Consider the following 141635-nt stretch of genomic DNA (forward strand, 5'->3'; position numbering starts at 1 on the left):
ATGTCATTTATACCATCCTTAGTCTTTATCTTAGACCTTACCCAATCAACAATGCTGTTACCATCCCCAAACTCAGCATCGACTGACCTTTTACCACTTATAATCTCCATTAACACCACCCCGTAACTATAAATGTCACTCTTCTCGTCAACTTGTAGTGTGTATGCATACTCTGCGCAAAGGAGAGAAGAAAGCAATACATCAGCCACCCAAATCAATCCAAAACACTAAAGAAATCATGCCTAGTGCATCAAGAAGTCAAAAACTGCAATGAATGAAAGGATCTCAAAGAATTTCTTTGTGGGGTCCAACTGTATATGGTAAATCCACCCCCCCCCCAAAAAAAAAAAAAAGAGAGAGAGTGGAGGGTTCACGCGCAAAAGTGAGTGCGCCATGCACTTAAAGGTTTCAAACAGTTCCAAGTTCGCGGCGCCAATAGAAGGAATGACGCCGCCCAGCCCCGCCACAGCACTCTGTACTGTAGTACTATCCACTCCTCCTCTTGCAATTGCAAAATCAAATATGGATGGATGTCTTTCATACCGCAATAATCAAGAAAATAACACCACAGAATAGTGTTTTTCTTTTTTAATGTGGCATTATCTTCAATTTGCGTGTTCTGTTTCAAGATTTGACACCCCCATATCTTAGATGGACCAACAAAACGAACTAAACAGAGAAAGACAAAAGGTCTCCTAGAACTTTAAACGTAACCAGCTTCTGTCCAGTACTGTTTGCAAACAAGCCAGACTTGGACTCTTAAGTAAACAAAAGCAAGCAAGCAATATTAATTATTACGTTGAAGATCACCATTCTCCTGGAAAGAAAACAGAGTTTCTATACTTTCCGTCCAACTCGTGAATCTAGTACCCTTGCGACGCATTTGTCTTTACTCTTTTGTTTTCTTTGTTATCCCAACATCACTTAATTAAGTTGTTTATGGCAACGAAGTAAAGGGAGAGAGCAGCTGCAGTGCCGAACAACAGGGTCTAAATTCTTACAGAAACTGACTATTAACAATTAAATTCCAAGATCTTGATATAAGGATCCGTTCCCTTGTTTTATGTTTCTCTCAGAAATGAAATGCATTTGACACTAACAAATTCCAAACTAGCATAAATTGTACCATCAAATAAAATAGAGAGGAACAGAGACAGGACCATACCTGGTGCAATGTAGCCATAAGAACCAGCAATGACAGACATGGACTCATCACTTTGGATCAACTTTGCCACCCCAAAATCTGCCACTCTAGCCTCCATCTCACCGTCCAATAATATATTACTAGGCTTAAGATCACGGTGCACAATCACAGGATCACAATCATGATGCAAATAACAAATCCCCTGTGCCACACCCAGTGCAATCTTGTACCTCGTAAACCAATCAGCCACCAAATTCGCTCCCTTGTTCTTCCCATGCAACAAATCCTCTAAATTCCCGTTTGGCATGTACTCGTACAGCAGCATTGTGCACTCCCTGTTGCTGCAACATCCCAACAATCTCACTATGTTCCTATGCCTCACATTACCTAAAACTTCCACCTCAGCTAACACCCCTCTCCTCCGTCTGATATTCTCCTTGTGCTTACCCCACAACTTTTTCACTGCTATGATCTCGCCACCTGGCATTTCGGCCTTGTAGACCGTCCCCGTTGACCCCATCCCTAAAATCTTATCAGACATTGATAGACACTCAAGCACATCATCAGCCGTGAAATTCAACCGTTGAAAGGCGGTTAATTTCCACGGTCCGATCTCTCGATCATCACTATATCTACGGCTGTAATTCGCATGGAAACACCTAGTCCCAGCCACTAGCAGAAACAGGCCAATACCAAAAGCAGCTGCCATAATCCACACTATAGCCCCAGCAGTCCTTTTGGGCTGCTGTTTATGGCGGACCTCCATTTCTCCGGCCCCCAGTGTATCCGCAGCGCACGGCTTCGGCAGAACCCCACCGCATAAGCCTAGATTGCCAGAAAAGGAGGAGGGATGCAAATTTGGGAAAATTGTACCGGACGCAGGGATTGGACCCGTTAACGAATTATAGGACACATTAAAGCTCTCCAAAGTCGAGCAATTAGCAAAATTTGAAGGAATGGAACCGGTGAGTAAATTACGGGACAAATCGACATCAGCGATGGCAGGAAGTGTAGAAATCTCCCACGGAATAATACCAGTAAGAGAATTGCTGCTTAAATCAAGTGAAAGAAGCCTCCCACAATGACCAATATTCCATGGAATGCTGCCATCTAACAAATTCTCTTGCAATTCTAGCTTGTACAGATTGCTGCATCCGATGAAATCTGGTATTTTGCTCTTGAGCTTGCATGAGCTGGCGGAAAAAATCCGAAGATTCGGCGCGCTCCAAATGTTGTTCGGTAAAGCAGTGTGGAAGTAGTTTCCAGAAATGTTCAAGAATTGAAGCTCTTGGGAATTGCCTAGATCATCAGGAATTTCACCTGTGAAGTTATTCTTGCTTAAATCCACGAAGGAAAGATTAGACAAGAGGCCGAATCCGTAAGGGATAGAGCCGTTGAGTTGGTTGTCTTGGATTCGGAACCTGTATAAAGAGGTGCAGTTTGCTAGAGAATCTGGTAAATTACCAAAAAATTTGTTGGAGAACAGAATGAGCTTGTAAAGCTTGTTTCCTTGGCACATATTTGGAGGAATTGGGCCTGAGAGCGAGTTGTTTGAGACGTCGACCCACAGTAGATTCCCATTGGAACCAAGGTTTTGCGGGAGGATTCCCGTTAGGTTGTTGTTCCAGAGAGCTAACGTGTCAAGATATGGTAACTCGCCAATTCCCGGTGGTATCTCGCCGGTGAGTTCATTTTTCAGCAAACTCAACCTGGTTAGCTCTTTCAAGGAAGATAATCCCTCTGGAATTGTTCCTGAAAGCTGATTATCGGATAAGTCAAGTGCTTTCAGAGCTTTCAAATTGGTGTAGCTCACCGGAATTTCACCAGTAAACTGGTTCTTGAAAAGGAGTAAGTTCTCGAGTTTGGTAAGATTTCCGAGTTGTAGTGGGAGATTGCCTGATAGATTACACTGTGAGATATCTAGGTACTGGAGATTAGTCAACAATGCAAATTCTTCTGGTACATTGCCTGATAGGAGTTCATTGTAGCCAAGCTCCAGGTGCTCGAGCTGGATCAAGAATCCTAAATCGGGTGGCAATGGTCCTTCCAGTTCATTTCCAGCTAAGTCCAGGTACTTCAATTTCAGGAAGCTTCCATAACTCCTTGGAATTTCTCCCTTGAAGTAGCTTCCACCAAGGTTGAGCTCCTCCAAGAAGCGCAGCTTGGCAAATTCTTTAGGCAATGGACCTGTAAAGCTGTTGCTGTAGGCATTGAAGACTCTCAAAAACTTGAGCTTGGAAATCCCAGGTGGGAATTCTGAATTGAAGTTGTTGTGGCTGATGTCAAGAATCCTGAGGTCACTTAGTTCAAATATGAGAGGTGAAAGAAGCCCATCAAATGCATTCCCACTCAAATTGAGGTGAACTAAGCTGGTTAAGTATCTAATTTCAGCTGGAATAACACCAGAAAGATTGCGGTGGGAGAGATCAAGTGATGTGATTTGAGAAGTTGTTGGGTTGCACTTGACGCCAGACCATGAACACCAAACTGGGTCTTGGATTGAAGCCTTGGACAAGTTCCAGTCATGGAAAGTGTTGAGAGGGTCTTTGAGGGAGGTCTTTATGGAGAGAAGAGAGTGGAGAGGGAGAGGGGGAGTCGAAGCAGAGAAAACTAGAAGAGAAGTTTTGAACAGGTAGAAGAAGAAGGAGAATGTAACTAGAAAGGAAAGAAAAGGAAGTTTCATGGTTGTGGGGAAGTGAGAAATCTGGTTGAGAGAAGTGTGGAGTCAAGAGAGGTAGATTTAAGGGAAGGAAGGTTTTGATAGAGAGAGATGATTATGCTTTTTGAGAGTGCTGGCTGCAGAGGGTGTTTCATCATGATTGTTTTGCTGAGCTTCAGTGGGTTTTCTTGGTGCCAAATGCCGATGGTGGGTGGGTAAATGAAAAAAAAGAAAAAGAAAAAAAGAGAAATAGGGAAACTACTTGCTACTGTAACTATCTGATTATGATACGTAGCTCCCTTACTCCTTACTTCCATTTCTATCTTTTATCTCTCTTTGATTTCTTCTTCTCACCTCACCTGTTCTTGTGAAATACCTGTATTTTTCCTCGTATACTTTCGGTTTTCTTGGATTTCTTTTTCTTTTCTTTTGTTCCCCCCTTTCATGATTCCGTGTTCCCTTTTTCTTTGCTTAATAATGTGATCAAAATTATGAGTCACTGTTACAATCGTCCCTCTCAGGATCCAAGAAAGTCATTTCAATCTCCCACCCTATTCTTCTCAAATCAAAACTATTAACCATCCGCTCTTCCCTACTTGGGGTTTCCACAAGTAAGGTGACTCGAGCCTTCTGTTGTGTAATATAATTCTAGGCAGGGATGTTTAGAAAAAACCATTTAAGTATGTATAATTCTCTTGCTGTATGTATACTGGATGCACGACCAAGGTACATGCTTGTGGCTTGTCACCTGTCAGAAATTGTCTTTTATTACCCTCACATTTTGGGATTGCAAGTCTTCAACAGAACTTGGCGGGGACGTTTCAAACTCTTTGAATTGCCCATAATGTCCATTAATTTAATAAAATAAAGTGGTGGCGGTCCAACATTCCGGTCATTAATTAAGCTTTGCACAGCATCAAGGATACTAAAACGGTGGTTGCTCTTTTTTGCTGGTTTTTTGACTTTGCTTAAGGCTTTACCATGATGACTATTTATTAACTTGCTTTGTATCATTAATGTTGCTGCAGTATTTCCCATGATAACGACAAGGCTCCAAGCAGAATCATCCATCCTCCAACTTTTCAGTATTTTAATTTATTTTTCAATACCTCCATCCAACATCTTTTTACGCTGGTGTTCATAACTGGCTGGGCATTTTCTAAAATTAATGTGCTGTCAATTGATCAACTGATCTTTTATTGATTACGAGATTGTGTGGATTTAAGCACAAGATTTGTCTTTTGCTAGAAACGAGCCTGCTTGGAGGTGCATGGGGCTGCCATACAATGATAGCTCCGCTTGGAAAGGGCCAGGAAGCTGCCTGCAGCTGGCGATATGATGATAATTCAAACCATACAATTAGTGTAATTAAGGATATATTTAAGATAATTAACGCTTGTGCCTTCCCATTTACATAATCTTAATTAGTCTAATGATCAAGCGTGGATTTAATTATCTCTGCTGGAAGAAATCAGCAATGATAATTAGCGATCATATATATTTAGTTAGGTTCTCTCGACAGCAATGATAACTTGGGGTAAATTGGCTTAGAAGTGAATGAACAAGCATCTTCCTCTGTCGCCTTGTAAGTGCAATAATCAGATGACCAGTACTGCATTGAACAAGGTGATCATGAACTGAGGGTTTTTTATTTTTTTTAAAAAAAAACCCCGGTAATTTTTATATTTATTTGAAAATGTAATGGAGATTTTTTTTAATTATTTTAAATTTGATAATGTATTAACATAATATTTTATTCTTATTTTTAAAAGATATTTTTAATATCAGAATATCAAAACTACAAAAAAATTAATTTTAAATAAAAATAAAGTTGAATAATATTACCAAACATTCCCTTGAAAAAAAGAAATAAAAAACCAACCACCATTAGATTTTAAAAGAAGTACAAGCAATGCTCTCGTCGGCCAACAGAAGAAGTATCTTTTTCCCAGCAAACTGTAAAATATTTTATGTTTGATTTATGAGATATTGTAAAAAAAACTATGGATAATGGAGAAACAGATTGAACAATCGGAAATAAAGAAGTAAAAAAAAAAAAAAAAAAACAGAACTAAAGTGTTTTTGCAGTCTTTTACACAAGGAATAAACCGTACGTCTCGTCCAGTCCCTTTTCTGAGGGCATTATAGAAATCCTGCATTTTCTATGACTTTGTTATGCGCCTGCTTCTGTGTATACCGCGTGCTAGACATTTCATGGGCCTCAACAAATTTCATGGTATTAAAGTGTGACTACCAATATTTATTTAATAATAAATAAATAAAAGAGAGAAAAAATAAGAGTGCACAAATAAGAGCAAAAATAGATAGAAACGTTCCTCCACCAAAAAAGAAGTATAAAATTATAGTAAAACTTGAATTATAGTAGTATAAATTTGTCTCTTTTTGTACATTAAGATTGCTGTTTTCTTCTATAATTTTGATAAGAATATTATATTCAAATGAACTTTTTGAGAAAAATAAACTATACCAACTCAACGAGAATAGAATTAATCGAGTCATCTCAATAAATATGACACCATAGCTTTTCGTCCATGAACCCTACCACCATCCCTAGAAGGGAGAAGAAACTTGCTAGAATTGATTGGATCAGAAACAATTATAGTTAGCCAGATATATATATATAGTTTTGATAATGCCATTGTTTAGGACCTTGAGGTACAGAAGTCAACACTCTGAGCATCATCATGAATTAAAACAAATACTCAACGAGATGGTCATGTCTGTAAGAGGACACAAATACCCATTAATTAAAAAGAGCGTGCATTAGCGAGGACGTTAATTGTATCTTCTTCCTTTCCCCCCCTTCTCTTCAAGTTGCAGAGAACAGCAGTGGAGACTGGAGGGTATGGTAATGGGAAGGTGGGGTCCAGAGGTGCTTTTGTCTCCTTCAAACCCTTCATTCGAAACAGGAAAAATTGTATGCATATACATGTGAGATAGATAGTATTGTTGTTGTTTTATTGTTATTAATAGATCAATTTATACGTATCTCGATTAATTATATATGTTTAAAAGTTAATGGTTATATAAATCTTTAGTTGTTATTAAATTTATAAAACTTAAATTAATAACTTTTAAAAAATAAATCTAAATCTAATTAGCCGCGCTACACCCTTTGACTATATTGCTGCTGTTATTACAGAAGTAGGTGTTTGGTTTGGTTGTATGGACGCATGGATGGTGTCTGTGGGCTTGCATTGTGCAAATTGTGGAGTGTTGGTTTTAGGGTTGTCTCGCGTGACCCTACTGCACAAAAAAACATCCTTTGATGATGGAGATGGTGTAGATAGGGGTCCGAGGTGTCCCATGCCCACGCCTTCTTTTGTCTCAATTTCCGCCCTTAACGGTCGCTCTTTCTTCTCTCTGATTTTCTTTTTCTTTGGCGGTTTCGTCCCTTTCTTTTCAGCTCAAGACAAGAATATCTCACTGCCCCTTTTTTTTACTTTTTAATGTGTCTTATGATTATTATTGTTTTTCGTTTCAGAAGTAAAGGTGAAGGCACATCTATTTGTTTTTTATATTAACGTGGCTTCCAAGCCTATTTATATTAGGTGGTTTTTATGAAACTATATAAATTGTGTATAATCAACTCGTTATATTTAAAAACAAATTGACAATTTTCTTTTTAATGATGATTTCTCAAGAAACAAACAATCAAGATTATTAAAAAGCACTCAATGACATGTTTGGACGAGGAACAATCAATTATGAGCTACTATATATCATTACTTAGATACCGCTCGCGTTATGATATAGACTGGGTAAACTTTTTTAAAGAGTTTAAAACAATATAAGTGATGATAGTATTTTTAACGGAGTGCAAAAAAAAAAAACAAATGAAGTCAATAAATTCAGTTGATTTATTAGTAAATTTATTGTAGAAAAAAGCCAATGACGGTAAAAAAACAATGATTAATAAAAAAATAAATGTTTGTTAATATTATAAAAGGATATCATTTTAATATTTTAAAAATACCTAAATGATCTTATTCGATAACAAAGCAAAAATTAAATGAGAATGTGATAATAAAAAGGGAAATGAAAAAAAAAACCATGAACCTTAATTATCAGTAAATCAAACGTTGAAGGACAAATTAAAAAAATCTAATTTAAAAACTGATAAAAAAACTTGACTCGAGTTAGCATGCTGAATTTACGATTCGGTTATGAGATCGAGATAACCTCATACAAAAAAATTGAATAAAAAATAAAGGTCAACTCTCAAATAAATTAAATGATGAAAGACAAAACTAAAAAGAAAATAAATTAAAACAAGTAAAAAAACCAAGTCAACTCAAGCTAACTAGATTATCCTGTGACCTAGAATATGAGATCAGAATAATCTTATAGAAAACAAAACGAGAAAAAACATGAAGCTCAAGGTCTAATAAATTAACGTCGAAGAATAAAACTGAAAAAAAAATTAAAAAAAAAGATACAAACAAAAAACCATAGTCAAAGCAAGCTAATCTTTAAAACTCATGACTTGTTCATGAGATTAAAATTACACCATAGAAGACAATCATGAAAAAAATCATTAAGCAAAATTCTCAATCATCCTAAATTAAAAAAACAAGAAACAAAACAACTTATCAATCAAAATAATAACAATCAAATATGGTATAAAAATTAAATGAAATGAAATAATAAGGAACAAAATAAAAAAATAAAAACTACAATAAAAATAATGATGATCAAAATTAATATAAATACAAACTGACAGGACACATTTAATTTTTAAAAAGACATGTGAGTCCAAAGCGAGGAGAGACAAAAGAAGGAGGAGAAAAAATTGCATTAGAGCTCAATTGTTGTGTTGTTGTGTACACTTACCTTATCACTAAGAAGAGCACACCAAGACACTTTCAATGTCATTGCAAAAGGCAATGTTTGGTTGTTGGAAGACACCTCGTGCACCACCCAAATAACGAAGGCATCTCCCACTCACTGGCACATGTGTTACATGAGCCAACTATTTTTTTTTTTAATAGTATTTTATATTTATTAAGAAATCATATTGCCTCTTAATCAACTTGATTATAACTATATAAAAAAAACTACTTGAAAATACAAAAAAGTCTTTAGATGCTATTTTAAGAGTTTTGCTTTTAATGGTAATTTAATTATTATGTTGTGCATTAAAAAGTGAAAATTAAAAAAAAATCTAATTTTTAAATAAATAAATTTAATTCTAAAGAATAATTTAGTTATTTTAATGAGATTGAGTTGTCACATTCAAGAACCTATAAAAAACTGAATTAACTAGTTCAATAGTTTTGTCTAAGAAAAGTAAAATTATTATTTTATTGATCTAATTCATAGGATTTTATATCTGTCTTTCCAGTAAAACAGTTAACTCTTTTAAGTTTTTGTTGATACAGTAGCCTACAGCTTGTCGCTTTGAATATCTGACCTCTAAGGAAGCCAACGACCGATGCTACTGTTTAAATTAGGGTGTTGGAAAAAGAAAAAAAAAAAAAAAAAAGAGTTAGGGCGTTGGGAATAGCGAGTCTAGTTTAAAATGGAAAGGATTTCAATAATTTGATTTATCACATCGTTTGCCTTTTTTTAATACAAAATATATATATATATATATATATATATATATATATATAATAAATATATATACACATATATTAAAGACTAAACATTACATCCTAATTATTTTTGCGTTTCAAAAATATTTTTAAAAATATTAAAAAAAAATTATTTTTTTATTTATTTTAAATTAATATTTTTTTGATGTTTTCAAATTATTTTGATTTGCTGATATTAAAAATTAATTTTTAAAAATAAAAACATATTACTTTGATGCATTTCCGAGTAAAATCACTTTAAAAAATAACCACCACTATATTTTTAAACAGGCCAAATTAAAACAGGAACCAGAACAAAGATTAAATCAAGATCTAAAATGTGAATTTGCTAAATCTGATTAAAGATTAGTCATCTTGCAATAATAATTTAGAACATTCACAAATCTTCTCATTACTTTTGATATAATCAAGTAATTTAAACTTTATATAGTGCTGAGCATATATATATATATATATATATATATATATACCCTGTTAGGTATTGCCATTAGTGGGACTACCCCACCACCAAACAAAGTGGCCACCACCACCAAGCAAGTGGCAGCATCATTAGTGCCACTAATGGTGGCATGTTTTAAGGGAGTCTTGTCCCCTACATGTGCTGGAGAATGCCTATAAAGGAGGCTTATATTTGAGAGCAAGTTGAGTGTGAGAACGTGAGAATTGTAGAGAGTGGAAGAGAAAGAGAAGAGGAAGGGCTGCTGCCCATGGCAGCAGCCCTGCAGCTGCAAGGCAGCAAGAGAGATGGGAGTTGAGTGATGAGATCCTCCTCCATGTATTTATTGTATTCTTTCTCTACTCTAATAAAATGACTCTCTCCCGTGGATGTAGGCGGTTTTGCCGAACCACGTAAAATATTGTGTCTCAGTGTGCTTATCCCTCCATTGAGCAATTATCAGTACATCACCGGTCACCGGATTCCGCACAACAATTGGTATCAGAGCTAATGGTTTAAGTGGTGTTTGATTTTTTGCTCAAAAATGAAAGTTGTCAAAATTATGTTTTGACCATACCACTGTGTAGAAAAGGCCGAGACGAAGCCACTGGTGAAAACCGCGTCGAAATCGGACGCTGGAAATGGCCACACGCGCCGACGAAGAGACTGGCCACGCGCGCAGACGCGCGCCACGCGTCTTCTTCGCCCGAATGGGCTGGCCCGACCTGAATACCAGACGACCCGACCCACGTGGCTGACCCGGATAAGAATGACGTCATCATGACGTAATTTGTGACGTCAGCATGCACAGTAAGCATGGCCCATGATGACATCAGCATGACATAATGGTGACGTAAGCTAAGTGGGGCCCACTGCCACGTCAGCGCCGCGGAGCCGAGCCAGCGGAGCCGAGCCGAGCTAAAGGAGAGCCGAGCCGAGCCTCGAGCCGAGGGAAAGGATTCTGTGCAGCAGAGTCTACGTGCAACCGGATCTGATAGTGAATCTGAGCCGTTGATCAGGCCAGAATTGTTTTGATCAAATCTTAGCCGTCTGATGTGCGATTTGGATGATTCAAGACATGTTTCCAGCTAAGTTGATCATTCCGGATGCAATGGTACGGTCCGATCGTTGAGATTCGAGACCGAAAATGGCAGTGGTGAATTATTGAAGAGAGATTGCCCGATCAGGAGGCATCTGAAGGTCATCATGGTGGTCGATGAAGATGAAGAAGAAGAAGGTGCATATGTTTACCCAATTACATGTGCTGAACTGTTAAATGGGAAAATTTTAATGCCTTGATGGAAGGCAAAATTGGGACACTCAGGACACCCGAGATGTGGACGATTTGAGGTGTAGAGTGGAAATTGATGAAGACCAATCTTGACGAATCTAAACACTAGTAGTCTCGCTAGATGTTGAGAAATCATGTATTAAACCTGTATATCCCAGATCACTTGTAAAGGAAAGCCGCAACAAAGCTAGCAAATGGTTGTATATACGAAGAGACAGTACGATGGATAGATATGGCCTAAGAAGTTCTGTCTAGGAGATTGGGTTTTAAGCGGGACCGTTGTGACCCCTCCAATCTTTCCTGGGAACTTGCTTAGTGGAAGGATTATCCATACGGTACTATTTTCGTATATATAGCAGTTTGTAATGAAACGATTGAAGACTAGCAGGATGACGGCATAAGGGGAACAGTTGGGTTCCGTATGATCAAGGATCTGATGGAGTGGTGATTTCTCCAAAGAAGTTAGATTCGGTGACTGTGATTTCTCGAGGGGAGAATTGATGAAGACCCTGATAATGGAAGAGAAATACAGCAAGGGGATGAAGATTGGCACCCTATTTTGACTTGGCTAGGTGTTGCGACAGGATGAGCTGCTGTCAAACATAAACAAGGAATAGGGAGAAATCTGGAGAACAGAAATTGCACGAGGGCACACGAAGATTGTGCAGGAGTACCCGAGGGATCCAATGAGGTACTGTAATGAGACAACAGGTGCAAGGAGAAGAAGTGTTCCCAGATGAAGCTCAGAGCAGAGACTGTTAAAGTTTGTACAACAGGAAGTCTTTTATGCTCTTGATGAAGACAACAAGCGAAGACCTTTCCAATGCATGCAAGGATGGAAAGAGAGCTGTTGCAGAGGCACCTAATTGAGGGGGTGCGAACGCCTGTGATAAAAGGCGACCGCCTATGATGAAAGGCGTAGACACCAAAGAGAGTGGTGTAGGTGGAGCTGTCAAGCAGAAAGGCGTAGAAGCTCCAAACATAGAAATCGAGGTGGAGGATTGCGAGGAGTATACCGCAAGTTTCTCTTTCTATGTAATCAGTGGTAGTAATCTCTCCCAAGTCCACATGGTGGTAGAGAATCTTGAAGCCACTGGAGTCATCCCGATGAAGGAGGATGAGACCGCTCCAAGACGAGCGGAGACACCTCGGATGGAAGGTGTGAGGCCATGAAATGAGCCCAGTTCAGACCGCCGCATGACGACGAGCGGAGACACCTCGGATGGAAGGTGTGAGGGCCATGAAATGAGCCCAGTTCAGACCGCCGCATGACGACGAGCGGAGACACCTCAGGAGAAGGTGTGAGGGCCATGATAGGAGCCCCAGTTCAGAACGCCCCAGAGCCGATGTGATGGCTAGATATAAGTGGACAGATGGATAGCCAATGAAGTGGCTATGATGAGTATGAAGACAAATGCAGGATTGACTTTCATGGATATTGCCCCCATGCTAAAGATCAATGAGCTAGAAGACATTTGCCTTGGACAATAAGTGGATAACTTGTGGAGCATTAAGACGCGGCTGCTATGAAGGAGCAGAGGGCATGCGCAGGTTCAGGGAACGAGTTGACTCTTGTCAAGGTGGTGAGCTCGGTAATGGCATTGTAATACTCAGAGTATGGAGATAGATATGGATCAACCTTTAATGGGCTGCCCCCATGGTTAAAGGTGGAGAGCTACCTGGACTCTTACGACTAAGAGCGAGAGACTCATGGAGAAGTAAGGCGTGGTTCCTATGATGGAACAGAGGGCAGGCGCAACTCCTGGATGAGTAGACTCTTGGAAGAGTGGTGGGCTTGTGATCATATTGAGATACTCAAATAATGATTGTCGCACTTGGAATATCCGTTTGAGGGGGTGTTGTAAGCCTTGGTGTGAGGCTTGATAAATCATTCCGGACCGAGCATGGTTGATATGCTCGAAGGGGAATGTTCCCAGAGACAAGCGTTAACACTCTTCAGATGTGATGTGTGAGACCATCTGGTTGAAGTGATCCTTTGGTGTAAGCAAGGGTGTGCTTTGGTGACTCTAGTGATTGAAAGGTTTGGCGAGTACCTGTAAACTTGGCCACGGACGCTCTCGGAATGGTAAGCTTGGAAAAGCTGCAGAATGCAAGCTTGTGCTGATGAAGCAAGAGGACAATTGCCCACATAAATGGCAAAGGGGGTGATTGTTAGGTATTGCCATTAGTGGGACTACCCCACCACCAAACAAAGTGGCCACCACCACCAAGCAAGTGGCAGCATCATTAGTGCCACTAATGGTGGCATGTTTTAAGGGAGTCTTGTCCCCTACATGTGCTGGAGAATGCCTATAAAGGAGGCTTATATTTGAGAGCAAGTTGAGTGTGAGAACGTGAGAATTGTAGAGAGTGGAAGAGAAAGAGAAGAGGAAGGGCTGCTGCCCATGGCAGCAGCCCTGCAGCTGCAAGGCAGCAAGAGAGATGGGAGTTGAGTGATGAGATCCTCCTCCATGTATTTATTGTATTCTTTCTCTACTCTAATAAAATGACTCTCTCCCGTGGATGTAGGCGGTTTTGCCGAACCACGTAAAATATTGTGTCTCAGTGTGCTTATCCCTCCATTGAGCAATTATCAGTACATCACCGGTCACCGGATTCCGCACAACATACCCAAACAACCACTTGCTTTGACAAAGCATGCACTTAATTTATCTAAGGTTTGCATACACATCTTGCCATTCAATTGTGCATCAACGATGCACTGATCACATCTATATTGAGAATATATTCCGAGATTCTATTTCTGCTAGAGAAGAAGGGGTAAGAAAAGGGATTGCAGTGTGTTCAAGAAAATAGCATGAAGCAACTTAGACGTCGAAAGTAGAAGCTTTTATAGCGTGTAAAATAATCATTTCAATTCAAAAATTTAAATTTAAATTGCGAAATAATCTCAGCTCAAAATATGATTTATGGGGAAGATGCAAGGTGTCGACATTAGAGGCTAGCCATCCATGAATTTTGTGCCATAACCACAGAAATAACAGCTGCAAGACTTCACTTTTGGATCTCAGTTTTCCAAGAACACAGGATATATAGAAGCTGCTTGCTAGATCCTCAGGAAATTATCACTTTTATTTGTACAAGTGGTCCTAGAATGAATGAATGGATGAACAAACACTGGTCATCTGGACTTGTAAGCTGCCTTGTATCTCACATATCATGTAGTGGGATTCCTGGATGGCTTGTCTCGTAAAAGGGTAAAATTTGGTATAACCAACCAGACACTCACGCAATGCGGAATCTTGGAGATAAAACTTCCCAATTTATAAAGCAAGATAAACTACAAGGACCAAACTGCAAAGCCCGAACACAATCATCTTCTCTTGTAAGCTTGTGGCATGACTTGCCGTAAAGTTTGCACACCTCACTTTTTCCTGCATGCTATACATCAAAAAACAAAAAATATATATATCTTCTTTTATATTGCCACCTTGTTGGGCTGTGTGTACTTCAATGCTAGTGTTTTGAAGTACAATTTAATTGTGTTTTTTTAAAAAAAAATTGAATGTTTTTTTTTTAATTTTAAATTATTTTTATATTTTTTAAATTATTTAGATGTATTAATATTTAAAATAAATTTTAAAAAATATATATTATTTATAAATAAAATATACTTTGAAAAGTAACTTTCGTCGTCACAAACACCCCAGGAAATATATAGCCGGCTAGCAGCCTAATTCATTGTTTGACATCAATAATTGCAATGTACTATAGAGTATCCCAGCACACAAGATTCAGATGAGCAACATATATTCATTGGTTAAATTATTTTCTTGTATAAATGAAGAACACTCACAAAATTCATGCTTGAGGCATTACCTTTGCATGGTATTAGAGTTGTCAGTGAAATCCTCGCCAAAGTCCTTACAAGCTATATATATCATTAGTTAGACGACCCGTATGATGTCACGGGTCAATTTTTTTTATATAAAAAATATCAGAAAAACTAAGATATAAAAATGTTATGTCTTTCTGCAAAACTACACCAAAAAGTTTTGGGTTTGGCTCCAATGCCAAACCTAAGAATAATATTTATAATATTTATGATCCAAGTTTAAGTGGGTTTGATTACAATATCAGACCCAATAGCCTTAGATGTGGGTCTGACTGCAAGGTCGTATTATAAAAATATGATAATTAAATAGATTAAGTAAAAATAAAAATAAAACATAGAAAAAAAAACTAACATGAACAAAATAACTAATGAAGAAAAAAAATCTGAATTAATTGGGTTAACCCGTCAAACATTGGATTTGTGTCGTGAAAGTTTGATAACTAAATTGAAAAAAAAACATTGACGGGTTACCCAGAATTAACTGGGCTAACCGTTAAACCCGGGATCCATGTCATGAAAATTTGATAACTAAATAGAAAAAAAATTAATTAAAAAGGAAAAAAAAAAACAAAAACAAACAAAAGGCATTGGTTTTCACTATGGATTGTACTGTGCAGTCCACAGTAAAAAACATAAAAAAGGCAACAAAGCAAAAAAAAAAAAACTAATTGGGTTAAAAGAAAAAAAAAACTATAGGAAGAAAAAAAACTAATGAAAAAAAAGAAAAAAAATCTAAATTAACTGGGGTAACCCGTCAAACCTAAAATCCGTGTCATAAAAATTTGATAACTAAATAGAAAAGAATTTTAATATCAACAAACTAAATTAAAAAAAAAAAATTAAAAGGGAAAAACAAAGAAGAAAAAAACCTATACGGAGAAAAAAACTAATAAAAAAATAAAAAAAAAATCTGAATTAACTGGGCTAACCCGTCAAACATGAAATCCATGTCATGAAAGTCTTATAGCTAAATAGAAAAAAATTTAACATAAACAAGCCAAATTTTAAAAAAATAATAATTAAAAAGTAAAAAAAAAAACGAACGAACAAAAGGCATCAACTTTTTCACTATGGACTGCACTATGCAGTTCGGGGTCAAAGATATAAAAACAAAAAAAAAAAGAAAAAAAACTAAAGGCATCAGCCAATAACTAAATAGAAAAAAATTTAATATTAATGAACTAAATTTTTAAAAAATATTAATTAAAAAGAAAATGAAAAGAAGAAAAAACTAATGAAGAAAAGGAAAAAAAAAATCTAAATTAACATGTTTAATTAACCCATCAAACCTAGGATTCACGTCATGAAAGTTTGATAACTAAATAGAAAAACAAAATTGACGGGTAACCCATAATTAACTCGGTTAACCCGTGAAACCAGGTTAACCCTTCAAACTCGGGATATGTGTCATGAAAGTCTGATAACTAAATAGAAAGAAATTTAACATTAACAAACTAAACTAAATGAAAAAAATTAATTAAAAGCAAAAAAAAAAAAAGCAAAAAAAAAACTTCAGGTTACCTTGTCAAACTAGGTTAACTCGTTAAACCTGAAATTCGTGTTATAAAAGTCTGATAACTAAATAAAAAAATTAGTATTAACAAGAGAAAAAAAACAAAAAAAAAAATGGATGGGTTAACCCGCAAAACCAAGTTAACTCGTAAAACATGAGATATGTGTCATGAAAGTCTGATAACTAAATAAAAATAACTTTAACATTAACAAACTAAACTAAATGAAAAAAATTAATTAAAAAGAAAAAAACTTCGGGTTACCTTGTCAAACCAGGTTAACTCGTTAAACCCGAGATCCGTGTCATGAAAATCTGATAACTAAATCTAGAAAAAAAAATTAACATTAACAAAACAGAAAAAAATAAACGGGTTAACCTGTGAAACCTGAGATATATGTCATGAAAGTCTGATAACTAAATAAAAAGAAATTTAACATTAACAAACTAAATTAAATTAAAAAAAATTAATTAAGAAGAAAAAAAAAGCAAAAAAAAAATCAAGGTTAACTCGTGAAACCAAATTAACCTGTTAAACTCGAGATTAGTGTCATGAAAGTTTGATAACAAAATTAAAAAAAAAAATTAACATAAACAAACTAAATTAAAAAAAAAATAAACACAAAAAGAAAAAAAAAACTGAAAGGCATAGAAAAAACAATAATAAAAAAAAGAGACAGCTCAGTGTTTCACTGTGGACTGCCACAGTGAAACACTGAGCAATTTTAGCTTATTAGATAATGCTTGATTCTTTCACCAACCAGCTGCTTCTGCTTAATACGAAGGGGCACATGTTCACGATCAAACTCACTCCCACTAGTTTGTTTGGCAGTGTGATTGCAGTTATTTTCAAATATTTTTTTCATGCCAAAATACATGTTATTGATTTTTTTTATTTTTTAAAAATTATTTTTAATATCAACACATCAAAATGATTTGAAAATACTAAAAACATATTAATTTAAAGTTAATAAAACAATAAAAAAAAAATTAAAGTTTTTTAAAAAATGCTTTTAAAAACACAAAAATAAACAGGCCGCGTCCTAGTGTGGCATCGTCTGTCAAATTGTTCCTTTGCTTGAAAGTCAGGATTTAATATCGTGCTATCTTTATGGGATTTCTCCAGCACCTTCAGCTTAGATTCATCAGGTTGTTGATCTGTTTCTGAATCTTACTGAAGAAATGGCACACGCATGATCATATTATACTCAATCTTATTTATGCCTCTCTCACTAAGGAATGTATGGCTGGATTTGTCAAAGAATAAAAGGAGCAAATGAATAAGGAAAAGGAAGTTTTTTTTTAAAGAAATACATATTTTTTAATGAATTTAAATCATTAAAATTCTTGCCAATATTATTTTAATTACCTGAAGAAAAATGTCTATAAATAATTAAGACACATTTCATCAAAAAAGGGAAAAATAAGAAAATGAAGATTTTGACTAAAGAAATACATTTTTTATCTATTATTTTTGAATTTATTGTATTAATTAAATGTGTAATGTGTGTATCTTCTTTTCATTTCTTAATTAACAAATTAAATTCATAATATTAGAGTCTTGTTCTCTTACGTTAGAAACTAACGTGGGGACAATAACTAATATAGATTGAATTATGGATATTACGTTGATGATACGTATCTAAACACTTAGCAAATAGAATTTATAGAGATGAAAAGTTTTTAAAAACAAAAGCAGAATGACTAGTGATCAAAATACTTACACTTATAGAGACCCAAGATGATGTAATAGAAAGGTAAAGAAAGGAGATGGAGGGTTCCACAAGAGAATGATGAAAGAATTGAACATACTCGAGAATAAGATTGGTAAGACGATGAGAACTGGGTCCATTAGGGTGTCCCATGCTCGATTTTTCAAAAACAAATCTGTGTCTCGCCAGTACCCCTCGGTACTGTTCGACTTCAAAGTCACACCTCCCTCCCTCCCTCTCATGAGTCATGAATAATCCTCTTTTATTCTGTTCGCATTATAACTTATTATCTAATCTCTAAGTGGAGAACAAAATCATGATGGTTTGAAGGTGAGTTAAATGGGCATGTGAGAGACCGATTCTGATTAGGTCAAGACTTGAACGAACGTAGACTTAATAGCTCGACCAACTCAGTATTTTATCCTATCAAGACTGATATTCTTCAGATGAGAAACACTCTCCAATCACATCACTTTGGCCACTTTAATTATTTTCCAAAAGCACACTATATGTTCAGCACATGCAACTTTAACTTGGAGAAGAACATGAATATACCCACTTCAAATTTCCGTGTACCGTTGTTTAGAAACTACAAAAAATCAATTGATTGATTAATTGTTTTAATGGGTTTGATCCTATTTGATGCCATGCCATTTTAATTTTATAACAGTGTCGACTAGCAACAAAAACAAAAGCATACACTGGCGCCTGATGGTCCGACAGTTTGGTTGTTTATGATGAGAGCTTCAAAAAAAAAATGGAGCTTTTTTGGGGTGAATTTGAAAGGTAAAAGGGTTAAATTAAGAGATAATCCATGTGATCAAGAAACGATTGCAATAATCACACATTTGAAACCTTTAATTGTTGATGATCTTCATGGCTTAATCAAGAGGATTTAGCAAGATACAAAACAAGATAAATAATACCAAAAATAAAGGGTCCCAAGTCATCATTGCATGTCATGTTCTATCTTTTGGTGCTTGTTTAAAGAGAAAAATAAAGATGCTTTAGCATCAATATTCGAGAGGGCACCGTCACTTATCTTGAGACTTGAGAGTTTTATGCAATGAAATGAGAACAGACAACCGAATGATTTAGACCTTCTAAAAAGTAAATTAGATATTTAAGGGAAAAAGGAGAGGTAAAATAAGGAATTAAATGGGAAGATGGGCTTTGGGAACTTGTCCTTGTAGCTACAACTTTGAGTAAGAACTTGTCATTCTCCATTCTCTATCATGCATGCGATATCATATTTAATTAATTAAGGCAGCAAATTAACGAGAGTGTTTTAGGGACTCAAAATGATTCTTTTTATATATATTATTAAACATATACTACGTACTATATATCTTCTTCTTAATTCGATCGTGTGTTGAAGCCAGTGTTAAAATCAGCACTTGTAATAATTATAAGCTGCTACAGAAATGTAAATTGATATTGGTTATTTATGCTTCCCTTTTCTTTTTAATGGTCAGGGCGAGACATGCAAATCCAACAAAACCACGTAAATTTTCCAAGCTTTTGTACTTAACCAGAGCTCTGGGATTCGTGAACGACAACATGTTTCCGGGGAAGCCCTACTTTAAACAAGAATGTCTCTTGAAAGCTTCATCAATATCCATGGCAAGACACAAAAGAGAATAAAAGGTCCTAGAGGAAGGGTTCTTTTACGATCAACTTGCGCCCGCCCTCAGTCTTTGGAGTTCCCAAGCCTCGCAAAGTTTCTTCCTTTGAAAAACACAAGCTTGAAATAACTAATTCTACTATTTTATAAAGACCACTCAGTTTAGGTAAATACTAAATATATAGGTGCGCGCGCTCCAGGATTGCGGACTGAGTCAAATTTTTTTCTAACGTTAAAAAACATTTATCCAAATGATTATAAAATTTTTTAATGATCCAGAAAACCCTAAATCATTATGATCATAGTTTTTAGATTTAGTCTGGTCACCAGACAATATAGTTCTGGTTTTTGTTTGGGTTACCGGGTTTTGACCGAGTTGCTCAGGTCAATTATTTTCTTTTTTTTAAATCAAATCCCGGTTGTAACCCGGTCAAAAATTTAATTGCAACTCATTGACTTTTGCTTTTTTACTAAAACGATGTTTGCAACCCGTTGATTTTTGTTTTTTTCTAAAACGATGTCGTTTTAGAAAAAAATTAAAAGTCACAGGATTGCAACCGAGTTTTTGACTGGTCTTGCCAGGTCACACCGGGTTTTTTGTTTTCCTATTTTTTCTTTAAACCGGCCTAATTCCAGTCCCGAGTCGGGCTAGGCTTCAAAACTATGAATATAATTATATAAAATAACCAATGGCAATGGCTAATAAAAAAAAATAAATGCTTGTCAATTTTATGAAAAAATACCTTCTAATTATTCTTAAAAAAAATCTTAATTATCTTATTTGATAACAATATAAAATTGAATAAGAACATAATAACTCATATTGAAAAAAATAAGAAAATTTCAAAGCTCATTTATCAGCAAATTAAACATTAAAAAACAAATTGAGAAAAAAAAATCCAATTTTAAAAGGATGAAAAACCTTATTCGAGTCAGTATGCCAAATTCACGTCACAGTCATGAAATCAATATAACTTTTTACAAAAGAAATTGAATAAAACAATAAAGGTCAACTATTAAGAAAACTAAATGATAAAAAGCAAAATTAAAAAAAAATCAATTAAAAACAAACATTAAAAAAAAAATTCAAGTCAACCTTGATTAACTCGACTAACTCGGGATAATTTCATTGAAAAAAACAGAAAAAATCATGAAACTCAAGATCCAATAACCTAATGCTTATGCACGAAACCTGAGGCAATGAGAGAGAGAAAAAGAAGGAGAATGAAAATAATTTGTCGGAGCCACACCATTGGTTTTCTTTTAACATGCGCCCTATCATCTGGAAAAGCTCAATGTGACACTCCCAACACTATCATAGAAGTCAACGTTTGATCTTCAAGAAATGTCACACGTGCCTTTTAAATAGCACGGGTGTATCTAACACCTGCCAATTATTTTTTATTTATTAAAACATGAAATTTAACTTAAATCAACTTCATTATAGCTAAAATATACATTGAAAATACGAAGAAAACTCTGCTCAAAAAACATTGAAAGATTGATTTGTACCCGATTATTTGGATGAAGAGAATATCTTACCCTCAACAGTAAGATTAATAATTTTGTCTTGAAAATGTAAAATGATGATTATCGTGTCTAATCCGCAATGAAATCCTTGGTGGACGAGCGTAAGAAAGCCTTGGACGGAACTGCAAAAAGCCTTCGGTGGTCAAAATGGTGGTGGAGGCTGGAGTTCCTTAGTTTATTAGAGGCATGCAAGAGACAAAAAGGGCATCATCCATTATTGGAGCCATCTCTTGCCCCCTTTTCTTCTTCTTTTTTTCTTTCTCCTTACTCTTTCGATATATTAAGATGTTCGTGTAACTTGTATTCCCACTCCTTGACATGTTGCGAGTGGCATTCCCTCACCTCATGCCTGCTTTCTGAAGCAAACGACTTTGTAGTAATGCAATCCACCACCACCTCCCAAGCAAAACTCTCAAATTACCATCATTTTGTTTTAGAAGATAGGAGCAACTTTATACTCGTGGTTTCGGTGGATACTTGTCTAAACTCTAAACCTAGTCTCCTCCTTAATCATAATAAGTTCGTTTTTCTCCTCTTTATCTACCTTTTTCTTTCTCAAGCTTTCAAAGCTTATAATTACTGAGCACTGCTCCTGGAGTGACACTGGAGGACAACCCAACACGCCCGTGGGTGTCCTATGAATCATCAAATTGCACTTGTGGCCCTCTCTTCTATCCCTTTATTTTATTTTATTTTTTTATTTTTTTGCTCTCGATAAGACTGGCCTGTTCATTTGCCCAATTTCTCACCTACCAGAGAATTTGTTTTTTTTTTTTTTTTTTTGAGATTGACAGGTATCATGTGTCATGTTATATTTAGGTTGGTCCATCAAATAATATGGGGCATTTATGATGAACAAAGTTACTTTTGTAGATGAAAAAGGGGGGGCCATTGACTAGAACCATTATAGCGGGTTATCATGGCTGTTTAAACGTTTACCACCTTTTTCTACTAAAGTATGATGCTCGCACTTCTCATGTTTTCTTATCCAAAGGAAAATTGTTATCAGAGCACAAAAACAACACCTTAAACTTCGCAATGGAATGAGCAGACATCAGTCTACCGGTTGTCCATAGCAGAGCCTAATTGAAGAAGCTTAACGATGCAGTGTGTTGTTATTTTGAAAATGATCTTCATAAGACAACACTAGCAGCTCCACTGAATCGCGAAGTTCTTGCCCAAATTGAGGAGCAAGTGTGTTCCACTGTTCCCTTTTGGGTATCCAGTAATCCTGGTAAAAGGAGAACCTTTTTTCACTAGTTTGGCATTGGCTTAGATTCAAAAATCACAGCTATAAAGTCTGACAAGCATTGTGAAGGAGTGCCAAGAATAAACTAGCGTATGTTAGTGGGCATTCATAGTGCCATGTTGGAGACATTGCATTGTGCTGCCACTTGAGACCCTATATGACCTTGACATGAGGGGAGCAAGGGGAAGACAAAATTCAAGCAGAGGCAGCAGAAGCCAGAATAGGGGTCCTGAGCGCAAATTTCGCACCCACGACCCTGGCATACTTTCTCATCAAAGACAAAAGAAAAGAGATCCAAAATTAAAATCTAATGCAAATTGCAACCCTTCAAAAGTTGCACTTCAGAAAATTGTCTCAAGCGTTTCAACTTTCTTGCTAGTCAATTATGATGGTATTGAAAACAATGTTTTCAAAATTAGAAAAATGATGTTTTTTTAACTGGGGGGAGTAATGTTGTTAGTGATGACGCTAGCTTGTAAGTAACAAACCGCTATTGCAACATTATAACTTTGATTGTTAGTTACCTTGCTACTAATAATCCCACCGTAACATGGAATGGACTTCAGCAGAGTGTAATTCATCCTCACCCTTGTGTTTTTTGTGCTGCATTCAAAGGCCCTTCTTTGTTAATTATATACCCAAATGACAGCAGAGCAAATAGTAATTGATTAAATAATCTGAAAAATAAAATCTTACACTCACAAGCTGTTAGGACAGTTATTTATTCTTCAGTCCATGTGATCACGGAAACGGATAATTCTGTTGATGAAAGGTCTCTCGCGGCGGTAACTGTTAATGATAAATGAAAATAAAATTACAGGAAACTTTCCACATAAACATAAATAAATAAATAAAAGGAGCATAAGAAAAGTTAAAATGGCCAACTGAATTCGCACCTCGAAACTCAGTTCACGTGGCTATAGCATAAATTGAAATAAGAGACAAGAAGATACTTACATGATGAAAGACGAAATGCAGAAGCAAGTTAAGCCAATGGAGAAGTGGATTAAAAATGTTGGCCAGAAATTTTCGTGGTCCAGAAATAATTTCTCAGAGATGAGAGTAATTACACCAGAAAACAACAGAACTGTCCAACCTGAAGGTAAGCAGCTGGTAAAAGAAAACGCAGAAGAATCCTGCAGAGAGAAAAACACATATCCAGTATAAGGTTGATATAAGTACCCAAAAACACGGAAGAGATGCAGTATCAAAGCCATACCTGGAAGTAGTATTTGATGAATACGGCAGAGTATATAATCCTCAAGATCATATCTTCAGTACAGTCAAGAAACCAGCGACCCAAGGATTTAAATTTAATAAAGTATATACCACTGGTAATTGGTTAAATTTAGGAATCAAGGAAGAACATAAACTAGTCACAACTGAGTTCGATATCATCATGGAAAGCCCCTTCAAAGCCACTTACCCAACAGCTGAACAATATAGGTTGAAATTGGCAACCGAGACACTTTCAGAAGACAATATTGGTTGAAACAGTATCCTGGCTGCTTTTCAAAATTACTTCACCTTGAATGGAAGTTTATTCTCTCAACTGCAAAACATTAGAGGTCTTGTTTATGATAGCCTAACTTACCAAGCACTCTTAGTCAGAACCATGCTGCTTATATGTGGACACCCTAGGCGAAACACAGTTATGCCTAGATCTAAATTCCCATTATTCAACTTCTTTAACACTGGCACAACCAAACTGTTGAGCAATCCAGTGTCAAAGGGACATAGCAAATTCACGCAATCCTTCACCTTTGGTAACTATGAAAGCAATGGAACATCTATCAAAAAAGATTTACTCTTTTCTCTTTACTCGTTAGAACTATAGTTAGAAGTCTAGTTTCCAAAAGGCAACCATGACTTCCTCTAAACAAATGCATAATTACCAAATAAATCAAAATTCTGACAACAAATATGATCATGATAAGGCAAACAAGTGAAACAGTGTCAATTAATGGGCTTCAAATATTTTGTGTCAAACTCACCAAAACTCAGTCTCATGACCATGTACAATGTGTATAACATGCACATGGTGGGCATGCATGGGTGCCTGGTGAAATAATGGCTAATAAAAAAGCCTGCAACTTGAAAAGGATACTTAAGGAATTTGCCAGAATCAAGCCAACAGCACCAGCTGACTTTATCAGCAGGACATTCATCACTACATATATCAATGAGAACACAAGCAACGAATCATTTGAGCGCTTGAGTTGGCTCTCTGTTGCAACAGCATGTAGAAAAGCTTCAGAAGTTCCTGATGCAAAGTCAAATGATGGTCAACATTTTCATAACAGTGTATAAAAGCAAAGCTGAGAGATGCATTGTCTGTGGTAATCAAGTTGCTTGTTGAAATGTTCATAGATTCACAAGCAAATTATGTGTGCATTTGTGAAGCTTGCACTCCTGTCCAAATGCGTAGAAATGATGACACCAAGAACCTCTACTGATCTAGAAGTAAAATAATAACCATTAATCTCTTCATTTTTCTAACAATAAACTCTTGATTTACAAGTTGATCCAGCAAATTTCTACACGTAGTTGATAATAAAAAACCAGTGACCTGATTATGCCATGACATAGATTGTCTGTGCACTTTTTTTTCCAAAACATAATCAGGAATCAACAGGAGGCTAAAATGAGAAAGAATGACAGAAGGATTACAAAGAGCAGTTTGTTTGTGGTCAAATGAAAAATAATAGTTTATAGGAGTGATAATGGAAAAGGTTGTTACTAACCATTCATAGCCAAGACAAAGTGTGATAATGGAAAATGTTGTTACTAACCATTCATAGCCAAGACAATGACATAGAAGCAATAATACTGGAGGGCTGTCGATGCCTCTCCATCACTCCATTTACGGCCATACAACATTCTGATGAAAGAGTAGGAGTAACTAGGGCCAAATGTCATAAATACAACACCTGGACGATAAGAGAAAAGGAGTTGTGAAAATTGATGGATTGATCCTTTATCACCACCAAGCTCACAAACTTGGGACAGAAAGAATGTGCTGATTTTTCTGCAGTACTATAAATTTGAAAAAGTTTGTCATGACAATTTTCATAATATAAAAAGGGTAAACAGAAACTTGAAAACTATTTGACTAGGTGCATATAAAGACAAGAAATGAAGGGATGCACCAATTAACAAAACAAGCTTCAAAGCCTCTGATAGGCAGCTTCCCAGTTTCCTGCTTCTGTTTGGATCTTTTCCTGTCATGAGAAGGAGAAGCATTCAGCTGCTTATGGCAGAAAATGGAGATGTGCGTGACTTCAAATTGATGTTGAAATGCATATGCTGCATGTATTCAAATTGTAAGTCTCAGTCCAAAAGAAATGAAAGGAAAAGAATCTACAAATTCTTAACCATTCTGGCGAGTAAAGGAGATGATCACACACACTATTCTAGGGCAAATGCTTGACCACACCAGATAAGCTAGTGATGGTAGTGTTAGCCATAATTATAGTAGTCCGGACTAGAAATAAGTTATGAATTACCGAGTTTCAACTAATGCCTGGCCACCACAGTCAGTGGGGACAAGCAGTAAAAAAAACAACATTTCTTCTGGAACACTCAAATACAGAAGATGAAACAAAATCCTTTTCCACACCCTGCCCTTTCTGACCCCCAACTATCTGACTCAACAAAGTTTGTTGCTGTGCTTCTTAACTAAAAATAAATAAGTGGCTAGCTAACAGAATAGACTGCATTCAAATAGATAACAAAAATGATGAAACCCCAAAGCAAGAAAATGCAGAGCACATGAAGAGACTCGCACCATCAAAATAACAAAAGCAATTTTTTTCAAAATCAGAACATTAAGAAAACAAATGAGAGAAATAAACCTGATGCAGACCTGGCAAATGTAGCATATGAACTTTCCTCAAATGGAAGAAACACCAATCTGACAACTAAGCTCCCTGGATATGACAATTTAGCATTTATAACATACTATATCAATCAAATTATCTTCATCAAGGAAGCAAAATATTCAAATCACAGCCATTTTGGTTTATATAAACACTCAACGAGGCCAATAATATCTGATCCAGCCACATACCTAACTTGTCAACAAGTCCATATACAGCCTGGTTGTATGGGGTATCCAACCATACAAGAACAAATTTTTCCCCTTCTTGAAGGATAAGCTTTTGAAAGGATTGTAGAGTGAACAGAACACACATGCTAGAGAGCTGCTTGTCATAATCCATTATGGTTCCTAGTCTGTTGAAAGACATAGTGTTGACTAATATGTTAACAAAATAACTGTGAATCCCACATAATAGCTAAGGAACCTTGCCGTAAATTGATAACATGTTAATATGAGCAAATTGAAGACACTGTCAAGCTTGACAGGGTTAAAAAATAAACAAATCAAACAGGTTTCCATCGCACTATCAGCTTAAGCAATTTTTCCTTGCTTTGTTTTCTTTTAGACTGGAGGGACAGGGATGAAAATCAAATCATACTGAAGAAAGAAACTTTGTTCATACAAAGAAATCATACCTGAAAGGGAAAAGAACAGAACTTCTAAATGCACGGAAAAGAACAAAGTAACTCCAATATCCTAAGAACAAACAAGCTCCATATGCAGTTTGCGACAACGCAAAAACAATCCCCTTATCCTACGAGAATTAGAAACTTTCTGTCAAAGTTTTTTGTGAACAAGCCTATAGAGTTAGGCTCCACAAGTTTCAAGAAAACAAGCAAGAGTCTTGCCACTAGGAATTCAGATAGAGGAGATTACTTAGAAAAATAGATACGGGGACATGAATAAATACATTTATTCAACCTTTTTTTAATGATACAGTGCAACAAATTACCATTTTGTAGCCAGTTTTCAAGGAATTTATCTCAAATGTCCAAAAAAGAAAAAAGTGAGATAACCAAGTCCTAAACATAAGTTGAAGAAACATCTTGCATAAAATCCACCCAAAGACTTCCACAAGAAAAGAAGTAAAAAAAAAAAATCCAAGATGTTGGAGATGAGAAGAAATGGACGATTTCAGTTTAGAAAAAAAGGTGGAACGAGAAAATGAAGCATACTGATTAGCAGACAATATCCACCACATAGAGGAATAGATTCTCCCCAAAATCTTTTTATTAAGTGTGTCTAGGATTGTGGTGCAAGGTGCTTTTCAAAATAGCTTTTTGCTTGAAAATGCATCAAAATGAATTTTTTTTTCATATTTGTTTTTTTTATTTTTGACATCAGCACATCAAAACCATCAAAAAGCATTAAAAATATCAATTTAATGTTTTTTCAAGCTAAAAGAACTTTTGAAAAGCACCTAAAAGCATAAGTGGAAGTACTCCCAAACACACCTTTAAATCACCTAATACAAAAACATTGAAATGGTGAATCCATAAGATGCAATTAATACAAACATGCACGCTCATCAAACTTTCAGACTGGGATGTTGTTGATGCATATAGCATCATTTAACATCCTTGTTTGTCTCAAAAACAGATGGTGACACTTTATTTCTACCTGTAAAAGAATTCAAGTGCTTATCTACCACATGCCATTAGTAAGATTTACCACTTATAACTTTCAGGATGTTCATTGTCAGACAACACAAAAGAGCAACTGCCTTTTCAAATAAACTTTTACCATGCTGGTTTGCTTGACAATCAGGATGTACATTGTCAAACAACGCAAAAGTGTAGCTGCTGTTTCAACGATCAACCGCAGTTTGAGCAATAGCAAATTCTGAGAGACAATATACAAGGGTTCGGCCAAAAGCTCCAAAATACATGCACAGCCTGTGACATAAAGTGAGCTAACAATCATTTTTTTATGTAAATTGGAAAAGGATAATGCTGATGAGATAAAGTACATTCAATTGCAATAAAAGAAACAAGTTTACTATAAAGGGACTAGTAAGCTAGTAATTGATGCTATGTAATACACAAAGCGCATGGAGAAGCATGTGAAAGAGTCCCTTGGGTGGGAAGAGGAGAGACATGATATATACTTAGCTACAGCTAAGCATCATGAAGATCTGATAATGGATCATGAATGTTGAAACTAATGAAAACTAGTGATTTATCAATACATTAACAAAGTACAGGGCAGTGCATTTGGACAATTGATTCACATGTTTGTTTTTTTTTTTACTCTTATATTCCTCTCCTAAAATTTCATTCAACAAAGCCACTGCTTTCTCAAACTTGCTGTAAATTATGCAACTTTTGAGTAGTTCCCTGGCTTTCCTATGACCCATTTCTACTTCCAAAGTTACTAAAATGGAAGTCTCAATTGACAAGCTAAATAATGTTTAGGAAAAACATGTTCAGGAGGTTTAAAACTTTTTTGAGCTTGCTGCTGGCAATAAAGAATGATATGAGAAAACAGTTCAAAAAGAGAAAATCATGTTGCAACAACAGTAATGATCGAGGCAATTATAGCATCTTACCATTGATCAAGATAGCTTGTGCGTATGGATCAGAATAAGTTAATCCTTGCCACCAGAAAACAAATACACATGCTGAAATCGTAGTAACTACTCCAAGAGGGAGTGTCATCCAAGCTACTTTTAATAACTTTGCTGCATATTCCTCAGTTGAAGCACCATCACTGGAGCATATATATCACAGTTTTGCAATAAATCAGATAGAAGTTCAACTCTGAATCAAGGTTTGGCCTAAAAGAAACTGCCTTCATTCTAACTAATAAAAGGGTTTGACAATCATCTAAAACCGTGTAGGAGACTATGCGTAGGTTGCAGAATTCAACAATCTACTTCACGATTTAAGTATTTTTCTCACACTAGACGAAAATAAAACAGGAAATAAGCAAATGTAACTAAAGATGCGAACCATTTAATGTCGGCCCTCATGCAGGCTCGCCGGAATCCTTCTCGACTAAGAAACAACACACATGTCACAAAGAGATGAAATTGCACTGCATATAACTGCACAAACAAGATAATTTCATTTCAGATCACAAAACCCGTGAGGCGATTTTCAAAAACAAGAAATAAATACCGCATAGTCCTCGGCTGTAAGGTGTCTAACGATCCAGGAATTGAAAATAAAAGGGATTCCTCTTGACAAGAACTGAGTAGCTGATGAAGAAAACGAGAAACCCACATTATATTTTGACAAACAGAGCTATCTATCTATAGTTATGAAAAGAAAGAAAAAAGAGCACTGACCCAATAAGTACTTGAAAGTGTGAGAAAAACTGGCAACGTTGGCTGCTGCTTTTGACATATCAAAAGAATGGATGGTCTTTTGCAGGCTCTGATTTCTCCGGCAGCTGAGATTTGTTATTTCAGTTGGAACATAAAGAAACAAACTGGCTTTTCTGAGCGAGAAGGAAATAAAGGGTAAACTCATTCCGTACTACCCCAACCCAACTTGTTTTTTTGTGTATTTAGTAATACTGTGTAGGGTAATTTAAAAAATATATTTTTATTATTTTTTAAATTAAGACATTAAAATTTTAAAAATATTTAAAAAAATTAATTTGATGTTTTCTTTATGAAAAGTAATTGAAAAGGCTGAAGCAAGCACACAATAAGTCTTTTTTAAATTGTAAATAATTGATTTTTTAAAATAATTTTTTATAGTTTTGATATGTTAATATTAAAATTTTAAAAATATATATATATAATATTTTTTTAATAAATTTTAATTTAAAAATAATTTTACAAAAAAATTCATGCCACATGTTAATATATACACAAGTTAAAATCTAAACTTATTTATTTTTATGTTTTAAAAGTATTTTTTTAAAAAAATTAAATTTATTTATTTATTTATTTTAAATTTATATTTTTTATGTTTTCAAATAATTTTAATATACTAATATTAAAAATAAATTTTAAAAAAAAAATATATATTATGTTAATATATTTTTAAATAAAATTATTTTAAAAATAATTACCTTGTCAGAAAGAGTCATATAGGTTACATATGAAGTTAAATAATAGTTCGGAAGCCCAATTAATTAACTTTCACTCACTCACATTCATGCTTGTTCATAAACATGCAAATTAAATAAATAAATATTTTAATGTAATTTTTAATTAATGATATAATAATTAACAACAACCAAAATTCAATGCTAAAAACAGTGCACACCAAGACACAATGTATTAAGAATTGCAATGGTGCTTTTTATTTTTTTGATTCTTTCTAATTTAATATCTAGAATTGTTTTTCACCTAAATCCCGTGCCAAAAACATTATGTAATTCATTATGCCCAAAACACAATGCAATGTGAATTACAATATATATATATAAATATAATGCCCTTTATTGCATCAGTGCTTTTGTTATTATTATTATTTTCTCATTTGGTCACTCAATTTTTTAAAAAAAAATTCATTCATTGATGTTGTGTTCGAATAGAATATGGATTTGTGATTTGTTTTTATTTATTAACTATGAGATTATTGAGGTATTAAAAAATCATTTCAAAAATAGACGGATCTTGATTTTACAAAAGAAAATTCATTTTATTGCTTGCAAAAAAAAAAGAGTGAAGGGATTAATCAAACAAATTATGAAAGAATGCAGGGTTTCTACTGTGGTTACCATTTAAAAAGTCACTATTTTTTCTTTTTATTTGCTTTCGATGTTTATCTAATTTGGACACTGGGTTTTTTTTTTTTTTATGAATTCATGTTTTAACATTGCTCTCAATTGGGATTTAACTGGATTATTTGTTTTGATTTTTTTTTATTGGTTATTATAATGCCAAAATAACATCCTATTATTAGGTTTGATACTCAATTTTTATATATATATAAAAATCAATTTGAATGCTTGTGAAAAAAAAACTTTGGGGGGGACCAAGTTTATAATGAGGCAAGAATGCAAGGGTTAGTTTTATTGTTCAATTCGTGCTGCTTTCCAAAATATTTAGGCCAAAATCATTTTTAGTCCTTTAGTTTAACAAGTTAACATTTTGGTCTCAAATTTCATTCTCGTTACATTACAGTTCTTGTGCTTTAGTTTAACAGGTTAATGGAGAATTCATTAACCTTCAACGTATTTAGTGTTGGAAAAATCATTCTAAAAATAATTTCTAAAAAGCTTCTAACCTTCAATGACGTGCTCCATGTTGTTGACGACAAAATGAACTTGCTGTCTTCATCGTTGTTAAGCAAAAATAATTTTAAATTGATTTCTAAACGTGATAAATTTATACTCTCTAAACATAAAATGTTTTTAGGAAATGATATATAAGTGATGAATTTTTTAAAATAAATGTGATGAATATTATAACATAGATGATGATGATGCTGCTGCTTACCTACTTGAGTTTTGTGGTATGATAAGTTAGGTCATGTGAATTATAATTATATATAAAAATTAATAAGTCTTGATTTACTAACTATTATAATTTTTAAGAAAAAGCATAAATATAAAGTTTGTATAAAATTTTAAAATTCACAAAACTTCTTTTTAAATAATTGAAAATAGTAAATCTCTAACCTTAATTCCCTTTTATACTAATGATTTAAATTTTTATTAGTGGCGAAAAAAATATTATATTATATTATTTTTATAGATGGTTGATAATATATTATTATATTTATTGGCTTAGAAGTAAAGATGAGATACTTGAAATAATTCAACATTACAAAAATAAAATTAAAAATTAATTTAATAAAAAGATAAAAATAATAAATATAAATAATACGAAGAAGTATATTGGGGTGCATTCTATTCCTAAAAAAATATTACCTACCAATCTAACTATCGCTCCTGATTTATTTCAACAAAATGGCATTGTAAAATGTGATATATGATAATTGCCATGTCATCACTTATTTATCGACAGGCGGTCGATTTGTGTGATATATGCTGGTTTGGATAAGTCCATAGTAGCAATAATGACGTGACATTTGTTGTATTGAAGTAAAATATTTTTATGTCATTATAGACCTTATATGGTTTACAAGTTTCCAATACCCGACCTCACAAGTTTTCTTTCTATGCATATAAAAAAAATCATATCAGAGCTTTCAACTTATTATAATTACCAAACGTTTGGGAAATTCACTATAGCAATGAACTTCTTTTTTTTTTTTTTAATTTTAATCTTCCATGCTGAATTTTATGATCAATTTATCAAAATTTATTAAGATAAAAAAAATTAATAAAAGAGGATTATAATGTGAAACACTAAAAAACCTCATAGCCAACTTAAAATTTAGGAAAGACATTTATTTATTTTTATGTTTTAGTTTTTGGACTTGAGAGAAGAGAGTCAGAGTTGTTTAATTTCAGATAAGACGACTGATATTAATTTTGATTATTTAATAAGAAAAGTTTGATGGTGGTGATTTTGAATTATCAATCTTACATTAAAAAACTGATTAAGATGGGGATAGAAAGTTTTTGATTGGTTTGATTTTGTGCTTTTGTATATTTTTTTGGATTTTTAGATTGACTAATTGGTTTTTTTTTTTTATGTATTAAGGTGTTTAGTTAATGTTTGTAGTGAAAATAAATTGAGAATGAATTTTAGGATAGAAAAATATGCCATGATTTTTTGGTTACCACTATAGTCACTGAATTTTGGACAAGCCAACAACACATCATCTATCTTATTTTATTTTTTAAATAATAGAGGTGGATAATAAATCATCCGCCTCTTTAAAAAATAATAAAATAAAATAAATTAACCTAGACAAGAAAGCTTAGACTAGAAAGGCCTACACGGCTATGTTTTTTTAAAACTCAGGCATATTAAACCACTTATGCCTAGCTCGTATATACGGTCTATTTATTTTTTCAATTTATTATTCACCATTGTTTTTTAAAAAAAAATTATTAGTTTTTCTTCTTTAATTTTATCATTCAATTTTAAATTGGTTTTTATATTTTTTAACACATAAATAAATAAATAAAAATATGATTGAACCAAGTGAAGTTTATAAGTCATAAGTTTAAAATGGTTAATTTGAGTTGACCCAAGTAAATCCAATATATTATTGAGCCACCTAAAATAGGCTTGCATGCAAGGCTTTTTATTTTTTTATTTTTTGGATTTAGATTTAAATGTGAAAACTATTGTTCATTTTTTTATGGGAATTTTAACATTTTTTCCAATAATTATGTGTCTAGTATGAAGAAAAATTCATGAGTACTTATTTAACATAAAAATTATATTTTTTTATTAGATTACAAGTTTAAAAGGCTAACCTGAATTGATTTGAACCAATCTAATATATCTATAGGGCACCCAAACCATGCTCATGCGCCTAACCTTTCTTTTCTTTTTTTTTGCTTTTTTTATTTATTTTAGATTTAGACTTAAATGAACTATAAAAAAAAACTATAGTTTTTTATGGAAATTCTAATATATATATTTTTAATTATTATGTGTCTATTATGGGAAAAAAATCATGAATATTTATTTAACATAAAATTTATATTTTTTGTAGGCTTAAAGAAATAAAGATATTTTTATTATTTTTTGTGAGTACTATATTTTATATATAAATATTATATGAATCATGAATTTTACTTTTTCTTCGCTCCTATTATTTATCTATTTTTTTTTTTAAAATAAATCTTGATTATTCTATATGTGCACTGTAAAATTACTGAAGATGACATGTCAGATAATGAAAAGATTTAAACAGTAAGGATTGAAGGCAACATTGAAGAGACTCGAGGAACCAAAATGCAAAAAAAGAAAAGAAAAGCCTCGTAAGTATCAATCCCCATCCAAGCACTGTCTCCACTCTCCCCTCCATAAATACACTCACAAAAACTTCACAGAAACGCATACTAACTATACGACTCCTATAATGTTCGGTGGAAGCGGAGGAGGTAGCATGTTAAGGGTGGGTGGTCGGGCTGTTGCTAGGGCTGGTGCTACTAATTTCCAAGAACCTATCTCTACCAACACATCATCTTCTAACACTACTACTACTGGTGTTACTTCACCAAGGGCAACTAGAAAGCTCAATTCTCTTAATAATAATAATAATACTTCGAGTCTTTCTTCTTCTGGTTCTGTTTTGAGTGTTCCTATATCTGCTAATTCTGGTGGACCCATTTCTACCTGGTGGCCTTCTTTTACTGGTTCTTACTCTGATGATTATGAATGGGTTTCTGTTGCTGGAAGTGAAGACGAGAGGCTTGTTGGATTTAATGATGGTTTTGTTCTGGGTCCTGTTCCTTCCATGGATGAAGTTCACGATGCTGTCACTGCACTCACGCAGTGAGTTTCTTTTCTTGCTGTTTTAGTATGGTAACTGTGTTTTTGGTTTAATAGAAGCAAACATACGGTACTTTTCTTTATTCTAGTTTTTGTTATCCACCCATTTAATTTCTTGCTTTGGAAGAAACTACTGACTTCTAGTTATTGTGATTTTATTAGCATCCTTTTTTAAAAAATAAATTTTCTGTTGATGCGGTGGTTGGTGGGAGAAGAAAAAAGATGCTAAGTCCCAGCTGGAGAAATCCACACCTTGCGCGGCTCATGAGCGCGGTGGACTCCACAGTGGGCGATGCGCGGGCCGGATTTGTGCGGTCATGACTTAGCAGTTCCGGGGAAAATTGTTAGACAATTTGTAGACTATACCAATCAAAATTAATTAGTGCAGGTGACCGTATTAATGTGATTGGTTTGTCTCCATTACTCGGTCTGGGAGGATGCAGTTACAATTTGGGTACTATGTGTTTTGATAATTGATGTTTTGAGGGCTAAACAAGTTTTATTATTGGTGATAATTGATTGGTGGTGATGTGGCATTTGTCACAGTGATGGCGATAGGTTTTTATGACTGCCCCTGCTTACTTCAACAAATGAAGTTCCTTAAAACAGGTGTTAGAGATCAAGCATGATTGTCTCGAATTTAATATTACAATCGTTCTTCTTATGATGGGAATCATGGTGACGGTGATAATGATGTTTAGCTATAAAAATTAAGGTTACCTACTAGATTACTCTTTATATTTCCTAGCCAGAGAAACTTCTGAGAACCCAAGGAAGATTTGAAAGCAAACTTGGTCTATCTGAATTTTCTTGGGCAACTGTTTAAAAAAATTATTTGCACGTTTGTTCTTTAAATCCATGAGATGTGTCCAGAACAGTGCTATTATTTAATTCTCATCCTGTTTCATCTGCTTAACTTGACTTAAGTTTCCCCGCAAGTAAAATAAGATTTGGCTGCCATGCCTGCATATGTTTTGTTTGTGAGCTAAAGAGGTGGATTTTGCTGAGAGAAATGAGAATTAGGATCACTGTGAGTGTCAAAATGCAGAAACAAGAAGAGAGAAATGAAACAGTGCAAAAGGAATCATGTGTTCTATTATGCGAAGAAAATGCCATGCTGATGTGGTTTTATGATGCCAAATCAGAGGCAGCCTCATAATGTTGTTTACCGAGAACTTCCTTTTCCTAGTCCAAACCAAAGCAGCAGCCTGTACTCAGAAGTTACAGTATATTGGAGCTTTAGAAGATTAAATAGTTAATATAGTAGAAAAACATATTTTTATATGTGGTTGTGTGAATGTAGTTTTTTTGTGACTCTGCAAGATACCGTCTCAGCCCTTGTTTTTCTTGGTTGAACTTTGGATGCCCTATTTTCAGAAACTACCAAAACGATCTATGCTCTCAATTTCGTTTTACTTACTCAATTTAGTTTCTGGCTCCAAAATAAACCTATTATTTTTGCCTTTTTAGTCTTTTAATTGCTGTATAGATGAGAATATCTTGCATATCAGTTAAATGTTATCCTACTTCTAAAGGGAGAAAAAAAATCAACTTTAAATCTGTGCAAAATTGGTGTTTCCTTGATAGTTACAAATTGTATGTGTAAAGTGTTTTTTGGATTGTTATACTGCAGCGTATTTGATGCCCCCTTGTATTCCCAACTCATTAGAGATAAATTTGCATGCACTGTGGACAAGGATTTAGCAGATCAAATTTCAAGCCCAACCGTACTGAGCCAAGTTTCTTCAGTTGGATCAGATTTCGATTGGAAGGAGCCTTCTCCTGCTCTGTGTAATCAAAGAGCATTGCACTCTTATGGATCTCACACTGTTCATGAAGCTTTCCATTTGTTGCTGACAGAACCATCTGTTCAGGTGCCTAATGTTGCTGACAATTATATATCAGAAGCTTGCATGCATAAAACTTCCTTCTCATAAGCAAAAATCAACTTTGTGCACTTCAAGCGTGGTGCACAATAGTACACTTGCTGTACCAAGGAAAACGGAAACATGTTTATCCAGTCTAATGAAAACCCTTCTCTTTTTTCCTTTCCTTTTAAGAGAAGAAGTAATGGAAAAAGTGGTAGCATGTTGCTGGTTTTTAATCTTTTGGTATAGTTTGATCAACTACATCTATATTTTTAAGGATGCAACCTTTCTGTGCAGAAAATGGTTGTCTCGTTATCATCCGATAAAGCTGTTTGGGATGCTGTTTTGAATAATGCTGTTGTTCAAGAGCTGCGGGAAACCTTCTATGCAGGTCTGTAAGGGTTTCTGTAATATAGAACTTCAATGGTCATATATTCAATGTAACTGGTTAACAGGGTATGCATACTTTTATTGTGAAGCACTGCACTGCCCTGCATTTTGAAGTGGATCTCTGACTCTTGAATTTTTCATCACAGCTTCATGCCTGGGAATGATTTTTTTATATAATTCTAAGCAGGGAGGATAAGGAAAAACCAACACCTAAAATACTACTTCAACTTGGTCTATATTTGTAGTCCACATCACTATTTTAGCTTCAAAAAATAGCTGGCAGTGACCTAACGAGTTTAGGATTTCTGTCCAACGTATTTTAGATTTGTTTCATCTCTCACTAGAAGCCTGTCTTTGGAGGTTCAGGCGCCTGCCTTGTACATGAGATCTGCAAACACAACAAAACACGCAGAACAATTATGACATCCTTACGGAGCCACGTTCAAGATTATTAAAAGTAATGCTCCTGCGTGCAATATTGTATTTCATATTGTAATTTCCATGATATTTGCAGATGAAAACACTGATCCACGAACTTCTGAGAGCTCAGACGAGACTGGTGAGGAGACCAATCCAGCTTTGAATTTTGTGAAGTGGATATTTGACAACACAAGATCGAGGGTTGTGGAAGTGATCGAGACAGTAACAAAGCTGGTGAACGAGCTGTTTAAGCCACCAGCTGATGAGAAGACATCAGCAGGAGACAAGGATCCATTTGAGGACAAGCTGAGAAGCTCGTTCCTGCTTTCCATTATGGTCCTGCTGATCGTGGTTGTGACTCGAGTCCAGAAGGCTTGACCACCATAATTTGATGACGCGACAGGTAGTATTTCTCCCAGTGGTGACTTGTACTATGGAAGGTCCCGAATGGGTTGCCTAACTTGATTCCTTCAGCTCAAGGTATGCTCGCGGGCATGGCAGTGCATGTTATGTAATGAATTTTACAACTTGTTTGGCAAGAGGGTTGCTCTTGTGGACTAGAATTCTCTTGGCAGGTTGTATATATACAATTTGGTTTGTGAATGTTAAGCTGTTTTTGTTGAGCAATCCTAGCTTGTAAAGTAGGGTGGAGTTTCCAAATCCATGTTTATGTTTTCATTATTGGGGTCTATATATGGCTGCAATTTTTTTGAGCCAGATAAGATGATTTTGAAATCAGTTCATCTTTTATACAAACAATCCCCATTCGTTGACTTCATAGTTGACCCTCCAAATCCAACGGGGAAAGAAAACAGAGTTGCTAAACAAATAAATAATATCATGTTATGAATGTTTATTTATTTATTTTTCGTTCTTCATGCTCATTCATTATCTCTGAATTGATTTGAATTATACATCTTTTTTTTTAGCCTTTGAACTTATAAATATTAATGTTCATTAGACTATAAATAAAAATATTGTTGAGATAATGTAGTGGTGCTACTACATTTAAAAGATTATATAAAATAAGAATGCTCTCTGTGTTCTCCTAATCTCTATTGTTATATATTTATTTTATGTACTCTTTATTGAATATATTGTCTGCTTCTCGCTTTCATCTTAATCAAATTTGATTTGTGGATAAAAATAAAAGGTATGTTTATCTATTTAATTTATTTTTTCTAATCCTTCTAGTTATTTAAGTGAATCATGTTTTTTTTTTAAAAGAAATCATAACAAATTTATTCAATATTTGACCGAATGATTATTACGCATATAGTCAAAATAAGACAAAGGTTATGATTTTCTTACGACATCATATCTTCATGAAGAATTGAAAATTAAGTATCTTATAATCAAAGATCCCCTTATTTTTTAGCAAAACTTGAAAGAAAAATATGACTATCAAAGAACAAGTATTCTCCTAAAAGCTTGTTATAATTGAATTCATTTACGATCGTATGATTTTAAATCGGTAAGGGAATATAATTTTATAATGTTCAATATCAATTCTAAACTCAAATTATATAGAGATATGTTCGAAAAAAAACACCATTTACTTTTCATGCCTCGAATATGTTTTTGCAATAGCAATATAGAGAACAATGTTTTAAGAAATACTTTAAACTGATTTCATGTATCCTTGTGGCTGAATAAAATAATGAGTTTTTGATGAAAACTCGTGAATCACGATTGACTGGTTCAACTCCATTTCCTAAAATGAATGCTACAAGATATAATATTAAATATGATCGTGATTGTGGTCGTAGTAGAGACCATAGACATGGTCATGGGCAAAGAAAAATTAATTTTTGCAACTATAATGGTTATAATTCTAACAAATCTTCACAGAATGAGGAAAAACAAGAAAAGGGGAAGAATACATATAATGAAGATACCAAAAAGATAGAAAATATTTGTTATAGGTGTGGAATGAATGGATATTGGTCATGTACCTTTCTTATGACAAAACATCTTGTTGTTGTAAATCATTTTTCATTTAAAGGAATGAAGAAGGGCTTGGAAATAAAATTTGTTCACCCACATTTAGATAATTATGATATTTATCTTGACCCCTTAGATATGACACATCTTAATGTTCCTGATTTTTTTTAGCAAACTAATAAGAAAATTGATATTTCTAGTAATGATAATAATTAGTTAGTTAAATATAAAAAAACAAATATTATTTAAAATTGCTCGTTTTATCTTTAAGCTTATACTGCATAAGTATTAGTATAATTAAAGTCAATGTAATAATGAATTATAAGTTCAATAATGATGTGAAAAATTATAGAGAATTTTCATAAACATTCATTGAAAAACTAAAATATTCTTCAATTTAAAGAATTCTTGTGTGATGATTGTTCTCAAGGTAAACTAGTTATTAGATCATCACTAGCTAAAATTGAGATTGAATCCCTAAAAATTCCAAAACATATTTAAGATGATATTTATGAGTAATGAGTTCCTTCACCCACCATGCACCATGTAGACCATTTAGTTTTTTTAATCTCTATTGTTATATATTTATTTTATTTAATTTTTATTGAGTATATTGTTGTTTTTAAATATATTATTTTTTAATATATCACTCAATTTTTTTTTAAGGTAAGGAAAGACGCAAAATTGACCACTGTTAGATAAGTGTCAAGATAGAGAAACATGTTACCCCTATACAACCAACAATACAGACTGCTTTTATGATATCCCTACACAACCACCAACCGCAGACAAATTTCTAATATTGAATAATAGAAAAATTTGTCAAGAAGGATCCTGGCCTCCTCACCTGTTATCATTCAAATGACGTCGAGTTCAAAATAGATTGACTACCACATAGGTTATTCACCTTCTTGATTCTTAGAAACCAATACAGATTAGTAGTCCCATCAGGAGAAGTTTATTTTATCAATACCGATTGGATTTGAAGGGGGTAAAAAAGGTAAAAAAGACTAAAGAACTCAAACCCACTATTACATTAACAAATACACTGGTGAACACAGCAGAGTTCTGCAGCGACGCCTCCACTACATGGAAGAGTGTGGTGTCAAATTGCCGAGCAATTTGTTCACGCTCGGTTTCCCCCCTCCGCCCTGTACAGCTTGTTTCCGGTACCTTCATACTGGGTTGATATTTTGTCAATGCTTTACTTACAGTCCAAACAAGCTCGGGTTTCACCATAGGTCCAAACTTCCCTGGAACCCTCATTTTGCTATTTTTAAATTGTTTTGATACACTAGTATTAAAAATAAATCTTAAAAAATAAAAAATTTTCAAATAAAAATACTTCAAAAAATAATATTTATCACCATCTCAAACACCACCCCAGCACAACCGATTCGAAGAAGCAATCAGTCAAGAGAAAAACTTCACGCATTGGCAATGGAACACGAAAATAACCCACGACCCATGGAAAGCCAAGCAGCACACGTGGGATCCGACAACGAATCTACAGATAGTAGACGAGGCCCGCAAGCACCCTGCATCATATAATAGGGTGAAGGTGATGCATGCAGCGAGTGGCCCTACTTGTAATAAAGGGAAAATATAAACTCGAAGAACCAGAAACCATTAAATATTAATACAATTAGGAGTGACAGCTTACATTACAGAAAGTTCTATGACAGACTAACTAATTAGCATAACGTCCAATTCAGAAAATGGGGTTTGATCACAGAAATAACCCTCTTCTATCCCTAAAACATATATTAGGCGGTGACCACCAAATATCTGGCAGGTCCATGATGCCTGTGATAACTTCTTTTCAGCTCAAGGAACTAAATCCTGACCAACTTGCACACAACAAAGTTAGCACGTAAAATGAAATAGATCGGGAAAAAAAAATCATAACATCAAGGAATATAAACATCCTTGCCACAAGTCGTCCCTCAAAGAGCAAGCTATCACACCCATATTGTGTAGATCAGATCAAACGAAAGCCATACTAGGAATTTAAAAGCATCATATAATGATTGTAATATGAAACCAGGTGAAACTTAAATTTAACCATGCTTTAGAAGTCTGAATATGAGAATTGGAGTTAGCTTGAGCATCTGATAGATTCCTAGAAAATAACAATGTCCTAGACAGCGACACCATCCATACCAGTGAACATCTCTAAACCAGCAGACTGACATGATCTGTTTTACGACCAACAAAATCATTTGAAATATCTAGTTAAAGAAGAACATATGATCAGCAAATGATAAAAAATGAAGAAAAGGCAGTTATTCTTGGTTCAGAGAGAGACAGGGTGCGGAGGAAGGTAGTAACTAAGGGAGATGACATGTCAAGAGTGGGCCAGAAATATCTGCAGCTAGAAAATATAAGGTTATAAATAAATGGCAAACACAAAATTTAGCAAATGAAAGCAGATGCGCGCGCTATATATGAGGTAATATGTTGCCATACTGATCATATACAGGTAGCTGCCTACCCCATCCATGCCCAGTTAAAACGATTAGATGAAGGGCCACAATGCCATATTACTGCCAGAAATGAATATAGATGCCATGAAAACACGTGCCAGTGACCAGCAGTTGATGCAATTAAAAGTTGAATACATGCAAACACTGAACTCTTAAAGAGTTCTTCAACAATCAGGGTGATGGGTTCCGATGGTAAAACAGCTTAACTACAGAATAATTGAGTATTTTTTCCACAATTATATACCACATCTCTAGAACCTTCCTGCAACTAAAATCAGTCTCTCCACATCAATTTAGCTAAGCAAAACACCAATCCCCTAGCTAAAAAGGAGGATTCACCACAAAGTTTTATTTATTTATTTGGAATATGAGTACTTGTTAGGAAAGTTAAAGTTACTAGAAAGCTCCAATCTGCAAACTAAAATCTAGCTGGAGAAATCAGATGGGCAGCCTACATCTGTTCACTGCTCACCAGTTAATATAAAAAGAGTTACAGAAGCACATTCAGGAAGGGTGCAAATGGGTAAAGAAGAAATGACAGAAGTTTAGAAAGGTTTTCTGGTGTAAGAACATGTAGATTAAAAAAAGGTAAGAGTGGGCAGAAATTTAAGCTTTTAGAGAAGCAAAAAAAAGCTGAGCTAAAATGTTTTCTTAGGCTGAGATCCACCCAGTGACCAACAATACAAAATACCACCAACAGCACAATAATGCTTTCAAATCATCATGCAATACCTTTAAGCAAACTTTATCACTGCGATCCACTAGGTGCCCATTTGGGGCTGCAATCACAAAAGCATATGCTTGAAACACTACTACTTTTCAGACTGCAGCTCTAAATGGGCCCTAAACCACACTTCATCGACTCAGCTAAACAGAATACTGATAGCTCCCTTAATTCACATGAAAAGTTGACTCCATCAGGAGCCATATTCAACTACATCCTAAATCTGATAGCATGTATTTGATAAGAGTATCACTACCAAAATCCAGTACATGTTTGAGATCTGTTACCTGCCATGTAAAAGCTAGGAAGAGATATCAGAACAATCGTACAAGCAAACAGGAAAGAAAAGTTAATAAATGAACAAACACGTGAATTGAAAAGCTTCTTCCACATACCCAAAAGGCATTAATATTCTAAGACATGCCCACCTTCCTGAAATATAGGATGCACCAACCAGAGGACGCTTCAACAGCAAGGTTACAAGGATAACCTCAATTATCCTCGAAAGAAATGGTGAATAATAGCACAACAATAAAAAGTAACATTACAGCCAAGAGAGGGAATGGTTAAGCAAACCAAAGATAACCATATGTAACACAGAAATGTCAGTGAGTTCTTCCAGAAAATTCAATTAAGCTAATAAAAATAAAAGTTAGTGACGAGACATTAAATAGGAGGCAACAAACATCGATAAGAAAAAAAAAATCAGGTTCAATAAAGAAGACAAGAAATATAAATATTTATAAGCTTTCGGTGGCTTCTCCAAGATGTAGCTGTGTGAACTCGCTAACCCAAATCTCTGCAAATGTCATAACAGTACAGCAAGGTTAAAGATGTGAGTCCCAAACTTCCAACAAAGTCATGGCAAGAGGTAAGAAATCAGGTTGCGCCAATAAACATCAGTCCTGTAAAAATTATTCAATGGTGGCAAAAAAGGTCAAGTAATGTAAACAGATGGCAATAAAAGAAAATGTGTTGATAAGTGGACTTCATGGATTTTTTTCCAAGTGAGAATGAATCAAAAATATGGAGAAAAAAAATTATTTTATCATTCTTTAGTAAGTAAAAGAAAATCAGATTTAATAAAGAAAAATAAAAAAATAAATTAGAAGAGGTTGTTCCCAAGACAAATATGTGATATCTGTTAACAAAAAAATCCTCATGCAAACATCACATGTTCTACCACTGTGGCATGACAATGCTAAGAATATCATTCCAACGAAAGAGAATGGTTTGAATATCACAATGAACCAAATAGAAAATTAAATGCCAATCAAAAAGAAATTACAGATTATCTACAGCCTCGACTGCATTTAGAAGGGTAGCCTAACATACTGAAAAAGTTATAACCTCCTTCCTTTAAATCACCTTTGGATGTAAAAAAAGTCAAGTAAGAATCCAGAATGTGGAGGTGAAATGTAAAGCAAAAATTTCCACTGCCCCATGTCAACAGAAATGGGAATTTTACTAGTTACAATAACATCTTAACAGATTTAAGAGAACAAAAGGCCAATTTTTATGTTTTTTTTTTTTTTTTTTTTGGGGGGGGGGAATTTGATAGGTTTCCTGTTGCCTCCGGTCCTATAAAAGGGCTGGAAGTCCCATGTCTAGCTGTGTGCATGTCGAGTGCAAGATGCATACCATTGAAAATCCAAGAATTATAATGAATAACATGAAAGTGGATATGTTCATTACCTCAATTGGGAGTCCCTCGGAAAAGAGCCTCATTTCATCTCTGCCATAAACTTTTCATACTCTGCATCTGGACCATAGCTTGCCTTCTCTGCAGAAGAATGTGGAGGTGGCACAGTCAAGTTTGAGGCCCAAGGCACATTACCCATGCCCTGTGAATGGCCAGTTGTTGGTTGAGGAGCAGGAGGCGGAACTGCACTGTAGTAAGATGAATAACCCAAAGAAGTTGTTGAGTACGCAGGTTGGGCACCAGCCTGCCCATACACATTCGATGTTGCAGGCGGAGCAGATGTGCTGTTTTCAGATGGCACCCCTGGTGGATAGCTTTGTTGAGCCTCACTAGGCGTCACAGTCTGAGTTGGAGCACCCGGGGGAACTGGCTGAACCAGTGGAGGATATTGTACACCATAAGGAGGCATAGGCTGTCCAGGAATGGGAGGGTACATGGTTGACCCGGGAGGAGGTGGAGGAGGAGGAGGCGCATAAGGAGCATAAGGAGGAGGAACTGGTGATCCCCATGGAACCGGAGTTCCTGTATAATTAGCAGGAGCCCCTGTGTAGCTAGTGGGTGGACCATTCGGAAGGGGACCACCTGCTGTAAACTGCTGGGATTGATAGGCACCAAGTGGTTGAGTTGAAACAGGGTATGCAGGCATGGTTGATGCAGGGGGGCCTGGGGGGACGGTAGGCTGAGGTGGCTTACCAGCAACTCTCACAGCAATGGTTCGACCATCTATGCGGTAACCATTCATGCTTGCAATTGCATTATTGGCCATTTGAACATCACGATATTTCACAAAACCATAACCTTTACTCAATCCAGTGATCCGGTCCTTAATGACCTTGGCCATCACAATTTCACCGAAAGACGAAAACAAACCAATCAAACCATCGTCATCAAGATTAGGTGGCAAGTAACCAATATACAAATTTGTATCATCATATTCTTTAAGTTTAAGCCCGTTAGCTCCCAGTCCTGCTTGATTGGCACTACCAAGACCCCCGGTATTACTGCTAGCCCAAGGAGGATTGCTTCCAGAACCACTTGGCCCCAAAGCCAAGGTAGCGGTTTGCTTAGTTGCAGATTCTGGCATAGTCCCTCCTAATTCAGCCAAAAAGTTCTGATACTCATCATCCATTTTCTTCCCAGTTGTTCCCTTCATAGGACAATCAATGGTTGGATGTCCACCATCACCACAAATCTTACAAAGCACGTCACTCTTAAACGTTGTGGTACGTGAAGGACATGCATACTGCCTATGGCCCGGCTCACCACATAACCTACAATACTCCTCATCCCTAATCGTTCCATTCAAAGTAGCAAGTTCCCTAAGCTGCTGCCTCTTATGCTCGTTCAAAACTTCATCCACGGGTTGTAACAATTTCTCAACCATCCCTGCAGCAGCATCCAATGCCTCCTGTGTATCCGCCTCAACCAAAACATGCAAATCCTCATTCTCTGATGGATCTGGTTTCAAATCCCTCTTCTGCTGCAATCTCCCTTCCTTCACTGACCCTTTACCCCGAATCACAATCTTAGCACCTGTTTCCCTCTCCATTCTCTTCTGGGTATTCCCTCTCGGCCCAATAATCAAACCAATAAAATTGTAGCCGGGATACTCTTTCATAGGTATATAAAGCTTCTTTTGAAGCTTAGGGGGTCTATAATCTGCTGGCGGCTTAAAGGCTGGGTTTCTCTTAATAATCTGGGAAATAATCTCTTGTCTTTCTTTATTCAATCTCTCTCTTGCCCTGTACTCTCTAGTATTAATCCTAATTCCCATATTATCATAAATAGGTTCCGGTGAAGGTGACCTAGCTCCTTCAGGTCGATCATCAAGAGGCAAACCAGACTGCAACATCCTACTAATCTCTAATAGCCTAGCATTCAAAGCTTGAATCTCAGGATCAAATTCAATACCTCCAGTAAAGTCCTTCATAAAATCAGGCAGCTGAATCACCGGCTTCGGTTCATCATCAGCCCACCTCGATTTTCGCTTCCTCGTACCGCTACCCGAATCATTATTATTAGGATTACTACTACCACCCCCACCACCATCAGTACCAGAATCCGCCGGTGGGTCCCAACGACTGCGACGGCGGCGTCGACTGGTGGTTTCCTCTTCTCCACCGGAATAGTCTCTATCACCACTGTTAGTGTTGGCGACACCGTTCTCGGAAAGTAAAGGTTTGGGGATCTCAGGTTTTGGAGTGGTAGTTTGGAGGTTGTGGCCATTTTCAGGGGCAAGTTGAGGAGGATTTGAGATTAGGGCTTTGTCTGGGTTATGGGGATCAGGAAATTGGGGTTCTTCAGCTGGAGGAGGAGGAGGAGGTGGGGGGTTAGGGTAAACGGGGATGAAATCAAGGTTCTCCGGTGGTGGTGGTGGTGGTGGTGGTGGTGGATTGGATTGGTCTTGTAGGGTTTGGAAATGAGGGTTTGGGGTTTGATGCAGAGAGTCCATTTACTTTTTAGAGAGAGAGCACAAGCCACAGGGGTTTCACCAGGGAGGGAGAGCGCAGATGCGTAGTCAATAATTGTGGTTTCTGCTTTATGAGTACTCCAAGTCCCCTGCAGACACTGACTCTTAAGATTTTCTTTTATTGGATGGAATTTGATTTTTATTTTATGGCGGTTAGGTTTGGTGGCAGTGATTATGGGCTTGATCTATTTTGGGTTAGATGATAGTTGGGCTTCGAAGCAAGAAAAAGATCGCGTGGTAAAGCCCAATTGGCTAACCCTCCCCATTATATTATACATCAATTTATTAAAAATAAATCATGCTTGCAAACCGACCTAGCTGAGGGCCTGTGTGGTGCTGAAGGTCTTTGTGAAGAAAGAAAACGAAGACGAGGTTTTTGTGACCGTTGGATTCCAGGGTCCTAGCATTGATGATGTCATCAATCGAGAACTCTAGATTTATCTATAGTTGCTTCCAGTTTATTTTATTCAATGAGGATAAGAGCTGACTCTTCTTCTTCGGCATCAATCTTTCCCCCCACCACATGCTCCACCGTGGAGGATTACGTACAGTGATGTGTGTGTATATATATTGGATATGCAGAAACAATAAAAACCTTGGTTTATTGTCTGACTTGGCAATCCTGGAAAAAAAAATATCAGGCCATCATCAACAATATTTTGTTTTTTTTAAATATTGAAATATATTGGATTGTTTGAGTTAATTTAAATTTATAATTTAGATCATGAAAGAACAACAATCTTATATAAAATAAATTGAAATAAATAATAAGATACAATTATAAAATAACTTAATGTTAAAAGATAAAGTTAAAAGAAAATTCAATTAAAAAAAAATTTAAAAAAAAAAATTGAATGAATCAGCTCTGCCTGCTAAAACTATGATCTGAATTATTCATCACACTGGATTTAATCGACAAGACTTTTTTTATCAAATAAAAAAAACTTTTAAAATAACATTATGGGGCTAAAAAAGAATATGTTTTCTCAAGATAAATAATAAAGTTTTTTTTAAGTCAAGTAAAAATACATTTAAATAACAAATGATTATTTTTTTAGGAATTGAAAATGCAAAAAATAATAATTAACAATTAAGATTAACATGAGTAAACCTTAATTAATTTATTAAACTCGCGATTCAAGTAATGTATCCTTGCTAAATTTAATAATATTTTATTTTTTAAAATTATTCTTCATTTAGTTATACAACAATCATGTTGGTGTGTGATACTTTTTTTTATATATATATATAAAAAAATAAAATGATTGTTGAAAAAAAAAAAAAAAAACCTTTTTTAAGTTAAATAATACAAAATAAAATAATACCGGATATTTTTTATGAATCATTTTAAACTTTAAGGGGCTCAAAATATATTAAATAAATAAAATATTTTTTAAAAAAATTAGGCCACACGTCTAGATAAGCATGCCTTTTTTTATTTTCTAATATTTGAGGGTACATAACATATTATTTATTCTTTGTTATTTTAGAAAAGAAAAAAAAACGAGAGAAAGAAAGAAATGACATATTGTTTATACCCTAGATTTCAACTACCAAAGAGTTGTCAGGAAATTAAAGTAAGAGTATTTTATGCTATAAAATTAAATTTTCAACCTATTTTTTTTTAATCCAAAACACTTAAAATACATATCCTATAAATCTTGATTAAACTCATTTACATTATTAAATAACTCAATATACACTAAAAAAAACCCAAAATCAACTTGTATTAAAAAAAAAAATTAAGGTTAGATCTACCTTTTTAGGCCAAGAAAAGTAAAAGAACACACTAATTAACCTCCTCACAATAACACCAAAATCAATATTTTTTATGGCTAAAGTTAGTGTTTATTTATATTTTTATCACCAAAAATCAAAGACTCTATCTCCTTTCATACCATGAAATAAATTTTAAAAAAAAATGAAGTTGTGAACTAAAATTAAGTTTTCCTAAAAGGACCAAAAAGCTATATTATTAAAGTACAAAGACTAAAATGAACCTTTTATACTAATTATAAAAGCAATATCTATTTTCAATGCTTTTTCACTTTAATCCTCTAACTTTTAATTTAGGCATTGATTAACAAATCAAGAGCTATTGACCATCTATTCGAGCTCAAAGGGACTCAATCAAAGAGAAAAAAAAGTTTGAAGACCCAAAAAGAAAAAAAAAATCACTCAGTAAATTACGAGCGAGTCCCACAGCGTCCACAAGCTTTAATTTTTGTTATAGTTGTCACGAGAAAATGTATCCTGGAACTTCTCAAGTTCTTTGTCATTGGTTTTTTGAAAATTGTATTGTACCTATTTTTGGTAGAATTTATGTTTCAACCCTCATTCCATGATAAAACATAAAAATCCCAAGAAAAATAGCTATTTCTATATCACACAATTGACAATAAGATTCATTTCTTTTCCCACTGAAACAAGATCATATTCATGCCTGCAATGAGCAAGTTACCACACCTAGGCTTATTGAACATGGTGTGTGACGTTAAACGATCCTAACAAAGTGAATCTGTGCATTTACACTGTATAATAAACAACTATATGTCCATAAGATCACAAAGGATTCACAGTTATGCCGATCATACAAGGCATATGAGTGGATTGTTTATAGGATTTATGTGCAGCAACAAGTGTTGTGGAAGGGGTACAGGGCATTGTTTGCAAACACCCCAGAAGATATTTCTTGAATTTACTGGAGGTTCAGCCTGGCAAGAATAAACAAACATCATCTAAAAATTGTCACCAAATTCAATAAATAGACAATGTATAGATATCTAAATTAAAACATAGTAGACAGAACAAAGATGGTGTATCTAACTGCTTCATGATCATTCAGTGCAGAGAGTTCAAATAAAAAGTTATACAGGATGACTAAACCTTTGCACTGAAAGTTGCCAGGAATCCGGTAATACTTTATGACCATAGGCAGTAATACAACAAGAAAAAGAACAGCCGTAATGATAAATTTGATCAAGTCAAGAAGAAAAAAGTATAAGTCAAGGGCAATGCTGTTCGAGAGAAAAAAAGGCTTCTAAGGTGCACTTCAATGGAGGATCAAGGTGGTAAAGAACAAAAGAAAACAGCCCATCTGCTCAAATGATGCCAAGAAACCAAAGGTCTTTAATGAGTAAATCAATAATAAGATACGTTATTATTTCATTTGAAGACATGTTATCAATAATAGGACATCAACCAGGCCAATTGACATACTTTTTATAAGCTTTCTTTCATTTGATGAGCAGGAACGATAATGGCAAAGCAAAATGTTTGACTGTCACATATTACGAAGCATCACAATTACCACACCACCAACAGAAAAGGTTTTTTTTTTTTTTTGTTCAAAATTTTCAATGATGTTGGAACAATGATGAGAAAGGGGAAAGTTAATTATGGATAGTACCTCACATCAGCTGCTTGAGCTACCGAGATCAAAATCCATGGTGTAATCATATTCAATAGTTGGAATTACAGAGGCTACAAATTTCAAGAATAAGAAAAGGTACCTACAAAGTAAGAAATTGTAATTGTAAGATACACATAGACAACACAAAAATATAAGTGGGAGATTATAAAAGATGTACTGGCATGTACATCAATCATTATATTTATAAGAAAGAACTAGAAAATTTGAAACAAAGACAGGCAAATTGTAAGCTAGAACAAAATGCCATAAATCTAGCAATAAATTAGCTCTGAAAGAGAGAGCAATATACTACATTTCATACAATAGTTTTTTGGAGAAATTGTTGCTGTTATTTTACCTCTTCAGATTTTGATAGCAAAACACTTAAATGTTTCAATTACAGATCAGGCAATCAAATAGTATGAAGCGAGCAATGAGGTTCTCAGAAATCAAAATTAGCATATATCCCATTATAATAACTAATGCTTTAATGAGTATATATCAAGGATAGGGTTGTTGAGTGTGTATGTGTGTGTCTTTTGTATCCACCAAGTGTTGGTGATGCTTCAGATTTTGAAGGTAGAATCGCTATTTAGATTCCTTAACCATGAACTAATGTTGAAAAACATATAAACAAGTCATAATTGAGCAAATAAACTATTAATGCACCATAGATGTTGCACAATACTTCACAGATTTCATTGAATGTGACAGCAGGATAGGAGGCAGGACAGGATCAAGGTTAAATGATCCAGAGACGTCACATGTCTTATTGCTGGTAGATATTGCATACTAGGAGCTTTTTTAAAAGAAAAGAAAGTAACGAAGAAAAGCATATTTTCTGGTGATTGATGTCTAAGGGCTGAGTCTGTCATCAGCACTAGAAAATCACGTCAAACTTCCTTCTTATGAAAACACAATTATGTTATTAAAATACAAGTTGTTGGATCTTATTGCCATAGTTCATTTCTGAATTATCAAAGATATATACTGGAACCACAAATAATTGAACTGCCTTGGACAAGGATAGTTTAAACCAGCTAGATTGATGACTATCCTCACCTGAGTAAGAAACTAAGCTGGTTTACGTAGAGAACATTCATTTTTGTTATTAGGAAACTCACTAAACATTTGGATAAAACAATATGGGGTCCACTCAGACCTGTCTTTAAACCCCCAACCTAATTACTGAGCTGTTTTCATGGAAATAGTCAAGGACATACTTCCAATTATATGAACTGTATTGAATCTCATTATCCCCTTTGATGGTATCAGAGAAGAAACTCACTTGTCAACTTCTGGCTCAACTCCACGTGACATTAAAACATCAATAATTTTCTTCATGACAGCCCCATGTCGGCAAGGATGCACTGATGCATGCTTCCCAGGTAAGTGGGGGTGGTCTTCAATAGTTACCTGTGCGTGATCAAATTTACAAGGAAAAAAGATTATAAGAAGCAACACATGCATTAAAACTTCTCTATGAAATGACACTCACAAGGCCAATGTCAGGAGATATATCAGCACAAGCAGAAAAATGACCAATGAAAGAATTCTCAGTTTCCCAATTGACTTCAACTTGAGGGGGGGGGGAAATCAGAAGAGATACAGACAAATACAAAATGGTTCTGTAAAAACCGGCACGCTTAAATTGATGCAATTCTCAACAACCTTAAAATTCCACTGTGATGCAAGGTGGGTAGCATTACTTTTAAGAACTTTGATTTTGAGTGAGATCCTATGAAATCATTAAAAGTGGGCGTATTAAATAAACACACCCAATGTGCACAATATCAATTAGTAAACAGAATGACAAAATCTCAGCACCGTTTTGCGTGCATGATCCTGGCTAACATCTTCAAGTACAAGCTCCGGTTGCAAAAGCATCCTTGACTGCCATGTGAAAGAAGAAGACGGTCAACAAATGAGTTAAACTGCATAGATGATGTACAGAAACAAGTTCAATTCAATCCCATACAGCCTTGCCTGTAACCATGTTCAGATATCAATTTCACAGACTATAATAAATAGAAATCACAACCTTCATGTGCATTTTTATTGCACCAAAATATCTTTGTTTGGTAAAATATATTGTTCTTACACTTGTTTCCCAGCTGACAATACTGAAAAAGATTTGATAGAAAAGCAACAAACCTCATCATATCCAGTAAGCCATACACGAGGAGTTTGATAATATTTATCATACCTGCAGATACGAGATAAAATAAAATGTTATAATAGGCTAAAAACTGCAGCAAGTTTCAATCAAGGCATCTTTGCAAACATTATCAGTTTATTACATTGGTATTTAAAAGAAAGTGTGACGACTTCAGCTATGAGAACCGTAGCACAGATAAATCACATAGTTCAACAGAGCAAGAAAAATGTTCCAGAACTGTTCAAATACCCAAATTTAAGAAGTTTTCAATCAAAATTTATCTTACGTGATGCTGACATCATATGTTCGAGTGCGCAGAATGTTATCATCATCGGGCTCATGAGCCACGAGGTATGTAGTCTGAAGAGTTGCCTACATCAATTAAATTTACATAGACAATTATAAGAACTTTCAGCTTTCTATCTGGACAACAACAAGGGTGTGAAGAGCAGAAATAGCAAGTTACAGGATCTGATTCAATTAGATTGTCAGGGTCTTCAAAATCTGCCATGTCAGGAATATCTTCCTCCTCCCCTCCCCCAAAGTATGAAGGGTTAGTTTGGATAAGACTTTTTTTTGCACTGATTTCTAGAGCCTCCATTGAAGGCACATTCTCATCCTCATCACCTTTGGTTTCTAGAATAAAGGCAAATCATAAAGTCAGAACTCAGAAGACATCAGTAATTGATATCGAGCTCCAGTTAAAATGGTACCTTTAGGTTTCCCGTGAGTTGCCAGCCATCCATCATTATCTTCGTTATCAAGTAGAACTTCACCTCCAGCAGCTTCATATTCTTCTTCTACAGATGCAGCTCTTCGTAGACAAGGAACTAAGAACAAAGATTTGCATCAACAAACTACAATAAAGCAAACACTGCAAACTTATTCAAATAAACTGATGTGTGCGAATTGGCTAATTTTGCATCTTTCTGTACTTTCAAAACAATGTAAACCGCAATTTCCCTTGTTACTTTTCTTTCACTGAACAATAATTATTACAAGTCTATTCAGTTACTAATTGCCATATAAATGTCACAGCTTCGTAGATGCTGTTACGAAAAAAAAACATGGCTTAGAATGGTGACAATTACCGTTTCGAGTGATCAAAAACTGTTTCTCTGCAGGTAAGTATGACTTCCTCTTGCTCGGCTCTCCAGATTCCCTGTTAAAACCAAAATCAAAACCAAAACTAAACCATATAATAGAACAAAGCTCACTAATTTATGATCAACAACCACTCGAAGCGGAAAACCGAAGAATATAGCACAGATTTTTAGTCACTGGGAGCGCTGAATAACATAATAAATACGTGTTTAAAGTTTATTAACGCCAATTACAATAAAAAGCGGTGCTAATATTCGAAGATGGATGCTTTAATGGGGGGGTGTCAAGGAAGTAAATTACCAGGACCAAGTGGGGCATTTAGAGACGAGATTGTCACCAGCGAGAATGAATTCGCTGACACTAAGAACGCCTTTCTCTTTGAAGGCAGAAACAGTGCGCGGACCTGTGATTCTCTCTACTGTTCCTTTGAATGCTTCGTGAATCTTCTGTGATAGTACCATTTCTCTCAATTTTTTTATCGAACCTTGGGAATTGAAATCAAGCAAACCCTAGAAATTGCAGAGATAGAGGGGGTCCAGGCGTGTTTGTCAAGTTAACTTTGCGAGGATAGAGGTTATGGCTTTTAAAAAAATATATATATTTGACCCAAACTATGCTCTTAGTCCCTGAGATTCAAAACTTTTTCGGATTTAATCTCTCGTGGTACATTTTTTATGGTCCTGTAACTTTTTTTATTTTTTATGACCACCCCATTTCTTTTTGTTTGACTTATCCTTATCCTTGTGTGGTTTCTATTCCCCCTTCCTTTTTTCCTAGAAAGGAAGTTGCTAGAAAGAAATTCTAGTAAATTTTGGATTTGTTTGTTTGATGGAAAGTATTTTTTTTTAAAAAAATAAATTTTAAAAAAGTGAATTATTTTCTAATATTTGATAGTATAATGAAAAATAAGTTGAAAAATATTTTCCAGTGTTTGGTTATATCATGAAAAATGAGCTAGAAAATAACTTATTAATGTTTTATTTTTCTCAAGTTTATTAAAATAATAAAGAACAAATCTTACAAATTAAAAATTTGAATGAAAATGAAATTGAAAAAAAAAAATATAATTTCATAAATTATCTCAAATAAAATAAATAATAATCAAAATAATAGAGATCAAATCTAAAAAATGAAAGATGAAAGATGAAGTAATTAAAATAATAATAATTAACATTTCATAAATTATTTCAAATAAAATAAGTAACAATAAAAAATAAAGATCAAATTTGATAAATAAAAAATTTCAATAAAAAATAATAAGGGAAAAAAATAATAATTATAAAAATGAGGATCAAAGTTAATATAAAAATTAAATTTTAAGAGATGAAATTGAAAAATAAATATTCAAAACAATATATATATATATATATATATATATATATATATATATATATATATAACAATCAAAAGTTTGAGGATCAAATTTGATATAATCAGTAAATAATATAACATTTCTAAATTTTTCACAATTTCCGGAAAGTGTTTTCTGCTCATATTTTTCAAGAAAACACTTTTCTGGAAACCAAGCCAAATTTTTCTTTAATTAGAAAGTGTTTTTTGTTTACCAACTTTCTTAATGGCAAACAAACACAAAAAAATTTAGAAAATAATTTTCCAAAAACCACTTTCCGAGAAACAAACATAACCTCATTAATATTGTTTAATATTCAGGTAGTTGTTGTTTGTTTAGTTAACAGCAAAAAAAAAATTATTGGTTAGCTAAATGAATTACATTTGTTATATTGAATTTTATATATAATTGAGTTACAAATTTTATTTTTATAAAATCTAAAATAACATATTTTTTATTTATGAAGACTTATTACTATTATTATTTTTGCATGTAAAAACCCATCTCATAATAGTTTTAATTAAACATGTAGTTTTTAAAACTTAAAAAACAATAACTAAAATTATTTTTTAAATATCTATAAAAACTATCACAATATCAAATATATATTAAGTATTACCTATCTAGCAGCTAATTGGATAGAAATTTATTGTCTGTCTGGGAGTATGATTCTGATTATTTTTCAAAGTGTTTTTCATATTGAAATATATTAAAATGATATTTTTTTATTTTTTAAAAAATATTTTTGAGATCAGCATATTAAAACGATCTAAAATACAAAAAAAATATTATTATTTAACAAAAAAATTAATTTTTTTAGAAAAGCGGTTTGCATCGTGTTTTCAAACGGTGTATTAATCTCCCTATACAAAAAGTTGTTCTTTTCTAGCATATTTTTGTGTAATTTGCTTATATATTAAGATGAATCATTTCGAGTAACGTGTGTTCATGTAAAACAATCGAATTTTTGTATTTCTCTTACTTTATGGTCACGGATCGAAGATTTATTATTTTTAGAAGAAAAGGAGGAGGAGGCTTGGTTCGCCCTATTTTATATTTTAACTTTGATATTGGGATGAGTTATAAAATGTAGTTGCTTGAGACTCCTTTTCTTTCTTTCTTTCTTTTTTTTTTTATGTTTTTTGTATTTTTTTTAGTTTACATATTATGATACAACCCACTAGCTTTCAATATTTTGGATTTGTGTGTGAGTGCTACGTTCGTCCAAATAAAATTAGCAATGCATTATTCTCATCTCATGTCTTGAAGAATAGTTCTTTCTTGTAGAATACTATTTATTAGAATAATATATTTTTTTTAATTTTATTTTTCAACATTAAATTTATTGAGTTTTAGGCCACATGATTTTTTTAAAATTTATTTTTTATGAGATTATCCAAATATCATGACTTGAACACTGAATTTGATGAGTTAACTCAATTGACTCAAGTTTTTTTTTTATTTTTTAAATTGATTTTTTTATTTCAATTTCATTCTTCAACATTAACTTGATTAAAAATTAAGCTTAACTAAGTTGATTTAATTTTTTTTTCTTCTTCTAATTGATTTTGTTTTTCAATTTCATCCTCCAACATTGGATTGATTGAGAATTAGGCTTCGTAATTTATTTTGATTTGCTTTTTATGAGTTATCCCTATCTCTTGACTCTAATAATAGGTTTAGTAGATTAACTTAAATTGACTTGAATAATTTTTTTATGTTATTTTTTTAATCGATTTTTTTTTAATTTAATCATTGATCAACTCTAAATCGATTGAGAATTGAGCCTTATAATTTGTTTTAATTTGATTTCTATTGTGTTATCTTTGTCTAATGACTTGGGTCGCGGGTTTGGTAGGTTAACTCGGTTTATTTTTTTAGGTTTTTTTAATTGAATTTTTTTCAATTTATCATTCAACTCTGAGTTCATTAAAAATTGAGTTTCATAATTTATCTTGATTGCTTTCTACGGGGTTATCATTGTCTTATAGCTTATTATGTAGATTAACAGATTAAACCAAGTTGACTTGAATCGATTCAATATGCTTCTATTTTGATATTTGTAAATGCCATCCTAAATTTATAGCATAAGATAAAAAGACTTGTATAGAGTTCATTTTCGCTACTAAAGCAAATGTCTCATGATAATCAATGTCAAATTTTTAAGTGACGTGTTTTGCTTTTATTCTTGCTTTGAATTTCTTAATAGCTCCATCAAGTTTTTGTTTAACAACAAAGACCCATTCATATGCTTTTTTCCAAGTAGAAAGAGTGGTAAGCTTTTATGTGTAACTCCCAGGTAAATTTCTATATTTTGATATTTTTTTTTAAAAATGAAAAAAAGAAGAAGAAGATGAATAATTAAGTAAATAATAATAATAATAAAATAAATAATAATAATAATAATAATAATAATAGAAATAATAGAAATTAATGAAGTAGAAATTATTATCTAAGGAGGTTAATGTTAGACAATGATGAGTTTGAATACATCAAACTTTTGAGCCAAATGGTTTTAAAACAAAACACGAAAGTCCTTAAATGAAAAAAAAAGGGGGGGGGCTTGTAAATATATAAACAAGTGGGGAGCATAAAATTAGCCATGTTGGCAGGCCATGTTAGGGCTTGAAGAAGGAAGAAAAAAAAAGAAGAATTGAGTGAAAAAAATTTTTTCATTTCAAGTTAAAAAGAGCGGGCAAGGCTACAGGAACCATTCAGTAGATAGGTTCAGTTAGTTGGACACAAACATTAGGTAAAATTTTTTTCTTCTGAACTTTAGATATTAAAATTATCTCCTCGATCAATGAAATTTTATGCGACATGCTAGTAGATTTTTCCATGATAATTTATTCTATGAATGGATAGCTGGTGGGCCAGGTATCCTGGTATGGAACTAGTACCCTGTGAGACCAGTTATCCTAGTATGGGATTGATGCTGATGGTCCAATTGTACTAGGTTATATTTGGAGCTCTATAATGTGAACAAGTTTAGATTTTATATTATTGATCTGTGAATAATACTTAAAGATGATAGTAAATTTAAAAATGTTTGTGAGTAACCAACACACACACACACACACATTTGCATTAATATATAAATGCAAATGTAAATGCTCTAATTGACAATGATTATCTTTTAAATCATTGTGCATGTTCATCTCAATACCACGCATCTTAGTAGTTTTAGAGCTACTCCTATTACTAGTAAATCTTTTGGATATGTAAATTTTTTATAATAACATTACCTCCTATATATTTTGAAGTTCATAATGTTGTGTATATACGAACTTAAATGGACCAGCTTATTCAACTTGTACTTTGTTGTGTAAATATTTTCTAATTATAATGGTGATATATAAGCATGTAGTTAATATCATTTATTTAATAATAGTACTTAAAAGATTAAATATGATTGAAGGAAGTATATTAAATCTATAATCTATGGTTTTGTGTATAATGGTTAAGAAAATTATCTTTCTTTATTTTAGTTAAATGATTATTCTTTGCATTGATATGTTAGAGAATGTAAAATATTGTTGATTAAGAAATGTTCTAGTGTGTGTGTGTGTGTATCATGAATTCCAGATAAAATGCTTGAAACTTTGAGGGTGTTGCATTATATGTCATTCTTTGCCAACACATTCATTTTATCTACCATAGTTGTTTTTCAATTTAGATCACCTAAAGTTTCTTTCCAATTACAAGGAACTGATATAAAAGATTAAGACTAAAAACAAGAGACTTAGGAATAAATATGAGATATATACCAGAAATAGAAGATTATGACATTGAATCGAAGGTTGACTCTTGGCTTGGTAGAGTATGCAAAATATATTTATTTATTAGCTTCCTCCGAGAGTAAGTCAAAATCTTCTTTTTCCTATCTTTGAAGCTATTATATCTTTCTTTTCTTTCTTTACTTCTAGTCCTCGTCTCTTTCTCCTAATCTATAGAGCTATATTTTTCTCTTTCCCTTAACTTTCATCTTCTAAAATCAAGTTTATAAGTCCATGAAAGAGAAAGGATAAAGTCAGATCTTCAATCATACCATTTATACCACTCTCTTCCTAAAAAGATGACTTAGAGAAATAGGTCTTTCTTTTATAAAATGTCATATCGATACTAACAAATATTTTTGTGCTAGCAAGATGATAACATATATAACCTTTCTAAATGGTAGGTAAATACATATTTTAGAGCTTTAGGATCTAATTTTCCAATTGTTTGTCAATTATATAAAACAAAAAAAAATACACAACCAAACACTTTAAAATGAACAATAAAAGAGCAAACTCCTTATAGAAGTTCTACAGAAGATTTAAAGTCTAGAACTCTCAAGGTCATTCAATTGATAAGGTATGTTGTTGTGAGGATTGCATCGCCCTAATAGGATTTTGAAACATTCATTGTGAACATAAAAGATCTTGCAACTTCTAGAAGATATTGATTTTTCTGTTTAGCTACACCGTTCTAATTTGGTGTGTCTACACAACTTGTTTAATGGACAATACCATGATCAACAAGATAACTCTGAAAAGTTTCATCCATATATTTTGTATCATTATCATTTATCAAGACTTGTACTTTAGTATTGAATTGTATACACACCAATTTATGAAATTTTTGGAAATATAAGCACACTTCACTTTTATTATACATCAAGTAAATCCAAGTGGTGTGACTGTAACAATCAATGAAGGTGACAAACCATTAAAAACTAGACAATGAAATAATTTGACTAGAACCTTAAACATAATAATGAATAGTTATAAAAAGGTGTAATACTTCTTTTATTAATAAGTGAATATATAAAATGTGTGTGCTTTGTAAATTCACATACATCATATAATAAGCTTTTTATATTACATTATTTGAATAAAGTTGGAAAGATCTTATTTAAGGCTACGAAAGAAGGATACCTTAAACGATTATGCCACATGTATAACTATTTTTGAGCAATCATAGAAAAATAAATTTTTTGAGCATATTTAGCTATACTTATCCCAACCAGATGAACAAAATCCATATTTGGTAGATATAGGCCATTTTTCACTTTACCATAACCAATCACCTTCTTAGTCTTCAAGTCTTTAAAAACACAATAATTTAAGAAAAGAAAATAAGACCTTACAATTTAAATATTTAGTTATTTTATTAATAGACAACAAATTATTAAAAAACAAAAACATGAAGAACTGAAGACAAGGATAAGGTATGAGTGCATTGAACTAGACCTTTCGTGGAAACAAACCATAGAGAATCATAAGTTATAGAACTTTATTTTTACCCGTGGAAGGAAAATAAGATAAAAAAATATTTGAAAAATCTATTTGTATGATCATTTTGTCCTAAATCTATAACCTATAGCTCATAATCATCTATAATGAAAGTATTCAGAGTTGTGATATTTATAACCCCATAAGCAAAGTTTGATTAGGAATTAGAAGGAGGATCAGGCTTAGCCACCAGATGTTTAAAAGTTTTTAAACCCTTCTTAGAAATAGTAAAAGGACTTGAGTTTACCTAGAATTGCAATTTTAGTCCCCGCATATATATGAGCTTGTGATTGGCTAAGTCTAACCCTTTTCTCTCAATGTCTCCTCAAAGGATGTCCATGAAATTTCTAGTAGGTTTCTTTAGTGTGTTTAAAATGCCAATAATAATTTATTTTAATTTTTCCTTGTCTAATACTCCTTGATCTAAATCAAGTTTGTCCTTTGTTATTTCATTGAAAAGAGTGGACAACCATAATTGATCTTTGTGAAATTACAAGTTATAACATAACATTCCTCATACTTTTTTCATTTTGATCATGTGAGTATGCTTGCTTTAATGAAAGAAAAATATATTTACCTATAACTTAAGCTCTAATTTGATCAGACTCCATATTGAGTCTAACAAAGAAGTTATAAACTCATTCTTTTTCCATTAACTTTTGAAATCTAACTGTATCATTAGGACAATCAACTTAAAATCTTGATAGAAATCCAAATTCTTCCATAAATTGTTGGGTTCTGAAAAATATTAAGCTACGGTCATCTTATCTTGTTTGGTCTCATGCACCTTCTTACACGACTCATAAATGCATTATTACTAAGTTAAAAGCATGTTTGATTTAGAACACTTTTAAATTTTTTATGTAGAATCATGGAGCAGATAACCATGAGCAATAGAAGGCTGCATGAAATTAACAAGCCAAGACATAAGTAATGATTTTTCTTAATTTCATCGATTAAATGATACATGATTTATCACTAGCCTTACTTGTTCTCTCGTAATGTAACCATACAATTTTCAAGCTTTGATAAATAATAAGCATGAATGTGACCAATAAAGACAATCGGTTCCATACAGTTTAACATGACTTATTTAAAGTGAGGGATTATCATTAAGAGCTCTAACTCAACTTTTTGGTTACTTTTATTAATGATATTTTTCGAGTTTCCACCTGAACTTACTTCTACCATGTCTAAATTAATACAATTAAACCAAAATCAATCTTAGCTTTATAAGAGACTATCTGACTTTTTCTAATCCTTAAAAACAAAGGTAAACCTAGCTAAAAATATCTTAAAAAAACCCTAATTATCTTGATCAACTAGTCCCTAAAAACTAGAATACTAAAAAATAATTTGACCTTTTTATTAAACCATCTCTCTGCAAATCAACAAAGTAAATGCATTAATTTTTATTGAAACTATAAGGCTTTTGTTGTTGGATGAAAGAGCTTCCAAAAGTAAGAAAATAATATCAATTTACATGCTTATATTATGCTTACATAATGTGATCTCATCATTGTTAGTATAATACTGATTTTTGTTAGTGCTTTTAATAGTATGATATTACATTGGTTTTCATATATAAAAATAACTAAAAATAGAGGGGAAAAAAGAAAGAAAAGGAAAGAGATAAGAAAGGGAGGGAAGTTCGAGTGTGTTTGGTATTGTGATAAATTTTGTGGTTGTGTTTTTTAAAAAATAAATTTAGAAAAATAACTTTTAATTGTGGTTGGTTTGATTAAAATATGTATTTAGTTAAAACTATGGTTAAAGTTGTTGTTTAGCAAAAAACATATCTATAATATTTGATTAAAATTGTGGTTGAAATTAATTTTGATAATAAAATGACCTAAACAGACATGTATTAATACATTGTAAAAATAGTTATGCAAATTACAATAGTTGCTTTATTGTACCATTAGAATTGCTATAATTTCATTACGAACAAAACCCATATACAAAGGCCTTTGGTTTTCATAGGTTTGTGAACATAGAACCACATCGTTTAAAAAATCCACATGAATATAATTGGGAAGACGATCAAATTCTGCAAATGCCATATTTTTTGTGATTCCTTTTAATATAGTTATGGAGTGTCATGTATGCCATTATAATCTAAACTTGTATTTTATACGAAAAAAGAAAGCATATTCCACAAATTAGCCCCACCTTTCATTGCACTCCAAATATAGTTCTATCACACGGCATATTGAAAATTAAACATGATTGAAAATTTAAAAATGATAGAAACACTACTAGATGTAGACCCCACACACATATATAAAGAGTATATAAGTAATTATAAAAATACCAGATAATAAAGGAATTGTAATTCATAAACACAAAAGTTAAAAATGTGTGAATCTATCCTATTGAAATTTAAGCCCAAAAAAGAAGTTGCCTCGCCTAAAAACTTGTTGTTCAATTTTAGTTTTTTATATTTTAAAAATTTTTATTTTTTTTATTTGATTTAAATTAATATTTTTAAATTATTTTGATGTGTTGATGTTAAAAATAATTTTTTAAAAATAAAAAATATTATTTTAATATATTTTGAAATAAAAAACTTTTAAAAAGGTGACCGTGTATATATATATATATATATATATATATAAAATTAAAATAAAAACGTGAACGCAGCCGGCAGGCAGGACAGGACTTGCTCTGCCTATAAACCACCTACCTACTTCATATAACAACTGCTAACTACTTCCTTGAGCTTCCGTCTTCTCTACCTCTCCGCCTATCTCTCTCTCTCTCTACAAAAAATGGAGAATGATAACAATTATGGTGACTCATGGGACTCATGGGTAGACGAGGCACTTGCAAAGCTTCATTCTTTAAAACTACTTCGATCTTTAAGACCCATTAATCTTTCCCCTCAACCTTACAAAAACTGCGAGGATGATTATCAGGTGTTCGACGAAATGCAGCCTTGGGATCGTTCCTCGGTTGAAATCTCCATTTCAGAGCCCACCTTTCACAAGTGGCTCCTTGACATTCCCAGTGCAGGTATACTCTTCTTCATTTCTTAAAATTGTTATGCATTATTGGAGTGAAATAAAGACATGGTTGCTCTTCGAATTGTTAATAATCGTGCATTTCTTTTTAAATTTTATTCCTTGTTTTAGATTCTTGTCTCTCATTTCAGGAAAATGTGTATTCTAGTCTAATTTCAGTAATGAGGTTTACAGGAGACGAGGATATATGGAGCAATGGAGTCGCTGACAATAAAGAAGATAATGGACGGTTCAAGAAGCTACTTTTGTTCTCCGGAAATGATTACTTGGGCTTGAGTTCTCATCCCACTATTGCCAGGGCAGTTACAAAGGTACTTTTTTTTTTAAAAAAAAAAAACTTTTGCTATTTGTTTTTTCCCTGCTTCGAAGATATAATGATTTAATGCTATATCAGGCAGCACAAGAGCATGGAATGGGGCCCAGAGGTTCTGCTTTAATCTGTGGATATACAAATTACCACAGGTTACTTGAATCTTCCTTGGCGGACTTAAAGAAGAAAGAGGTATGAGCTTCAATGGCTTTAATGCCTTCTGTCAGTTCAGTGATTTACAATTGCTGTTATAAGACTATCCAACCACTTTATCGTTATGATTATTACATTATTGGTAAAAATAAGAATGGTTTATCAATATACGTTATATGAGAACAATTCTGGCATGATTAAATTGATCAATCGTTATACATTTCACTTACAGTTTCAGGTCATGGGATTTTCATCATGTCATGTAGATTTATAGGAAAGTAAGGAAGACAATGAAAAACTATTGTCAACGTATTCATTCATTCATTTATTATTTTCATCTTTTTTTTATCCCCTCGCATTTGGGAGGGAGGGGTATGTGTCACAGAGTAATATAAAATTATCTTAAGGCTCACCTAATAATTATCTTGGGGTCTCACCTAATAGCTTAAACTATTGTATTGAGATTATTTTTTTATATGGTATTCGAGCCTTGATTACTAAACGGTCACAAGCTCGAATCTCACCACTTTCATTCTCTCTTCTAATTAATAATAGAAGGTATTGTGGGCTTGTGCGAGTTTCAAGCTTAAATAACTTTCACTTAAGGAGGTGCATTAGATAATTATATAAATTATATCTTGGGCCTTACCTAACAGCGTTGTTAGGTGAGGCCCCAGGATAGTTTTATATTACTCTCTAATAGGGTGCTTGCCTAATCTTGTCACGTAATGAAAATCCATGAAACTCGGTTTGATTTCTAGGAAGCACAATACTTTGTGCTGTTAGGTGAAGTCTTTTATATATTACTCTCTAACAGGGTGCTTGCCTAATCTTGCCACTAATGAAAATCCATGAAACTCAGTTTGATTTCTAGGAAGCACAATGCTTTGTTTTAATACTCTTTTGAATGTTTGGGATATTCAACTGAAACACTGATGCATGCTTGTTCGTAATATATGCTAGGATTGTCTTCTTTGTCCTACAGGGTTCGCTGCCAATATGGCAGTAATGGTAGCTCTTGGAAACATTGTCTCTCTTTTAGCTGCAGATGCAAAACCTATGAAGGAGGATAGGATTGCTATCTTTTCTGATGCACTGAACCATGCTTCAATAATTGATGGTATTCGTCTTGCTGAACGACAACATACTGTTGATGTGTATGTTTATAGGCATTGTGATATGTCCCACCTTAGTTCATTGTTGTAGGTTCTTTACCTTTATCTACTCGTTTGGTGCTTTCCTTTGCATTGCATTTTTTCTTCACAGAGTTCATATCTGACTTTGTTTGTATTATTTTTTTCCATAGATCAAGTTGTGAGTTGAAGAAGAAAGTCGTTGTGACTGATAGGTTAGCATGCCATTCCAACTTCTAATCTTTTGCTGCAAGTGTTGGCTAATCACAAGCAACTATTATTTTGTTAAACAACCACAGATGCCCATTTTTCTTTTCTGACTCATATCCATTGTCAGTATGCTTGTTGCGTGTTTGAATTTTATTGCTATCCTATTTCTTTTATAGGACAGCATCCTTGATAAACTGCTGACAATTTTATCGCAGTATGTTTTTGAGTGCTTGTTGGTGTGGACAAGGTGGGTTTGAATGGTGTCTTTTCTGTTCTTATTACAGCTTATTTAGCATGGACGGAGACTTTGCACCAATGATTGAGCTTGTGAATTTACGCAAGAGGCATGGGTTTTTGTTAGTCATCGATGATGTAAGTTTTCATGAAGGCTGATGTATGTAAGAAGCTATTTCAAACTGTCTTGGATGCATGAATCTTGTCCAAGGGCTGAAGCTCTGAGATTTAACTTCTATGTTATGGATTGCAAACGTGAAATATAATAATCTTTTGTTAGAGAACGTAAAGTCTTTATCAAGAAAATAAAAATCTGCTGACAGTTTACTTTGATGCTACTAAATGCTATCAATAATGAAAGAATTAAACTTGTTTTTTCAGGCTCATGGAACTTTTGTCTGTGGGAAACATGGTGGGGGAGTGGCTGAGGAGTTCAATTGTGATAGGCAAGTTGACATATGCATTGGAACTCTGAGTAAGGCTGCTGGTTGCCATGGTGGATTTATAGCATGCAGGTACTAGTGGAGAGCAATGGTGATGCATCACTAAAATAACACTTGTTTCTCATTTCCCAAGAAAACGAAACCTTTCATCATATCTGTCTCTTGTTAAAATAGTCCTTAAACCTTTGAAAGAGGATACATTGAAGGACTATTTTGTGTTTTTGCTAACATTTGTTTAAATTAACAACTCTCATGTTCTACTTACCCTGTTGTTACCCTTTTGTCCTCTACTTTTAAAGTCTCCTTTAGGTTGCATTGCACGTGAAAGTAATTGATGAAGTTATGTCAATGCTATATGAACAGCAAAAAGTGGAAGCAACTCGTACAATCAAGAGGCCGCTCATTCATATTTTCAACTTCTGCACCAGTCCCTATTGTTGCTGCTGCCCACGGTAAACTTTAGTCTGTTGGCTCTTTTCTTTTCTTGTTTTTTTCCTTTTCTTTTTATATGGGACCTCTGACTGATTCCCAGTACCTAACATCATGCAATCTGGTTAATTTCCCACGTACAAGAACTTGCAGCTCGTGGGATTTCTGATGCCATTTTCTGCAGGCCATTCGTGTGCAGATTGCTCAGCCTTTGGTGGGGATACTAGTTATTCTTCATTTAATTAGGAAGTCTGCGACAAAAAACCTCGAAATTTCGTAGTTGCTTACAATTAGCGTAGAACTTAATTTTATCATGTCTTATAGCCTTTGCTTTCCTGGTAAAATACTTTCTGCTGTAACAACTTGTGTACAACCTGACAGCTGCTGTTATTGTTGGGAAAAAGGAAGGATGGCGTAGAAAGGCAATTTGGAACAGGGTGCAAGAGTTTCGGGCTCTTACTGGAATTCCCATAACGAGTCCCATAATTTCGCTTATTGTAGGGAGTGAAGAGAAAGCCCTCAAAGCCAGCCGGTTTCCTCTCTCTCTCTCTCAAAATGAATTCTCTCTTGCACATGCACAGACCTTGTGTGGCTGCTGCAACAGCTACTAACTACAATAATTTTGATGGATCAGGCACTTGCTGAAATCTGGTTTTCACGTGACTGCAATCAGGCCCCCGACTGTACCTCCCAACTCATGCAGGTTTTGTTGCATATTCATGATGACCCTCTTAATGTTCTTTTGTGCAAGGATACCTGTTCGGTTTTAGATGCACTTTCTATGTGGTTCCTTCGACGTAGTGCTCCTTTTCACCCAATTTCAGTGTCAGGGAATGCAATTTGATGCACACTTGCTCAAACTCTTATCAGAAAAGAAATATAGGTTGATGATGCTCGGCTCAAATATAAACTAGTGCCTTATAAAGCGCAAAATGCCTACACATGATGCATCTTTCATATTTCACACTCGAAGAGTTTGTGTTAGTCAGCAGTGGCCAGCTGTGCTATGATTTATATATACAAGAACTTATTTGTCACCTATGGTTCTACACTTGAACAGAGGAAGTTGACAGTAGAAGTCATTTATTTTAAGCAGACCAACAGATATCAGAAAGTTCTTCAAGATATTTCGAAACCTCAAGTTAGGTTCGATTTAAAAATTAATGTACTGTATCTGGGAGCTAAGAAAAATCAATGCCGTTAATCGTGGCAAGGTTTGAGTCAACATGTGGTTCCAACTTTGATGCCCTTGTGTTGTTACTTTTTCTATCCACCTGAATAAATCCTTTTTGATCCGATTATTTTCTTTTCAAAATCAGGTTACGAGTGACTTTGTGCGCAACACATACAACAGATGATTTGAAGAAACTGACAGCAGCACTATCCTGTTGCATCAACTTTCAAGACATCACTCTCTGTAACTCGAGAGGAACTGCTAGACTCTAGAAAGTATCCTAGACCATTGTTTCTGACCAAGGATGATTAAGCAAGAAGAGACTTACACCAAGGTGGCAAAGCAAATGAGCTGCTGACATACAACTTTGGTATGCATTGAGGATTAGGTCTTGTTAATAAGATTTACTGATTTTAGTCATCTCTGTATTTTTCTTCTGCGAGTCGGTGTAAGCATACGGTAATCTAACAGTGGCTTTTCTAGTTTCTACTATTCTTCCTGTACAATAATAGTACCAGTGATCACTGGACAGCACATTTGCTATGCCGATTAAAGACAGCCATTATATTCCAATCACAGTGAACTTCCAGATCCCAGAAAACCTTTAGCATGCATCAAAATGATCACAGGATTATTTATTTCTCCTTTCCGATAGATTATTTTAGTGTATACTAGTCAGTTGGGAGTAATTTTTTTTTTGTCAAATGAAAAAAATATATAGGTATTGCTAATGTATCTTCTAAAAAAATAAATTTTAAGTTTTTAACCATGAATTTTAAATTAGCTGTATATTGAATAATATTTTTATTTAATATTAAGATGGATGCATATTAATTGAATTTATCTTGATCAACCCATGTTGACATGTGAAATTTATAAGGATAATTAAAAAAAAAAAACAAATTATGAAGCTAAATTTTCAATTAACTCAATATTGAAAAATAAAATTAATAAAAAAATCCAAGTGAACTCAAGTCAAATAACTAAACTCACGATGTAAGAACTCCATGTTATCAAATTCAATAATTCTTTTTATTTCAAATATTATTTTTCATTTAATAGATTTATATGATAATAAAAAAACATGCTAATTTTGCATTAAACAAAAAAAAAAATAGCTCAAATATTGTGGCTTAACCCGTAAAATTTGTGATTTTGGTTATGGATTTAACTGGGTCTATATTTTTTTTTCATAAATATATATATTTAACCAAAATATAGATAAAAAAAAAAACAAAACAAAAAAAATAATAATAAAAAAACCTGGTCCATGACTAAGTACTCTAGACATTTGAAAGAAAGAACCAGGTGTATGGGACTTCAATCTTATGTTTTTTTATCCAGGCCTTTCTCTCTCTCGCCCTCCCTGCTCTTTGATTTTTTGAGTAAAAAAAGCAGAAAACATGTTTTTTTTTTTTTTGTCAAATGATATGTTATGAAAGAGTTAAAAAAATAATTTTAAGTTTATGATATAGAGAAAAAAAAATTAAAGAGGAGAGATATATTTTTATTATTATTTGCTTGTTTAAATGTGGCTTTTTTTTTTCCCTCCTAATTTTTATCCCTCTTCTAGTTACAACATAAATATCATAAAAAAAAAAAATTATAAAATTTCTTCAGGGCTCCTTACCTTGTTTTGATGGTTGGTTTGTGTTTATAATGATTTCCTTATAAACCCTAGGACATAGTTCGTGCTTTTAGTTGTCACTGGAATCCCCATTTTTTCATGAACCAATCACTTGTTGAAATCTGGTTATCGTTCTTAACCAATAAGGCCTCTATAATAGCTCCAGGTAGTACTGCATCAATATTAATCTCTTTATATTATTTTGTGTTAGCATATTTATTTTTATCAATTTCAGACGACTTTGGTTCATCTAAATAATAAAGATAGATTATGATATGAAGGGGGAATCACACCAAATTTTTGCAAAATTTTTATTTATTTTTAATTTCATCAAAATCACTATTAGCTATGGTGCCATGATTTGGTTTGACATCATACGCACATAGTTTTATCTCTTTTTCTTATTATTGATATGAGTTTTTTTTTATTAATATAGATATTCATAGTTTTGTATATACTTTAATTAATTTTATGAGTTTGAAATTAACGAAGCCTCAAATAACTATTATATTAGTAATTATTGGACTCAAATCTTAAATTATAGGAAAAATAAATTTTTTAATCTTAAATTCTTACCACTAACTATTTACTAGATGATTTTATACGTAGTTCTATCTTCCATGCCTTCGTAGTGTTATATTTCTTTACATATGCGTAACTTCTTTTTCATTTTTTTCTTTAAAATTAGGTTAAGAAATACCTCAAAACGAGTCACGTAACAAAAGAAGATGTGAAGAAATTGGTAGCTGCGACCATGCCTTAATAACTTCGAAGATATGAGTGGGTCTAGTTCAAATGGACTTACTACTTATAAACCTTTAAGTAAAATTAAGAGAAACTGCAATGACGATATACTCAGATGGGATTTTTTTTTTCTCAAGGCTTATGTTTGAGATATGAAAACTAACTAATTAAATAAAAATATATATGGCTAAATGGTCCTTGATGGAATATTAAAGACCTTCTAAACAACCATTAATCAAATTTTTAAAAGGGTTTTGATTTAGAGTCTTTTGGACTTTGATAAATAGAGGTCCAAAGAAATATCGGGACGAAAAAAAAGCGAGTGAGAATGACTTCAAAATATATATGAGACTTTAATTTCAAGAAAAAAGCAATGGAGCAAGCTAAAATTGACCACAAACATGCACAAATGGTGAGGAATGCAATGGAACAGAATCATTCCTAATATTATTTAGCGATAAAGATAACATCAGGGTAACCAAAGTATATCTTATTCAAAAATCGTATTGATTTTTACCTTTTTTTCTCTTTAGGCTAGAGCTCCTTGCGCGCATCTTGATGCCGTTTCTATCTGTATATATAGTAAGACAATGGAAGCAAAATGTAAAACACCAACTTAATTGTTTGTATTCTATCAGGGGCTTAACTAATTGTTTTAAATTTAACACTAACATATAGTAATTAGTTTAGCATGATAAACTAGCCGATATTGTTGCTGCTGCTGCTATTGTTGATATATAATGTTTAACCCCTTTTAGATTTGTGCTCCGCGGAAGGCTTAGAAGAAGCCAGAGCTAGCCAAGTCCCTACTTCCATTGACATGGAAGAAGATGCAATGGATGAGGCACAGGAGCATCCCATCTGCTGCTGCGGCTGCTCACAGTTCCTAATCATTCCTTTTCTTGGATCACCTTCCTCCCATTGGCCCATCCTCTCTTTCTTTGTGGGTCCCAACTGTGTTAAACGTACAGAACATGAAAAAGGAGTCAGCATAAATACCAAGTTTATATCACCTAAGTATGGGTGTGAACTGAAACTGGGATTTTATCAGTCAGCACACATACACTTGGCATGGCAATAGTGGTAGTCAAATCTTGAGCATGGGCATGGGAATGAGACCAACATAATAACCCATAATCATCAGTTTGATTGGTATCCAGTGGCTCATTAAGGTTGATGAGAGGGGTTTTGATAGTGTTGGTGATGGTAGCTAACCCATAATCATCAGTTTGATTGGTATCCAGTGGCTCATTAAGGTTGATGAGAGGGGTTTTGATAGTGTTGGTGATGGTAGTAGAAGTAGAAATGTTGCTCTTCTCATACTGGTTGTGAATCATTCGATCAAGGGGAGGAAAAGTAATTGGAGTTGTGGCAGCTGTGGATCGATAAATGGTGACAGGCCTTCTCTCAGCTGATGCCTTCACAGGGGAAGTATGGCGGGGTCCATGGGGAGTAAACAGAAGGTAAGATTGTTTTGGTGAAGTGGAGGACACAGAAGGAGGCGTGTGCACTGCAATGAGGTCTTGGAGTTGTACCGCACCCTGAGGATGAGGGGTTGAGGTAGTCATATCAGGCCACAGGAAACTTCCCTGGGGTTTGCATACCCTAAACCCACTTTTCAACCTTTCTATCTTTGCTGCCCTGTCCTCCGTTGGTGCTGCTGATTTAGTTGTTGGTGATGTGTTGCCTCCTGATGACTCACATTGTTCTTGTGCTGATTCCCCTAAAACCATTGCTTCTTTTTCCTGATGCATTACTTCCTTCCCCTTTCTTTCAGATCCAGCTGGTGTGGTTGATTCTGTTGATCCCATTAATAATGCTGGTCTTTCTGTTGATTCTGTTCTGTTAGATTTTTTCAATCTGGTTTTTAGCTTCTTCATTTCTTCCTGCGTTAATTAGACATTTCAATCATCATAACACCATGGTTCAATACATTATTAAATGCTACGACAATAAACATTGCCAAGCCTCCCCGTTGTACTGCAAGGACAAAACAATCACAAGTAACCAATTCATCCTAAAATCATTATTGATCATAACATTGATACGATAACCAATTCATCTAAAATCGTCATTAATCATAACATTGTTACGATATAAATGTTATCCAGACTAGAAAGGACTGGCAAGGACCACGAAAGTTCACCACCAAAACATTCATCATTTATGAAACTATTTTATTGTAGGATTTTCAGCTTTAAATTTAGCTATGCTAATTGCAAAAATCTAGTCTGGAACGAGCAATTTTCCCCGTAAACAGCTTCTCGAGTGGTTCCACGGCAATTTAACCATCAACTTATTATCAAGACTGGATACATACACCAGATAGTCAATTTATTACTATTATCTTTGAAAGATGTGGGTCATAATCATGTGCAGTCATTCAGGAATTTCTTATTTCAACAAATTTTACATGCATCTGTAGTACTCACAAATTCAAAACGTGGAAAGAATCATTCATATCAAATCTTACACACTTCAATCGAAAAGAACATGATAATTATTAAAGGGTAGATTTTCACGATTTCCTACCTCCATCCCACACAAAGAATGTGAAATTCCCATTATTTGTTCATCCATCTTTACCTTCTTATTCACCAAATCAATGTACATTTCCTGCAAAAATAATACACGGGTTGTCAACAGAAGAATTCGGTCGGTCAAAATCTAGTCAAACTTTCATGTTTATTACCTCCAGTGGAATTAATATGCAGCCATGCTCCATGTCCTGGCTTGTAGGAGAAGAATTTGGTACTGCCATAATGGCTAGTTCCTTCCCATATTTTCTGGACACCATCTCCCTGCACCAATAAGACAACAAATACGCGACAAATGGAATCATGAGCATGCATAACTCGCCCAACAGTAACGGAGAAAAACCGATGAGCAATACTTAGATCAGTAGTGCCGAGTACTAACAAACTAAAAGACCACAAAATTCAAAGTCCATGATCAATCCTAGTTAACAAAACAGAAGGACCAATTACCTTTTAACTTCATCAATTTCCTTTCGGAGCTCCTTGATCTCTCTAGCACAAACAGGATCCTGATTAGCATTATCACCAGGTTTCCACCCAGGTGGAGGAGTCCAATAAGGATCCTGCACACCAGCCTCTTTCCTAATATCAACCAAATTAGCCTTCTCCAGCCAGTACTCCATTGCCCCATCTGCATTATGCCTCCTTTTAAATCTCTCTTCACCTCCTGGAGCTACCTTCCCCGCCATATGCTTCAACAAATGGTCTAACAATCCAGTGTCCCCAATCAACTTCCGTGCTTCAGCTCTCAGTTCTGGCCTTAGAATTGGGTTTCGAAACACTGCATTTTGCTCTTTTATTACTTTCAACATGCTAACCTCAGCCATTTTATACCTTCTCGTAAATCAACCAACCAAATTAGTTACTAGCTAGATAGCTACATATAAACACTAATAAATAAATTGATATAAATCAAGCTACGAGTTTAATTTGTTAACAACTAAAAGCTATATTACCTCTCAGCCGACCATCTATCAATAAATTTTTTTATGACCTTGTTCTTCTTTTGCTTATAGACCGCAACCTGATTCTTCTTTTCACTTTTAGGCCTTTTCTTCTTCGGTGATGATTTGCCACCAGACCCACCTTGACCCTTCCTCTTACATAATTTCCTTTTAGCTTCTCTCGATTTATTTACTACTACTACCTTAACATCACCCTCCTCTTCTTCCTCTTCTTCTGTATCATCGCCACCATCACTGTGTTTCTCTTCTTCGCCTTTAACTACGACATTCGATACAGCCACAATTTCACGTTTATCCTCTACGTGTTTAGCCAAGAACCTGACCTGCCGGCGCTGACCCCACTTAGCCATACCGGTTCCCTTAAGCTCAGATATGAGAGACAATTTTCTTGCACCAACATTAACATTCGCACTTCTTCTAGGTGAGTCTGACACCTTTTGAGGTGAAACCGAAGGATTTTTAAGCACCCAGAAACTCCACGAGCTACTCTTGTCCGCAATTTCTTGAGAAGAGATTCTCCTGTAAAGAGCTTCTGCTGCAACTTCTGATCCTATCATGTACTTGTCATCGAATGCTGGCAGTTTCTTCCTCAAGTCTTTCTTTTTAGTATGTTCAGTCTCATTGAAGTAAGATTTTAGAGAATAGATGCTTGGAAACCTCAGAGAAACTCTCATTCTGATCCTTTCATTCACCTGAAATAATTAGTAAAAGTTTAACCCGGTTAATTAATAAATATTTAAGACAAAAAAGGGGGAAATGGAGTGGGTTTTAAAGAATGTTGATGATAAATTACCATGACAACCCGGATTTTGTGGAGTTGATCAGGGGATTTATGAGGCAACTTTGAGTGATCAAGTTCATAGAGAGAGCTTACTTTAATGTGCTCAGCTGGGTCTTCATAATTAAACATCGAAAACAAAGAATGTTCAGGGAATCCTTATTTTCATCACAAATATTTTAACGTTAAAAAAAGACATAGCTAGTAGGAGTACGTACGTAGTCGTGTGTAAACGCTACACGGATGTTGGTTAAAATTTAGATTTTTTTTAAATATTGATATAAAAAATAAATTTTTTAAAAATAAAAAATATATTAAAAAAAAGTTAAAAAGTAATGCTATTAATTTATAAACACCCTGGAAAAAAAAAAATCAAAAGAAAGGAGAGAGAAACAAGAGCCAGGTTAACTACAGAGGTAACGAGAGAATTTCTTTCTTATAGACAGGCGTCTGTCTGTACGTTACCAAATGGTGGCGGCGTTGTAGTGTTTGTATTTACTGGGTAGTGCAGGAATTGTCCGCCTAAAAAAGTCCTTTTAGCGGCGTCCTCGGGGTTCTGTTTCTGCCTTCTGCTTATGCACCCCATCATTTCCTGCGTTTTCATTTTCACAACAAATCTCACTGTCAAGTATTGCCCCTTCTCTTCTTCAACAATTTTCATTGCATATCATAATTACCACTCACACCATAACCAAATCTCACTGTTAAGTATTGCCCCTTCTTCTTTTTTTCCCCTTACTGTGTGCACAGGCCCCTCGTGTGTGTGATATATAGTGAATTGAATATATACTGTTACGTAGCATAATAATTCTGTGGTTTTTGTAATCATAATTTTACTTGGGCACGAAGGATTTATAAATTGTAAAGTGGGGATTGATTTGCAAAACAAACTGCAGGGGACTTATTTTTTCCTTTTTCTTTTTTCTTTTTTGGTTATTTTTGGGTACTTCGTAGGCCGTGTGATTGAATCAATAAACCTTTGATTTGAAAACTTTAGACTTCAATGGAGTTGACAGATAAGACAGCGCGTGTGATTTGGGAGAGAAATATAGTAGTAACAGTAATTCGTGAGTGCGAGAAAAAGAGAACAACTCACAGATGGGTCCATTACTGCAACATCAACCAGCTCCATCTTAGTGATCTTCTGCATTTACAGAAACCTTTTCAGCATCACAAGTTAATACTAGCCAGCATCTTTTCAGTTCATCAGCATGGACATAATTACAGAAAGGGAAAGATATATAATCATGCAAATCTTTTGAAGCAAATGTGTGCGTATAAAATCATGATCTGTGAAATTATATCTTTTTGGGTATTTGAAACAAATGAAGAGAAGGATTGATCAAAAGAGAAAGCAAGAGAGACAGGGAAGTTTTGGGGCAGAGAGTTTAAAGCCTGATAATTAATGCGTGTGCATTTATAGAAAGTGATTTTGAAAAAAGATTCAAACAGCGTACTCATACTTGCAGAATCTATTCTATTATTTGTAGGTAGAAATGAAAATGATTAAGAAGCGAAAGGGAATGAAAAATTAATGCCAAGTATTGATCAATGCGTGACCTTCAAAGTATATTGACTGGGGGGAAAAACACTACTGATAAAGATCAAGAAGCTTAGAAAGGAACGAGAGAGAGAAAAGGAAAGAAAAAAGAAGAAGCTGTGTGCTTAGTTACAACAAACATTGAGCATGCATTTAATTTCAATGAGAATGTTCCGGTTAATCCCAAGCAAACCAGAAGGAGTTGCAATTTGTCGTGAAAACTTTTAAACCATTAATTTTATTTTATTGTTCAGAAAACTCAGTTTCTGTTTACTTCTTTAAAAGAGAATGACCAGGTGCAGAAACACAGGCTGTTTGGATTCTCAGAAACCAGAGGAAAATAACACTATATCAAGAGGTTAATTTCTTGATTCGAAGTAACACGCCTTTCTTTCTCAGCATCCAAACACACAAATGCAGAATCGAAGTTCTGATTTCCTTTAAAAGTAGAAAACAAAGTAATCGACAGTGAGAATTTAGTCTATATCCTACACTACGGACATGCAAACAGGTCACTCCTTAAGATTTTTTATCCGATACCAGTACTGATTCAAAGAGCCAAAGAGCAATTAAGTCCACCAGCAATGCATGAAAATCAAGTTGAAAATGAAAAACAAAATGAGATATAAAGATGAGACCTTTACAGTAACCTTAAAGAAAACGCTGCTTGTGATTAATTGTTTGGAGAGAGCGGGAGAGAGAGCTAAGGAGGAAAATGCAGGGAGGGGGGGGATTTTTTATTTGTTTTTCTGTTCTGTTGTGAAATCAACAATGGTGTGGTGCAATTCTGCTATAGAGAGAGGGAAGATTGTAATGATTAGCACACGTGATGCACCTCACGTGACCTGGATTCTGGTCCCTCCCGGCCTAATCTCCTCTGCAGTAATCGTCTCCTATCTTACCGTTTTACCCCTCTCAAGTTCTGTTGATGGTGGATGGGACTAGGGAGAGTTGGAAGCTAAATAGTCTGTACGTTGAGCATAATTCCTGCAAGTAGCCAGTAACATGCAGCCAGGTCATAGCCTTTTTGTAACTTCCACGACGTGGCGGATGGTTACTTGTGAGGATTATAAGAGAGGATTGGAGACTGCCACATTGAAGACGGTGACCTCTTAGCTCCCGGCTGGAGAGAACGTAACTGTCAATATTATAATATTCTTTCTTCTGTAATCAAGTTTTACTGCTCACACCACACGAGAAGTAGAGGCCAGAGAGAGAGCCATATGCACGCACCAGAGTACACCAAAGAGGAATAGCCACGTGGCACCATAAAGTTTGGGGCCAAAAACCATACTGTGTTTAATATTTGTGAGAAGTGGAGTTTGAGCTGTTATTTTTAATAAAATATATTTTTATTTTTAAATATATTAAAATAATTTTTTTTATTTTAAAAAGTTATTTTTAATATTACCATATCAAAACTATATAAAAATATTTAAAAAAATTCAAAATTTATTTAATCTCCGTTCAGAACACAATGCCATATAAATCCTTAGTCACTTTGTAAGATATATTGAGCCGTAGGTTTGAAGAAGTGAAGTGAACAAATTAGAAATACATTGTATTGGTACGTCTTCAAAATCGTAAAACAATTAACCGAAGTATATGATAAGACTGGACGAAGGAGGTGGTGTGTCGTAAAATACAAGGAAATTGAATGTCCTATGAAAAATATTTTTTAAAATATTTTATATTATATGTATAGTTATATTTTATAAAACTGTTACATTTTTTATTTTATTTTTTATTATAAGTGGTTAACTAGTAATATGTTAAATAGTTTTTTTTAAAAAAATAAATTTTTAATAAGTGATTTTTTAATTTATTTTTCATGGCATAACTAAATATTATAAAGTATTTTTTAATTTATTTTTTATGATACTGTTAAATAGAAAAAATTAATTTACTTTTCATGAATTTATATTTTATAAAAACTACTTAAAAAAAAAAAAAACCTTTTCAACGACCAAACAATACCAAGATATTGATTCGTAACTTGATTTTAATTTTTAGATTTTTCAAGGCCACGTTTGAGCCTGTACTTGGGATTGAGTTTTCAAATAAGTTATGCTACATTTGACGACAAAATTTAAGTGACCAGAAAAAAAAAAATCAGAAGCAGTTATGGATTAACTGTATAACTATAAATCATAAAGATGAAAAATAAATGAATTTTAACAAATTTTATATGTATATCTTATTATAAAATAAATAATTTAAAAGTTCCATGATATTACAAATTTATCATTAATCGTTACGTCGATTTATACTAAATTTATTAACTTTGGTCTTGCTGTAAAACATTATTCAACTATAAATCCCGAGTAGTATTCGGTACAATAAATAATTCTTAACGAATTGAATAATTTAACGCAACTTTGTAATAATTGTTTTATGTCTGTATTATTATTGATTTTTTAAAAAACAAAATCTATAAAAATCATTACTCTTAAATAAATCTATGGTTTAAAATTAAACTATATGAAAATTATCTTGACATGATCTAATTACATTGATTGGTCCAAAAATAACTTTGAATAACTTATTACCTATCCCTAGTTTTAAATTAAACTCTATGAAAATTACCTTAATGTAATCTAGTTAAATTAATTGATCCAGAGATAACCGTAATGACCTTTAAAAAATATGACTTGACTTTAAAAATATTAATCAAAAATTATATTTCTTTTAATATTGAGACCGTGACATATTAAAACATGGACTCCTCCAGATTTACTAATTTTCTTGTTTTAAACTAATTTTTTACTTGATTGATATGATAATAAAAATAAATGTTTGTATAAATGAGCACTAACCAAATACAAAGATATTTGTTTGAGATTGCGATGATCTCATAAAAAAATAAATCAAAATAAATTATGAAGAAAATCAACTAAATGTTAAAGGATAAAAAATAATAATATATATAAAAAAAGCCAAAAAGGATTTAATTGAAAGGAAAAAAAAAGATGAGATTTTTTAAAAATAAAACTATTTGATATTATTATTAAATCAGAACCAACTAGATTAAAGCTTCTTACCCTGGCTCATTGTCTAACTCGAGTTTAAAATTAACATGCATGGGAGTTGACTCTACATAATCCAGTCAATCTAGCAAGTTTTAGGGCACCTGGATGATCGATAAAAACATGGTTTAACTTAAAAAAAATCAAAATGATATAATTTTTTTTTAATATTAAAACAATGACATATTAGACTGACTCAAACTTTGCGGGTTAACTCATAGAACCTGCAACCTAAATCATGGACTCCACTGAATTTAAAAATTTTATTTTTTTGAGAATCCTTTTATTTAATAATATGATAACAAAAATAGATGCTTGTGAAAATTGAGTACCAACTAAATATCAAGGTGTTTGTTTGAGACTACGATAATTTTATAAAAAATAAAATAAAATATGATCAATTCAAAATTAATAAAATAGTGAACGATAAAATTGATATAATAAAATCAAGAAGGTATTTTTAAAAAAAAGAAAAAAAGTTTATTTCTTTAAATGAAGGGCTTTACTATTCATATAAATAACAAAAACACCATAGTGTTCTCCACTTCTTCTATATAGAGTAACTAGTTTATCGCATGTGCCTTCACCGCGAGCTAGATCCAATTTTTTTGGAACATAAAAATTAATTTTTTAGATTGTTTAAAACTTCAAGGCATTGTTATTATACTTGGTACAATAGTTAAGACTTAAAAAAATCATGACCTTACTATTTGCTTGGCCTATGTTTTAAATTAAATTTTATAGGAGTTGTCTCTACATGACCTTATTCACTAAGTAAGTCTAAAGAAAAATCATCAAATAATAATAAAAAAAGAAGCAGGCCATGTTCATCCTAGTCAAACCACAAAACTCGCAACCCTGGTCATGGACTCCACCGAGTTGAATTAGTTTTTTTATTTTATAACATGAAAAAAAATATGAAAATTGATTCTTTGTGAACCCAATACTAAATCATGAAATTAACTAAAAACCCAATATTTAAAAAAAAAATCAAAAAACAAAAGGAGTGAAAAAAAGCCATAACCCGAGTTATAGACTCTACTAGGCTAAACTAATTTTTTTTATATTTTTTATAATATAATAAAAAAATAGAAAAACGAATTTATAATCAATCCAATATTAAATAATAAAATTAATAAAAATTTTAATATTAAAATATACGAAAAAAAAGAGTGAAAGAAGTAAAACAAAAAGGCAAATTAAAAAAAGATTTTTAAAAAATGTTTGTTCTTCATGATACGCTGGGTTGTTTAAAAAGTCCAAACACGTGGGCTAGACATAGGCTCGTGGACATAGGCACGTGATTTATTTAGTTTTTGCTTTCAATAAGAGTCGGGTGACAAGTCGTCCGCGTATACCTTGTCTTCTTTATGCCATGTTTTAACCCATTGTCGTTTCTTTAATTTAAATTTCAAGTTTCTAAGAGCCTTATACCTTTATTATATGCCATGCCCGTGCGATGTTGCAGGCTTATATGTTGTTGTAGGTTTGTGAAAAAAATAAATAAAAAATATAAAAAAAAAACTGCTGCAATTTACAATGTTTTCAAGAAAAAAACTAAAAAGCTAAATTTTTAACCATATTAATATTTTAAAAATAAAATCAACAAAGAAAATTTTTGAAAAAAATCATAACAAAAAAACCAATGTAGGGAAACACTGTAGCAATCTATAGTGTTTCATGAGAAAATCTACAGTTGTAATTCTTAACCAGCTCAATATTAAAAATAATAAAATCGATAAAGATAATTTTGAAAAAAAACTATAATAAAAAAAATAATGTGGGGGAACCAGGGAATACTGTAGCAATTCACAATGTTTTAAAGAAAAAAACTATGAAGCTAAATTCTCAACTACCTTAATATGAAAAAAAAATAAAATCGACAAAGATAATTCTGGAAAAAAAATCATAAAAAAGGAAAAAAAAACCATGTGGAAAACACTGTAGCAATTCACTGTGTTTTTAAAGAAAAAAAACTACAAAGCTAAATTTTCAACCAGTTTCTATATTATAAAAAAAATCAACAAAAACAAATATTATAAAAAAAAATCAACAAACACAATTATGAAAAAAAAACATAAAAAAACAAAGAAGACAACTTTGGAAAAAAAAAAGCAAAAAAACATGTGGAAAAATCTACAGTTGTAATTTTCGACCAGCTCAATATTAAAAACAATTCGACAAAGATAATTTTTAAAAAAAACATGTGGGGAAACACTATATCAAAACAAAAAAATATGGAGAAACATTGTAACAATCCACGGTTTTTTTTAAAAAAACTACGAAGTAAAATCGACAAAGATCATTTTGAAAAAAAAAATGAAGAAAAAAATTCATAAAAAAAAAAGCTATGTAGAGAAACATGGTAGTAATCCATAATATTTTACAGAAAAAAAACTACATAATTAAATTTTTCAACCAGTTTAATATTAAAAAAAAATTGATAAAGATAATTTTGAAAAAAAAATACAAAAAAAAAGAAAAAAAAGGAAGATAATCTTGGGAAAAAAAAACATGTAAAGTCTAAAAAAGGGAAAAAAAGCCAAAGAAAATGGGGGAATTTTTTTTTTTAAAAAAAAAACAAAATTTTTTTTTTAAAAAAGAAAGTATATGGCGTGAAGAAAGATAAAATACTTTTCTAAATTTGCTCGTTTGCTTTGATCACCTACCCAAGGAGGTTGCTCATCTTGCTTCCCTGTTTCACTCTTTCTTTTCCTCAAGTTTTTTTTATGCCTATGCATTTTGATGTATTGTTTACCATTAATGTTTGTGTAGCTCTTGCATCTTTTACACTTTCCTAAGGTCGCGTGATTTAACCTGAAATTAAGTAGGATACAAATTATATTATTTTAGACATTGACTATCTGTTTACACAATTTCTTTTACTGCCTAGCCATGTTAGTGGCATTCAAACCAGCACGTTCAGACAACCAGAATTCACCTTAAAGTTTGAATGCGCCATCCATGCCTGTCAGGAAACAACAACCCTTGACTTCATTGCAGACAAATGTAATTTTGTTTCGAGGTCCGTCGCCACCATGCTCCCAAGTTGAAAGGGCAAATTACTATTGGTAGTGACAAGCTCCATTCATGCTCAGGAAACAAAGTCATTCTACCTACTTCTTGAAATTGTGATCAATTTGTTGGCTTACTCTACAAATGTTTCTTTATTTATTCAAGTTTTGGGGTTGTTTGTTGACTCCTAAGATGTTCAACATGCTTGTGAATTCCTGTTTAGTGCACCCATTAAAAAACAATAACAATTTTCGTTTTACCAGTTCCAATCAATTCCTCGTCCTTTCACCTTTTCGACGGGTGTTTTTCCCAGCCTCCCCTGTAAAAAAATTGTTTAAAATGTCATACATACATACATACATACATATATACATACATACATATATACATATATATATATATATACATATATACATATATATATATATATATATATATTGTGCGTCTATATATACATGTTCATTTAATGGGATGTTGGTTGTTGTGTTGCATTCGTAACTGTCATGGGATTCTTTCACGTTTTTTGTTATTTTGTTATAATTACATCCCTCCTTTTCGATATATTTTTCATCCATGTGATGAGCATCCCTTTTTCTGCCTTGGATTTTGTTGCTGATAGGATGTCAGGGAGCTGGCTTTCCAGCACCATTTCATGCCTTTTCCCCACCAGTTTTTTTTTACCATTTTTTATGATGATAAAAATACTGAATTGTTTATGTTTTTGTATTTGAAAAACATTTTTGAAAAAAAAAATTTGTAAGTTTTTTAGTGTTTTAATATTGTTTTTACCTTTATATGTCAAAAATAATTTTTTTAAAATATTATTTTAATATATTTATAAATAAAAAAACACTTTAAAAAGTAATTATCACTGTAATACCAAACAAGCTGTACATCTTCTCCTACCTTGCATATTTATTTTTACAACATGTTTTTTCTAATTTTTTTTATTAATATGGATGTCCGGGTCAGCTTACACATACCTCGATTAATTTTATAAACCCTGAAATTAATAATCATGTAAGTTTACAGCAGCCCTAAAATTTTTGGAACTCTAACATATGACAGGAACCTAAAGTCATTCCCTTTTTATTTTTGTTCCAACTGGCATGCATTTAAACATCATACTTACCCTTCTTTATCTAAGATCTATTTAAGATTATGGTAGCAACTGTGGTTCAAAGTATTTTTCAATTAGAAATACATCAAAATAATAATTTTTTTAATTTTTAAAAAATTATATTTAATATCGACATATCAAAATAGTTAAAAAACACTAAAATATATTAATTTTAAATAAAACAATTTAATTTTTTTAAAACACAAGTTAAATCATGATCCTAAACATATTATTAGTAGCACGCCACTGAATTTAGGATCCCTTAAAGTTAGCTCCTATGTATTCCAATTGTATCCCTCATAAAACGGGTGCTCACGCAATGGCCTGTCCGCAGAAATAATGATTACACAACTTTCCTAACATTTGGGTTGCGCGCCATGCAAGCATCTGTCATTATTCTCAAGCAAACCTTTTAGAAGAACGGTCTCTCAGCTCCTATCCTTTTTTTTTTTTTTTTTTTTTTTTTTTTTTTGCACACAATGGAAGTTTCTACATTTTATCCGGGCAAGCCATGTTTCACTGTACATCTTTTTGCATGTCAAGGAAGCTTTGGGATTGCCTTTTTGTTTGCCAAATGCTATACAATGAAGTTGCATTTTACGCTTCTTTTCATTTTCCCCAAGGCAACACTAAAAAAAGATGACCTTTTTTTTTTATATCAAGAAGAAGTGATTGTTAAAAATGCAAGAAGTAATTACTAAAATGTTCTTGCAACTTTTTTTTCTCTCTCTCTAGATTTATCATTACAAAAACCAAAAGTTTGGCAGTGAAATAAATAGTGTGTTTTAAAATAAGATTTGATGGAGGAATGTGTCTCATTATTGATATTTGTTTTTTAAAAAGATTAAAGATGGGGTGTTATTTTGACATATTGTTATTGTTTGTTAAAGTATTTTTTATTTAAAAATTTATAAAAATAATATTTTTTTAAAATTAAGTTATTAAAATGATTTAAAAATACCAAATAAATATTAATTTAACAAAATAAATTTTTTTAAATATTTTAAAAAATATCTTTAAAATATAAAAATAAACAGTGCGTTAACGACATTAATAACAAGGACAAAATTTTCCCTCCTAACATGAACAACCCCCAAAGCTTTATCATTCCCACGTGGCTTCCCGTCAAACACTTTACACTACCCCAGAAATGCAGCCTGCAAATCAGTAAAGGAGGACATGTTCCTTCTCCTCTCTCTCCTTCTCTCTCTCTATCTTCTTTCAAAATTATGCGGTCAAGCCCCTCACTCACTCACTGAGACAAAACACTTCCTTAAAAAACCAGTCTCCCTCCCCATTCTCTCTCTGCAAGTAGTTACTTTGTCTCTTTCTCACATCTAATCTTAACTTTCATATGCAACTCACCTTTACTCAACCACATTGATAATAAATAAAAAACTGAACGTTATGTGATTCTCACTGTTTCTCTCTATTTAGATCTAACACTTTTAAAAGATTGAAACTTGACAAGAACCCATTTCATTTTTCTCTCTCAAGTTTAAGAACCCACTTCACCAAACACTCACTGGTCCTATAAATGCAATGCCCCTTATTGTCAGATCTGAAATGTTGAAGCTTTCAGGGGGCAGTGATGTAATTTGGGCATCGTTTTGTGTGGAGTGATATTCTGGAGAGATGGGATCCAGTGGAAGCAAGGCATATCGTGGTGGTGCCTCAGCATCATCATCAAGTGGAAGTGGAAGGAAGGGAAGATCTAAAGAGAGGAGCAAGGTTTTTCAGTCTGCTTGTTTGGGTTCTTCCTGTGGATCTCGTGATAGTACCAGCGGTGACCATGTCAGGCCCTCCATCATTGTTCCCTCTTCGGCTTCTTTGATCGTGTTATTTTTAGCTTTCTCAATTTTAATGCAGCTTAGTTCTTTTGTTCATTCACTCACTTATATGCACTTTCAATGGAAAATGTTTATTTTCTTTTCTTGAATTGTGGAAATTGTGCTTATGTATCCTTTCAGAACTTTTTTTCATATGGTATCATCATAATATTCATAAGAATGCCGTGAGAGTTTCTTTACTGTTTATGGGTTTTTGAAGGACTAAAATCGTTTTACCCATGCTTTTTTAGGTTTCTGATAATGGGAATAAAGAAAATTACGAAGGAAATGCTTCAGCTGCTAACCAGAATGAAATAGACTCGGAAGAGGTTAAAATTGAGTGTTATAGAAAGGTTAAAGTTGAGCAATCTGACGAAATGCCCTGTATATCATCTGATGTTGAGCTTGATGAATGGAATCAAGCAAGTATCACGAATACTTCCTCAAGAACAGGTAGCAGCTCTGCTCGAGCTGCTGCTCCTACGCAGTCATTGACCTCTCCAAGTCGGTTTCTTTCTCGCTTTAGTTTTATTCCTGGTAACGTGAGCTTTAGGCTGAGCAGAGCAGTCAGTTTAGGGTCATCAAGGGGATATCCCATTCATTCTACTAGTCTCAGAATGTTGGACAATGAAGACCAGATTCGCCGTCATCCACAGTCTGCCAGTGGTGCTGTTGATGGAAATGGACTTGAAACACATCAGAGTAGTGATTTATTTGCTACATCCATGGTTAATAGAACTGCTGCGCGTTGTCATGAACATACATCTGCTAGTTTGCAGTTGCATAGTCAAACACCTGATCTCATAGACAATATGCAAGAAAACCAGAATATTTTTCTCCATGCAGGAAGAGATGGCGGTGGAACTAGAGTGGGGGTTGATGGAAACTTACATTCTCCTAGAATATTCAATGATGTGGATGGGATTGGGACTAGACTTTCTGATAGGCGAATTGGAACACGAGAACCTGCTGATCGTAATGTTCGTTTTAGCCGAACCTTGAGTGTTGGAAGACTTCGTGATAGAGTTCTTCGTCGGTCATCACTATCTGACCTTACATTATGTCCCTTGCAACAAGAGAGAGAAATGAGAGATTCAAGCCATGGTAGCGGGAGACAGGCATTGGGTGGGCAGATGAGGGTGTCAGAATCTGAAGGGAATGCTCAAACCTCTCCAACTGCACCTGGTTATCCTCCATCTGGCATTTCTAGCTCACTGTTCGGCATTCGAGATAATGAGGTGGAAACCTCCCGATCAAGAGAAGCCAGGTATCATGACTTGCTAGAACATAGATCAAATTTCCTTGAACGGAGGAGAAGAATACGATCTCAGGTACATAAGTTCCCTACACTTGGTAGTTCTTGAAAGTTTCCATAGGATTTATTTTCATCCAATGAACACAGTGCACGTGGCTTATAATTTTTTATTTTGAACAATGGGTATTACATTTGTTGTCGAACAGTATGTGTTAAACTAGCGAATGCTTTCTACATGTAGAGCATGCCATTTGATGTTCTTGTTTGGGATTGATTTAGGTCAATGCCATTCCTGTTGCTGCTTATAAAATTAAAATTTCCTGCATCCTTACCTGCTGTTGGATCTCTTTTCTCCTGAAAACCAATAAAAGGAACCCATCTTTATTTGGGCTAAACCTCATGTCTCTTTCAGCCTTCTTCCCTTTGTGCTTTCCACCTTCTTGGTGCCTGAAATTACACAAATTACTCTCATAGTATATAATGGTTTAGGTTCGTGCTCTTCAGAGGTTGGGAAGCCGTTTTGAAAACCTGTCTGGACATGAGAGGTCTTGTATTTTATCTGGACAGCACAGAACAGGTCGCTGCACATGCCGTGTACGAGATGCCAACTTAAATGATGAAACAAGTGCCAGGGCTAGTATATCAAGAATTGTCATGTTAGCTGAAGCTCTATTTGAGGTAATTGGCTGTTAGCTTTGTGCTGTCTATACTCCAGTTTTTTTGTCTTTGGGTTTTTTTACCTTACTTTTTATATCTCTATAAGTTGAATCTTTTATACAACTTTAATCAGGTTCTGGATGAAATTCACCAGCAATCAGTTGTGTTGTCCTCTCGGCCTTCTATGTCCTCGCTTGGATCTGTACCCGCACCAAATGAAATAGTCGAATCATTGCCTGTTAAATTATATGCCAAGGCCCAGAAACATCAGAATGAGGAGACAGCCCAGTAAGTGGTTGTGTCTACTAATCAAATTTCTACTAATGAAATAGTGGAATCTTTGAATTTATTTTTCTGTCTAATACCTTCCATTATGCTATACTTGTCATCGCTTACCACAACCTTTATGATGTCAGCTGATTGCTTACTAAGATAGTAAACTGTGGTCAAATGCTTGCTTAGAGCCTGGTCATCTAACTGCAACCTTGCTTTTCTTTTATTAGTTCTCCGTGTCAAAACTTTTAAATTCCCATTTTTTGGAGGTGATTAAAGTTTTTGAGTTTGCCTAACCTGAAAAAAGACTAACAAATACAACAAGGTACACATATGTAGTTACATATGCAAGCAGCTCCAATGGAACCAGCTTATGATGCCCTGCATTAAATAGTTAAGCTGTTGACATTTTCAATGTACAGTTAGTTACCTTCATATTAAGTACCACTTAAAGCAGGCTTCAATAACATTTGTGATCTTTTCCTTCATTTTTTGGATAAAAAAAAGTGTCATGGTTTGTGTGAGACTTATTTTTTATTATCTGCAATCTTTTGTGTAAGTTTTTTAAGGTTTGTTCATGGTTATAAGGTTCACTGAGCAGTGTTTCTTCCTTTTATGTATTTTTGTTTATGTAATCTTGTTATTTGATAACCTTGTTGTATGCGTTTCTTATCCAAGTCAATGAAGTATGATTGGAATTTTAGTATTGCAGTTCTTATCTCTTTATCATGATTGCCTTTTACTTATGCTCCTTTCCCTTTTTGCCATTTAAATAACAGATGTTACATATGCCTTGTGGAATACGATGAAGGAGACAGCATGCGAGTGTTGCCTTGCCATCACGAGTTCCACAGAACATGTGTTGACAAGTGGCTTAAGGAGATTCACAGGTATTCTTTTTGAATCCCAAATCTGTAACTAGCCTATAAATACATGCATGTCTAAAATAAATTCATTTGCAGCGAAACTACAGTGCATGTTTATTCATGCTTAAAAGTTTTTAGGTAATGGAAATGACAGCTTTGCTGAAAATTTTGAGATAAACAAATTGGTATCTGCTATTGTATGTACGACTCACATTTTGGGTCACTGACTATTGATACTAATATAAGTTGATAGAACTGAATGAAGGTTGCACATTGTTGACTAGAATGTCAAGCACGATTATCAGACTTGCTCCAAAACTTCAGTTGTTGCAAGATCAGAGCAACTTTTCAGAACTCCCAGTGTATGTTCACACTGTCACATTGTTGTGGATCCATGTCTATTATAAGTGGGTTCCAAATGATCCAAGAGAGGGTGTACATGCACTGGAAGTACTATAAAATTCCTCATATCATAAGGCTCATCAAATCTGTATTTTCTGATCTTGTTCTTGTAGGATCACAAGAAATCTTAAAATGGATCTGGGCTTTTTTTTTTTTGGGTTCTGTCAGTTCTCTTTGTATCATTCAAATGTGCGGCAACAGATTTTTTGTTGGTATTTATTTATAGCAACCTTGAGGTTGGCTTGATTCTTTTCTTTGTTGGATTTTTTTTTCTTGAAAAAAATAAATCTAATGGCTTGCATGACCTGTATAATTGAGCAAATACTGTAAAATGTAAGAGAAAAATTCTTAAATAAAGTGACAGCATCAGATCATAGAAGTCCCAATTTTTAACCACCGGTTGTCCCCATGAGAACATTATCAATCCAAATTCAATGATTTGCACGTTAGCTGCTGGTATAATGTCAGATTGTTCTCTCCATTTGAATTTTGATGCTTTCTTGGTGGTCTATTATCTTTAACCTATACAGGTGATTTTTCAGATAGCTGCTGCTATCCCAGTTTTTAGTGTTTGCCTAACTTGTTAATGGTTTTGCAGGGTATGTCCGCTTTGTCGTGGTGATATTTGTAGATCTGATTCATTGCCTACAGAGAACTAAGGTGGCCGGTTTACAAGCAGCTACTTGATGACCGCAGGAACTCCTGCCATCACCAAGTTCTCCAGCATGACAAAAGTCTCAGAAGTTCAACCCATTTCTACCAGTACAGGAGATCTTTCTGTGATTTCAGTGGAAGATGATTGACATCAAATTCTGGTAGAAATGGACCGAACTACTTGCATTGGCAATCTCTTTGGTCAAAACCGTGGATTGAGGTTGGGTCAGCCGTATCTGGGGTGGAATATTCGTTCATTCCATTTTTTTCATTTGGCCTCGAAATTTAAACGATATATTAAGAAGAAAGGCCCTTTTGTCATATTAAATATCATTGTGTTTAATATCAGTCCAATTTTTATGGGTGCTTATTCTCACAGGGACCCAACAGGTAACGAGTTCTTTTGCTCTCCACCTTCTATTCTATAAATTTTGTTGATGCCAATATTTGATTCAATCAGATATCTTCTGCTTGAAGAGCATGGAACCAATGGATTTCCCCATTCCCATGTAAGACAGAAATGGATTGCTGGCAACAGAAATGGATTGTTCTCCACTTACCTCTCCTAGTTGAGGACGTATGTTGCTTGACCATGCATGTGTCTTTGTTAGTCTTAAGCTTCATGAGAACTGTTCCAGCAGTGAGTATGAGATACGTCCTTGATCATGCTGATTACTATGCCTAAAGGGAAGTTTTCCCTTCAAACTCAATCATAGACGCACAATTGTGATGGAAAATTAGAACAGGATGGTGATACCCAAAAGACAAGCAAAGAAAAAAGGTTTGAAGTGAAAAATCGGGGAAATAAAATGATAAAACAGCTAATTAGCCTGAGCATTGCTTGCTTTGGATGCCTAACTGTTGGAAGGGAGTCGTGAACCTCCCCAGCTATATAGTTGTAAGCTTCGACAATCATATGAGACAAAATTTAAATGGTATACAAGTCTTTCTAATTGCAGTTATGCCATTTCAAGTGCTCTATATCGCTTTATCGTCATTAACTTCTCTTTTTCTGTCTTCGTTGGCGTTTTCCCCGCTGTCATGTCCTCAAATATCGAATCTTGGTGCAAGAAAACACCATATCTCCAGTCTTGTCATTACCACATGTGTAGCAACACGTACTCTTTTGCCATGAAGCGAAAGCCAGAATTTAGAAAGATGTCCGTGCAGATTGCTTTAGACCAAGCCCTCCAAGCACTAAGCCAATCAACGACTAGGTTCCCACAACAGTCATGGCACCATGAGAACACTACATCTTCGACAGACTGTCTTGAGCTCTACCAGAACACCATAATAAGGCTTAGCTACACAATCAACAATTATGGTCAATATGGACACACAAATACGGCTCACAGCAACCCTAACAAATCTTGAGACCTGTAGGACTAGTTGTATTGAGCTTGATGTCAGAGACTATAGACCTATTCTGTCCATCAATGTCTTCAATTTAATCAATAATGCTGTAGCCGTCAACAAAGTTACGCTGAAGAAGACCACATACCATATCAATCGTCGAAAGAAATTAGAGGCTACTAATGTTGGATCTACTTCACTGCTGGCCAATCTTGTGGTGGCTAGAGATGGCTCTGGAGACTGTAAGAAAATTAAAAAGGCAGTGAATGTTGCATCAAAAAGATAAGATACAGACCGTTGTGATTTATGTAACAGCAGGAACTTACAAGGAGAAAGTTGTGATAGGACACAAGGGAAAGAATACTACAATGGTTGCTGTCTTCCAAAACTGCAGCATCTACTCAAGGATCACTCAGCACAAAACTAACACAATAACAGCACAAAGTCGCGTTAATCCAAACCAAACTTCAGTCATAGTAATTCATACCTCTCGAGTAATTGCAGCCCCGGACGAGAATCCGGTCAAAGATTCAGTAAGAACATTTCTCAGAAGGCCTTGGAGAAATTACTCGAGGACAGTTTTTCTTGAAACTTTCCTTGACAACTTAATTGATCCAGATGGTTGGTTAGCATGGAATAATGAGTCTGATCTTAGTACCCTTTTCTATGGCAAGTATGAGAATGAAGGTCCAGGTTCTTCAACTGAAAACAGAGTAAAATGGAGCGGATGCCATGTCATAAACAATTCATGTGAAGCTTCAGAATTTGCTGTTAGCAATTTCCTTGCAGGTGATTCTTTGTTGCCATCCACCGGGGTGCCTTATGATTCGTATCTTTGGATTTCATCAGAAACTCATCAGTAAAATTCAATGCTTATACTCAGTTGAATATAGAATCATGAAAGAAAGAACGAGTTGTTTCTCTACGTACTAATATTTTTGGATGTTGTTTCACTATAATTAATTGATTTTAACATTAATTAAGAATAATGCTATTATAACTTAAAGCTGCTAGAAGTAAATATATGCTGTAGCTGTTGTCCAAAATTCACAAATAGAGTAATGTTAGAAAAGTCAGCATATATGTCTAGTTTATAATTTGAATATAAGATCATGGAAAATTTGCAATTATAATAAAACATTAGCATGTTTACTAAGTAAATATATAAATTTGCTTGAAAAATTGAAATGCAATCCTAGTATACATACTAATTGTACTTAGATTTGTACATAAGAGAATGAAATTAACTCCTAACACGCATTCTAAGCATATATTTTGAAAACATACTTAAAAGAAAACAATAAAAGATATTGAAATACATATCATTTAATTGACCTATTTTTTTTAATAATTAATTTGTTATCTTTAAAACTTTATTACTCTTGGCTTGATGTGAAAATACAAACTTTAATAAACCTCTCAATATTCCAACAACTTCTAGTTTAGATGCACTATTAAACAAAGTTTAATGAACTCAAAAAGAAATATAGAGACAAATATTTCTCAACAAGAATAGATACTAAGCTCTAGATTAAAAGAAAACAAAAATAAAAAAATCAAGGCTTAAAATAGAGGAGTACAATTGAAAATTTAAGTGAAGAAGAGTGTAAGAAATTATGCAAAGTCCGTGAAGAAAATCCAACACCAAAACACTTTTCTTTAACCCCTTTTATAAATGAGTTTGGAATTAAAACTATTATAGAATTAATTTTGGTAATTACCAGAATAAATTCTTTTCATTATCAATTTTGATTAACCACCATAAAACTTGAATATTCTAGCTAAAAAAAATTATTTCTTGAGCTAAAAAAATTATTCAAGTTTAGAGATAACTCTTCTAGAAAAGAATTGATTGGATTCTTTGGGTTGGATTGGACAAAATAGTGGACAGAAAAAAAAATTCCTTATAGGTTGAAGAGTTATAAACTCAAATCTAAATTTATAATAGATTGGCAAAAAATAATATTTTTTAGCTTAAAAAAATTCCAAGCTCGAGCATGAGCTAAGTCGCTTGCATGGAGGTTTAAGCTCAAAGCTCACCTTACTTAGATCCTCTCCCATCTAAAAGTTTGGGACCTTTGGGTTTTTTTTGGAATTAATTTTAACTTTTCACATTTCCACTAAATAAACCATAAGCAAAGTTTATTTCTTTTCTATGTGAGATATAACTTTTAGAGGATTATGAGTTTCTCTAAAACATATCAATCAAGAATTCTTTAAAATTTTTCATTCATAATTTTTTAAATTGTATTAATGTTACATGTTAAAAAGCTTATTCAACAATATCTTGTTGGTGAGTTTAGCTTGTCTATTTGTTTGGGAATGGGAGACTAAGAATAATCTATGCTTCATCTTAAACCTTGAACACTCTCTTTCATCTTTATATTGTTGAATTGGGTGTCATTGAGCTCACATTAATGAGTACACGTGAAAGTCCAAATCTAGTCCAACACTAAGCCCACATTAAGCTCGGTTTGATTGCTTTTAAGCTTGGTTCAATCAAACAACTTAATTTTCTACTTGGATTACCTCTCTCTTCCCCCTCTCTAGTTTATTTTTATTAATATGGGCTGCCAACATGTCGAGAAGAATGTCATGATGTACAAACTATATCTTCACATATATATTTCACCTACATTCTTTCAAACACTACACTGATTTAGCCATTGAAGTATTTTTTTGCAAGTAAAATTCATGTTTCAAGCTCAAAGCCCAATATTATTCATGAAAAGAACCCAAATTCAAGCGGAGTTTTTTCTAGCTTTATCACCTAGAATGAGGAATTATTTGTGTTTTTTATACTAAAATTTCCATGATTTTTTTAAGTTACTATTTTAAACACTTGTACTATTTTTTTTCCATACATAACTTTGATTGCCATGTGCCCAATATGTCTATAAAGTATAAACCCCGGTACAATTATATATATATATAATAAAGCCAAAATAAAAGAGTTCAATGATTGAGTTTAATTTGAATAATATCAGATTCGAATTCAGCGTACGAAGCTCCAGAAGTTTCGTAGTATTTGGTTGAGAAAAAAGATCAAACTGCCACAAGTGAAACTGGTTATGTCGGCTTCCCCGACCCTAACTTTAACTACATAAATTTAGTTAAGAAGAAAAATCTTCTTCTGCTTCAAAATATTTCGAAAATAGCAGCAGGTCTTGGTTGCTGTCACTGTAGCATCCTCTCAGCCCAGTTTCAGAAAGCTTTGTCATAGCGGGCCGGGCTGCTGTAATTTTCTCCCCACGTAGAGCATCCAGTCAGCGCAACTATTCTTCCCAGGTGAAGAAAAGCTTCCATGATCAATGATCAGTCGCTCAACATGCTGCATTCTCCGTCTGTCATCTGATTAATTTGATTTTCTTTGTTTTGTCAGCTGTGTCGAACGTTGACACCATAGAAACCCCTTGGCCTGTTGCCGCTGCTAATGAACTGAACAAGAGGCGGCTCAAATCATAATTTTATGCAATGCCTTCAAAATTTCTTCGCCAATTGAGCATCCAAGGACTTGAAAGGGCCTGAAGTTTAATTTTAAATAAGAAAATCGTCAAATATACGAGGATTACGACTGATCTTTACAGGCACGAAGTCGGGTCGTCCTATTTATATGACCCAGAATATAATTGACCACTTCTCTCCTATAGGTCATGATTTGGCTACGAAATTGTTTCTTGTATATTTGTCACGGAATCGCAAGCCATGTTCAATGCATGAACTGTTTTTTTTAGCTAAGGAATCTGCGGTCAAAATGATGCTCCGGGAGGACTAATTTCTGTTAACGAAAAGAAGAACATGTGCTTAGCAATTATACCGACTAGCAAAAAACATCTAACTATGCTCTTAAAGCTTGGCTTGAGTGATAAATGAGCTTCCTCTCTATATATTCATCTTAAATTTCGAGTTCAAGAGGATGCCAGAGAAAAGTCTGGATTTAGAATTGCAGAACGTATATGACTCGCCGGAAAGCAATTAAAGAAGTGAATTATCTCCACAGGTGAGGAAATAGTCCAAAAACAACCGTTATACAAAGTAAAGAAACACCTAATTGCCTGAAACCTTAAATTCAGGGAGCTACAATATATCCAACAAGGCAAACCCTTCGGGAATGGAGAACAGAGGAGAGCCACACAAGGTTGTTTACAACTTCCTATTCTCCTGTACCCCTGTTTCTGTAGCCCCACATTCTCCCCTTCTCATGCCTCCCTCGATTAAATCGAAAATAATGGAGACAAAAGGCAATGTTGGTGGGGTTAACGATCTAGGTTTTTGTTTCATTTTTTGTTGGGTAGCAATAGTGACACTGCTCCCACCATAGAAGGAGCCGAGTTAGGACAAAAGGCGATTCTTTTTTTAACTGTGTTCTTCCGTTAATATTTTTAACTTGTGCTCGTATTTTTTATTTAAAAAAAAAAAAAAAAAAACAGTAGAGGTGGGCTACGAGCGGCATGCAATGATGGGCAGAGAGCGGCTAGGGATGCGACAAGAGACACATCCCTTCCGACCGGCGCTTTTCTTGGTCCTGGCATAGCGGGGGAGCCATGGACACCGTTTCTTGATAATCTGTGGTCTTCAATCCCATGAATTTGAAATTTAAATGGCGACATGATCCCTCATCAAAAGACATCATATCTTTTTTATTATTTCATAATACTAAAATGGAGCGGAAGCAAACAGAGTCACCAAGATTAGATGCATGCCCAGTGTATATTATCGGTCCAAAGTTCAAGATTTTCGAATTTTAAAATTCTTAGCTTGATCGCAAGATGGATCGGCAACATATCTGCATTCTTCTCTTAGGGCAATTATTTCATTTTTTTTATACTGGCACTGGCACTGGCACATATATAGATGCTCATCCTTATTCTTTCAAGCTGTGTTCGAAGAATTATGCTAGAAATAACACGCTTAAATTGTTTGATTCGTACAAATTCCTGCTGAATCGGATTTAAAAAAAAAAAAACAAAATGATGTGAATAATAAATGAATCCTCAACTCTACCTAAAACAACAGATCCGAGTTTCTTCCTGTAGTTTTGTTGCAATAAGAACTATAAGATAATAGCAGCTCCTGGCTGTGCTATGACGAGGTGATTGTTGAGTTACGGGAGACGCACAACATCAATCACGGCTAAGAACACCACCTAACATAAAGGGACCTCGTAACTTCATTAATGACAACTTAAGTAATCAAGTACATATAAAGGTTCGAGGGCTTGATTAGGTGAGTTGCGTTCCGAGAAATTTATATTGCTCGGAAAATAGTTTCGGGTTTTTTATTGGGTATTCCCTACCTCTACTTGAAAAAAAAAAAAGAGAGAGATTAAAATAGGATAGAGAAATATAATAAAGAATTTAAAAGGTATAGGTAAATTAAAACTGGCGTGAAGGGTTTTCCTTTTCTTTTCTTTTCATGATCATTTTTTAATAATTGGGTTAATTTAGCAGTAATTTGATATTTAATCAAATATAAAAAATAAAAATAAAAATAAAAATAAAAATAAAAAAGATATAAGTGTGTGTGACACATTTTTTAGTGCATGGAGGCATCTATACTTTTCGGATAATTCGAGCAGCGCTTCTCAACATCTAAAAAATGCTATTCTTTCATGTTGTTGGAAGCTTTGTCGTGTTTTTTTTATAGTGGTGCCGAGACTCTTTGGTGGTGGTAGCTCGGTTTGTTGTAAATAAATATTTTTTTTTCTCTTTCATCCCTTAAAATTACAACTTGACATTCTTTGTTGTTAATATTTTAATTTCAGTCCTTAATTAATATCTTGATCTGATCACTGGTTTTTCTAGGATAACTTGGGTTGACCTGTATCTTATTACTAGGGTTATAAGTTTTATCATGCTAATGTGGGTTGACCCATATTAATTTATTTATGTCATTTTTTACCAAGTTTTGTTATTTTGTATTTAATGAATTGGAAATTTAGTTACTTCATTTGTTTTTTTTTTAAAGTTATTTTTTCAGGTAACTTAGATTTTTTTATTTGGTTCATATATTTTTGTTTTTTATTTTTTATCGTCTAATTAAAATAAAACTAATTGAATGAGTTGCAATTTTTTTTTTTGAAACATATTTGAAGTATTTGAATAACATTTTTTTATGTAAAACAAATTAAGCCCGTAATGCAAGGCGGGTTTGCGGGTCCACAACTAGGTGGTTGCTATTTATTGGATAACAAAAAAAAGAAAAGAAACAGTAGTGGTAAATAAAAAAAAAAAAACAAAAATAACCCCCACAGATGGCATTCTATTATGAAGGTTAAACTATATTTTAGCTCCTGCTAAAGATTCAATAAAGCTTCACTTTGTTCCCTCGTAATTAAATTTCTCAATATCAATCCTACAGTTTTCCAAAATTTCAAAAGGCATTTGCTCACTCCATGCCTTCCCTAACTTTTTTTCTCCCAAAACCTCACATACCTAATAGTATTTCAAAAAAAATAAAAATAAATCCTTAAAGGTAAAATAGTTAAGAAAAAATAAAATCAAAGATTGGTTATGTCATTAGCCATTGTAAAAAAAAAAAAATCACCCTAAACCCTTCAAAACCTATAAATTTAGAGGGTGTTTGGGAGTGTGGTAGCGGTTGCTTTTCAAATAGCTTTTCGTGCCGAAAAGCATGTCAATAATATTTTTTTATTTTTTAAAAATTATTTTTGACATCAGCACATCAAAACGATCCAAAAAGTACAAACCGCACTCAATTTTAGCAAAAAAAAAAATTTTGAATTTTGGTGAAAAACCGGTTTGGCCGCAATGCCAAACGGGCTTTAATGTTAATAAACTTAGTTGAAGTAGAATTCTGAAGAATCAAAGGGAATTATAACCTAGATGGACATAATGGTACACAACTACACATGAAAAATAAAAAGTGTAATATATTCATTACATAAAAACTCTAATTTAAAAAATACTCTGAGATCTATTTTGAAAAGGAAAAGGAAAAGAATCATAATTAATAATTATTTATAAATTACATAAAAAATAAAATTATCAATTTAAATATTTGATTTTAAAAAGAAAACACAAATGAAAATATTTTAAAAAATTAAATACAAATAAAAAAATAAAAAATTTCCCTAGAAATCAAATCCTTGCCTAAGACACCGCTCATTGTCAATTAATGTTGCTGTTGTCGAAATCAGGGGATGGTAGTCGTAGGAAATTGCAATTTACAGGTCCCACTTATCGTCAATCAATCAATGAAGGACGCGTCTGGTCACTGGAGGAAGGAAAGGAGCTGCCTGGCTGCAGTGCAAAACTGCAGAGTAAAAAGTAGCCCTTTCTACCCCCCCCCCCCCCTTTCTCCCTCCCTCTCGTTACTATTTAATTAAATGCTTCAGTCTCCATTGTTCCTTACCATTTCCTTTCTCTACAAGAGAGTCCTGCCCTGCTTTTGAAGTCAAGAGTCACACAGTGATCGTTGCATGCCCTCCTGTTCTTGATTGGTTTCTTATAAATACTAGCATGTGCAACATCCTCGGTGGGTGCATATTTTAAGTGAAGTTGCTCTCATATTACTGTAATGCTACTCATATTTTCAAGAAAGAAGCCTCCCGTGGAACAAGCTCTGAAGAATTGCTTCTAGCTGCTCTCTTCCACAAGTATATTGCTCTTGAAACCTTCACAGAGGTACGTTTCTCTACCAACCCTTCACTTCTCTTTCATCTTCTCCCTTTCAAAGCCATTCGTTTTTGTGGTGGTAAAATCTTTAAGAATTCTTTTTTAATCCTTTTATATATCTACCTCGTCCTTTATTTTGTGGTGGCCTATCTTCTTGTTTCATCTAATGTATTGTTTTGTTCACAATCTGGGATTTTGAAGGAAACCTTTTTTTGCTCTTCTCTGGAGTTGGTTTTATATGTAAGAGCCAGAGGTATATAAAAAGTGCTTCTCAGATGGTAATCTGAAGATTTGAACTGAACCTTGATTTGGATTTGGATTTGGTGTTGGGTCTTTCGGTTTGCTATGCCCACTGACTTTTGGGACACTTTCTGTTTAAGATGCAACTGGTAACAGTGCAAGGAATCTATCTCAAGTCATACATGGCTGTTTGTCTTATTTTCTTCGACTTTTTGACTGCCAAACCAAAAAAGATTACATAATCATCGCTACTTTACTCTTCAAGCTCTATTGCATCCAGGATTCATTTAAAAGTTGAAACTTTTTATTTTTCTCCCTTTCCTTCTTTTGTTTTGTTTTGTTTTTTTATTTTAAGAAAACCTCATCATCCATTTTACTCTCTACCTAACAGTCCAGACACAACAACTGAGGCTTCGTTTTGTTTCTTGTGAAATAAAAGGAAGAAACAAAGAAGAGGAAAAAAAGGGAATCTTTGCTTTCTCTTCTCTTTTTTGAATTTCAAAACTGTTTTAGAAATTACAGTGCCAAAAGGCATACGCTAAACAAAAGTTGTCCAAGAAAAGAAAAGAGTTTACATATGTTTAAAACTAAAGACTGTAAAAACATCACTCATGCTATCAGCATAAATGAAAATTACATTTATTGCAATGAATTAATTAATTAGCATTTTCTTAAGAATTCCTATTTATACTTTCATTTTCCACCTCCCTAAGTTTTTTAATAAATCATAATCTAATCTAGTCTACGCATTGTAAAGATCGGGATCTATTGTTTATCTATTTATAAAAAGTAAAAGTCGGCATCTTCATAGTACTAGTTGATGAATGAAAGTGGGTCATTAAGCCCACTAAACACAATCACTTCTCTCGAGCACAAATGTCTGTGAAAATGTTACAGTATGAGTATGGTATTTGTTGTTTATTGATGCAGGGGTAGGGCCTTGTTTGAAGCTTTTTGGATTGGGTCCTTGATCATCTTGAGCACTTTTAAAAGGGTAGTTGATTTTGCATCCCGGCCAGCCAGAAAGGGAAGTTCAGTTTTATCCATAGGGATAAGAGAAAGAAAAGAAAAAAAAAGTTACAGCAAGAAGAAATGATGATCTTGAGAAGAAGGCTCGCTTGCTGCACCAGGGACAGAGAGATTAGCCTCGACTTTGATAAACAAGAGAGTAAGATATGCTTATTTTCTTCAGTAGTATTTTTAGCTGGTAACACTAGCAGTGCTTAAAAATTTGATTATCCTTGATCTGTGCACTTTTTTTTTTGTCATTTAAATCATGACGAACTTTAAGCTTAATTAGCTTCCACTTTTGTTTGTTATGCACGTTTGTGACATTACCCACCACATGGAGAGAAATACTTGAAAACAAAATAATATCAATCAAGAAGGCATAGACTTGGACCAGACTTGAAGAACATGGTTCGCGTTTTAGCTTAATGAATCAGTCAATGAGGCTGTTTATTTTGTTTCCTTTCTATGGTTATATTTTTGGGTTTTTGTTTTGGGTCTTTATTGTTGTCGATGATGGTTGGTATAAAATTTAAAATAAAGAGATACGGTTTTTATCAGAAATCCCATAAAGGTAGCAGACCCCACCAGTCCTTTACTTTAAAGCTTGATAGATCGATCGATGGCTTTCTACATGCGTCAATGGTGTTTCTATTTAATTTTGAGCAGAACATTTATGATGCCTGTAGAAGAGAAGTAATGCTCTTGTCCCTCGGTTAGAAGCAGATAACACGGTATACACGTTTCAAAAATTGATTTTCTCGACCATTACTATTACATTCTACCGTTGGATTTTCCTTTTTCTGTTTTAGTTTCACTAGAAAAAGAAACATAATCTGTGGCTAAAGAGTGGATTTCTTGGTATGAAGTGGGACCAGTTTAATGGTCCATATCATGTGCAAAACCACATGGGGGATTTTATCTCATAATTTGAACTTTTACTCTTTTAGGGTTTGTGTTCTTAACCTTTCTTGGGATGTCAAAGATGGTTTAGGAATATTGATTTTAAAGTGTACAATAATCATAGCCTCATAGGTATTGTAAAAAGAAGTGGGAAGATGAGATATCACTCTGTGCCTCTATGGGACTGGGATCGAACCAAATGTGCCGCTGCTTATTATTACAAGTATTACTGCTTTGATTGATACAAATTGTGGACCCTTAATAGGATACTCGTTTATGTGATTAGAACTGCCATCCCACCGAAGGAGACAATGAAGCAACTTGGTGGGGGACACGCCAATGTCCTTGTCTACTAGTCTACATCACTTTCTTGAAAAAATTGGTTTAATTTCTACTTGGATCTGCATCCACATGGGAATCCTCCTCCTCCTCCTCCTCCTCTTCTCTTTTCCCATGGTTTTTGAATATTTTTACATGTATGTGTCTTATGGTACATGGTATATTTTTGGATCTCCTGTGAACCCGGTCCACCAATCCTCCATATTTTGGTCTGCACCATGACAGGTAGCTATCAAGAGCGTGTCCTCTTATTCTTGATTTTTTGTTGAAAGAAAAGCAGTTTGGATCTAATTGTCCATTGGGGTCTCATTCAAATGATTTCTGTGAAATTTCCTTTTGCCGTGGTCCATGTAATGATAACATAGGAAGCTTCTGGCATCTTTATTGTCAGTAAAATTTGAAAAACCTAATTTAAGAAATGATGTCCTCATTTCCAATTACCATTCTTACAAAATCGTTTTAAGCTAAACTTGTTACAATATGAGATCAAGCCAAAAGTTCAATGTATTTTTTCTTTTTTCAGTATGGCATGCACAAGAGGTACACTCTTCTTGCCTGCTTCTTTTCTTAATGTATCATCCATATGTTCACATGTTTATGATGACAATTGTTATTGATGAACAAAATAGCAGTCTTTATAATGCTTAAAGCACATGCATTAACATATTATAATTCATTTGTGGTTCATTGATGAAAAGGTAAACATTATCAAGCATCAAGTACGGCCACCAAATCATGTAGCTGATACATTTCTTATTCATACCGACAAAGTTCTGACATGTGGCTGGTGGAGGCTGAACCCTTGACCTGTATCTAAGGGAAGACTAAAAATTAGGGATGGTAATCAATATAAAAAGCACTTGGATCTGCATGTGCTGAAACCTATATTGTCAGAAACAGAGACAAATTTGACAACTTACCTGCTACACTTTTATGCCTAGAATTCAAGGTTTATTGCTACTAGATCTTTAGTGGTTGAGAAACAGATATATGATTCATTTTTTTGGCATACCACTTGATTTTTAGCACAGCCACTTGTTTGGTATCGAGTGCAGCTAACAGTCACAAAATGTGGTTAGTTGTTAAGCCCTTTGAATTATGCCAAAATAAAAATGGAAGTAGCTTTGCAGAACTAGTAGCAGTATCAGAATTTCATGTGTGACTTCTGATAAGAGACTTGACTTTGGTTAAAGCCTGATATACAAATGTGTCACCATGATTTATTGAAGCCTTATTTGATTCTACTATGCCTTGAAGAAATGATCCAGATTTTTGATCTTAAGATTAATCTTGTAAATGGAATTTACTCGTGCTAAAAATTCTGGGCATTAATTACATGTTTGGATGTATAAAAATTCCCATGATGAGGCCTGTGCAATTTGTTTATTTCTGTAAAGTAGTAAAAAAATCTTAAAATAATGTTATCCTTTGTACCAAGGAATTCATATTTCAACAAGAGTTTACCTTTGAATTATTAGTTTTTGGGTGCATTATTAACATGTCCAAAACCAACAAGCTTGTGCAACCTGCCAAAAGTGTCGATCTTTTGTATGCTTCACTTAAGTTCTATGCTTTTCTTATTGATCCATGCATTTTAATGGAAAAACTATATTGTAACATGGATTTCAGGGATAATGACATATAATGGCCTTGAGAGTTGCATTATAAACAACCAGTCTTATGAAAACGAAAGCGGGACAAGTAGAGGAGAGGGTTGTGTAAGTGACTCCTTCGATGATGATGGTTGTTCAAGCTGTTCTTCCAGCAAAGATGCTTTTGGATCATTTTCATCTAAATGGTTGACAGTGAAGAAGGATGAACATGGTTTGAATGATTGGGAGCTTGCTGGAAGCCCTCAACATTTTTATGATAAAGAGAAACCGTGTTACTCCATTCAATATTCAGATGTGGAGACAATGAAAGAAAAATTTGCAAAACTGTTACTAGGTGAAGATATCACAGGAGGGCGTAGTGGCCTCAGCACAGCACTGGCATTATCTAATGCTATAACAAATCTTGCAGGTATAATGAATCTCCTTTTGTTCAACCATGAGCTAGTTATGCTTTGGTTGCTCTCTGTAATCCTTGTCATTTTATGAATTTTTTTTTCACATGATCCTGTTTCCCTATGACCAGTTAATGTTTAAGCATGCCATCTCTCTATGTGTTACAATTGTGATTGACTAATGTACTTTAATGGGAAATAAGAAGTTATGTTTGCATTAGGGAGATATATATGGAAAAATTGCAGATTAAAATGGGGATTTTATTCATTGAAGTCCTCAAATCATTGAAAAAAAGAAGAAGAAAGATGCAATAATGCTGTTTTATATTAACATAAAGTGTGAATGGATATAGTCTTAAGTTCTAGCACCAAAATTCACTTTATGATTTTTGGTTGAACTTAATCAGGCTTTGACTTTTGTCGAACTTTCCTAATTCTTGGATCATGTTTTGTGCATCATTTCTTTTTTTTATTAATTAACTCTTTAAATGCTTTAAATGTGTTGTAGCCACGGTTTTTGGGGAGCTTTGGAAATTGGAGCCATTGCCTGAAGAAAGAAAGACCAAATGGCAAAGAGAAATGGACTGGTTGCTTTCTCCTACAAACTACATGGTTGAGTTAGTACCTGCTAAGCAAAATTGTGCCAATGGCCGGATGCTAGAGGTATTCTTTGTCATTTTGGAACTTTGAAGAATAAAATAATGTTTTTTATTATCTGGTGAGATATATAATTATCCCTTGATATTGAAGCAGATAATGACACCAAAAGCCCGTGCAGACATCCATGTGAATCTTCCAGCACTTCAGAAGTTGGACTCTATGCTTATTGTAGGTGATCTCTTAATTCCTAAAATTGAGATTCATTTGCAGAGTTAATATTCATGCTAGTTGCATTGAATTTTCAATTTCTGACAGGACACACTAGATGCAATGGTGAATACTGAGTTTTGGTACTCAGAAGTAGGCAGCCGGGCAGAAGGAAGAACCAAGAGCGCAAAGCAGAGCAAGAGGTGGTGGCTCCCATTGCCACAAGTACCAACAACTGGGCTTTCTGACTCAGGAAGAAAGAAATTACTCAATCAGAGTAAGGTGGTGTATCAAGTATTCAAGGCTGCCAAATCTGTCAATGAAACTATTTTGCTTGAAATGCCTGTGCCGACTATTATCAAGGATGCACTACCAAAGGTAAAATTGGTCTATCTATTTCATAATAAGTGAAATTTAAGCTTGAAGAAACCTTCAGTTGGTGGAAAATGAAAAAAGATCCTATCCGAATTTAATTTCAGCTCATTTTAGCAGAAGAAAACCTGCTACTGTCAGTTTTGTCACTAAATCTGCTTATCCAGGCTTGTTATTTTTGGTTTTTTGATCATGCTATGAATGGCTTAGAAACATGAAGTAAAAGGAAACATGAGCATGTTCACGTGGGAATTCTGTTTTGAGCTAGCCAACCTTTGACACATACCTTGTTCAGGGATAGTTCAGGTTTTCCACTGTGACTGATGAAGTAAAAGGAAACATGAGCATGTTCACGTGGGAATTCTGTTTTGAGCTAGCCAACCTTTGACACATACCTTGTTCAGGGATAGTTCAGGTTTTCCACTGTGACTGATGAATTTGACAATACAATGGCAAATGAGAGAGTTGCAGATTTAGTTTTTGAATGCTGCCATCGTATTGGCATTTGCTCTAACTTCTGTTGCCCTTCTTACAGTCTGGAAAGGCAAACCTTGGTGAGGAACTGTACAAGGTGTTGACTGCAGATTCAAACACAGCTGAGGAAATGCTCAATTCTCTTGATTTAAAATCAGAACACAGTGCTCTTGAGGCTGTTAACAAGTTAGAAGCTGCCATATTTGCATGGAAAGAGAGAGTTACTGCACAAGTCAGTGGTAGATCTCCAGTTCGAACATCATGGTCCTTTGTTAAGGACCCAGTGTCAGAGTTTGACAAGATGGAGTCACTGTTGGACAGTGCGGAATCCCTTCTACAGCTGCTAAAGAGCAGATATCCAAGCCTTCCTCAAACATTTCTTGATTCTACAAAAGTCCAATATGGCAAGGTGAGCTCCATTTTAGACCTTTTGATTGGAAAAATCACTTTTTGGCTGGAAAAAAGTGTATGATTGTGGTTGCTATTTCTGTAGGACGTGGGACATGCAATCTTGGAAGCATATTCACGGGTTCTTGGAAACGTGGCATTCAGCATTCTGTCTAGGATAGCGGACGTTATGCAAGAAGATTCATTGACCAATCCTAGTTCTCCTGCGGCCACATGTTGCTTTCCAGGAATAAATTCATCAGGGTATGTGGAGACTCCAGGTCATGTGCTACATGTCCGACAGTCACTCATCATCGATGAGATGAATAACGTGGATGGAAAGTACCGCGAATCCAATGCCAGTCATATTTCTGATCAGGAACTCTCATACAGCGAAGCCAGAACAAGCTCGGCAATTGCAACACCAAGTCGAAGTCGAGTATGGTGCATTGGTGGAGATGCTTGTAGAAGTCTGTCCCCTACAAATTCTCCATAAAAAGAAGGAAGCTGTGGTATCTAAATGCAGGCTATTGTAAATGGTGTTGCTTGCTGTAAGGTTCACTGAGATAGTATGAGATGCTTGGTTCTGCCTGATGTATTAAAATCATTTAGTATATGAAGGAAATCAATCAAATATTGGTTTGGCTAATGTGAATTGGTATGAAAAGACAGCAGCATATTATACGGATGATCATAACAATTTAGTTCTACCTAAATCGATCAATCTTTTTGTATTTTTAGCATATTTAATGGTTCTTCCGACTTTCTAGGATTTATTATTATTGTTTAAAAAATGATGAACTGGTTATGCAATTAGAGAATTGTGTAATCAGTAAATGTTTGGACTTATTAGCTTGAATCCTGCAGGTACTATGTAGTCCTTGCCAATGTGGATTTCCACAGTACTGTGATTCTCAAAGATAGGAGAAGCTGTTGGGTGCCATCTGAGCACTCTGACTGAAACTGTACTTTCCAATTTAACATTGATTTAAAAAGATTCTCTAGGCGACAATCGATTTGGAAAAAATGCAAATTATGAGCTCGACCAAATCCTATGGTCCTCAAATGGACATCATAATTTGAAGTCTTAGTGTCTACCTGGTCGTCAATCCAGGCATAGAATACTGGGCAGTTTTTTCCATGTAGTTGTTTTTTGGGCGGCAGCCCTGTGTGGCACGTGCTCTATCCTGGTACGTAGCAGCATTGACAAGTTTAGAAATGCACAACGCTATTGACATCACACCCTCATATGATGGATAAATTATTATCATATGGGATTTAATTAGTAAATTCTTATCATAAACTTCTGCTATCAGCAGTGTTTGGATTTGAAATTTATGTTTATAAAAATAAGTTTCTATCTCCATCTACATTGCAGTCTGGATATCACGTTTTATTTTTTAACAAACATTCTGTCACTTGCAATCACCTCAGAGCATGGATTTGATGATTGTATGCTTCTTGTCACCTGTAACATGCATAGGCCGTTCCCCAGTAAATTTTGCCAACTCCTTTTGAAACCTATCCATAGCTTGCAATGGCAAAGACATTTGTATCAGAATCCCATCCTCTCCTGTGCTCTTTTTGAACCGCTCACAGAAACTCGTGTTTGGAGCTGCTTTAGCTACACCAGCGTACACAGGTTTTCCCCACCCAAAATCAAATTCTCTAAATGGGACACGCGATGAATCTGCGACTATGAAGTGCCCAGCTGTTGAATAATGAGGTCGTCCCTGGATTGTGCTCTATTGCAATTGTGCGACATTTCCATATACAAGCTATGAGTACCTCAAACGTGGAACTTGATTGAAGGTGAGAAGGAAGGTGTTTTCTAATGCAATCGACCTCTTGGAAGCCAAAGAAGAGGGATTTATCGATCAAGTCGGCGTGGGTGTCCATGGTTGCCTCGGTGCCAACAGTGGTGTCATACTCATGGTGTACGCATGTTACTCGAGGAGGATCTCGAGCATTTAAGATCTCTCGTTTCCACACAGGGCGATAAGATGGTTCATTGGCACCTCTTGCTATTTCTCAAATCGTGTTCAAGAAATAGAATATCCCAAGTGCATCATCAGTCATGGTGTGATTCACTCGTGTTGCAACGATGAATCCTCCACAGGCCAGTCTGCTCACCTATAACAACAACGATAATTGTTTTTTCAATGTTAATGATAATTATCTGACCATCTGATGAGCTGATTAATTTGTCTTTACGTTGATAACGTTGTCCTTTTATGCAGTACAAAACCCAAAAAACCTTCCAAGGATCCTCCCCATTTTTTTTATTACCAAATTGTTTAATAAATCAGATACTATATACTTAAACGATCTCCAAATCTAAGATTTAGATTAAAAGAAGCAAGTTTGGGATTTGAACTTGCAATCTTAATTTAAATGCGGTGTTACTAGCTACTCTAGTTGCATTCCCATTCAGAGAAATACTTCGAAAAAAAAAATGCTAATTATATGTACGTACTGACCTGAATCAGCATCAAAGGGCACCCGATGATACCTGATGAGCCAGGAACATCACAAAGAAAATGTTCAAGGTAAGGACAAGGTGGCTGAATTGCATCTCCAAGATGTTCAAGGGTGATGTCTGCATCAGCTTCAATAAACAAGACCCCAAATTCACGTGTACAATCCACCATAAGCTTCCTGCTATCCCCTTCCTTAAGCCTACCAGCTAATGGATAGTAATACACCAGTGCATGAGCTAGCGCATCTCTAATGACCTTCACAGGGTCAGGGTAAGGCTCATTTCCACCTTTCTTATTAGTATCACGAAAGAATGCTATAAAAGGCATATAGAAACGAAGGCCTTCCCTGATCATCTAAATCGGAGAGTTGTTTTACTTCACTTGGTGTTGGTTTTGCAGGCAGAATCAGACGAGGCTCTTGCTGTCGTCTCACCGGAAAGCTTACCTGAGAGGAAAGTCGGGCCATTTTCATGCATGCAGCACAGGACTAGCTTTGAAATTAAGACCAACGAAGTAAATAAAAATGTAATGAGAGAGGTGCTTAATTTGGCTACCAAGAGAGACGGCATAAATAGATACCCAAAGTCAGAAGAACAGAAATTTCTGCGTCTATATATTATTATTTTTTGACTATTTCCCTTCAAGTTTTGCTGCTACATAGCTAGCTATTGAATTCAAGAATTGTGCACCTATGCTCCTAAAATAAGCTTCGTTAATTTGAAGGGATATTTGCAGTACTAAAAGACTCCAACCAAGGAGAAAACAGTCGTACTTTTGGTGTTTATGTACACTTTGGTGTGTAAGGATAATGTTACCCGTTAAACAAGGAAAAGCGCGGGAAAAGATACGCAACATTCAAGTTGGTGGTTAAGCTTAAGCCCATGTGAAACGGGGAGACTCGCTATCCATTGAAAGTGAGAAAAAAAAAAAAAAATGGCTGTCTCAACCGTTATCACTCGCTTAATGCTATCAAACTCCTGTTTAAGTTGAAATACATGAAATCCTAGAAGACTTTAGCTATTAATAGTTAAGTACGTAGGTCTAAGTACTGAAAGTAACAATACACATGCAATATTAACTAAGTTAACATGAGAAACTAATTATACTTTAAATCAACAACTTAACTAAAGAAACACCCGATTTAAAACTGTTTTGGTGAGGATATCGGTAAATTAATTCTAAGATTTATAATTTTTTTTTTCTAGCCTTTTCTTAATGAAAAATCCATCTATCCTATATGTTTCATATGATCATGTTAAATTAAGTTATGAGCAATATTATATATTGTTTTATTGTTATAATATAGTCAAATCGGTTGATAATGCAAATCTTGCAATAAAAGTTTTAACCATAATGCTTCACACGGTCAAAAAGTTACATGTTTGAATTTAGCTTTCCACGTAAGTGAATAATCACACCTATTTCTTACTTTTCCATGTAACGAGATTATCACCTACACAAATAAAATAACTAGAAATAGACTACCTATCATCTACTGCTCAAGCCTAGTCAGCATCGGTATATGAATCCATGCTTCTTTATTTTTTTTTATATAATAATCAAGATTTTATAAATGAAACTGCATTATGATTAAGACAATGACAATTTGGTTAAAAAATAGTCTTTACATAAGTAGTGGAAAAACTCATACACAAAACAATTAAACTAAAAGATATTCAACAATAGTTTGTCTAGCGTAAGATTTTATCTGGACTTCTATAAAGATCTATGTTGTATATGAGAAATTATTGTCTATAATGTGTGCATCCATAGTGCGAGGTGGTGAATATATGCATCTATGCTTTCATATTTTGCATTTTTAGTGAACAAAATTTTCTTTCTAGGTGCAACTTTCAATTATCGCAAAATATACATAACTACATTTATATGATTTATATGTTGCTCTCCAAAATATACATAACTACATTTATATGATTTATATGTTGCTCTCCTAAATTACACATAATCTGACTAACAATGCTTGATAGGTAAGCCAAATTTGGTCTTGTATAAGCTAAGTACATTAATCTCATTACAAACCTTTAATCTATTACAAACCTTTAATCTTTCTTTAACAACTAATATATGATTGTATTCAACATATAACTTCAAACTTTCTTCAATTGGTGTATCAACTAGTTTACATGTTGGCATACCAATCTTTTGTAAAAGATCCAAAACATATTTATTTTTTGAGACAAAAAGATTATTTAATGAGATCAAAACACTTAGATTCTAAGAAAATATTTCAAAGGACATAAATCTTTCATTCTAATATATATATATATAACATGATTCAATGATATTTTATTCAATTTTGCTCTGCTGCAGCTTCTGGCAACTCAAGCGCACGATTCTTTAGCAATTTCTTCTTTGCTAGTGCTCTGTAATTAATGATGCAGGTTGCTTGACGGCGTGCACAGTCAACTTTGACAACTTGCTTTATTGTCGCCCGCGTTGCTGGGGCTTCCTGCTAGCCGTGTTTCACAGGTAGATTGCGTCTAATTTCGGTTTTCAACAGGAAAATTCAAGCATTTTAACAGGAAAGATATATCAAGAGGTTGAGTGCTCTGATTCAAAGGGAAAATCACGAGTTTCAGACACTAAGCTCATACTCTGTAATTTTGTTGTTTAGAGAATGAGGAAGAAACACTATATATACATACAATACTAACTGATTTAATTTAAAAGCTAATTATATAGAAAATCATCACCTTAATAATTAGAAGATTAACTCTGAACGTCTATACAGGAAATTAAGAAATTTCAACAATACTTCCTTCCAGAATGTCCATGGATTGGTGTATAGGGAAGAAAACGGAGGGGCTCCTGGAAAAGGCTTATGGATCAAGATGGTTGCCCATTGGAGTGGGAATCAAGGCTATTAACTATATATCTGTTTTTTTTTTTTTTTTTTTTTTTTTTTTTTTTTTTATGGTTAGAATGTGCCCTGACTGACTTTTTTCTCTCTTCTTCCATTTACTAGTGACTCCCTCACCTCTCCCAATATTTACGAACTAAAAAGTAAACAAATTAAAGTTTATGATCAAAAAGTAATATCCATAAATCTCAAGAACCAATTAAATGCTTAAACTAAAACTTTAAGGATTAAAATGAAGTTTTTTGCGCCTTTCAACGTTGGGCTCTATTTTTTTTCTTGATCTTTATTTTCTTAATATCTTTTAACAATAATTTAAAATTTTATTCCACAAAATTGAATTTTAATTTAATACTGAAATATTACCGCATCTTTGGCATATATGAGAGAGCATGTGAAGCAAAAAAAATCTCAATTAATAAAATTATACTAATATAATTTGAAAATATGTGATTGAAAAGAAATAAAATTCAATTATCAAAATAAATAAATAAAATTTAAGGGAGGCTATAACGCGAAACAGTAAAACCGAGTTCTGCTTGTATCGTTTATGTAATTGGTGAAGGTTCTATAATATTTGAAAATTCAGAAAGTATAAAAATGGAATTCATGGCAATGTCGACTCTTGAGGAGAAGTTTTAAGAGAAGGGGAATCAGATGAACAAAGAGATAGAAAGAAAAACTAACGTGGCATTATATGAGTCCTGTATTTTTTTAAGATAAAGGTGTCACAAATCTATGATAAAACTTGAGAAAACTGGATACTATTAAAAATGGAGGGGAACTTGATTGTTCTATCTCTCACATTCTTAGATAGCTGTTTAGTTGTGGATTTTTTATCCTGGTATCATTGAAATTTATTCGGTCGTAATTGTTTAGAAATCTACGTAAATCATGGGTAAGCAATGGTTGTTTTCTCAATATTTGATGGTGTTCAAAGTTTAGTCTTTAAAAAATGGAAAGATGTATACAAACAAGAAGAAAAAAAGGAGATCATGAAAAAGTTTCTTTGGATTCCCAGGGAAACTCTAATGGAAAGGAAAATTTACAGGATGACTGATTGCAGGAATACTGGATGGATTTTGGCAAGTAAACATATCCAAGCTCACTTTAGCGCATACAATCTTAAACATTGCATAAGATGGTGATAATCACTTTTCTTCCAAGAGTTTGTGAATGACCAAGACATTGTTGCATAATTGGCGGAAGATTGCATTTCTCGACAGCAAAATTTCACGGCCAGAACTTTCCTCGAACCCGTTCTCACATGATTGTGCAGCAGCAATGGCTGCTTTCACCGAAGTACGAACGTCTTTGGTACCGTCCTCTAACGAATCAGACGATGCGTCACCGAGTTGCTGGATGGCATCCAGGTATTGGTCCGAGCAGTCGGAGAGGGCCTGATCAATGACAGGGTCCAAAGTCTTGTTAAGAAGCAGAGTCTTGATGTACTGCGATGTCTCTGTTGCTTTTGAAGATGCAAGGGTTAATGCGATTATGCCTAGTTGTTTCAAATCGGCTTGTTTGCTGTCAGGGTTAGATTCAAAAACTGCAACACAGCTATTCTTGTTATGGGTGCGTGCGCATACTTTGTCGATTAGATTGGTGTCCGCATTGGCAACAGATGCAAGGAGAGAAAGGGAGAGGCTGAGGGTTAAAGAAAACAGGAAAAAACTTGTAATGGGCTTCATTTTCTTTCCCCAGTTTTGTTCAAGGGGGTGTTTGTGCTTTTAAATCAAGAAAGAAGAGGTTAATTTGTTTCAAAGATTGTTTGTCTTACAACTATTATGTACTGATATTTTATTGTCTGCTAAAATTTGACAGTAAAGCGATTCAACAAGGACCACCAACGGAAGATACAAATGCGCGTAACCACTACTTAAATATAGTTCTTCAAGAATTTTTCAATAATCTAATGCATGATTGCGGGTAAATACTATTTTTAGCTCCTGCTTAAATATCAGTTTTGCATGGAACTCCGACCATCTAGAGCTTGAATCGCCCTAGAGCTTGGAACGTGTGACTTCTGTGGCATTTCTGCAGAACTGATCGTTCGAAGAGTTCCCTGCCATCTTTGCTAACTCCTTTTGAAACCTTTCCATGATTTGCCATGGCAATGAAACTTGAACTACAATCCCATCATCTCCTTCACCATTCTTAAACTTAGCAAAGAAACTAACATCTTTAATGGCTCCTGCAGGACCACCATATACTGGCTTTCCCCAGCCTAAATCGATCTCTCCAAACGGCACACGCGTTGTATCAGCAATTACAAAATCTCTGACTGTCCTATATTGTTTCTTTCCCTTAATTACCAAAAGGTCTATAGCAGACCTTGTGTACTCTTCACTCAATCTGTTCTTGATCTCCTTCACCAACTCCAGTCCATACTCTAGTGGATTTTTACATAGCAATCCAGCCTCTGAGAGGGCGACCGGGAAGGTGAATGCATTCCCATAGTAACCAGCAGGCAGTTTTAAGCCTTCCTTGCCACTGGCACTGACCATGTACGATACGCGAACGATCTCGTTAGGATCAAGTTGCATTGCGATCGTTCTGCATTTCCATAAACAAGCAGTTAATACCAGAAACGAAGAACTCGCACGAAGGTGTGGTGGAAGATGTTTCCGAATCGAACTCATCTCTCTGTGGCCGAAAAAGAAAGACTTGTGAACAATGATTGTGTCATCATTCATGGTGCCATAATCGGCGTCATTGACCTCATCGAATTCGTGATGTTCATAAGTCGCCCGTGGAGGGTCTCTTGCATTTAATAGTTCTCTTTGCCACACCGGGAGAAACGATGGTTTAGTAGCACCTGGTACCATCTCTGCAATTGTGTTCAAGAACTTGAACATACCGACTGCATCAGCAATGATGTGGCTCCAACGTATTGCAAAGACAAACCCCCCACACATCAATCGCGTCACCTATATATCATCAAAGATGAATTGGGAAGAGGTAAAAAATGCTGGAAGAAAAAATTAAAACAGAACATCATCACTTCGTGATGATTTGAAACACACCGGAAAGGTACTCAAAAGTAAAAGCTACACTCTTACATATCTTTTTAATTAAAAATATATTAAAATAATTTGAGTTGTTGTTTAGTTCACATATTGATGCAACATTGAATTTAGAATTAGTGGTCACCATTATCTCATCATAATCAACAATGACGATGTTCTCTCTTTGCCCCTCTCCACCCACGACTTAAGGCTTGATCTTGATGGTTTGAAGGTTTTTTCTTAGATTCATTGGTTTTTTGTTGTTTGTTTAACTTAGAATACTTGTTTCAAGTATTATTTTCATGTTATTCGCAATTAATTTCATTATTCTACTCTAGTTTTGGTGGGGAGATGAAAATTCCTAAATGTTGGGTTTGTAATTTGAATATGGATAGCTAAGATTTGATGTTTTTTTTTTCCTTGTTTGTTTAACTTAGATTGCATGTTTGAAGTACTATATCCATATTTATTTGTAATTAACTTCATTATTCTGCTACAGTTTTGGTGGGAAAAATGAAAATCCTTAAAATTTTGGATTTTTAGAGTTTGTAATTTGAATATAAAAATATTGTTTCCAGTACTTCTTAGTGATTTTGTGTAGATATAACATGATTAAGAAGCAAATTGAAGAAATTAAGGTCAACCATGGGGTTTAGACCATAAATGATCGTTTTTTTTATGTTGTCACTCTGATTATTTATGAATTTAAAGTGAGTTTTATAGAAATAATAAAACTTATGCTTGGGGTGATGATTTAGTTTGAGAATGTGATTTTCATAATTTTTAAATAATTTTAAATAGGGTCTGTATAAGGGAGATGATGCTGAAATTTTGTGAAATGGGTAGATATACTAATACAAAAACCCATAAACCATAGATTAAGAATTGAATTGAATATGCTTCATTACTTATCTTTTTTGTTTATTATGTTTTAGTTATGTTGTTTAGATGCCTAGAAAAAGTTCAATGTTAAGAAGAAACGCTTCTACTTCAAGTAATAGTGTTGTTAAGCTTACGATGCATTTAGATGATCGACACTTGTTGCGCAAGATCATTGAATATGGGTCATAGATTTGACGTCTATGCGCTAGAGAACCTTTTTTTAGCACACTTGTAGCGAAATGGAAGCCAAATTACAACATATAAAAAATCTTTTTTTTTTTCTTCTGGAAGATAACATTAATGAATTGATTAAGTATTTATATAGTTTTTATTAATTAATTGATTTTTAGGTTCATAAAAATAGAAGTGACTGACACGATAACATTGATTTTTATGTTCATATATATATATATATATATATATTGTAAAACTATAATCATTTTTTTATTTAACAAAATTCTAAAATTAGACCTTGAAGAGTAATTATAAAAGATTTCTAGAATTCATGATGTCATATGGTTTCAGGAGGCGAACACGGTCTGGGTTTGAGAATAGAAACAATGAGACTAATGATTTCATTAGCAAGCATATCGGCAAATCGTTTCCTTTCATTAACCATGCAAAGTGTCTAGTAAGACCTTGTTTTATTTTTTTAAGTATTTTTCTTTAAATGTTAGAAAATTATTTGTGATAATGTTTAACTAATGATTTATTTTGCAGGCTACACAACTTGAGCATTAGCTAATTTTGATGGAGTTATATGTAAAAACACATATACGAAAGGAGGATAGATATAAAGGGATGCAACAGTTCATGGATGGACGAGCCAAGACGTTTGTTGTAAGTAAACTTTGAAACCTTTTGAATGTTTTTTGGACTAATGTTTTTTTTCTTAACATATTTGACTTGTTTTCTTAAGCATAAAACATATAACACTAACATGTGTGCCAAACATGGATATGATCTTTCAACCCATTCAGAATATGATTTAGAGTTGTGATTGGAGGTTAGAGCTACCGGTGGACTTGATAAAAATAAGGTTTATGAAATCTGTATAACTACAGCCCGAGACATAAGGGCATTTTGTAGTGTCTCAACCATAGACACCTCATAATCTGGCCCAAGGCAACCATTATTGGCCATTCAAGAGTTGGTTTATGAACAAGTTGTTACATCGAAGGCTAATTTAAAGGATGATTTGAGGGCCGAATTGAAGATGAAGTATTAAGAATAAAGTTGGAAGCAATAAAAGCAAATGATGGAATACATGTCGACTTATTATCCCCCACGCATGGACCTCCATGGTGTTTTCCTCCCTTTTTAGCTTCTTTCTAATGTATTAAGATATTTATAATTGATTTTATAGTTAAATTAATTATATAAAATGTGTTCTTTAATTTAATATAGTTGTTTAATGTTATTTAATGTTAACTTGTTTGTTCCGAATAAGCATATATTAAAAAAAAGCAAATTACTGAAATACTGACGAAATTGTTAACAAACATAAAAAATCTTATCGGTGATTCTATCGGTTTATAGATTTATTTTCTTTAGAAAATTACAAAGAGTTGTGAACTATTTTAATATTACTAACCGATTCATCGATAAAATTTGTATTTTGACTTTTCCATTAGGTAATTTGTTGGTGATATACAATTAATTTTTTTACAGTTGATCCATCGGTAATATATATTGACGGACCGACTGATAGAAACATGGTCATTAAATATTTTTTTACATAATTTTTTTATCAATGTTTTCATCAATAAATTATTTTACTGATTGAATTACTAATAAAATTAAAATTCCCAACAAGAAACTTTTCAATAACAAGTTTGCATCGATAAATATATTGGTAATTTATATATTGATAAAATACAACTTAAAAGCCTATCAAATATTTTATTGATGATAATTAATTCTATAAAACTAAAAAAATATTTTAAAAAATAATTTAAAAATCACCTTCCAAATGAGAATCGAAGGAAATGCCAAAAGTGCACCTAATTGAGATTCAATAGCTGTTGACTACTGTTTGTGGAAGTCGTAGGGTCTGACATTTGGACTATTTTTTAAGATTTATAATCTCCCTCGCCATATCGCATCCCTCTATGGTCCAAGCCTATAAAGCTCGGGCCTAACCTACAGGCTACAGCTGTATCAAACGTGTCAAATTTGAAGAAGGGAAAAGTTTTTAGAATACGCAATCATTCATCACACAATAATCTAAAATAACTCTAGATATTTTAAAGAGGGAGTTTGTTTTTCCTAAGGTCTTTTTGAAACGCATAAAATATTTTACAACGAAACCTGATGGCTGTAGGTGGCAGAAAGTTTACGTGGTTCTCTTTTATGCATCTTATTCAATTATGATGGCGGTATTAGCTGCCAGAAATAATTTATTGAACACTCTGTGGGGATTTCTTCATCTTTTTGCCACAGTTGCCGCCGCCACAGGACTGTGGACCGACCAAGATTAATTCAAACCCCACTTGGAATGCTGAAAGCCAACTACCATTCTACTAGATACCAGATTTCAGGGAAGCTCGCTAAAGCTATTTACTGTAAGAAACCGAAAAAGGTAGGCATGTTTCAAGATCAGTGGCAAGTATACACTAACCTGGATCAGCAACAGAGGGCATCCTACGATTCCTGTAGAGCCAGGAACATTATAAAGAAGTTGATCAAGATATGGGCACGGTGGTTGAATGGTGTCCCCGAGCAGTTCAAGCGTGGTGTCAGCATCAGCCTCAAGAAACAAGACACCTTCACCTGAGCAATCCACAAGAAGCTTGCCATCGGGCCCTTCTTTAAGCCTGCCAGCAAGGGGATAGTAATACACTAGTGCTTCTGCTAGGGCAGCTCGAATGATCTTCACCTGGTCTTCTCCTTCCATACAAGGATTGCTATTACTGTCGTAGAACATGATGAATGGAATTTGATAACGCAGGGCTTCTTGGTCATCTACATCTGACAGCTGCTTTTGCTCATATGGGACTGGTTTTGCCGGCACAACCAGTTCAGGATCCCTATGTCTCACCGTGAATGATACCGGAGAGGAAGATGGTGCCATCTTTTGATGCAGGGATGATAAATGACAAGTCTTGTTTTATAGCACATTTGAGGGGGTTGGATTTAAGAGCCTACTGGTATGACTTTCGGTACTGCGTTTTAATACTATTTGACTTTTCATCTGTCGTTTATTGAGCTTCTTTATGATTTTTAATGGCCCAACTTGCCACTTGGATGCAGAAATCTTCTATCCAAAGCAGCTGGCAAAATAATAGAACACCACCGGCACCAATGCAATAAAATATGTTATCTCTAATACGAGGGTGAGATGGTCAGGTTATTTTTTAAAAATTATTAATTCAAATTTTATAAATTTTAAAATTATTAAAAGTTCATATACTTATTAAATTTAAAATTTTTAAAAATTAATCAAGATAACTATATATAAACTAATTCGAACACTTATAATTATATGTATAAAAAATGCTCTTTTCTAGATGAGCCATGGCAAGTAAAATATTGATTGTATCTAGAGATGGGGTGTTGTTCGTGTATAAGGTATACGGGCTCAAACTGACTCGTCCAAACTGTGATACATACAGACTAGATTTTAGCCCACAAGATCAAATCAAGGGCAAATCTCAAAAATGTTTTCAACTTGTAGGGTAATCATTTGATTAACAAAATTGTTAAGCAATCCTATGAAATTCATGTGATTTCTTTCTTTCATTAAAAACTTATAGAATCATATATCCATAACTATTTAAAAAAACAAAAATTTTATGTCAAATATTTGATCGATAAGAATATCTTTAAATTTTAAAAACCATCACATGTATTAAAAATAATTTATTGATAAACACTAAATATATATGTTGTCTTAACTTAACAATGTTTCTACAAAAAATTTATTTTTTTATATAATAATAAAAGTTATATGTCAATACATACTAATATAATATGTAAATTCAACTCTAGTTATAACCCCCGACTAAGAAAGAGACTAAAGACTAATATAAATCCTAAAAAAATAAGTTAAGAGCCTATTGTTTTTTGAATATTTTAAGTCAAAATATAATTTTACTGGCCGTTTATATTATTTTTAATCTATCAAATCTTCTAAGTCACATTAAATTAATTTCTTGCACAATTAATAACAAAATTCGAGAGACAGAGAGTGTGTGTCTGTTTTTATTTTACTTTTTCTTGCTTTACCTTTGGTGGGTTCTCTGGAAAGATAGCAATGGCTAAGAGCATCTCCAATGAAGAAGCTAAATGGAAAGCCAAAACTAAAAAACTAATATTTTAGCTTTTCTTTGCTTGTTTTGCACACTTCAAGAGAGAAGCCAAACAAAATGCTAAAATGCCCTTTCTTTCCCACAAATGTTATTCCTACATATCTCTTCAAAGAGCCAAAACCAACAAAGTGGGGTCACTAAAACAATAAACCAATTAAATATAGCCATGTGGAAAAGAAGATAACATCAAACTTATTAAAAAATAATAAAACTCTTGTTTCTTCCGCTCCAATATAAATGGTTCTTCAAATGGCTTTTTTCTATTGGAATAGATATGGTAAAAAAAAACTATATTTATACTATTCAAAATGCTATTTTATTAATTTAACTTTTCAAAATAGCATTTTGCATTGAAGATGCTCTAAGTATATTTGTGTATTAAACAAGGTGTCCACTGATTCCTCTTTCCCCCCTCTTTTATATGAGTAGAAAAATGAGATTTCCTTAAAATGCTGTTTATTTTTATCTTTTCTTGGCAAATTTAGATTTTAATTTTTTTTATCCGGGTAGTGTTGAAGGATGTTTTTTTCTATTTTCTTAGTTGAATTAGTTTTAGTGGTTTTATGAGATAAAATTAATTTTAAATTATAATAAAAGGAAAAAAGATTACATGTAAAACATATAGAAAATATGAGGCCAATTTTAATTTTTTTATTTTGATTTAAAATTTTAATTTATTTATTTTCAATTTTCAGAGATGAAAAAAGAAAAAACCTATTAAAAAATGATAAAAGAAAGAGCGCCATCGATTGGCCACTGTGGCCATGAAAATATTATTCTTGGTATTAATATATTTTATTTAACAATGAAAAATATAACTCATGGTATTAATATATTTCATTTAACAATGAGAGTTTTATTGAATTGTTTTCCTCTTTTATCTTACCTAAAAATAGTAAGTTAGGGTTGAGAGGTTATTTGTTAAATGATTTGATTTTGAATTTTTAAACCTATTTTGAATTAAAAAATTGATTTATTAACATTATTATTATTATTATTATTACTATTATTATGTGTTTTAAAATAAAAATAAATTAAAAATATTTTTTTTTGAGTTCAAGAAACCCAAATTGTCTACGTAATAGATAACACGTGATTTGCCATTGTCATTTGCTCTTGTTGCCCACTAAAAAAACAGAAGCCTTTCCCTTACAATATCCCCACACCTTTTTTTTTTGGACCACGCACACTGGACACCCAATGTATTTTCTTTGTTTTTTTTTCTTTAATTAAATTTCAATAAAATAAATAACTTAAAACAACATTAAAAACATCATTTTATTATATATTATTCAATTTATATTTAGTTTTTTATGATGTCATATTATAAAACTTTTTTTTTAGCCCTTCATAATTGTCTTTTTTTAAATAAAAAAAAATTATTTGTTCGTTTCTCTGCACATATATTTTGGTATCGCAAAGTTAGAAATCAGATAAATACATGTTTTTTTTAATCATTAATTTGGATGGTATAGAGTGTTTTCGATATTTATTCAAATTATTTTTTTTTTTTTATTAAATAAATTACCTTACTAAAATAATATTTTTTTAGAGCAACTAATGTATAATTCTAATACAAGAAGAGTGGGGGAGGGAGTATGGATGATCATTTTTATTTCGGTTTTTATATAAAAAAATAACCAAATCAAATTTTTTTTAAAAAAAATCAAAACTGAACCGAAACTGGTTCAAACCAATAAATTTTGGTTCGGTTTGTTTTTTATTTTATTTTAAGCTTATAAAACCGAACCGGTCAGTTTTTTCTAAATTTTAATCGGTTTTTTTCACGATTTAATTTTTTAATAATTATTTTTTTAATTTTTTGATTTTTTTACTAACCTCTACAAGAAAAAAAGAAAAGAAAGATAAAAATGTCAAATAACAATAGTCTCCACACAAAGAGTACATCTTTTCAATAATGAGATTAAATTAAAAACATACAAACAAGCCTACGTTTGTTATGCTTGGTTTTCTGTAGAATGATACTTTGATTATTCATTATTACAATTGAATCAAGTTGACAAATACGTTTTTTTGAGCTTTTTCTTTATTATTATTATTATTATTGTTAAAGAAAATAGGACTACAACTCACATATATTAAATCCATATTTCCTTCTCGTGGAGAAGTTAGTTAATAGCAAGACCTCATGCTAAACGAGCATATATGATCTTCTTACAACTGAACCAATACTTTGGTAGCTGCCGACATCTACGTACATTGCCATTGAGATATTGGCGTTTATGTAATGCTTAAGAAATTAGGGAAATAATAAAACAAAAACGTAAAGAACAAGAGAAAGCTTGTGGAGTTTCTGCGTGCATCCTGAAAGGCTTCACCGGCGCAACATGACTGAACCTCTCAACCCCCTAGCTCGTTCTTCTTGTTCTGAATCTGAAGTTTGTTGAAGTACGTGTAGGACTTTTTGCCCGAGGTTGACAGTGTAGGCACCGCGCAAAATCCGCTGCAGCTACTCTTTGACTGACCTGAGCATATTTCAGCAACATTTTTGAACGACTCATGTCCTTGTATGTAAGGTTGGGCCATATACTCCTCAATCGGCATCCACTGAGTTAAAAAAAAAAAAAAAAAAAAGGAAATTATCATGAGTGGCCACTGGCAACTATATATGTATGTGCATGAAAAAAATTATCGATTACAAGAACAGAGGACCATTCGACGATTTTGTCGCCGTCGCATGGCGGCGGCGGCAGCTACTACCGCGCCTGTTCATCAAGAAAACTCCAATTGTTTGGACATTAGGGAGCTTCCCTTCTAATTGGTATAATCTATTGAGATCTATATCGATCCTCGATATTGCTATGACTTTTATGATGTAGACAACAATGGTTTCATGAAATAATAGCATCTTGCCACTGTCCAGTGTTTAATTTTAGCTAGCATCCATATATCGATCCCCAAAATTGCAATAAAATATTATTGTTAAATTCCTGATACTTCGACCGTGTTGAATCTTCTTTTCCTTGTTTGGGATAAATTCAAGAAAAATTATTCAGTTTTTTGAAGCTGTGTTATTCTCTCTTTTTATACAAGAGAGGGAGTGCTACTCTTAATTATCTAGCAATTTCTCTGAATTTACAAGTAAAAAAAATACCTGAGCTGCCTTTATCTCTGAATCTTGTTTGTTGATGTCAAAAGAGAGTGGTCGTAACATACAAACAAAAAATAAGTCCGATTTCCCGCAAAATGTCTTGTGGTTTTGTCTATGGATAGAGAGAGAGAGATCAATTCATAGAAAAGGGAACATAGCAGTTGCGAAGCCATAATTTTTTAAATGAAGAAACAAATTATTAACAAATACTTGATATTATGTATTATATAGATATGCATTATATTAAGAAATTAATTTGAAATATATGTACTAACTAATATCAAATAAAATTAATTTAAGAATACTTTCAAAATAAAAAAAAACTAACTTGAGTTAATTGGTTTTTTTTTATTTAATCAATTTTTTTGATTTTTTTTCTTACTCCTAAAGTTCACAATAGCTAACTTGGTAACCAATAAAAAAACAAATAATAATAAATTTGCTAGATATTATTAATATTCTAATATAAAAGGAATTAAAAAAAAAAATTAAGGGGGCAATTGCCCTTATAAACATACATGGCTCCGCCACTAGAACATAGAGCAAAAATTAATTTGAAAATAATAATCTAACATATTCATCTTAATACCAAGTATTTAATGACATGCAGCATCCTTCACAATTATCAATTATGAATACAAGAAGAAGGTAGTTTTTTTTTTTGGCTTGCAGAAAATAAAAACTTGACATATTCAGTATTTCAGCTGCTCAATATTTTTAAACCCCTTTAATTAATGGATCATTTTCTATATTATTTCAAAAGAAAAAAAATCATGAATAAATATCAGACTTTGCTGGGCCCTTTTGTGCTTGTAGATCTTGAGGGTTAATCCCTTCATATATGAAACATAATTCCAAGAATATTTTCAACATACTCATTAACGTACGTAAATCATAAAAACCTTTGAAGTATGTATCAATTCATGTCATAAGTGGGTTATTCTCTACATTATAACATTGAATTCTCGTCAGATGAAAGTTTATAAAGAAAATATTGAAATATATGTAGATATGATACTCATACTCAGCTAATTAATAGAGAGGTAAAGAGTTTTCTCAAAATCTTAATATTGTACCTCATGCTGTTTGCATCTGATGTGTTATTTAAAGAGTTCTGGAAATGTTCGCGTGATAAATTATTCACATGAAACTAAAGGTAAAGATATCTATATAAACGAAAGAAGGAAACTTCTTACCTAAATGCTAAAATTTCCACGAATTCTGTGTCAATCTGAGAACCAAAACAGAGCCAGAGATGTTAGACTAGAAGAAGACATTTGAAGTTAAGGTTGTAAATACAAGCACACAAACACTTAAAAAGTCTTTGATATTATAATAATAATTATTATTTTTTATTTGAAAATATATTTAAAACCACGGAATTTAACTTACACCAGTCTCTTCCTCCACTTCTCGAATGGCAGCTGTCCAAATATCCTCGCCCTGTGAGCATGGTGGCGCTCCAGAATATAAAACATTTGTGGGGAAAAAAAGCATACAACAAATTGTAACACGACGACTCTCCTATGATACTCACTTGATTAGCAACGCCCGTAGGGAACTTCCATACACCTTTAGCTCCGAATGCACCACTCTTCTCCTGGACTACTAGTACCTGTAGCCAAGTGGAATCATTTGATCTCAGATTGAGAAATCCTAGCTAGAGATTTCACCTCGAATTTGCAGCATACATGCGCGAGCAAGTGGAAACGCACAAAACTACATCTCCATCCTTCATAGCTAGATATGGACATCTACATCCTTGAACTATAAGTTCTGCTATCTTTTAGCCATCAGATACTCTGTTTTTGGGGGTAGAAATCTAGTTTAAATGTTGATTTAACTGAATAGAATGCTTTAATGGGATAGATGGGGATTGTCTTGTTGTCCCTAGCTCAGCCCCTATAAGACTCTTATACAGATGGGACAGGGAAAGCAGAGCAAAGCAAAGCTCTTTGTTTGCAACTTGGCAACTAGAGGATAGATACATTAGCAAGCTTGTTATCTTTATTAATAAATATAGTTCTGATACATTAACTATTCTTATAGCCAGGACCTGACGAGAAATTAAGTTTACATTTACCAGAAAGATAAGATAAACTAAAACTGGAATTTTCCTCCCTCAGAGGCGGCAGGGCAAAGGAAAAAGGGTAGAATTATTATATAAGTTGAAACTTGAAAATGGAAAGAGTACCTCTCTGTTATTGTTCATGACGAAGGCACCAATACCAACAGTGTGGGAGGCATTTGCAGGAAGAGTATCGGGAGTTTCAGGAATCCAATAGACCAACATCAAGTAATCCGACTCTGCATGGTGGTACCTAAATCCTTCCTGTGCATTTTATTAGTACAATTTATATGTCATTCTCTTCTCCGATTCCAGTTTTTTTTTCTAGCTGGAGATATTGATTCTGTACGTGCTTTCTGGGAAGATATGTGCTAGCTGGTTAGCGTTTAATTACCTTAACTGTAGGTTCAACAAGATGAGCATGCCGTATAGGCAACTTCATCCAAACACCCTTCACCCCCTAAAGAAATATGAAAAAAAAACAAAAGACGAGAATTAATCATGTTGCTAATAGCTTTTACACAATTAATGTAATCTATAGTACGCCCAGACATAGCCAAACATTGCTAGCCAGCCGTCTTCTAGGAGGTCCTGATCAGTTTGATTTACCTGCTGCCTCCACTGTGATATTGAAGCTTTCAGCCGAGGAACATACACGTCACAGTCCATATGTTCCTCAACAAGATCTACCCGAACTCCTCCATATCTATCTTCAACTGCATTTAATGGCTCAACCGTTGATGTTGGAGATGACATTTTTTTGATTGCTAATGAACTTACGTTGTGTCAGAAAATAAGGCTGCCAAGATGATGATGCGGTCTCAAATTAAAGGCAATAGCCCATATATATGCGCGTTGGCGCGCCAAGATATTTTATAAATTTAAGAGATTTTACCTTTAATTTGTTGTCGTCTCTACTTCACCACTACTTTCCTGGAGCTGGACTGGGTGTTACGAAGTCCGAACCACGAAGCTGCAAAACGTCTGCACGGGGTTGTGTGACACGGATTCGAAGACGAAGAAGCAAGTTGTCGCCTGAAAGGAACCCCACAGCGCAAGTCCCAGGAAAAAGCAACGGAGACTTCGTCTCAATATTTTTTTTATTTTTGTATAATTGTGTGTTTGGATGGGGGTCGTAGCTAGGCTTTATTGACGGAGACTTTTGGAGTGGGGGCTGCATGTGATCCAACGGAGACTTCTTTCAGATAACACAAATTTTAGTATTATAGTGAATTTATTTTTGTATTTTAAAAATATTTTTTTTTTATTTTTTTTATTTTTACATTGTTTTAACATTTTAGTATTAAAAATAAAATTTTAAAGATAAAAAAATATTATTTTAATATATTTTTAAACAAAAATTACTTTAAAAAAATAATATTTAGTGCATTACTCTAAATCTTAACAACAATTCGAATGAGTTGTCAAAATAACATCCACTCTCCCCTCCTTTCAGTCTCTTATTACTCACAAATAAATTATTTTTTTTTAATTTGGATGTCCGGACTAACTTGCACGTACTTTGATTAATCCAATTGATCTTAAAATTAACAACCATATAAATTTCTAATAACTATCATATTAGCAACCATGAGGTTCAAACTTAAAATTACAGAAAAATAAATCTATTGATCCCAAATTTTTACTATTAGCTTATCTACTAAATGGTTCTTACAAATAAACCCTCGCTCCTCTCTTATATAGGTCACCAGCTTGCTTAATTTTTAAACTATAATGGGTGACTGAGTTGGTAAAGAAATGTATACTTTCTTTGTAGTTTTCGGTTCAAATCTCTCGTCCACTAATATTAATGGCCACTTCTTTTGGCTGCCATTACAAGTCCATTTTTTCCACAGAAATGACAAAGTGTTCAATACCAAATTATATGAAAATAATGGAGAAATTGAAACTAAAAGGAAAATTATCTGTCCTTTTCTCAAAATTATTTGGAAAAACTTTGCAAAGTATTATATGGCATAGGGCTTTTTTCCCTTTCAAATCCGTGGAAGAGTAAGCCAGGCAGATAATGCGAATAAAGAGAGAAGTGAACGAGGAGAAAGGGAAGAAGATTCATCGAATTACTCTCATTTGAAAAATCTTAAGTAAGGAGAAGAATAATTGGGCGGTAGGCTGCAATTGGGTCTTTTGATCAGTGTATAAAAGCCAAAACGAGTCTGTCTAGGTTTTTTTTTTTTTTTTTTTTGGGAGGGGTTTATGAATATATTTATACAAAATCGAAACTAGTTTGTCCATATAAATCCAATCCAATCTGTTTATATTACAACTAGTCTAAGAATAATTTTGCACTTTCAAGATGGTTTACAGTTTGTTTATTTACATGCTGCATCGCATAGAAAATCAGGTGCTAAGAGAATTAATGTATTTTTTTTTAATTAATATTAGTGTTTGAGTTAATTTTGTATGTATCTTGACTACTCTCAAGAGTTCTAAAACTAATAATTATATAAACCTTTAATAATTTTAAAATTTATAAAACTCAAACTAGTGATATAATATATCTTTTTTGATATAAAGAAGGGTTGTTGCCATAGGCACTATAGTTTTTAGTTATTTGAAGTAAATTATAAAAAAAATAGCGTTTTTAAAATTTTTTTTTATATATAAAATAAGTTGTTTGGAAAAATTTCTCTTTCAAAAAACTAAAACATTGTTATTAAAAAAAATAAAATTATGAGTACACTTGAACGTATCTCACTTCAAACCAAATTAAAAGCAAGCCTCATGAGTCAAGTCAAGCTCTAGAATGGGAAGCCACTATCATGAGTGGGGTCAAGATTTATAATTATTAACTCTTTTATTACGTTATGCAAAAGTCCGTTTTCATCATCCATATTGCAATTTATTCTGATGATAGCTTACTTTAGAGTATAAAAGAACTTTTCGGTCCCTAATCTTTCTTTGTGAGTTATGTATTGCGCTTTTGGTTTATTATTATGTATAGCTTGGCCTTTCTTTCCTTGTAGAGGTTCGCTTCTTTAGATTTTATCTGCAGAAAAACAAAAAAGTTATCAACAGTTCTGCAATTAGATTTACAAAGCCAGGGATAAAAACACAAAATGGTGCAAGGGTTAAAAATGCCTGTTCGGTTTTGTTCTTTTCTTCTTCTTCGATATATGGAAGAAACCAGTAGTAACGGTCAATATGACTATGAAAAAACATCATCAAACAACACTGAATGCACCAAATTGCCCTAAAAAGTATAATATGACAACAAGTTCATAAAAAAAAAAAAAAAAACAGACAATTTAATTGGAACAGGGGGGGAATGCCTTCACCCTTCAACCACGTTCCATTAGTCTTCAGCTGGGCTCGACTGCTTCTAAAAGAAAAGAAGAGGATGAGAGTCACGGAAGAGGGCTACTACCTCTGGAAGAAGAAAGCTTTTAGTACGTTGATTTAGAAAAGGGTTGTGTCCAAATGATGAAATGTATGCAACAAGTGATTTAGGGATGCAATTATGATCATTGAATTGCATGCTGGAATTTATATAACCTCCTATTGCAACATTTAGTCAAACAACTTCCATGGTTTTGAAGGTTTCATTGCTAGACAAAAGTATGCTATTGCTGTTCTGATTATGCATTCTGCTCATGCCTTTTGCCCTTGATGTTTTTATTTAGACTATGAGTTTCTGCAATGCTTAATGATTGGGGAAATTGGGGCTTGTTTGCGCATCCATTACAGCTCGGTTTCTAACATTCTCAAATTGCTTTATCTTTTAGGTTTATCTGAAGAGTTCTTTGCATCTTTACATTATCCTGTCTCATGGATTTCTGTGATTCATAGTTTACACAGCAATCCATCATTAGGATTGTCAGCTTTTTTAAAGTTGCATGGTCATTTTATCCCTTTAACTTCCCCTGTTCTGTTTTCAGAGCAGACTTGTTGCTAGACGAAAGAATAGAGTAAAATGATCTTGTCAATTTGATTCAATACAACTCAATTTTATGTGGTGAGAAGTACAGCGATGCAAAGGCAGATGGAAATGAAGACAGTGAACTGAAGATCGGTAATGTTTCAGGCTGTTGCTTCTTGTATCTTTTCCCCCTGTCTTCTTTACTGACTTTTCACTATATAATATATATATATATCTTCTTTACTGACTTTTATAAAGAAGATATATATATATATATAGACAGAAAGTGAAAAGTCAGTAAAGAAGACAGGGGGAAAAGATACAAGAAGCAACAGCCTGAAACATTCTTGATATTTGTTGAAAACCATACAAGTTAACAGTATTTTATTTTTATTTTCCCCTCTTCTGGGTACTAGTTTCACTGACTCATCACTACTTCATCATTATAAGTTTAAAATCAAGAAATTCTTGCAAAAGAAAATACAGTACACTATGATGTTCTGTTTCCACCAGAAGGGAGATGGGGCTTTTGATTACTTTTTATTGATCTCTCTTCAGATTATCAAAAATGTGCTCCCAAAGATTTTGGAGATCCTAATTCAATTTGATATTTACTGAAAAACAAAATATAAGCAGGTCAAGAAAAAACAAAATTTCAAGGGCATTTAAGTACTTATACTATTCAAAAAAGATAAAAAACCAAAGAGCCCCTTGCCCCAAGATTTTTTTTGCAAAAAAAAAAAATAAATTAATAACTTTACTGTAAAAAAAATATAAAAAGAATGATTTATCACCGTACAAATTGATATTGCCAATTGAACCCGTGAAAAGAATTGAGTCTTGCTCCATATAATATATAATATAGTAAAAGACTAAGCAAACTCAGTTTTTTTTTTTTTTAAAAAAAAAAATTGTGCTAGTTTTGTTTTTTTTTTTTCACCTACAGAGAGAAAATGTTGCCTTTTGCACTAGATTCTATTTTAAATTTTAATTTTGTAGAATATTCTAAAATTATTTTTTTTTTTCATTTATTAAAATCTATTTTTCATTTATTTCACATGTAAAAAAAATCATTTTATAACAGTTTTAACTAAAATTTTAATCTACTTTCTTTAAAAGCATAATTAAAAATATTTTTTCTTAATCTTATTTTTTAAAACCCCAATTACAAAAGTTAACATAATTCTAAACACACACATAGTTGATAACACTGAACAAAAAAAAAAGAGCTTCGGAGTTCACGATGAACATGCTAATCATTCAGCATTTCTTAAAGATTTGAGCTTTATCGTTAGTATATTAGAAGATATAAACATATAAAAAACTGGCTTGTCCATTCCATGTTGAGTTTCCACCCCAGTAGAATAACTTAATATTCCAAACTGAATGCATGATGAATATATTTATACACAACTTATGTAAAAAAAAAAAAATAATAATGATACCTGTTCTGAACCTAGCTAGCATATCCGGCATGCATCACATGACATGGTCACAAGTAAGTTGGAGATGTGCGAAGGGAGAGGGTTTTTTTTGTTTTTTTTACTTAAAAGAATGATGATGATGGTGACGACGATGATGAAGAAGAAGATAGTATATTGACGACGACGACTCTGAAGATAAAATAATTATTATCAATAAAGAGTGTAGGTATTAATTAGTGCTGAGTACAGATGTGATTTGAGCAGACGAACACATAAATTAACATGTTCCCGTGAGGTTTTTGTAAAAAATTCTTGTCGTGAGGACGTGCATTTATTGATTTCAAGAAGGAAAATCAAGAAGTTAGTTGGCACTGACACACAATCTTTTAAAGATCTCTGCAAGCCTTTCATAATTAGTAGGAGTCGAAATTTTTTGAGACTTTTCTTCTCTTTTATAATTCAACTAAACAAAATTTATTATCTGCAGGCTAGGTAGCTAGGTTCCAGTACTGGCTTTTGAATTTTGATGATTTGATTATACTTGTATTCATCTGTAGTGGCATACACTTACGAGTATTATATATACATACAGGTCTTTCTGTGAGAGAGGCAGAGAGAAGGCCACTCTTCACAAAAAGGGGGAGAAGTCTGACAAGTTCTTGAAAAGGAAAGAGTAATGGAGGATGAGGTGACGGAAGTGGCTTTGCGAGGGAGGCGTCCTCGCCAAGACAGTCAGTCATCCACCGCCATATCGACAACATCAACTAATGGTGACACAGACGTCCATGGTGCTGGTGATTCCTCCATGACTGCAAATGGATCGGCTGAATTAGTCAATCAAGAGCAAAATGGAAAACAGGAGACTTCCATTTTCGTTAACAAAGGTATGTTCTTGCGTATATATATTTAAAGCTAGCTAGCTGCTTGTCAACATGCTTTGCTACTGTCTTCAGGAACAGTATATGTAGTACTATACCTTCATGACAACATAAATGCATGCTTTCTGTGTTTCCACCTACTCCAGCTTGTTTATATAGCTGCTCATTCGCTTTTCACCGATTTAGTAACAGCAGGTTTAAGTTGGGTTGAAATGCTAGAGCACAGGAAGGAAATTAATCTTGACCGCATGCTATATCCGATCCAGTGCGCAGTTATTATATTTTAATTATAAATGATTAATGCACTGAGTAATTTGATTTACCATAATGTCTTACATTTTTAACAAATCTATATGTATGATCTTATATATATATATATATATATATATATATATATATATATATATATTATATATATATATATATATAAGAGCATAATAGTGGAAGCATGGAGTTTGATTAAATATATTTAGGTCGAAGCGAAAAAAGTCAAGTCGAGAGTCAATTCATCAACTTCTGGTAAAACTAGGTGCCATGATCTCCTCTAAGCTTCAAGTCGAGAGTCAATTCATCAACTTCTAGTTTCGGATTTGACTTTTTTGAACTGTATTTCAATTCGAAACTGTTGGGTTTTTATTTTTTTATTTATTCTACTTTATTAAATTATTAATTTTATATTTTATATTATTATAAAAATAGTATTCTATTCAATAAAATCGGATAATAGCCAAAATACGAATTAAAATGCGATGCGAAATTTGTTAACTAACGGATGGAGAACTACAAAAATCTAAAAGAAGATTTTATTCCAAGTAAAACATGGTTTTAGGAAGGATAAATTCAAATTTTAGAGATTAATTCTTGAATCAATTAAAGTTCAAAAAAGTTGACACTATAGTTATATAATTTATCTGATACAAGTTGATGGCTTAATTCAAATTACATTCTTTTAAGACTTTCTTTAAGAACTTAAATTAAATTATTTTTGATTTTTTTTTCAAAATTCAAATCGAGTTTTATCACAAGATAGCAAATTGATTCATAAGTTTACCATGTTAACTCCTATTCCAATTAACATGTTGGACTAAATTAGGTATAATAACACTTGTTGACACGCATATAACTTTATAACAAACACACTTGCTATTTTATTTAAATTGTAATTGATAATCCTAACAATATTTATGATCACTTCCCCAATAAAATTATACTAGATCATTGCTCATACTATATTGTGGATCAAATCAATTTTTTTTAAAATAAAAAATATATTCAAGTGTTTGTTAAAATATTTTTTAATAGAAAAGAAAAACAAAGTATATTAGGAATGATCTGATGTGACCTGATTAACTTGATAAATCTAAAGGTCATATGACATGACCGATTAAAATAAAGTTTGACTAAAAACAATTAAGACAATATCTTTTTTAAAAAAATATATATATTAGAACAAAAAATATATTAGATTAACTCTAATTAAATTGGTTAACTTGTTAAATTTATTATTCAGGTCATGAGATCCTGATAGCCTTCTAAAACGAACTAAAAATATTAGTTAAGTTAACTCTAGCTAATCTATTAAATCTAGATCATGAGATAATGATAAACTTATGGTTTTGACATTTCATTGTTATAGTAAAATAAGTTTATGTATTCATCAAATGGATGATTGCTCATCCAATTTTAAAGCACATTTATAAATATTACACTAGTAATTGAAATGCTTTGTCTACTGCACGTCTTTATGGTTTCAGGCACTGAATCTATTGATGGGTTCCATGGATTGAAAGATGCCATTGTTGATATTGTATATTCAAAGCCTGAAAGGTTCTTCCAGGAAGTATCAAGCCTTCCTCCTTCCAACATGTCGCTGGAGGAACAGATCGTACCGATCAGTTCCACCAACCAGGGGACAACAGGACCTGGAGATATCAGCCACATCAAAGAAGTCGCAGAACTGTATCTTGAAAGGGTTTTTGAGAAGCCTGCTGCTCATGAATTCTACTGTCCTAACTGTAATTCTTGCATCAAGAAGGTTATAATTCGCGGTAATGAAGAGGGCAGTAGAGATGCACAACGCCCTGAGCCAGTTGATACATTCAGATGCACATCGTGCTTCAGTTTTCTCATACCAATAGGTAATGACTAATGTGTCTTCCCTTAATTTATCCTTGTTGATAACCTGCAGGTCCGCATGCCATATCCTATGCCACAGTATGGCCACTGTTTGACATTATATATTTTCGAACAATGGCTGGTGAGGATGACGACGACGACGGTGTTGATTGGATTAATTTCAATGCTTAATTTTGTATTTCATGCAATCTTATCAAAGGTTTTATACCTGTCTACTCGCTTTTCTTCGTATAGTTTTCGTATGTAATGGCGTTTCCAAGTTCTATTCTTCCCAAGCTATGATACATGCTCCAATTTTACCTTTTTGTTTCATCCAACAGGCAATTGGTTCTTCCCTAATTTGGTACCGAAAGGTGAAGAAGATACACTGCATGAGGAAGGTGATATACTCGATGCAATCTTTTAAAACTTCTTCCATTTCTTATTATTATGCAATCAGATTTTTATTTCCTATTTTCCACGACCATGTGCTCTTGTTGCCTCCGTGATCTCTACCTGCATTTTCATTTTTTCTACCTTGTGCCTCAATATGTTTCACTTAATGAGCTGATGCTGCAGACCCTGTGCAAGTTCCATCACCTGATTCATCAACATACAAATCTCCATCCGGTGGAACACCACCACTTGATCAAAACAAAGCTCCATCGAGTGAAACAGTACATGATAAAGATACCAACGCCTCAGCGATGAACCGAATTCGATCACCTGTTGCGACAATGGTAAATCGAGAACAGATTTATGGAACTACTGGTCCCCAGGAAGCTGATAGGAATAATGCAGCCTCCTCAAAGCAAGGCTCTAAACCACTTGAAGTAATAATTGTTGGAGGAAGAAAAGTAGATGATGCAGGTATGAATGTGCATGGTATCAATGGCCGCGTGAATAAAGAAATTAGTTATCACATTGTCTCATTTGGCAATTTGAGTTACTATTCACTTGCTTGCTGTATCATATATATATATATATATATATATAGACACACAGACACTGCGGCTTTACGCAACCAGTCTAGCTGTAGTGTAAATGCCTAGTATTCACTATCCCGTAAAAATATTAGTATATCTGTTTTTTTTTTTTTTCAATTTAAACCTTGAAAATATCAATTAATTTCTGATTTCATTGTTGCTATATAATTCTTTCATTAATAAATTTCATAGTAAATCTCATGCAAGTGTACAAATACTTTGAATTTACAGATCATCTCTTGAAAGTAAAATATTTCAGAACAAAAAAGAAAGAGAAAATCTAATGTAGCGCTTGTTGCATCAGGGCCCGAAGCAGAACCTCCTTTGAGCAGGTCAGTCATTGCTGATTCAACTGAGGGAACAACAGATTCTGAACTAAGAGGTGCTAAGAAATTGGAAATAGTGAAAAGCATTGTCTACGGCGGTTTAATTGAATCTATTACAAGTCTAAGTGTTGTGACATCTGCTGCTGGTGCTGAAGCTACCACATGTAAGTTTCAGAGTCATGTTTTATGTTCTTAACACTCCTCCCCAAATTTTGTTTATTGCATTTTCCTTTGCTTGTTTCCTTCTTATCTGATATTTATAAATGGATTATTATCATCATAAATTAATTATTTGGATATTATTCCACTGTTCAAATACATCAGAATTTCTATCTTTTCTTGTCTAATACACAGTAGTTTCTTCAAACTGTTATGTTCCATTTCTTTTGGCGATGTTTAACATAGTTGCTTGCATACTTAAATTTGATGAGAATCACTTCTTTTCCCATGAAGAATTATTTCAGTGGTCTGAATTTATTGGTAGAGAATTATACAAAACATATCTTAAAGTCTCACCTAACAACTTAAGCTATGGGGTTAAATTGGTTTTTTAATATGGTATTCCTATTTTATTTTATAAAAAATTAAACACAAGGTAGTGTGGGCCTGCGCAAATTTTAAATTCAAAGAACTTTCATTTAAAAAAAATATATTAAAAAAAATTATATAAATCATATCTCGGAACTTCATCTACAATTTACGTTCATTAACTATTTTTCTGGTTACAGTGAACATTATATCTTTGTCGCTGGCAAACTTGATTGGTGGAATTTTCATTATTGCTCACAGTGTAAGTGACTTTTCGATCCAGTCCATTTGTAATTATTGATAGATGTTATAACTTAAACTAAGATACTCCCGTAACATGTGAAAATACAGCTCTTGGACTTGAAAAGTGAGCAACCTAGAGGGGCCTCCAGTCAAACAAACGAGCAAGTTGATCGCTATCAAGAACTTCTGGGACCGAGAGAAAATTTCTTGCTTCACGCCACCATTGCTTTGTTATCATTTCTTGTTTTTGGTTTAGCACCGCCTGCTGTGTATGGTTTCACATTCATGGAGACTGATGACAAGAATTTCAAGCTAGCAGCAGTGGCTGTAGCTTCTCTTTTATGCATAACCATACTTGCCATCGGAAAGGCTTACATCCAGAATTCGCCCAAACCCTACTTGAAGACTGTGCTGCACTACTTTTTTACTGGAATTATGGCTTCAGGAGTTTCATACGTCGCAGGGGACCTTGCCAAAAAGTTACTTGAAAAGCTTGCCTGGTTCGAGCCAGGAGAAGCTGTCGCTGTGCGTCTTGCTGAGATGAGTTCAGGGAGACTGGCATGGGCATCTTATTGATGTCAGGATTTGCTTGGAATAAATTCTGTTTGAGGATTTGCTTGGAATAAATGCTGTCAAGCTGATTGTTTGCTTCTAAGAGTCAAAAACAAAGGTTGGAATTTTCATTTGGCAGCTCTATTGTTGCCATGCATGTTTGTTTAGCACTGTTGGTCTCCATATTTATTGTTACATTTTGAGGGTTAAACACTTATGAACGATTGCTGCAACTCATTCTTTGATGATGTAATGAGACTTTGATTATGTTTTTATCAGAGTCTTGCTATTTAGGAATAAACAGAAATCACAGACATTAAAAACTAAGAGGTAGAGGATTAACAAGACAGTAAAAATATACATTACCTCAACAAGGATTTATTGAAATTTGAATAAATAACGCAGTTCAAAATGCTTCTGTCAACGAAATTTAAACTCAAAAAATCAAACTGGGATTTCGAAACATCAGAAAATTAGTTCATAACAAGTAACAATTCCTTCAACCTCTGACTCCTCTCTGCTACCCGCTTCTCCTCTTAGAGCATAGTACCAGGTACTAAAACGATTTGCCTGTCGAAAATAATTGCAAGTTTCAAGCGTTTCGATTGAACGAGGCAGATCTCACATTTCTATCCTTGAACGAAACAAGACTCTCCTTGTAAACATAAATTCCCTCGCACGAACTAAACCTCCGAAAGTCAAGACCCCTTATTTCTTGAGTACTAAGCTCACGTAAGTTTAGCTTGCCATACTCGGATTCTAAACTGACCTTATTCCTCTTCCAATGATCTCCACTCACATTCTGAACACCAGGAAGAGGCCCCTTGTTGAGTTTTTTTGGTCCAGCACCGTTCATTCAAAGTCCATATATCAAGAAACTTGTCAATCTCGTGAACATTAAACAAAGCGATGGAGTCATCATATAATGCAAGTCTACCAGAAGCTGGCTCGCAATAATCTGGTGCTTTATCTCTTGGAACACATCATTAATTATCCAGGTCAAATGCAAGGAGCGCTTCAAAATTCCCGAACTTTGTATGCGATCCTGCCCATTAAAAAACTCCATTCACCCAAGTGTAACTTGTACTGTTCTGCAAGCAATAATCATGCGCCAAATGTCCACAATATCTCCATGAATTAGTCTTTACGGAATACACAACAATTAAGGAAGGAAAGCATCGGGTATCCCTTGCTTCATCGCCGTAATACTGAATAACAACATCCTTGTGATCTTTACCTACCGGATCTGATCTGAAATAGAAAAAAAAAATTATAATATGTTGGAGGATGGAAAAAAAAATTGAAAACAAAAACTGGTGTGAAATTTATAAGTTATAATTGATTTTTTAAACTCATTACCCAAATTCTAGACGTAGAGTCAACTAAAAACCTAAATACTTAACAAATTAAATATTTGAGGATAAAATAGTTAAAAAAACCAATCTAAAATAATTAACAAAGTAAAAAAATAGCAAGAAAAAAAATGATTAAATTTGTTAAGAAAAAAAAACTCAAGAAGGATGAAAATGTAAAATAAAAAATTGAAATAATTTTATTTTATATTTTTTATATTTAAAAGCTTCAAATCTACATGTTTTGTAATTTTAACAATAAAATTGTACGATGAAATTGGTGTGTTTTTTTAACCGGTGTAGTGGTCGAATTCCTATTGTCATTGCCGGTAATGTGTTGCTATTTTTTTTCTTTTTTTAAAAAAAAATGAAGGACAAAATAGTAATTGACTTTGAAGATAAATTCAGGAAATAAATTTATGCTACAAAGTCGCATATAGTACGAAACATCCTGACCGTTGACAATATTTTGTTCACGGGTTGAGTATAGAGAGGCAAAGGTAGCATAACGCAGGCATGGTAGAATTTTCCTTAAAGACACGGTCCTGAAAGCCCTGACCCTGAATGTTGTAAAGTAGTTTTCATTGGGCCAGCTCATCAATGCACTGTTTATAAATTATTACATGTCCTTCCGAAGCTCTTTAAGCCCTAATGTTATGTAATTTTATTAAAACCCAAATGCTCAGAAGCAAATTATTGCTTTTTTTATTATTACTATTATCATATAATTAGCCAAACGTAGCTTCTTATTTTTAATGTTATGTAATTTTATTAAAACCCAAGTACATGATGGGACTCGGATCTTTTTCATAGTGATGGGTGCTGCCGTTTGGGCCACGGCCCAAACAACAACAAGGCAACATGCCCAAACGGAAACAAATTGTTCTTTTTCTTTATCATTAACTTTTTTTTTAATAATTATTTGCACCATCAAAAAACAAATGTGTTCTTAAGGAAAGAGTTACATAGATCCAATTTCATTCTGCAGAAACAAAACTGTTGACCAAAATGATTAAACGCAAGAGAAACGACTACAAATTTCCTCTTCAAATTGCTTTTGAAACGTTCTCCAAAACCCACATCCATTTCCCCTCAAATCGCTAATAATACTCATTTCAACAGGGAGAAAACCCTGTTAGGGAAATAGCTGGAGAAGACTTACCAGTGGTGAGTTAGTTTCGTAGTTAAATGTAAACTCAGAGGTGGACATTGAAAATGCCTACTGTGACGAATTGTCTATGATGATAAATATATCTCCTTTCTTGGTGTTGCTTAGGAAAGGCCATTTACTTTAATTAGCAGCATTATTCCTCGTCGGGAAGCAGAATCTAACTCTGAAATTTTTTTTATATATATAAACCCTTGGTATTGGTGTAAGCTTGTTACAGAGAGCCTTTGCTTTTACCAGTCCCCAGTCCTCATTTGTTTGTATTTCTCTTTCATTTCTTTCTTTCTTCTTCTTCTTCTTCTATTTTTGGAGAAAATTGCAATTCTCAGCTACCCAATTTCCAGCTCTATAGATATGAGCTCACTTTTGCATAGAATCTCAGGTGTACAGAGGCAATAAAGGAAATATATAGGAATGATCATGGAGGATGACAGGGAGAGGTTTGACTATGAGTCAGTGAGTTGTTGATGACAAGTAAAAGTGGGAGGGAATCAGGTACAGATGGAGGTGGTGGAGATGTTTAGCATGCGTGACGTTGTGATGCTCGGTAATGGGTGGTGCATGACAGGCGTGGTTCCCTTACAGTAAATGGATTTCCTCCAGGTCAAATACATGGAAATATTGAAAAGAAAATACTAGGTGACAGGCACGGGGATGACTGTGATTTCATCCAGAACATTAATTTGAAGGCAGATTTTGCATTTATCAGGGTGATAATGTGCTGATTAATCATGGGGATTGAGCAGGAGTCGATCTGAACAAGCTAGAAAGGGAAGTGTTGTGGCGATTAGCAGTAAGTTTTGCCTCCAATAATTCACAAGTTGCTGATGTGCCTCCACTCCCGTCAACCCTCAAAAGTAATGCCTTGCAGTGGCATGCACTTCCGACGGTGCAGATATATGTGTGGCAGTCAGTGCGTTCATGGCCCCTGCTAATTTTCCCGAGTAAGAGGAACAAAGTCAGCGTTGCTATCATAACTTGTCAAAAGGGCTATAATTCCACGGCCACTTTTAGCCCTTGTAAAATTCATTCAAACCTCCTCAAGTGAAAGTATTTTAAATGATGTTTGTTCGTGCAATTAACCAAGTGATGAGATAGCTGATGCTCGGTGTAAATGAATTATCTTAATTTAATAATGTAAATTGAGATAGCTGATGCTCGGTGTAAATAAATTGTATTAATTTAATAATTTAAATTGTTAAGTAAGATAAGATTATAAAATGTAATTTATATTATTTTTTAACACACCTCTTCAAGTGAAAGTCTTTTAAACTTAAAATTTATATAGGTCCACATTCCATGGTATTTAATTTTTATCAAATAAATAAAAATTATGAGATTCAAACTCGTGACCGCTTAGTCATCAAGGCTCTGATACGATGTCAAAGAACAATTTCAATCTAATAACTTAAGTTGTTATATGAAATCTTAAAATATGATTTATATTATTCTTTAACACTTGATATTTTATAATATATATATATATATATATATATATATATATATATATATATATATATATATAGTTTTTACCTGCATCCATTCCTTAATTCATAATGGACGAAATCTTGGAATGTGTACCCATGTAATTTTGCTAGGAGACTAGAGGAATGCATAGCAGTGCGTTTTAAATTTTGAGTTTTTTTAACCTAAAATTATTATTTTTGGATAGTTTTGTTTGTTGATATAAATAATAATTTTTTAAATATTATTATTTTAATATATTTTCAAGTAAAAAATATTTTAAAAAAATAAATATTTCACACTTTCAAATACAAAGATAATTTACCCATTTTTATTTCACCATTATTTTCATCCCAAATGATTTTTCCTGCCGAATTTGCTCACCACTTGGTGAGTATTAATGAAATTTGATTAAAGTAGATGCTCGGTACGTCGTGGCTGGCACAAACAATCTGGGATCCATCATTCTGCTTATTCTCTGTTTTGTGTTTTTTTTTTTTTAATGACATTGTTTTTTCCTAGGAAAATATTTGTGCCTAAACTATTCCCCAATTAATCATAAAATAAATTCGGGGATTTAATATATACCTGTCAACATTTTCCTAGAAAGTGTCCCAAATTCAAGCTCCAATTAACCTTTGTCAATTAATATATATTGGAACAAAAATAAAAAAAAACACTGGAAGCACATCTACTTGTCCACTCAGTTTACTATAAAGAACTCCAACTGTTTTGATCGGTATCTAAATACTGCCTATATAAGTGTGTTTTGCTTGTAACCAGCAAGTCGAGTAACTATCAAAGCTACCACTAAGAGGGATGAAAAATCTACTCAAAATATTTTTCACTGAGTAGGCTTAGAGTTTCTAGTTTTAATGGAAGAAGGTCCGGAACATGGAAAGTTTGCGGTGAACTTCACAGAAAAAAGTGTTGTCAAGGCCGCGAATCCCTTGCCAGAGCCACAAAGACTCGCTCTATCAAATCTTGACCTACTTTCTGGCCGATTTCCTGTCACGTACTTCTATTTCTACCATAATCCTGAAAAGGTTTGCTTCTCCTCCATCATGGAGTCCCTCAAGAGTTCCCTTGCTGAGACTCTTAGTTACTACTACCCATTTGCTGGTCAAATAGTACAAAATCCAAATACTAATGAGCCTGAGATTATATGTGACGATAATGGTGCTTTGGTTGTAGAAGGTCATGCCACCATTTCTTTGAAGAAACTAGACTTCTACAACCTTGATCAGTTTTTGCAAGGGAGACTCGTTTCTCTCAACACTGGATTTCCTTTACAAGTCCAAGTCACCCGTTACACATGTGGAGGCATCTCAATAACGTTCACCTTTGATCATGCACTCGGCGACGCAAGCTCCTTTGGTAAGTTCCTGGTTTCATGGTCAGAAATCGCTCAAAGAAAGCCAATATCTTGCATGCCAGATCACAGGAGAAACCTTCTAGCACGCTGTCCTCCAACTTATCATCCTTCCCTGGATCAAACTTATGTAAAGTGTACCATAGAAGAAATAATAAACATGCCCACAACCCAGATCTTGCTCAAGCGCCTATATCATGTTGATGTCTCCAGCATCAATAGGCTGCAGCAACTTGCTTGTGACAGCGGTAATAAGAGAACTAAAATTGAGGCCTTCTCAGCCTATGTATGGAAGATAATGGTTACAGCCATTGATGAAAGGCATCAAAAGTGCAAGATGGGATGGTTAGTCGATGGACGTGGTAGAGTTCATGGAGCTGAGGATTTAATGTCAAATTACATAGGGAACGTATTATCCGTTGCTGTTGCAGAAGCAACCATTGCAGAACTGAAGCAAGGGTCTATATCAGATATTGCTAGCAATGTTCATGATTCCATATCAAAGGTGACTAATGAGGTACATTTCTTGGATTTGATAGATTGGATCGAGTGTCACAGACCTGGTCTGATGCTATCTAGTATTGTATTAGGCCGAGGAGGTCCAGCCCTTGTTTTGTCTTCAGGGAGGAGGTTTCCAGTTGCTGAGTTGGACTTCGGATTCGGTGGTCCGGTGTTGGGCACGGTTTGTACAACGGTAGAAAAAATTGGAGTTGGCTACATGAACCAAAGGCCAAGCGCTAGAAACGACGGCTCATGGACTGTTTCAGCCATCCTGTGGCCAGAACTAGCCGCTGCCTTGGAGGCGGACTCGATTTTTCAACCTATGTCAGCTAGTCTTCTTCGACTATGATGCTATTCTATGCATCTCTAGGCGCTTGTTGGCTTACTCTATGCATAGAAAATCTTATTTCAATTATTGAGAAAATGGGCAAAAAAGAGAAGGGCACGGGCCCACTTAATTATACAATATCACTGTGAATAAAAAAAAGCATCAGGAAGCAAACATTGAATCCCACTCGTATAGAATTGGTGCTTTTCAGGCAGGATAAAATAAGTGAGATTATGTGTGAACCACTACATGGAGCAAGTTGCCTTCCCAAATCCGAATATTATAGCAAGAATACAATATATCTTGAAGAGTTTCAGAAACAGAACCTTGGAGATAAAAATGCTGTCGAGGGCAAGACATGAAAGAAAGCATCCATGATAAACGGATAGTATTGTTTCAGTCTCTCGCGAAGCTTTAACACCTCCCTTGTCTGCACAAAAATCACGCAATCAATCTTTAATAGGTATCGAGAATAATCAAATATCTTCGAAGGATTAAATATAATTCATCAGGATTCTTTTTTAAAAAAAAAGTCAATGAAATCTAATGATGTCACAAAATTCAAAATATATAACTAAAATATTATTTAGAATTTAAAATTGTGGTTAATCAATATATTCAAATATTAAAAAAAAAATTAATCTAAGAAACTCTATATTTTATACTTATAATACAAGTTTCAATACTTCCAAAAATAATCTCAATCGAGAATTTAAAAATCCTCCAATTATAAAATCAATATATTTATTATATTGTTACCTACAATATCTGTTTATGATCTCAATTGCATCTTTAATTTAGTGTTGCATGTATTTGTGTAAAATTTTATAATGTCCAACCTTGGGTCTGTAATTATTATGGACTTCATCCTTAGCAATATTTTTACAGCCATTTAAGAATAATTACAACTTATAATGACCAGCATTTCTAATATAATAGAGCCCCTAGAGATTCCTGAAATAAAGCATTATAATGTTGGCAAGAATTAAAATAATAATTATTATAGACATGTTCACCAAGAATACAATCAATATATTTTAAATATACAAGTATTTTTTACCAGTGATTGTAAAATTCAATGAATCATAGTTTATAAGCAAATAACTTGTTTAAGACTATATTTGGGTAACTAGAGAGAGATTGCATCATCTTGATCCGAATCTTTTGAAGTATTATAAGAACCACCTAAAACAATAGCCTAACTCATGACTCTTCGACTAAGATAGCGGGCTTGGACTTATGTGATTGGGCTTCATTTGATTTAATTATTGGATTTTATGTTATTTTATTTTAATGGGCTTTGGTATAATTGTGGTTCTATTATGTTTTACTATTTATAAGTGTTTCTTTTACATTATAAACAACTTATTTATGAATTAAAGAAAAATTACAGAGTTGTCATTCTCCTCTCATTCCCCATTCTCTCTTCCCCTCTCCCTCTGCCCAGCTTCTTCTTATTCCCGCTGTCTTCCCTAGCTTTTCTTTCTTATTTCTTCTCCTTTTCTTTTCCCTTTATCCTCTTCTTCTCAAGTCTCTTTTTGTCCCGCTTCACACAACCAATTAATAATCAAAGCAAACAAACCTTGGTTTATTGGTAAACCTATTGGTATCATCTCCTCAACAACACTCTCAGCATATCCCATTTTATCACCCTTGCAAAGACCTTGCATCAGCGAATTCAAAGCAACTACTAAATTGGGAAATATCCCCTTCAAACTTACAAGTCT

The 141635-nt window shown here is 33.8% G+C and overlaps 16 protein-coding genes across 30 annotated transcripts in view; 7 read left to right on the forward strand and 9 right to left on the reverse strand.

The window, feature by feature from the left end:
• LOC118038648 (uncharacterized) overlaps nt 1-3961 on the reverse strand; it is a 4377-nt gene extending 416 nt beyond the window's left edge. Inside the window, exons 1-2 of the mRNA XM_035045070.2 lie at nt 1166-3961; nt 1-172 (exon numbers count right to left, since the gene is read on the reverse strand). The exon at nt 1-172 is cut by the window's left edge and continues 416 nt beyond it. Of these exons, the coding sequence (XP_034900961.1) occupies nt 1-172; nt 1166-3827 (2834 nt within the window). The 5' untranslated portion in view covers nt 3828-3961. The remainder of the gene's footprint in view (nt 173-1165) is intronic.
• An 18179-nt stretch (nt 3962-22140) lies between these two features.
• LOC118038647 (uncharacterized) lies at nt 22141-30002 on the reverse strand. 5 transcript variants are annotated; one of them, XR_004685793.2, is made up of 16 exons: nt 29799-30002; nt 29629-29708; nt 29461-29555; nt 29058-29218; nt 28253-28404; nt 27145-27263; nt 26699-26862; nt 26484-26558; nt 25779-25850; nt 25422-25559; nt 24737-24892; nt 23849-23901; nt 23587-23765; nt 23332-23418; nt 23154-23232; nt 22141-22611 (listed from the first exon to the last, which is right to left on the reverse strand). XR_004685793.2 is itself a non-coding variant. In XM_035045068.2 (15 exons), the coding sequence occupies exons 1-14, from the start codon at nt 29980-29982 to the stop codon at nt 23358-23360; spliced, it is 1689 nt and encodes a 562-aa protein (XP_034900959.1). In that variant the 5' UTR covers nt 29983-30002; the 3' UTR covers nt 22548-23232; nt 23332-23357. The 5 variants fall into 5 exon arrangements, 3 of the variants coding, with proteins under 3 accessions (XP_034900959.1, XP_034900960.1, XP_073262045.1); XR_004685794.2 differs by having other exon boundaries at nt 23326-23418; XM_035045068.2 differs by having other exon boundaries at nt 22548-23232.
• Nucleotides 30003-34320: 4318 nt separating this feature from the next.
• Nucleotides 34321-38188, forward strand: LOC118038646 (uncharacterized). The gene is made up of 4 exons (XM_035045067.2): nt 34321-34832; nt 36463-36703; nt 36995-37088; nt 37602-38188. The coding sequence occupies exons 1-4, from the start codon at nt 34417-34419 to the stop codon at nt 37883-37885; spliced, it is 1035 nt and encodes a 344-aa protein (XP_034900958.1). The 5' UTR covers nt 34321-34416; the 3' UTR covers nt 37886-38188.
• A 5039-nt stretch (nt 38189-43227) lies between these two features.
• Nucleotides 43228-46942, reverse strand: LOC118038645 (splicing factor-like protein 1). Of its 2 annotated transcripts, none has more exons than XM_035045066.2 (2): nt 44357-46942; nt 43228-43460 (listed from the first exon to the last, which is right to left on the reverse strand). In XM_035045066.2, exon 1 carries the CDS (start codon nt 46813-46815, stop codon nt 44386-44388), a length of 2430 nt encoding a protein of 809 aa, XP_034900957.1. In that variant the 5' UTR covers nt 46816-46942; the 3' UTR covers nt 43228-43460; nt 44357-44385. The 2 variants fall into 2 exon arrangements, with proteins under 2 accessions (XP_034900957.1, XP_034900956.1); XM_035045065.2 differs by having other exon boundaries at nt 43228-43566; nt 44357-46941.
• A 2283-nt stretch (nt 46943-49225) lies between these two features.
• Nucleotides 49226-54082, reverse strand: LOC118038644 (autophagy-related protein 3). The gene is made up of 10 exons (XM_035045063.2): nt 53808-54082; nt 53495-53565; nt 53117-53233; nt 52870-53039; nt 52690-52775; nt 52400-52451; nt 52073-52138; nt 51534-51661; nt 50243-50345; nt 49226-49547 (listed from the first exon to the last, which is right to left on the reverse strand). Exons 1-9 carry the CDS (start codon nt 53966-53968, stop codon nt 50249-50251), a joined length of 948 nt encoding a protein of 315 aa, XP_034900954.1. The 5' UTR covers nt 53969-54082; the 3' UTR covers nt 49226-49547; nt 50243-50248.
• Nucleotides 54083-62799: 8717 nt separating this feature from the next.
• Nucleotides 62800-67816, forward strand: LOC118038643 (8-amino-7-oxononanoate synthase). Its single transcript, XM_035045062.2, has 11 exons — nt 62800-63149; nt 63332-63468; nt 63552-63659; nt 64584-64822; nt 64927-64968; nt 65248-65335; nt 65579-65712; nt 66004-66092; nt 66451-66601; nt 66704-66772; nt 67389-67816. Exons 1-11 carry the CDS (start codon nt 62906-62908, stop codon nt 67513-67515), a joined length of 1428 nt encoding a protein of 475 aa, XP_034900953.1. The 5' UTR covers nt 62800-62905; the 3' UTR covers nt 67516-67816.
• Nucleotides 67817-70089: 2273 nt separating this feature from the next.
• On the reverse strand, nt 70090-76181 carry LOC118038642 (protein DYAD). Of its 3 annotated transcripts, XM_073412366.1 has the most exons (10): nt 76073-76181; nt 74991-75038; nt 74360-74486; nt 73910-74010; nt 73108-73808; nt 72602-72985; nt 72307-72415; nt 72147-72230; nt 70679-71500; nt 70090-70568 (listed from the first exon to the last, which is right to left on the reverse strand). In XM_073412366.1, the coding sequence occupies exons 2-10, from the start codon at nt 75024-75026 to the stop codon at nt 70359-70361; spliced, it is 2574 nt and encodes an 857-aa protein (XP_073268467.1). In that variant the 5' UTR covers nt 75027-75038; nt 76073-76181; the 3' UTR covers nt 70090-70358. The 3 variants fall into 3 exon arrangements, with proteins under 3 accessions (XP_073268467.1, XP_034900951.1, XP_073268463.1); XM_035045060.2 differs by lacking the exon at nt 76073-76181 and having other exon boundaries at nt 74991-75044; XM_073412362.1 differs by lacking the exons at nt 74991-75038; nt 76073-76181 and having other exon boundaries at nt 74360-74921.
• Nucleotides 76182-83932: 7751 nt separating this feature from the next.
• On the forward strand, nt 83933-88920 carry LOC118038640 (uncharacterized). 2 transcript variants are annotated; one of them, XM_035045058.2, is made up of 6 exons: nt 83933-84389; nt 84676-85755; nt 86184-86357; nt 86470-86624; nt 87389-87499; nt 88476-88920. In XM_035045058.2, the coding sequence occupies exons 1-6, from the start codon at nt 84231-84233 to the stop codon at nt 88534-88536; spliced, it is 1740 nt and encodes a 579-aa protein (XP_034900949.1). In that variant the 5' UTR covers nt 83933-84230; the 3' UTR covers nt 88537-88920. The 2 variants fall into 2 exon arrangements, with proteins under 2 accessions (XP_034900949.1, XP_034900948.1); XM_035045057.2 differs by having other exon boundaries at nt 83934-84389; nt 86169-86357.
• A 941-nt stretch (nt 88921-89861) lies between these two features.
• LOC140955993 (pectinesterase 2-like) lies at nt 89862-90747 on the forward strand. Its single transcript, XM_073411702.1, has 2 exons — nt 89862-90126; nt 90200-90747. Exons 1-2 carry the CDS (start codon nt 89862-89864, stop codon nt 90745-90747), a joined length of 813 nt encoding a protein of 270 aa, XP_073267803.1.
• Nucleotides 90748-97156: 6409 nt separating this feature from the next.
• On the forward strand, nt 97157-104801 carry LOC118038639 (rop guanine nucleotide exchange factor 14). Of its 3 annotated transcripts, XM_035045055.2 has the most exons (8): nt 97157-97530; nt 98692-98929; nt 101641-102033; nt 102525-102679; nt 102770-102844; nt 102932-103201; nt 103731-104078; nt 104163-104801. In XM_035045055.2, exons 2-8 carry the CDS (start codon nt 98854-98856, stop codon nt 104550-104552), a joined length of 1707 nt encoding a protein of 568 aa, XP_034900946.1. In that variant the 5' UTR covers nt 97157-97530; nt 98692-98853; the 3' UTR covers nt 104553-104801. The 3 variants fall into 3 exon arrangements, with proteins under 3 accessions (XP_034900946.1, XP_034900947.1, XP_073267766.1); XM_035045056.2 differs by lacking the exons at nt 97157-97530; nt 98692-98929 and adding an exon at nt 99809-100236; XM_073411665.1 differs by lacking the exons at nt 97157-97530; nt 98692-98929 and adding an exon at nt 100930-100960.
• A 685-nt stretch (nt 104802-105486) lies between these two features.
• On the reverse strand, nt 105487-106890 carry LOC118038638 (methanol O-anthraniloyltransferase-like). Its single transcript, XM_073411724.1, has 3 exons — nt 106569-106890; nt 105902-106080; nt 105487-105801 (listed from the first exon to the last, which is right to left on the reverse strand). Exons 1-3 carry the CDS (start codon nt 106888-106890, stop codon nt 105487-105489), a joined length of 816 nt encoding a protein of 271 aa, XP_073267825.1.
• Nucleotides 106891-109459: 2569 nt separating this feature from the next.
• On the reverse strand, nt 109460-111108 carry LOC118038637 (pectinesterase inhibitor). The gene has a single exon (XM_035045054.2). The coding sequence runs from the start codon at nt 111103-111105 to the stop codon at nt 110566-110568; it is 540 nt and encodes a 179-aa protein (XP_034900945.1). The 5' UTR covers nt 111106-111108; the 3' UTR covers nt 109460-110565.
• Nucleotides 111109-111261: 153 nt separating this feature from the next.
• On the reverse strand, nt 111262-116427 carry LOC118038636 (methanol O-anthraniloyltransferase). Its single transcript, XM_035045053.2, has 2 exons — nt 115925-116427; nt 111262-112344 (listed from the first exon to the last, which is right to left on the reverse strand). Exons 1-2 carry the CDS (start codon nt 116375-116377, stop codon nt 111418-111420), a joined length of 1380 nt encoding a protein of 459 aa, XP_034900944.1. The 5' UTR covers nt 116378-116427; the 3' UTR covers nt 111262-111417.
• A 3267-nt stretch (nt 116428-119694) lies between these two features.
• Nucleotides 119695-123894, reverse strand: LOC118038635 (nudix hydrolase 2). Of its 5 annotated transcripts, none has more exons than XM_073410531.1 (9): nt 123690-123890; nt 123404-123561; nt 123189-123254; nt 122921-123058; nt 122264-122341; nt 122119-122169; nt 121923-121957; nt 120730-120838; nt 119695-120182 (listed from the first exon to the last, which is right to left on the reverse strand). In XM_073410531.1, the coding sequence occupies exons 2-9, from the start codon at nt 123548-123550 to the stop codon at nt 119976-119978; spliced, it is 831 nt and encodes a 276-aa protein (XP_073266632.1). In that variant the 5' UTR covers nt 123551-123561; nt 123690-123890; the 3' UTR covers nt 119695-119975. The 5 variants fall into 5 exon arrangements, with proteins under 5 accessions (XP_073266632.1, XP_034900941.1, XP_073266635.1 ...); XM_035045050.2 differs by having other exon boundaries at nt 123404-123593; nt 123690-123889; XM_073410534.1 differs by having other exon boundaries at nt 123404-123510; nt 123690-123887.
• A 4752-nt stretch (nt 123895-128646) lies between these two features.
• Nucleotides 128647-134037, forward strand: LOC118038686 (membrane protein of ER body-like protein). The gene is made up of 7 exons (XM_035045108.2): nt 128647-128979; nt 130728-131111; nt 131430-131489; nt 131668-131958; nt 132379-132564; nt 133129-133190; nt 133280-134037. The coding sequence occupies exons 1-7, from the start codon at nt 128772-128774 to the stop codon at nt 133745-133747; spliced, it is 1659 nt and encodes a 552-aa protein (XP_034900999.1). The 5' UTR covers nt 128647-128771; the 3' UTR covers nt 133748-134037.
• A 4441-nt stretch (nt 134038-138478) lies between these two features.
• Nucleotides 138479-140046, forward strand: LOC118038634 (coniferyl alcohol acyltransferase). Its single transcript, XM_035045049.2, has one exon. It carries the CDS (start codon nt 138583-138585, stop codon nt 139927-139929), a length of 1347 nt encoding a protein of 448 aa, XP_034900940.1. The 5' UTR covers nt 138479-138582; the 3' UTR covers nt 139930-140046.
• The last annotated feature ends 1589 nt before the right edge of the window (nt 140047-141635 follow it).

The sequence above is a fragment of the Populus alba genome, chromosome 1 (assembly GCF_005239225.2).
Source record: "Populus alba chromosome 1, ASM523922v2, whole genome shotgun sequence".
Classification (NCBI taxonomy): domain Eukaryota; kingdom Viridiplantae; phylum Streptophyta; class Magnoliopsida; order Malpighiales; family Salicaceae; genus Populus; species Populus alba.

Coding starts and splice junctions, on each gene's coding strand:
- LOC118038646 (XM_035045067.2), top strand. CDS start 34,417: ATGTTCGGTGGAAGCGGAGGAGGTAGCATGTTAAGGGTGGGTGGTCGG. Junction 34,833..36,462: donor GCTGTCACTGCACTCACGCA/GTGAGTTTCTTT, acceptor GTTATACTGCAG/CGTATTTGATGCCCCCTTGT. Junction 37,089..37,601: donor GCGGGAAACCTTCTATGCAG/GTCTGTAAGGGT, acceptor TGATATTTGCAG/ATGAAAACACTGATCCACGA.
- LOC118038642 (XM_073412362.1), bottom strand. CDS start 74,555: ATGAAAATTGTTGAAGAAGAGAAGGGGCAATACTTGACAGTGAGATTT. Junction 74,011..74,359: donor TACAACGCCGCCACCATTTG/GTAACGTACAGA, acceptor TTAATTATGAAG/ACCCAGCTGAGCACATTAAA. Junction 73,809..73,909: donor ACAAAATCCGGGTTGTCATG/GTAATTTATCAT, acceptor TAATTATTTCAG/GTGAATGAAAGGATCAGAAT.
- LOC118038634 (XM_035045049.2), top strand. CDS start 138,583: ATGGAAGAAGGTCCGGAACATGGAAAGTTTGCGGTGAACTTCACAGAA.
- LOC118038686 (XM_035045108.2), top strand. CDS start 128,772: ATGGAGGATGAGGTGACGGAAGTGGCTTTGCGAGGGAGGCGTCCTCGC. Junction 128,980..130,727: donor TTCCATTTTCGTTAACAAAG/GTATGTTCTTGC, acceptor TTATGGTTTCAG/GCACTGAATCTATTGATGGG. Junction 131,112..131,429: donor CAGTTTTCTCATACCAATAG/GTAATGACTAAT, acceptor TTCATCCAACAG/GCAATTGGTTCTTCCCTAAT.
- LOC118038647 (XM_035045068.2), bottom strand. CDS start 29,982: ATGAGTTTACCCTTTATTTCCTTCTCGCTCAGAAAAGCCAGTTTGTTT. Junction 26,559..26,698: donor TGGACTTGTTGACAAGTTAG/GTATGTGGCTGG, acceptor TGTCATATCCAG/GGAGCTTAGTTGTCAGATTG. Junction 24,893..25,421: donor CATTGTCTTGGCTATGAATG/GTTAGTAACAAC, acceptor ACTTTGCATCAG/GAACTTCTGAAGCTTTTCTA.
- LOC118038643 (XM_035045062.2), top strand. CDS start 62,906: ATGGAGAATGATAACAATTATGGTGACTCATGGGACTCATGGGTAGAC. Junction 64,823..64,926: donor TCCCACCTTAGTTCATTGTT/GTAGGTTCTTTA, acceptor TTTTTTCCATAG/ATCAAGTTGTGAGTTGAAGA. Junction 65,713..66,003: donor GGTGGATTTATAGCATGCAG/GTACTAGTGGAG, acceptor CTATATGAACAG/CAAAAAGTGGAAGCAACTCG.
- LOC140955993 (XM_073411702.1), top strand. CDS start 89,862: ATGGACACACAAATACGGCTCACAGCAACCCTAACAAATCTTGAGACC. Junction 90,127..90,199: donor TAGAGATGGCTCTGGAGACT/GTAAGAAAATTA, acceptor TTTATGTAACAG/CAGGAACTTACAAGGAGAAA.
- LOC118038637 (XM_035045054.2), bottom strand. CDS start 111,105: ATGAAGCCCATTACAAGTTTTTTCCTGTTTTCTTTAACCCTCAGCCTC.
- LOC118038639 (XM_035045055.2), top strand. CDS start 98,854: ATGATGATCTTGAGAAGAAGGCTCGCTTGCTGCACCAGGGACAGAGAG. Junction 102,034..102,524: donor TGCTATAACAAATCTTGCAG/GTATAATGAATC, acceptor AATGTGTTGTAG/CCACGGTTTTTGGGGAGCTT. Junction 103,202..103,730: donor TCAAGGATGCACTACCAAAG/GTAAAATTGGTC, acceptor CCCTTCTTACAG/TCTGGAAAGGCAAACCTTGG.
- LOC118038645 (XM_035045066.2), bottom strand. CDS start 46,815: ATGGACTCTCTGCATCAAACCCCAAACCCTCATTTCCAAACCCTACAA.
- LOC118038636 (XM_035045053.2), bottom strand. CDS start 116,377: ATGGCACCATCTTCCTCTCCGGTATCATTCACGGTGAGACATAGGGAT. Junction 112,345..115,924: donor GCCCTCTGTTGCTGATCCAG/GTTAGTGTATAC, acceptor GATGATATATAG/GTGACGCGATTGATGTGTGG.
- LOC118038640 (XM_035045057.2), top strand. CDS start 84,231: ATGGGATCCAGTGGAAGCAAGGCATATCGTGGTGGTGCCTCAGCATCA. Junction 86,358..86,469: donor TAGCTGAAGCTCTATTTGAG/GTAATTGGCTGT, acceptor AACTTTAATCAG/GTTCTGGATGAAATTCACCA. Junction 86,625..87,388: donor CAGAATGAGGAGACAGCCCA/GTAAGTGGTTGT, acceptor TTTAAATAACAG/ATGTTACATATGCCTTGTGG.
- LOC118038635 (XM_073410531.1), bottom strand. CDS start 123,550: ATGTCATCTCCAACATCAACGGTTGAGCCATTAAATGCAGTTGAAGAT. Junction 123,255..123,403: donor TATCACAGTGGAGGCAGCAG/GTAAATCAAACT, acceptor ATATTTCTTTAG/GGGGTGAAGGGTGTTTGGAT. Junction 120,183..120,729: donor CAGAGATAAAGGCAGCTCAG/GTATTTTTTTTA, acceptor TTTTTAACTCAG/TGGATGCCGATTGAGGAGTA.
- LOC118038638 (XM_073411724.1), bottom strand. CDS start 106,890: ATGATCAGGGAAGGCCTTCGTTTCTATATGCCTTTTATAGCATTCTTT. Junction 106,081..106,568: donor TGATGTTCCTGGCTCATCAG/GTATCATCGGGT, acceptor TTTGAGAAATAG/CAAGAGGTGCCAATGAACCA. Junction 105,802..105,901: donor TCTTCTTTGGCTTCCAAGAG/GTCGATTGCATT, acceptor CAATTGCAATAG/AGCACAATCCAGGGACGACC.
- LOC118038644 (XM_035045063.2), bottom strand. CDS start 53,968: ATGGTACTATCACAGAAGATTCACGAAGCATTCAAAGGAACAGTAGAG. Junction 53,566..53,807: donor AAATGCCCCACTTGGTCCTG/GTAATTTACTTC, acceptor TGGTTTTAACAG/GGAATCTGGAGAGCCGAGCA. Junction 52,776..52,869: donor ATCTAATTGAATCAGATCCT/GTAACTTGCTAT, acceptor TAATTGATGTAG/GCAACTCTTCAGACTACATA.